Raw genomic sequence first — 144,179 nt, forward strand, 5'->3', positions numbered from 1 at the left:
AAATTGTGCCTCATCACCCTGTGTGAGCTATTATTAATTCTGCCCCTGCTTGACTGCATCTTAATTTGCTACGCAGCCTTCCCTGGCCTCAGATCTATGACCCTTTTAGCTTGATCAATCAGACAAGTTAAGTAAAATGGTCTAAAAACAAGTTTCAGAAAAGGAGTCAACTGAGAACCCTCAGTAAGAGCGCCAAAAGTCACACAATTCCTCAATAATAATGCAAGCAGTCCACTGTAGCTCTGATCCTTGCTTGAAGAGTGGATAATCCTCTATTATGGTGCACTGCACAGATGAGTATAGGGCACCGGGGCCACCAGCCAGAAACTGCAGTCACTATTGTGTTATAAGTCTTCACCGCTGGTAAGTGCAAAATAGTCAGTATTCCTTTATTGTGTGGGGAGAGTGAGGGCCCTCCCCGCAATCTATATCCTTCTCCTCAGCACTCTTGGGGATGACTACCTGCTGCGCCGCACAGTTCTGGGGTATAGCTGAGCCTGTAGTACCGGGGGCCGCTTGTTGTGTGCTGGGGGGCCTGTGATGTCAGGTTTCTGCAATGCTGACAGGCTGGACACAGCCGGAACTACTTCCCATTGAGTTCTATTGCGGCTGTGATCAGTGTGCAGCGTCCGGATCTAGTGACTGGATTTCAGTTGTGCCTCACCTCAGCAGATTTTAGTGGCTCCCCCGGTGCTAGTCGCCTCTGATCCGGTCCTTTATGGGTCTATATAGCGCTGTTCTTGGCCGATTCCGGGGTCTGGTCCTAGAAGTCCGGTAGTATACCTCCGCCCTTCAGCTCCTTGGCAAAGAAAGAGTCCCCGCCAGTGTCTTTGCTTTCCTCTTCAGCGTGCCACGCTAGAATATGTCAAGGGAAGCTCCTCTGTCCCCATTAACCTCACCCTGATGTTACAGCAGTCAGAATTCAGCAGCACTCAGGTGTAATCAGCAGGGATGAACATGCAGGAGTCTGTATCCCTCCGCCACAGCCACACTGTTATTCTCCACACACCACAGACAGCTGGAATTACGTTGTACCTTACTGGGGGTCCAAATAAAGTCCTCAGTACCAATAATGATCCTCCAGATCAATCCTGGCTTCAGTAAAGCCTGTGCTGGCACTCCGGTCTCTTCACAGGAGGGCAGATGATGTGGGGTGATGTCCCTCAGCTTCTGCTGCACCGCAGCCGTTCAAAGGCCGGGATCACACTTGCGATTTAAACGGCCGAGTCTCGCATGGTAATACACGGCGCTGCCGCCGGGACTCAGGAGCGGGGCGTGCGGCCGCATAGCAATACATGGAGCTGCACGCCCCGCTCCTGAGTCCCGGCGGCAGCGCCGTGTATTACCATGCGAGACTTGGCCGTTTAAATCGCCAGTGTGACTCCGGCCAGACTTGTAAAAGCTTATTTCTTCAGTCCTCTCTGGACCAGAGTCCTGCTTTTTGTCTCAAAATGGGCACCCAAACTTCATAAATAAAATAGGGTCCAGCAAGGTTATTTTAGTTAACCCTATGCACGCTTATTTTGTAGCTTTAGAATGTGACTGTGGGAGCTTAGAGCTCTTGCTGCCTACATGCTCAGAGCCCAGGCCACGCCCCCCAATCAGGCCAAATTTTAACCTCTTAACGACCAGGGGTATTTTCGGTTTTGCATTTTCATTTTTTTGCTCCATTTCTTCCCAGAGCCATAACTTTTTTATTTTTTGGTCAAAATGGCCATGTGAGGGCTTGTTTATTGCAGGACGAGTTGTACTTTGAACGACACCATTGGTTTTACCATGTCATGTAACAGAAAACGGGAAAAAAATTCCAAGTGCGGTGAAATGGCAAAAAAGTGCAATCCCACACTTGTTTCTTGTTTGGCTTTTTTTTTTCGTTTTTTTGTTCACTAAATACTAAAACTGACCTGTCATTATGATTCTCCACATCATTACAAGTTCAGAGACACCAAACATGTCTAGGTTCTTTTTTATCTAAGTGGTGAAAAAAAATCCAAACTTTGTTAAAAAAAGGCGCCATTTTCCGATACCCGTAGCGTCTCCATTTTTGTGATCTCGGGTTGGGTGAGGGCTTATTTTTTGCATGCCGAGCTGATGTTTTTAATGGTACCATGTTGATGCAGATATGATCTTTTGATCTCCCGCTATTGCTTTTTAATGTAACATCGCATCGACAAAAAAGAAAACATAATTATGGCATTTTGACTTCCTTTTAATCGATGCACCGTTTAACGATCATGTTAATCCTTTTTTTATTGATAGATCAGGCGATTTTGAACGCGGTGATACCAAATATGTGTATGTTTAATTTTTTTTATTGTTTTATCTTGAACTAGATGGTGGCCCGATTCTAACGCATCGGGTATTCTAGAATATACAGTTGTGGCCAAAACTATTGACACCCCTGCAATTTTGTCAGATAATACTCAGTTTCTTCCTGAAAATGATTGCAAACACAAATTCTTTGTTATTATTATCTTCAATTCATTTGTCAAAAACACAAAAAGCATTGTCCTAAAGCCAAATTGGATATAATTCCACACCAAGCATAAAAAAGAGGGGGGACAAAAGTATTGGCACTGTTCGAAAAATCATGTGATGCTTCTCTAATTTGTGTAATTAACAACACCTGTAACTTACCTGTGGCACCTAACAGGTGTTGGCAATAACTAAATCACACTTGCAGCCAGTTGACATGGATTAAAGTTGACTCAACCTCTGTCCTGTGTCCTTGTGTGTACCACATTGAGCATAGAGAAAAGAAAGAAGACCAAAGAACTGTCTGAGGACTTGAGAAACCAAATTGTGAGGAAGCATGAGCAATCTCAAGGCTACAAGTCCATCTCCAAAGACCTGAATGTTCCTGTGTCTACCATGCGCAGTGTCATCAAGAAGTTTAAAGCCCATGGTACTGTGGCTAACCTCCCTAGATGTGGACGTAAAAGAAAAATTGACAAGAGATTTCAACGCAAGATTGTGCGGATGTTGGATAAAGAACCTCGACTAACTTCCAAACAAGTTCAAGCTGCCCTGCAGCCCGAGGGTACAATAGTGTCAACCCATACTATCCGTCGGCGTCTGAATGAAAAGGGACTGTATGGTAGGAGACCCAGGAAAACCCCACTTCTTACCCCGAGACATAAAAAAGCCAGGCTGGAGTTTGCCAAAACTTACCTGAAAAAGCCTAAAACGTTTTGGAAGAATGTTCTCTGGTCAGATGAGACAAAAGTAGAGCTTTTTGGGCAAAGGCATCAACATAGAGTTTACAGGAGAAAAAAGAGGCATTCAAAGAAAAAAACACGGTCCCTACAGTCAAGCATGGCGGAAGTTCCCTGATGTTTTGGGGTTGCTTTGCTGCCTCTCGCACTGGACTGCTTGACTGTGTGCATGGCACTATGAAGTCTGAAGACTACCAACAAATTTTGCAGCATAATGTAGGGCCCAGTGCGAGAAAGCTGGGTCTCCCTCAGAGGTCATGGGTCTTCCAGCAGGACAATGACCCAAAACACACTTCAAAAAGCACTAGAAAATGGTTTGAGAGAAAGCACTGGAGACTTCTAAGATGGCCAGCAATGAGTCCAGACCTGAATCCCATAGAACACCTGTGGAGAGATCTAAAAATGGCAGTTTGGAGAAGGCACCCTTCAAATATCAGGGACCTGGAGCAGTTTGCCAAAGAAGAATGGTCTAAATTTCCAGCAGAGCATTGTAAGAAACTCATTGATGGTTACCGGAAGCGGTTGGTCGCAGTTATTTTGGCTAAAAGTTGTGCAACCAAGTATTAGGCTGAGGGTGTCAATACTTTTGTCTGGCCCATTTTTGGAGTTTTGTGTGAAATGGTTAATGTTTTGCTTCATTCTCTTTTAGTTTTTTCATTTAAGACAAATTAAATGAAGATAATAATACAAAAGAATTTGTGATTGCAATCATTTTCAGGAAGAAACTGAGTATTATCTGACAGAATTGCAGGGGTGTCAATACTTTTGGCCACAACTGTATATGCAGTTTATTTTTGAAGATTTAATAATAATGCACCCCCCAATCCTGATATGTATGGTCCTCTCACCCCCAATCCTGATATGTATGGTTCTCTCATCCCCAATCCTGATATGCATGCTACCCCTCAACCCCCTATCCTGGTATGCATGGTCCCCTGACCCCCCCAATCCTGGCATGCATGGTCCTCTCACCTCCCAATCCTGGTATGCATGGTCCTCTCACCTCTCTTTCCTGGTATGCATGGTCCTCTTACCCCCCTTTCGGGGTATGCATGGTTCCCTCACCCCCAATCCTGGTATGCATGGTCCTCTCACCCCCCAATCCTGGTATGCATGGTCCCCTCACCCCCCCCCTATCCTGGTATGCATGGTCCCCTCACCCCCCCTTTCTTGGTATGCATGGTCCCCTCACCCCCCTTTCTTGGTATGCATGGTCCCCTCACCCCCCTTTGCTGGTATGCATGGTCCTCTCACACCCCAATCCTGGTATGTATGCTCACGTCACCCCCCTTTCCTGGTATGTATGGTCCCCTCACCCCTCAATCCTTGTATGCATGGTCCCCTCACCCCCCTTTCTTGGTATGCATGGTCCTCTTACCCCCCTTTTGGGGTATGCATGGTCCCCTCACCCCCCAATCCTGGTATGCATGGTCCTCTCACCCCCCAATCCTGGTATGCATGGTCCCCTCACCCCCCCTTTGGTGGTATGCATGGTCCCCTCACCCCCCTTTCTTGGTATGAATGGTCCCCTCACCCCCCAATCCTGGTATGCATGGTCCTCTCACCCCCCTATACTGGTATGCATGGTCCCCTCACCCCCCTATACTGGTATGCATGGTCCCCTCACCCCCCAATCCTGGTATACATGGTCCCCTCACCCCCCAATCCTGGTATGCATGGTCCCTCACCCCCCAATCCTGGTATGCATGGTCCCCTCACCCCCCCAATCCTGGTATGCATGGTTCCCTCACCCCCCTTTCCTGGTATGCATGGTCCCCTCAACCCCCTTTCCTGGTATGCATGGTCCCCTCACCCCCCTTTCCGTGTAGCCGCGGCCCTGTACAAAAATAATATTAAAAAATAAAAAAAAAAAAAGTTATTCTCACCTTCCGACGGCCTCCTGTCTTCTTTCCACGCACCCGGCTTCGCGTTCCCAGTAATGCTTTGCGGTTTAGACCGCTGATGACGTCGCGAGTGACGTCGGTCTTCTTTTTCGCTCTCGCGAGAGTGACGTCATCAGCGGTCTAAGCCGCAAAGCATTACTGGGAACATGAGGCCGGGCGCATGGAAAGAAGACAGGAGGCCGTCGGAAGGTGAGAATAACTTTTTTTATTTTAATTCTCTTTTTTACAGATTAAGGCCTGCGCCTGCCGCTGATTGGTCACCCTATTTGCCTGGGATAGATTGTGAATGCCATGTCGCATTTGAAAAGCGCTTGACATGTGAAAACAGCAAAAAAAACAAAAAAAAACAAAAGTGACGCCATTTTGGAAACTAGACCCCTAAAGGACGTCATCTAGGTGTGTAGTGAGTATTTTGAACTCATAGGTTTTTATAAAATTGAGACATGGAAATATGACATTTTAGCAATAAAAATGTAACTTTTTTTTACATGCTTTATTTTACTTTTTATTAACTTTTTTTACTTCGTCACTCTGTGGGACATGTATCATTTTTATTTTGATTATTTGTCTCATACACTGCTATATTCATGTACAGCAGTGTATGAGACTGTCAGTGACTCACTGACTGTGCCTTTGAGACTCAGCTTATGGGCAGAGACAGACTGCCGTATTTCTCATGCGAGACTACCATCTTAAAATTCGTACTAGCTTTCGGCTCTCCTGACCTGAGCTTGACAGCTGCATCGTAATCTATCATGCTGCTCAGTTCAGGAGAGGTGTCAGCCAGTCTGTGCAGTGCGATGCGACTATCGCACGAGAAATACGGCAGTGTGACTCCAGCCTAAAGGCCCCGTCTCACATAGCGAGATCGCTGGTGCGTCACTGATTTGTGACGCAACAGCGATCTCGCTACATGTGACACATAGCGGTGGGCGGCCCCCCTGCTGGATATCGCTGATCATGCTGGAATGTCCAGGGCCATTTTTTCATTGTTGGCATCCCGCTGGCCAGCATGCATCGCTGTGTTTGACTCTGACGAGCGACCTCGTTGGCAACGCAGAACTCAGGGACGCAGGCTGGAATCGTTCAGAATAGCTGCTGTGTGACAACGCACCAGTGAGTGATCCTTACCACGTCACATCGTTGTCGGGATCGCTGGTGCGTCGTTGAAAAGATCTGCCTGTTTGGCAGCTTACTAGCGACTAGTGTTGAGCGATACCATCCGATATTGAGAAATATCGGATCAGCCGATACCCAAAAAGTATCGGCAGGCCCGCACAGACCCCTGGCAGTCCGCACAGACCCCCGGCAGCCGGCACAGACCCCCGGCAGGCCCGTACAGATCCCCGGCAGATCATGACAAAACTCAGTTGCCAAATGCAGCATCTTTATGCAGTATGCAGACTGGCAAGGAGGGCGAGGTTGAGGAGTCGGTGGAAGATGATGCAGGGGATAAAGAGGTCCTAGACCACACATGGATTAAATTAACGTCATAATATATGATATAGTTGTCTCCTTTCTCTCTTTATAATGAGTCTGTTCTCCATTGTTTTTATTCTTTTACTTTGGTATTTTGTCTTTTAGTAGATTTTTTTCAGTTTTTTGCCTTACTTTTGTCAAGTGGCCACGGTTTCTGATGCCATATGAGTAGTGATGGATCCATTCTTTTCCATTTTTGATGTTTTAAGGAAAGAAGAAGACCCCTCCTTTATGTCTTCACTTCTCTACCTATGTGTTTCACATATATTTATTCATATATCAGTTTTTCTATGTATAGTTTTCTTAACATTTATTGCACTATTGTCACTCTAAATATTGCTTATTGTAATATATTGCATTATTATTCATTGTTTCTCTTGCACTTGTCACTTTATAATATCTTTTTGCTATATAGTAACATTCACTTTTGTTGTCAGCATATATTGGCTTTATGGGGTCAATAATTAGGATAAGATGTTTTTAACATCTTTTTATGGGGTTAATAATTAGAGTTAGGTGCTTTTAGCATATAATATCTTCTTCTTATATATGGCCGCTTCCATGATCTTCTTAAATATGGCTGCCGATGGTGCGCATGCGCGCTTGTTGCCCTTTAGCATTGGTCTTCCCTGCAGCTATCAGTAAATGTGGAGTGCGCATGTCACATGACGTCACTCGGTGGACTTCCGCCCACATGTGCACTCCACTTTGACGGCTGTGGTGGTGACGTATCTTGGGTACTGGGGCGCGTGCGCCACTTGTCGACTATATTTCCTGTTTTCTTTCTCTTTAAACACAAGAGACAGACAATGTGTTAACTCCTTTCGAAAAAGCTAACCGCGAAATGTGTGTCACGGGGCTGCTGGGTGCGGTGGGAGAGCTACCCTGATGACTTATGGGTAAGCATGTATTTATGAATTATATCTGAGGTCCTTTTGTCTAACACCACATTGGTATAGCGATAATTTATTTGACTCTGTAATGCCATTGTGCTATTTCATGAAATGTTCATTATCTACTTACTTCCCTGGGATGAATTTTGTTCTCCTCCCTGATCCTAGCATACCTTCATGTCTCCTCCATCTTACCTCTTGATTGATATACATTGTATACAGCATGTATATTTGATTACCTTTCATGTGATTTTTTTATGTGATTTTTCAATAAATAAAATTTTGGATTATTTATTTCTATTATGTTGTTTGGGACATTTTTGCTCCATCTTTTTGTGTGTTTTTTTTCCCACACATGGAGCAGAGGCTATCCTAGTGATGTGCGCAGTTTGGATGAAGATGAGGTGGCCATGCTGCCACAACAGCACAGCAGAAGAGGAAGAAGGGTGTAAAGCCACGGCGGGCAACCCCTATCCAGCACATTGACTCCTACATCCACCGCGCCGCTGATAAAAACACACCAGACAGCTCAAAATAGCTCCTTGTCGTGGCATTTCTTCAGGAAATGTGCTGCCAACAAGTGACCCATGGTTTGCACATTGTGCCATCAGACCCTGAAGAGAGGCATAAATGTTCTGAACTTGATCACAACCTGTATGGCGAGGCAGCTGAATTCCAAGCACGAGGTGCAGTGGAGTACACACCTTGAAAGTCATGACAAATCTTAGCCTCCTGCACCTTCTTTCTGCTGCGGTCTCAGCCTCTTCCTCCTGCTCACAATCAACAGGGCCACCTGCCTTTCCGCAATGAGAGGATGTGACAGCATCACTACCCTCGCCACCAGGGTCTCTGAGCATCTCCACACCGTCCCATGAAAGTGTTCAGCTTTCCATCCCCCAAATCCTCAAGAGAAAGAGGAGATACCAACTTATCCACCCACAAGTCATGGTCCTTAATGACAGCATTTACAAATTACTGACCCTTGAAATGCTGCCATTCTGGCTGGTGGAGATGGATAGTTTAAGAAAAAAAATTATGGCGGTGGCTATCGGGCAGCACATTGTTCCCAGCCGCTACTACTTTTCCAGGTGAGCTATTCCTGCCCTGCACAAACATGTTACGGACCAAAACAAGGTTGCACTGTGCAAAGCCATCAGTTGAAAGCCCCACATAACCACCGATAGTGGACCAGTAAGCATGGCCAGGGATGTTACAACTCCTTAACTGCCTACTGGGTAAATGTAGTGGCAGCTGGGGCAGAGGCGGAAGCATTCTAGATCATGTCCTACCACCATCTAGTATTGCTGGATGTTTATCTACCCAGGTTACCTCCCCAACCTACTCTTCTTCCTCCACTGCCTCCTTCAGTCACCTGGAAGACCTGCACCACCAAATTGAGCACAGCCAGGAGGGAAACGACAGCAGGCTGTTCTTAAACCCTTCATTTGGGGGACAAATCCCACAACAAGTAGGAGCTGTGGTCTGGGATAGAACAGCAGACAGATGAGTGATTGGTGCTGATGAACCTCAAGCCCGGCTGGTGGTGCGCGATAACGCACGCAATCTCATACCAGCTCTGGGCATAGCTAATTTGGTGCATATCCCTTGCCTTGCGCATGTACTAAACCTGGGGCAGAGCTTCCTGATAAATTACCCACATGTCAGAGCTGCTACTGAAAGTCCGTGCACTATGTGCGCACTTCCGGCTTTCTCACCCTTCTGCTGCTCGCCTGTTAGCACTACAGCATCATTTCTGCCTTACCGGTTACCATGTGATATGTATCGTACCAACAAGGTGGAACTCCACCTCGCATATGCAGGAGAGACTATGCGGGTAGAAGTAGGCAATAGCGAAGTTTCAGCTGCAGCATGCATGGCTGAGTTACACTGCAGAACAACACCAGCGTTGACTGGGCCTGCATGCGGGCTTCCACTGCTTTGAATATTCCAGCAATATGGCCAGCGCTGATGATGGAGTCATCAGCATTACAATACCACTTATATGCCTGCTGGAAGAAACAATTCAGGCCATGATGGATGAGGTGGTGGCACAGGAGGAAGAGGAGCAGCGCCTATTCACACCGTTATCAGGACGGTCGTCCAAACCTCGCTTCGCAGGTAAGTTACTGTCTCCACATCAGCCAGGCAACAAACTGTACAGCCAGGGGACAGTTAGTGAGGATGATGAGACGGCTGGGGGGGAATAATCATGTTCACAGCAAGGGGGGGGCACTCAGATCAGCTCACGGGCATCACTGGAGCGTGGCTGGGGGGGGGGGGGAGAGATACAGAGTACCCTGACAATATACCTCCCACCAAGGACAGCTTATCGTTGTCTTTGGGCAGCCTGGCGCACACAAGCCAATACATGCTGTAGTGCCTGCAGAATGCCTTCTATGGGCATTGACTTCTTGTTTCATCTGCACAGGCGACAGGCAAAAAGAAAACCGGAGGCAGGAGTTTTCTTCCAGGCCCCGCACTCCCCAGAGTCTGGAAGAACGCTTTAACATGAAAGGTTTAATAGATGATTTCTGAAGAACAAGACAACAGATTTAAGGCATACAGGGATGACTATTTTAAGTATTCTAGGACGTAATGACCGTATTAATAGCTTAAGTACGTTAACTATAACATGACCTAAAGTACAGATGTGGTGGCAGGAGTACGATTCAGAAATAGGAGATATGGTCGCCAAAAGGAGGACTAAGGCTGGTTTCACATTTGCGTTTTTTAGCGCTGGAAAAAAACGCATACCTGCGCATGCGTTTTTTCCCCTATATTTAACATGGGTGCGCATACCTGCGCGCTTGTAAGCGCATGTATGCGATTTTCATGCGCTGCGTTTTTTTGGGGTGTGCGTTGGTATTTTCCAGACGCAGCATGTTGCATTTTTTGGCCCTGCAAAAAAGCGCATGCGCACATATGCGCACGTTTTGCGCTAAAAATGGCCATTATAGCCTATGGATGCGCATATGTGCGCACTGGCATGCTCATGTATGCGTTTTTTTGCATATGCGTTTTTTTTTTTTAACCATGGAATTTAGGGGTTTGGGTTAGAGTTAGGGTTAGTTAAGGGGGTTTAGGGTTAGGGTCAGGGTCAGGGTTAGGGTTAAGTATGGTTTGGTTAAGGGTTAGGGTCAGGGTTAGGGTTAAGTATGGTTTTGTTAAGGGTTAGGGTTAGGGTCAGGGTTAGGGGTCAGGGTTAGGGTTAGGGGTCAGGGTTAAGTATGGTTTTGTTAAGGGTCAGGGTTAGGGTCAGGGTTAGGGTTAAGTATGGTTTTGTTAAGGGTTAGGGTCAGGGTTAGGGTCAGGGTTAAGTATGGTTTTGTTAAGGGTTAGGGTCAGGGTTAGGGTTAAGTATGGTTTTGTTAAGGATTAGGGTCAGGGTTAGGGTTAGTTAGGGTTTAGGGTTTGGGTTAGGGTTAAGTATGATTTGGTTAAGGGTTAGGGTCAGGGTCAGGGTTAGGGTCAGGGTTAGTAAAGTCATGGTTTGGGTAGTGTGAGGGGCCACCTAAAAATGTTGGAAAAAAACGCAAACGCGGTAAAAACGCACTAAAAACACATACAAACACATAAAAACGCTGCGTTTTTTTCATGCATGCTCATAAAAATGCTTGAAAAAAACGCAGCAGTTGTATGCTTATGTATGCGTTTTTTCAATGCGTTTTTTTGCGGGAAAAACGCGCTGCAAAAAAAAGCAAGTGTGAAACTAGCCTGAGATCCCTCATTCAGGCCCCATTCCCAATGATGGATTACGGTTCAGTCTTCAGCACACTGGAGCAAACACCTGTGGTGAGGACAAGAATTCCTTCTGTATATACACTCATGATCGGACCCAGGTTAATGCAACAGTGTACCAACATGGTGTTGAGGGCTGTAAAACATCATCTATCGGTAAAATAATGAGGAATTAAAAAGGGTAATGTACATTTGGAATAGACGGAAAACAAATGAATAATACTTGGTGTGCTCATAAAGCCATGTTGAGACGTTTAAATTTATATCAATGTATACAGACCCCTGCTCGCATTTGTGTTCTCCCAGAAGGAGTATTTTTAGGTTGCAAATATCGCGCCTACAGGTGGGTGAGCCCAGACATAAGAGAATTTGAACTCTTGCCAACTAACACCAGCCACTTTCATAGTCCTTCGTAGTGAAATAGACACAGCAATGGTCCCAATTCACACCTTGTATAAAAGGGCACCAGACAATAAGGCCCGTCCAAATGGTGGGCTTCATTTAGTAGAAATGGGGATACCAAATACAATATTCCGTTAGTGAACGCTACAGCCTACCTGAATGATCACATTTTCCAGGTTCTTAATGAGACTAATACAATACAGAGACAATTAATCATAGTTACTAACCAACATACTATAGTACTAGATTACCTGACAGCAAAAGAAGGAGGAATGTGTCAGATAATTGGTCCCACCTGTTGCCTTTATATTGACCCTGCTGGCAATCTCCAGATCAGGGCCAGTATAGGTAAAATAGGTGAACTCCGACAAATGGTTAAAGCAACACAGTGCAAACAGAGACTCCAGGTGGGGTAACACATTCTCTTTTGCAAATCCAGCCAACTGGATTAGTGGCCTAGCGGGTTAGATTTCTGGCATTGGTCAGACTTCCATGCAGCTTTTATTGTTTTGTTTATTGCTATGTAGCTGTGAAAGCGCTGATATATGCGTTACCCAAGCTATTGAATAGTGTATGTCTCAAGAGATGTTATGCTGAACCATCCGTAGTATATTATAGGCCCCAGATAATCACAGTTGATGGGGGAGTGGGTGTCCACACTGAGGGTGGATGGGCGAAGCCCCCTTATGGGTACTAGACCCATCAGACAGTAGCTCCTGTGTGGAGACCAAATAACCCTGTAGGAAATGTTATAAAATGTACAATAGGGGAAATTGATATAGAAGGGTTAATGTTTCTTGTCTCTGTTCTACATTTTGTTTAGTATTACTCAGCCTTATATCCTCACAGTTAAGAATTTCATACTTTCTTATCTCATATGCAATGTTTTGCAAGAATCTGTGTTATGGGTACATGATAAATAAAGTCATCAGGACCCGGGTAATGGGGGGGGGGGGGAATACATGAGTTACATTGTTTGCAAATGTTCTAAGAAATATTCTCATACGAATTGTTTTGCTCACAAGTGTGCATTCTTTTCTCCTTGTTATTTCGGAGGGCCTCATCTCTTAATTTGGCCTCACTGGTGATTTGGCATTTCTGACAAGCAGCCAACAAAAGCTTCTAAGGTAATTGTCTAATTACTTTTGTCCCTTGAAAAAGTGGCAGCTCCATAGTAAAGAGCTGTAATTCCTAACCCCTTACTCCAATTAAGATGTGAATATTTCAATGTTCGGTTCACGATTGCCGAATTTGCCATATTCGCTGATTTAATAGTCGATTAAATTGCCCAATATAGTCGAACATACACAACACAAAAGCTGGCGTTTCCCAGCTCTGCAACATATGCACATTTTTATACACACACAGCTTTATTATATATGCACATTTACATACATACAGAGCTCTGCTGCATACGCACATTTACATATAGAGTTCTGCTACATACGCATTTTTTACACACAGAGCTCTGCTACATACGCACATTTAAGCTGCGTTCACACGTCGTGTTTTTTTCGCGGCGGTTTTTAAAGCGCATTTTTGCAGCGAAAGCACAAAAAAAGCATCCCATGCATTCCCATGGGATTCCGCAATGCTTTGCTAATGCTGCGGTTTTTCCCGTGGCGGAATTGCGTCACGGAAAAATACGCAGCATGCTCATTAATTTTGCGGAATCGCGGGGATTCCGCCCACATAGGAATGCGTTGTTCTGCTTACTTTCCGCATGTGATTGTGGCCCACCATGCGAAAAGTAAGCAAAACATTTGCGGATGGTACCCAGGGGGTGGAGGAGATGAGACTCTCCTCCAGGCTGTGGGTACCATATCCCTGAAGAAAAAAAAAAACAAAAAAAAAAAACAAAAAAACACGGGTTATATTCACCTTCAGACGTCCCGCGCAGCCTTACCGATGCTCCTGCCAACTCCCGTTCCCAGTAATGCCTTGCGGCAAGGACCTGTGATGACGTAGCGGTCTCGCGAGTCCGCTACAGTATCAATGGTCTCGCAAGGCATTACTGGGAACGGGAGCATCGCGAGGATCGGGAAGGCTGCGCGGGACGTTGGAAGTTGAGAAAAACACAATTTTTAATTTTTTTAAAATTATTTTTAACATTAGATCTTTTTACTATTGATGCCTCATAGGCAGCCTCAATAGTAAAAAGTTGGTCACATTCGTCAAACACTGTTTGACGAGTGTGACCAACCTGTCAATCAGTTCTCCAAGCGATGCTACAGATCGCTTGGAAAATGCTAGCATTCTGCAAGCTAATTACGCTTGCAAATCGCTAGTTTTTCAGCGGGAATTTAAAATGCGGTTTTCCCGCGGAATGGAGTTCCGGAATTCCCGTGGTAACTTCCGCGGGAGTTCTGTAACGTGTGCACATAGCCTTACATACACACAGTTCTGCTACATACGCATTTTTACATACACAGCTCTGCTACATGCATTTGCATACACATACTGTACAATGTATATATTCTCATTTTGCAGTTCCTTACAGATCATGTGATTGATTACACGATCTGAAAGCTCCTTGAGCTATTCGGGTAGAAGGTCCTTGAGCTGCTCATTCAAGACAGGCAGCCTCTGTTCAAGTCCCAGTTCCTTCCTTCCTTCCTCTCCTCCTCCGCTCCAGTTAGGTAAGTGTGGGACTGGAGGAGAGAACAGTTCTCAGGAAAGACAATGTCTTAACATTCTCCTATGTCACAAAAATGCTGCCTCCGGTCATTAAGACGCACTCACTAAAGTAACTTCCCTTACTCATTTAATTATTTGACCGCGATATGTTTTTATACAGTTTATCAAATACAGTTTCTCCCTATAGTTCATTTTGATGGTCAAGAAAGTAAGATTTTCCAGTAATTCATTTTTCATACTCTAGGTATGATAATCACTTCTTGTGTGGGATTTTTGGTGTTTAAAGGGGTTGTCCTCTAATTGGATAACGTCTTCTCATTCCTCATGTTTAGTCCTGTTAAAATAAAACTAATCATTCAAATCTACCATGCCGGTGCCATTCTAGGGATGTCAGCACTTGAGTTCCCAGAGCTCATGGGAAGTTGTTACGATACTTTAGCCTTGTGCCCATTCAGCGCTGGCGTGACTGTCCCCACCTTCTGACAAATTTATTTAACATCAAGAGGAAGGCAGTCACAGCCCTGGCTTACTGTTGATGGTTAATACGTCCGTACACGGGAACAGTAAAACCAGAACTGATTTTTTTGTAGGGCTCGTGCGATATATCAACCTCATGTGAGCCCTGGTAATGTGGGTCCTGACACCGCTGGAACAGCACCGGCACGGAAGGGGAGTATGAATGTTTTAATTTTAAATTAGTCCAAACAAGATGAATGACAAGGGGTGGTCCTAGGACTGGACAACAACTTTAACAAGATACAATTTACGATTAAAACAATTCCAACATTCTGAACATGAAAAAGACTTCTCCCCTGTGTGACATCTCTGATGTTTATTAAGAGTTGATTTCCGTGTAAAACATTTCCCAAGTTAAAAACATGAAAAAGGCTTCTCACTTGCATGGACTCTATGGTGACCAAGTAGAGATGATTTCTGTGCAAAACATTTTCCACATTCTGAACATGAAAAAGGCTTCTCCCCTGTGTGGGTTCTCTGGTGGTTATCAAGATGCTCTTTCCGGTTAAAACATTTCCCACAATCTGAACATAAAAAAGGCTTCTCCCCTGTGTGAATTCTTTGGTGATTACGAAGGGTTGATTTCTGTACAAAACATTTCCCACATTCTGAACATGAAAAAGGCTTCTCCCCTGTGTGAGTTCTCTGGTGGATATCAAGATGCGCTTTATGGTAAAAACATTTCTCACATTCTGAACATGAAAAAGGCTTCTCTCCTGTGTGAATTCTCTGGTGATTAAAAAAAGCAGATTTATGCTTAAAACATTTCCCACATTCTGAACATGTAAAAGGCTTCTTTCCTGTGTGGGTTCTTTGGTGCTTAACAAGATCTGACTTATGGTTAAAACAGTTCCCACACTTGGAACAAGAAAATCTTTTCTCTGCTGTATGAATGTTTTCATGTTTAAGAAAAGACTTTTCCAGAGGAAAACTATTTCCATATTCTGAACATGAAATTGGTTTCTTAGAATTAAGAGCAGTTAGTTTTTTAATGTTAATATTGTATCTTTGATTTTCCTTAGTAGTCGGTACTGAATCATAAGGCAGAACCTGTTTCAAAGGATCAGATGACAGATCTTTGCTGTGAAGGGATGATGGTATATCTGGAGTAATAGCATTTACTCCAATTGTATCCTGTGGGATATCAAGATCATCTGATTTAAAAACGGCAGATGTCAGCTGTCCCTCTGATCTCCTGGCACAGTCATCTGATAAGCAAAAAAAAAACAATTATTAATTTAGAACAAAATATCCTTTAGCTTTATATTTTTGAACATTTCTGCTTAAAGAGTCCGTTAATTCAATTTTTTTTTTTACATAAAATGTCAAGTTATTATACAGCGGGTATGGAAAGTATTGAGACCCCTTTAAATTTTTTACTCTGTTTCATTGCAGCCATTTGGTAATTTCAAAAAAGTTCATTTTTTTTCTCATTAATGTACACTCTGCACCCCATCTTGACAGAAAAAAAACAGAAATTGAAATATCACATGGTCATAAGTATTCAGACCCTTTGCTCAGACACTCATATTTAAGTCACATGCTGTCTATTTCCTTGTGATCCGCCTTGAGATGGTTCTACTCCTTCACTGGAGTCCAGCTGTGTTTAATTAAACTGATAGGTGTGTGCTTTTCCAAATCATGTCCTGTCTATACAAGACCTCACAGCTCACAGTGCATATCAGACCAAATGAGAATCATGAGGCCAAAGGAACTGGCCAAGGAGCTCAGAGACAGAATTGTGGCAAGGCACAGATCTGGCCACGGTTACAAAAGAATTTCTGCAGTACTCAAGGTTTCTAAGAGCACAATGTTCTCCATAATCCTTAAATGGAAGAAGTTTGGGACCACCAGAAGTCTTCCTAGACCTGGCTGTACAGCCAAACTAAGCAATCGTGGGACAAAAGCATTGGTGAGAGAGTTAAAGAAGAACCACAAGATCACTCTGGCTGAGCTCCAGAGATGCAGTAGGGAAGAAAGTTCCACAAAGTCAGCTATCAAATCAGCCCTCCACGGTCCACCAGTCAGGCCTTTATGGCAGAGTGGCCAGATGGAAGCCTCTCCTCAGTGCAAGACATATGAAAGCCTGCATAGGAGTATTAAAAAAAAAAAAAAAAAAAAAAAAACACCACACAACACATAAAGGACTCCCAGACTATGAGCAATAAGATTCTCTGGTCTGATGAGACAAAGAGAGACCTTTTTGGTGATAATTCTAAGCGGTATGTGTGGAGAAACGCAGGCACTGCTCATCACCTGCCAATACAATCCCAACAGTGAAACATGGTGGTGGCAGCATCATGCTATGGGGGTGTTTTTCAGCTCAGGGACAGGACAACAGGTTGCCATTGAAGGAAACATGAATGCGGCCAAGTAAAGAGATATCCTGGATGAAAACCTCTTCCAGAGTGCTCTAGACCTCAGACTTGGCCGAAGGTTCACCTTCCAACAAGACAATGACCTTAAGTACACAGCTAAAATAACAGAGGTTTCTGAACAACTCTGACCATATTTGACTGGCCCAGCCAGAGCCCTGACCTGAACCCAATTGAGCATCTCTGGAGAGACAAGAAAGAAAATGGCAGTCAACCAACGTTCACCATCCAGCCTGATGGAACTGGAGAGGGTCTGCAAGGAAGAATGGCAGAGGATCCCCAAATCCATATGTGAAAAACGTCATTATCCTCATTCCCAAGAAGACTCATGGCTGTACTAGCTCAAGAGCAAAGGGTCTGAATATTTATGACCATGTGATATTTAAGTTTTTCTTTTTTAATAAATTTGCAAAAAATTCTACATTTGTTTTTTTCAGTCAAGATGGGGTGCAGAGTGTACATTAATGAGAAATAAAAAGGAACGTTTTTGAATTTACCAAATGGCTGCAATGAAATAAAGTGAAAAGTTGAAAGGGGGCCTGAATATTTTCCATACCCACTGTAATTGAACCAGTGGAGCATGGTGTTCAACTGTTCATTCTGCCTCCCAAATATAGAATAAAAAGCCAGCAAGCAATGTTATGTAGGCAAAGATACCAATAAAAACTTCTAGTCATCTCATAAAAACAAGTCCCCAATAAGGACATCATCTCTCAGTGGATAAACATATATTTATATATTATTAGTGGCTCAAAGACTCTGGAAAAGCAACATGGCTTCCATAAACCTATCCAACAATATCCGCTCTCCAAAAATCAAATCTCCCCCTCGCTTCTGAGCCTTGCAGTGCGCCCAAACCACATTTAGCATCCATGTATTTGACATTTCTATAGTGAGAAAAAAGTCTTAGTTACTCACCGGTTAACGGTGTTTTTCGGAGTCCATGACAGCACCCGTATATTCCCTCCCTTTAGTTTAAATTTGGGTGTGCACTTCTTCCTCTTGTATGTACACTGGTAAGGAATAGTTGTGTAAAAGTACTGTATATAAATTTTGCTATTAACCATTGTGGTCCTCTTGTGCTCTGTAATCCAACTGATGCGTGGGAGAGGTGCCGCCCTTTTGTATCTGTAGGTTTCCGGTTCCTGAAAGGCGGATCCCCTCTCTCAGGTGGTGCTGTCATCTGAGACTTTATCGGTCGTCCATGACAGAACCACCACCTGAGAGAATTACAGAGAGTAAAACTATTTAGGGAGGGACTACAGCCTGCAGTACCCTTATACCAAAAGAGAGGTCTGTGGAAGCACCCAAGTCTAGCCTATAATGACTATAAAAGGTGCTCGGAGAGGACCAAGTAGCCGCCTTACATATCTGGTCAATGGACACTTCTGATCTTTCGGCCCACGAGGTCGCCATGGCTCTGGTGGAATGCGCCCTCAGCTTCCGGGGTGGCGACCTGCCTTTTGAGGTGTATGCTATTGAGATCGCTTCTCTAACCCACCTGGCTAGTGTACTTTGACGCTCTACAACCTTTCCTAGGGCCTTGATGGGAGACAAACAGGGCATTATCTTTTTTCCAGGGATCGGTAACTGCCAGATATTCTATGAGGCATTTCCCAACATCCAAGGTGTGAAGTTTCTCTTCCTTCTCATTAGCTGGATTAGGGAGGAAAGATGGAAGGACCATCTCCTGTGTCCTATGAAAGCTGGAAACTACCTTAGGTAGATCAGGTCTGAGTATTACCCTATCGTCCTTGAACTGTATATAAGGAGGACGTCTAGATAATGCCTGGATGTCGCTTACCCTACGATCTGAGGTTAGAGCTACCAGGAAGGCTACTTTGAGGGACAGGTTCTTTATGGAAGCTGATGAGATAGGTTCGAATGGGGCTTCTGTCATAGCCGTGAGGACTAGGTTCAAGTCCCACGGCATGAATCTATCTTTCGCTATTGGCCTGGATCTACCTGCTGCCTTAATGAATCTACTGATCCAGTAATTACCCGCGATGTTGCAGCTAAAGAGGGCCCCCAAGGCTGATACTTGTACTTTAAGGGTACTAGTGGAGAGCCCCATATCCAGACCTTTCTGAAGAAACTCTAAGATTTGGTTTACAGGTGCTGAAGCGCCAGCGACCACTCCAGAGTTCTGCAGGAATTTTTTCCAAATTCTGACATAGATTTTGGTAGTGATGACTTTTCTACTTTTAAGTAGGGTGTTAATCAGGTCTGGGGAGAAGCCTTTTTCTCTCAGCAGTGTCCGTTCCACGCCGTCAGATGTAGGCCAGCCACCTGGAGGATGGAACACTGGGCCCTGGGATAGGAGATCCGGGATGTCCGGAAGGACCCAAGGGTCGGACACCGACATGGTCCTGAGGCAAGAAAACCAAGCCCTCCTGGGCCAAAATGGAGCGATAACTATCACCCTTGCTCTGTCTCTCCTGATTTTCTTCATCACCAGGGTTAGTAGCGATAGGGGAGGGAAGGCGTAGGCTAGCCCAAAGTCCCACTTTATCAGAAAGGCATCTACCACGAGGGGGTTCCCTCTGGGATTTAGGGAGCAAAATTGTTTTAATTTTCTGTTTTCCCTGGTAGCGAAGAGGTCTACCTCTGGTTGTCCCCATTTTTGTACAATCAGGTCGAAGATGGAGGTGCTTAGGGACCATTCTCCTTGTTTTAGTGGATTGCGGCTTAGGAAATCTGCTGTGATATTTTCCTTCCCTTTTATATGTAGAGCTGTTAAAGATTGAAAATGCTGCTCTGCTAGTCGGAACAGCCGTTCTGCCACATTCATCAGGGGTTTGGAACGAGTCCTGCCTTGGTGGATGATATAAGCCACGGTGACCTGATTGTCGGAGAACACTCGCACATGATGGCCCTGTAGATACACAAGTAGCTCCTTAGCTGCCTGCTCTACCGCTGTCAACTCTTTCAGATTAGATGACATTTCTATCTGATGATGCTCCCATAGGCCCTGTACCAGAATCTCACCCATATGAGCCCCCCAACCGGAAGGGCTAGCATCCGTGGTGATTATGCGGGATATGTCATACTCCCAGGGGACCCCTTTGGATAAATTATCCTTGACTAGGCACCACTCTAGGGACTCCCTTGTGTTTCGGGACAAGGTTAGCTGGCCCTCTAAGTAACCCTCAAGGATTCTCTGATGCCTTAAGACCTCGCCCTGCAGTTTTCTTGTATGAAACTGTGCCCACTGGACTGCCGGGATACAGGACGAGAGGGAACCCAGAAGGGACATGGCTTTCCTGAGGGACATGGTAGGGTTATTGGAAGCGTTCAGGACCTGATAGTGTAGGCGAACAAGCTTCCCCGGGGGCAGACGGCATTCCTGTTTCTCAGAGTCTAGGATCAGGCCCAAGAATTGTTGGACTCTCACCGGCTGTAACCGAGACATTTTAATGTTAAGCAGCCATCCTAACCCCTCTAGGGCAGACATTGCCCTTTGTAGTTGTTCCAGACAATGTTTTGCTGTTTTCCCTATGATCAGGAAGTCATCTAAGTAGAGGATCACAAGAATGTCCGATTCACGTAGATGGGCCATAACTTCCGCTACTACTTTGGTAAACACACGGGGAGCGACTGCCACCCCAAAGGGGAGGGCCGTATATTGGAAATGTTGGACTGACCCATCCAGCTGAACCGCCACTCTGAGAAACCGCTGATGAGCTGCATGAATGGGAATATGGTAGTAAGCGTCTTTTAAATCTAACACCACCATAAAACAGTTTTGAAACAGTAATTTTATTGTTGATTTAATTGTCTCCATCTTAAACGGGCGTATGACCAGGAATTCGTTGAGGGATTTAAAATTTATTATAGTCCTGAAGGACCCGTCTGGTTTGCGGACCAGGAACAGGGGGGAGTAAAACCCTTTCCCCGTTTCTCCCTCTGGGACCACCGTTAGGACCCTCTTACGGCAGAGATCATGCACCTCGGCCTCCAGGGCAGCTTGTTCTGGTGTGGAAGACCTGAGCAGGGTGACTTTAAATCGATCTTGGGGGGACCCGGGCGAATTCTAGGCGTAGACCCGCAGCTATCACCCCCAGTATCCATTTACTATTGGAAATCAAGGACCAGGCTGGGTAGAAGGCAGCTAGTCTCCCCCCTACCGGAGCAACTAGTCATTGGGGCGGTTTTTTAGTGTCACGTGCTGGACCTTCTTGACGCCCCCCTCCTCCGAACATGAAACCTGTACCTCTCCTTCTTTTGTCCTCCCATCTGCCCTGATCTCTGGACGGCCTTCTATGGAAATAGCCTTTCCTGGTAAAGGGACGTCTGTAAGAAGGATTCGGTAGACTGGGGAACTTCTTTTTATCATCCCCGGCTTTCTCTAAGAGTTCATCCAAGACTTGGCCAAACAGATATTCACCCTCACATGGAATGGAGCAGAGTCGTGATCTGGCCTGGATATCTCCCGGGCATGCATTTTAACCAAAGGGCCCTTCGAGCTGCGTTAGATAAACTCGCAGTTCTGGCTGCCATCCTCGCAGAGTCCGCTGAAGAATCAGCTAAAAAAGCTGCCGCACTTTGGATGATTGGCAGCGTTTTCCGGATAGAAGCTCTTGAGACTCCGTCCTTTAGTTGGGAATCCAATTGGTCTAGCCAGACCATCATGGATCTGGCCGTACATGTGGCAGCTATCGCTGGTCTTAGAGCACCTGCTGACATGTCCCAAGTTCCCTTCAAAAAGGAGTCTGCTTTCTTATCTAGCGGATCTTTTAAGGAGGCCATGTCGTCGAAGGGAATGGAGAATTTTTTGGAGGCTTTGGCTACTGCCGCGTCCAGTTTAGGGGCCTTATCCCATCTGTTTACCACTGGGTCGTCAAACGGGTACCTCCGCTTGAAGGCCGGAGGTAAGGAGCCTCTTTTTTCAGGTCTCTTCCATTCCCTATCTATTAGGCTCTGGACCTTATTTAATGGAAAGGCCTTCCGCTTCCTGGGATCTAGACCCCCAAACATCACGTACTGAGCTGAAAGTTCCGGTTTTGTGTCTGCTACCCCTATGGTGGACCTTATTGCTTTAACTAGCTTATCCATCTGGTCTAAGGGGAAGCAGAATCGACTCGAGTCTTCCTCCGAAGAAGACGAAGTGGAGGCCGGGGAATCTGAAGAGTCATAGATCCTTAGGGCGGTCGAGGACTCTGAACCTGAGAAACTACATTCTCTTCCCCTAGAGGAATCCTTTTTAGATAGGGCCTTTATCTCTGTCCTGATTATGTCCCTCAGGCTTGTGGTGAAGTCCGGCGTTTCTTCCGCTACCTGTATGGACGGGGGAGAGTGTAAGGGCCTGTCAATCTACCCCAGGGCCAACGTCCCCTTCCACCCCTACCGTTTGTCTCACGCATGGCTGACACAATTTTTTAGGGTGGCCGTCCGGCAAGGGGCAACTACAGAGAGCACATTCCCTGTGCTTCTGTTTTCCCGTAGCTTTCCTCCCCTGCGAATAAAACATAAGGGAACACTGCATCAGGGTACATTTACGGAGATCTCTTACCCATGCAGATGAGGCAGGTACCGGATCTCGTAGGGAGGCAGGAGGGTCCTTTATCCTGGAGGAACTTCTGTGGCTTTGTTCACCCGTCCGTTTCTTCTTCTGCTGGCCACTCGCATGTGGTTTCACTGTGGCCTGTTTCTGTGGGTGCTCCTGCACCTCGTCCAGCTGCTCTATGGGGGCTTCTGTCGTATCCATCGCTGGGCCTTCAGAAGCACCCCAGCAGCGTCACCTCCTGCCTTTTAAGGTCTCCTTGTCCGGGTCAGCAGGGTTCTGGTGCGCACCTCCCACCCGGGACCCCCCCCCGCAAGCTCCGGTCATCCCCCCCCCCGCCCCGGCCACCGCGCGCCGCCCAGTACCGCCGTGCACACGCGGCGCGCGTCGGAAGCCGTCCGGCACCCGACTTCCGGTTTCGGCGTCCCCGGCCCCGCCCCCTCTGCCGCCCGTCTGAGGCCTGCGGGGGACGCGCAGAAGGAGCCGGCACGGCGCTCCCCGGCTCAGGCAAGGCCACAGCCCCCCTCACTACCTGGGTCGGTCAGCCGGCCTGGGAATCCCTCGGCGACTCCTCTGAAGGAAGTCCCGTCCTCTAGGAACAGGAAACCAACTGATGCGTGGGAGAGGTGCCGCCCTTTTGTATCTGTAGGTTTCCTGTTCCTGAAGGGCGGATCCCCTCTCTCAGGTGGTGCTGTCATGGACGACCGATAAATCCCACTTATTTTACAGTGTGTGTCTCCTGGAGCACAATCTGGGCACTAATAATAATAATTTTTATTTATATAGCACCAACATATTATGCAGCACTTTACAATTAAGCGGGGACATGTACAGACAATAAATTCAATACACGTTAAGACAATTTAAACAGTGACATTAGGAGTGAGGTCCCTGCTCGCAAGCTTACAATCTACAAGGAAATAGGGGGGGGGGGGGGGGGACACAGTAGGTGAAAAGTGCTTGTTATTTCAGGTCTGGCAATTATAATAAATAGGGATTTTCATATAAGGCTGCATGATCCGGTCATCAGCCCGTGTGTTTAAGTGCAATAGTCAAGTATCAAGTGCAGTTATCGTGTGGAGACAGATGAATAGTAGGGTGCAGATTCAGAGTAATATTTGGAAGGAGGGAACAGGGCAAAGTTAGTTTGCCGAGTAGTTGATGTGGAAGGCTTGTTTGAAGAGATGGGTTTTCAAAGCGCGCTTGGATAGGTCGGGGCTAGGCATCAGTCTGATCGTCTGGGGAAGTGCATTCCAGAGAGCTGGCGCAGCACGAGAGAAGTCTTGGAGACGGAGGCGCGAGATTCGGATTACGGGGGATGTTAGTCTTAGGTCATTTGTAGAACGGCGGGCACGTGTAGGGCGATAGACAGAGATAAGAGAGGAGATATAAGGCGGTGCAGAACTGTGGAGAGCTTTGTGGGTGAGAGAGATGAGTTTATACTGGACCCTGTAGTGAATAGGTAGCCAGTGTAATGACTGGCACTATGTGATGGGTAGTAAAATGGCATATTTGCAGTTTTCATTTTTCCAACATCCACTACGTGCTAACTTCCGGAAAGTGGCTATGAAATCAAAATAGTCACTACTTCTATAGATTAATTCACTAAGGGTTAAAATCTCCAAAATTGAGTCACTTTATGGGGATTCCTACAGCTTTTTTTTTTTTTTTTTAACCATTTTGTCATAAAAGGCTTCTGCAAATGGTGTGTCCTTTCTCTTCTGGGATCTGCCCGTGCGACATCTGCTTCTGTCACCAAGCACCAACTTAATCATTCTGCCAGTGGCGCTGGTGATGGAGGAGAAATCTGACCCAGATGCGCTCGGCGGCGCAGGCTCAGTCCAGCCACTAAGATTAGTGTGCCTGGGACCAGTAGTGCCACCCAGTCTGGCAGTATGGGTGTGTGTGCTGTCCAGCTGCAGTAATCTGCTCCCTAATTCAGCCAAATGGAAAGTACCGCACCCTACTAAAGTTCCAGGCATATTGCTGGAAGCTGCTAGTTACAGCCTTGTTCTCCCTCTGGTTCAGTCCTCTGTGCTCAGATCCTGGCTTGTGCATTTGTTTTATGTTGTGACCCCGGCCCATTTACTGACTACTCTTCTGATTTTGTATTTTCTTTGCCCTCCTTGTTGTGACCCGGCAACGTGACTATTTTTCTTGTCATCTCACACCACAGTACAGCAGGTAACACTGTGGCACAAGCCTAGGGGTGTTAGGGTTTGCGGAATGCACAAAATACAGTGGCATGCAAAAGTTTAGGCACCCCTGGTCAAAATTACTGTTATTGTGAACAGTTAAGCACGTTGAAGATGAAATGATCTCTAAAAGGCCTAAAGTTAAAGATGACACATTTGTTTTGTATTTTAGGCTACAAAGTAATACACATTGTAATTTTTTCACATTTTAAAAAAATTACAAAAAGAAAAATGGTCTGATGCTAAAGTTTGGGCACCTTTGGAGATTTGTGTGCTCAGATAACTTTGACCAAGGTTTCAGACCTTAATTAGCCTGTAAGGGATATGGCTTGTTCACCCTCAATGTTAGGAAAGGCCAGCTGATGCAGATTCCACAGGTTTAGAAACACATAGCCACCTCTAACCTTGTGCGAAAAAACAGCCACCATGGGTTCTTTTAAGCAGCTGCCTAGCACTCTGAAAATGAAAATGGTGGAGGCCCACAAAGCAGGAGAAGGCTATAGGAAGATAGCAAAGTGTTTTTAAGTTGTCCTTTCCTCAGTTCAATATGTAATTCAGAAATAGCAGTTTACAGGAACAGTGGAGGTCAAGATAAGGTCTGAAGGCCAAGCAAAATTTCAGAGAGAGCTGCTTGTAGGATTGCTAGAAAGGCATATCAGAACCCCCACTTGACTGCAAAAGACCTTCAGAAAGATTTAGCAGATTCTGGAGTTGTGGTAATTGTTCTACTGTTCAGAGACACCTTATCAAATATGGCCTTCATGGAAGAGTCATCAGAAGAAAACCTCTCCTGCACCCTCACCATAAAATTTAGCATCAGAGGTATGCAAAAGAACATCTAAACAAGCCCAATGCAATTTAGAAACAAGTCCTGTGAATCGTTGAAGTTAAAATAAAAACCTTTGGTCGCAATGATCAAAGGTATGTGCAGAGAAAAAATTGCATAGAATTTCAGGAAAAGAACATCTCTCCAACCATTAAGCATGGGGATGGATCAATCATGCTTTGGAGTTGTGTTGCAGACAATGGCACAGGGAACATTTCACAGGTAGAGGGAAGAATGGAGTCAATGAAATTTCAACAAATTCTTGATGCAAACATAACACCATGTGTAAAAAAGCTGAATTTGAAAACAGGATGGCTTCTACAAATGAATAATGATCACACACATCAAAATCCACAATAGACTACCTCAAAAGGCGATAGCTAGAGGTTTTTCCAATGGCCCTCACAGTCCCCCGATTCGATCATCATTGAAAATCTGTGGCTAGTCCTCAAAATAGCAGTGCATGCAAGACGACCCAGGAATCTCACAGAAATGGAAGAATTTTCCAAGGAAGAATGGATGAAAATCCATCAAACAAGAATTGAAAGACTCTTGGCTGGCTACTAAAAGCGTTTACAAGCTGTGATATTTTTAAAAGGGAGTGCTACTAGGTACTAACTATGCAGGGTGCCCAAACTTTTTCATTGGCCTATTTTCCTTATTGTAATTTTTAAAATGTAAAAATGAAGCATCACTTGGAAAAGTGATTGATAGTGCTTGACAAGTGTGACCAACTTTTTACTATTGATGCTGCCTATGCAACATCATTAGTAAAAGATTAAATAACAAGATATCCCCTATCAATGGGAAAGGAGTAATAGCACAACTCAGCAAGCAATATATATCATCAAAATTCCCTATCTTAACTATTAAGTAAGATTTAGGGACCAAAAGAGTTTTAGCAAAAATAATAAATTTTATTATACAGTAATTAAAAACAGAGACAGAGTATCAATGCTAACGCAGGCAGTGGTAGATATAGACCATAAATAACATCAACAATAAATAATAGTGAAGGGTTTTTGTTCCTCCCTTTCACAATATTCAGTGATAGATTTTGCATGTAATGGATGTGACCTATCTAGCGTGTTACTAAATCGTAAGAGGTAATATACATTTCTTTCACCCAATTGAGATAACACTCCCACATTGAATATAGATAGACTCAGCTAAAACAGGCAGAAAAAGCGTTGCTGCATAATATGCATTGCAACAGGAAGCGGTTTTCACCGCATAAATAACCAGTTTCAAAATGCTGCACTGAAAGAGCTAGACAAGTACAAGGGCTAATAGCTGTACGAGTAATAACCAACTAGTACTACGCACTACCGCCTTCCATAACGTGGCAAAGGTTAAGAATAAGCACACATGTAAATTGCCATAACGTTAAGTAAGCGAGGATTAACTCGCTATAAAGAATACAAAGGCGAGTGCAGACTGTTGTATATTAAGCAAGGTGGAGTGCGGATTAATGCAAATTGAGCTAAACAATGAAGTGACACTTACAATGTGGTGACTAACTGCTGCCGCTGCCTGCCATCTCTACGCGCGTTACGCCTTGGCTTCCTCAGGAGACGCAATTCATAGAAGCCCCGGAATTGGTATATATAAGGTCACTGAACAATGAGCAATGACAAATCAGGTGTGATCCTGATTTAACGCATGCGCAATATCTAAATCACCGGACTCCTCATTCAATGGTCTGAAAGTGTATGACGCATGCGCTGAAATCTCCCGACTAGGTAAATTGAAGATTCTCCTTCCACGCTCAAAGGGAGCGAATGGGTCCCGCTGCGTAGCAGCAGGATACCACCCGCGCACCTGGTGAGCATATCTGGGGATCTCAAGTAGGGAGAATCCTGGGCATGCGTACCGATCAGACTAAAAAAATTAACTGCAAGTGAGATGATGCTAGATGTGAACAATGTGTATATAAGTGCACATATAACCTAACAAATAAAATAAATAACTAGTGAACCAAGTGTGTTTGAATCAAAACGGTATAAAGCTGAAATTTACAAACACTGATAACACTGTTGCAGCAGTTAGTCACCACATTGTAAGTGTCACTTCATTGTTTAGCTCAATTTGCATTAATCCGCACTCCACCTTGCTTAATATACAACAGTCTGCACTCGCCTTTGTATTCTTTATAGCGAGTTAATCCTCGCTTACTTAACGTTATGGCAATTTACATGTGTGCTTATTCTTAACCTTTGCCACGTTATGGAAGGCGGTAGTGCGTAGTACTAGTTGGTTATTACTCGTACAACTATTAGCCCTTGTACTTGTCTAGCTCTTTCAGTGCAGCATTTTGAAACTGGTTATTTATGCGGTGAAAACCGCTTCCTGTTGCAATGCATATTATGCAGCAACTAGAGTTGAGCGAAACGGGTCGAAAAAATTCAAAAGTCGCCGACTTTTGGCAAAGTCGGGTTTCATGAAACGAGACCCGACCCTAGGATGAGGTCGGCCACGAGGTCGGCGACTTACGCGCCAAAGTCGCGTTTCAAAAGTTTGTTTTGCGCTCTTTCAGCCAATCAGGATCCACGGACACTGTGGGCAACGTGATGACATAGGCACGGGTCACCACCATCTTTCAGAAGGGCATGCAAGTGATTGGCTTGCTTTGGTGGGCGTCACAGGGGGTATAAAAGGGCGTGCACGCCGACCGCCATCTTACTTCTGCCGATCTTAGTATAGGGAGAGGTTGCTGCTGATTCTGTAGGGAGAGCGTTAGGCAGGGAAGAAGACAAAAAAACTGCTTCTGCTGCTAGCGATTTGGCCTGCACAACACACCAGTCACTGTGTGTGCAGTGCAAGGGGAGGCTATATTGTGGTGTATCAGTGGTGTTGGTTGTTGGGCTGCCTTCTAAGGCTTCCTGACACGCTGGCATTGCTGTTTACCCACTGCTCCGCAAACTGCTTTTTTAAAAGCAATCCAATCTCCATTATCCTCTCGTCACTTTGGTCACAGGCAGCTGTGCCATCGAGCGTGTCACATAGCGCTCAGATATCAGTGGGCCGCACACAATCCACAAGTGTCCACAAGTGTACGCAGAGATTCAAAATCTCCATTATCCTCTCGTCACTTTGGTCACAGGCAGCTGTGCCATCGAGCGTGTCACATAGCGCTCAGATATCAGTGGGCCGCACACAATCCACAAGTGTCCAGTGTCCAAAAGTGTACGCAGAGATTCAAAATCTCCATTATCCTCTCGTCACAGGCAGCTGTGCCATCGAGCGTGTCACATAGCGCTCAGATATCAGTGGGCCTCACACAATCCACAAGTGTCCACTGTCCACAAGTGTGTGCAGAAATTCTAAAACTCCCCTGTCCTATAGACACCTTGTACCTTGTTTTACATTACTATATAGTTTGTTGGATTTTGTCTACATTTCTACCAAAAATGAGGAAGGCTGGTGGAAGAGGCCGTGGAATTGGGCGGGGGTTGGCAGCTGGTAATGATGGTGTTGGTGGTGGATCTGATGGTAGTGGCAAGAGCAAAATAGGACCGAATGCAGGAGGTGCTGACCATGCGTCATCGTCTGGCTACATAAGGACTCGAACGCTTAGTTTTCTAGGAGTTGGCAAACTGCTTTTAAAGGCAGAGCATCAGGAAAAAGTTTTGTCTTACATTGCTGACTCAGCCTCCAGCTCTATCGCCTCCTCTTCTTCAGTTGTAAAAAGTAAAAGCACTGAGTCGTCATTGGAGGCTCATGTTCATGAACCACACCTTTCCTTGTGTCCTTCACCCCAACCAAGATTGAAGGATGACGCAGGCCATACTACTGATTACTCCATGGAGCTGTTTTCACATACCATGCCTGGATTATCAAGTCAAATGGTGAATTACCCAGGCCAAGATGAATCTGACATGGAGTGCACTGATGCACAGCCGCTGATAGATGATTCTGCTGGTACATTCACTCAGAGCACTACATTGTCCTCGCAGTGTACAGAGCCAGATTCTGACCCTGATGAGACTCAGGTGCCCCTTCCCGCACACTATACCACCATACACGGTGACACAGAGAAAGGTGCACATGACATAGAAGAGGAGGTGATGGATGACCCAGTTGTTGACCCAGATTGGCATCCATTGGGGGAAGAGGGTGCTGCTTCCAATAGCTCAGATGAGGAGCATCCACAGCAGACATCGACATCGCAACAGCTGTTATCTGGCAGGCCCGGAGCACTCCAAAGACAGGTTCCAAACATCAAAAGAGTTGCTGGACAGCTTGTCCAGAGGGTCAAAAGATCACAGCGTGCTAGGCCGCAAAATGTCTGCCAAAGTAGGAAGAGTGCAGTGTGGCAGTTTTTTGAACAAAATCGTCATGATCAGGCCAAGGTTATCTGTAAGAAGTGCGCAAAGACCTTTAGCCGAGGGAAAAATCTGAAAAATTTGAATACCAGTTGCATGCTTAGACATTTAACCAGCATGCACTTGCAAGCGTGGACACAACACCAAACCTCAAGTGCCACATGTGCAACTGATCACAACGAAGGTAGTCAGCAACGCTACATTGTTTCCCCCACTGTAAGCCCACCGGTTAGCACAGCAGCAAATGTTGAGGTGTCGTTGCAAGGCCACAGCAGTCAGGGAATCCCACTGTTATATCAACGAAAGACTGATTCTAGGCCATCAGAAAGAACAACAACTCCATCACCATCATCAACCCTCTCTCAGTCCGCCCTGTCCACCGCTACTTCCACCATATGCAGCTCTCAAGTCCAGCTCACCCTCCCAGACACTATGAGTAGGTCAAGAAAGTACTCAGTCTCTCATCCGCGTACACTGGGTTTGAACGCCCACATTGCCAAACTAATCTCGTTTGAGATGATGCCCTTTCGGTTGGTGGAAAGCACAGCTTTCCGCGAACTCATGGCCTATGCAGTACCACGCTATGACCTACCCAGTCGCCACTTCTTCTCTCGCAAAGCCATCCCAGCCCTCCACCATCATGTGAAAGACCGCATTGTCCATGCACTCAAGCAGTCAGTGAGCGGAAAGGTGCACCTCACAACTGATGCATGGTCCAGTCGGCATGGCCAGGGCCGTTACGTGTCCATCACTGCGCACTGGGTTAATGTGGTGGATGCAGGGTCCACAGGGGACAGCGGTGGTGGGACAGTGCTGCCTAGCCCACGGTATAGGAAACAGTTGGCTGTAGGCATTCGACCCTCCTCCTCCTCCAGAAGCGACAGCTCGTCCACAGAGCGCAGTCGTACGAGCACTCCATCTGCAGCTGCCACTGTTGCACACGATGTGTCCCCCTATCGAGCAGCTAGTGGAAAGCGTCAGCAGGCTGTGTTGCAGATGATGTGTTTGGGCGACAGACACACCGCCGAGGTGCTGGCCGAGTACTTGAAGCGACAAACTGAGTCATGGCTGGGCAGTGTACATCTTGAGGCAGGCAAGGCAGTTAGTGATAACGGCCGTAATTTTGTGGCAGCCATAGCCCTTTCAAAACTCAGCCACATACCTTGCTTGGCTCACACCTTGAACCTGGTGGTGCAGTGCTTCCTCAAAAATTATCCGGAGTTAACAGCCCTGCTCCAGAAGGTGCGAAGACTGTGCGCGCACATCCGCCGGTCGCCTGTACACTCCGTTCGTATGCAGAAGCTGCAGCGATTGCTCCACCTTCCCAACCACCGCCTCATTATCGACATTGCAACAAGGTGGAACTCCACCCTGCACATGGTGGAGCGGCTGTGCGAGCAGAGGCAGGCCATAATGCATTTGTGGGAGGATACACGGCCAGGCACTTTGAGAGCAGACATGGAGTTGACAGGTGTGCAGTGGTCGAAGCTGAAAGACCTCTGTAAAGTCCTTCAGTGTTTTGAGGAATGCACACGGCTGGTAAGCGCAGACGCTGCCATCCTAAGCATGAGCATCCCACTTATGCGTCTGCTCATGCAAACTTTGACGCACCTTAAGGAGCAGGCGTCTGCAGCCAATGTTGATGAGGAGGAAGAGGAGGAGGGAATCCTTGATGACATTCAGCCATTGTCTGCTCAAGGATCTCTCCTGGACGAGGTGGAGGAAGAAGAGGAGGAGGATGATGATGAGGAGGATTACTTAGGGGAGGAGGATGCATCTCGTGGGGCAAGTGAAAATGTTGGCATGGCAAGGTCTGGTACAGGGTTTGTGCGTGACTGGAGGGATGTGGATTTGCCAGAAAGTGCTCCTCCACCCAGCACTCGCAGTGCATCATTGACACCGGGAACATTGGCCCACATGTCAGATTATGCCTTGCGGATCCTAAAAAGGGACCCCGGCATTGCCAAAATGATGAACGATGACGACTACTGGTTGGCCAGCATCCTGGATCCACGCTATAAAGGCAAATTACAAAACATCATGCCACAGGAGAACCTTGACCTAATATTGGCTAATAAACAAGCAACTCTGGTAAATCGGTTGCTTGAGGCATACCCAGCACACAGCAGCGGTGATGGTTCTCACACGAGCTGTACGGGCCGGGGGCAGCTTGGCAGAGGTGTTCGTGGTGCACACAGCAGAAGTGGCGTTGGAGACAGGGGTTTCATGACAATGTTGTGGACTGATTTTTCAAATACCGCTCACACAACTGGTAATACTGCATCGATGGAAAGTGACAGGAGACAGCAGTTGTCAACTATGGTTACAAACTACTTTTCCTCCCATATCGATGTTCTCCCACACAGGTCATTCCCCTTTGACTATTGGGCCGCTAAACTGGACACCTGGCCTGAATTGGCCCAATATGCCTTACAGGAGCTCGCTTGCCCAGCTGCAAGTGTGCTATCGGAAAGAGTCTTCAGTGCAGCTGGATCAATCCTGACAGAAAAAAGGACCCGTCTGTCAACCCAAAATGTGGATGATCTAACCTTCATTAAAATGAACCACGCATGGGTTTCCAAGGATTTTGTCCCACCTTCCCCTGATGACACATAGGGTGACAGAAAAATGGCTTGCTTTGGTCCACCTCTTCCTGGTACTTCACCTATTTCGCCTTTTGCATCAGTTGAATGTCCAACATCAACATATGCCACTTTCTAAAACTCCCTAACTGTGCTGCCCCCCCCCCCCCATGGCCGGGGTCACCACCTAGCGCACGACACCGTGCGAGTGCCGTTGCCCTGGACAGGTGGGTAGGCCGACTCTTGGGCGCGGGCACTGGTACAGGGTCCCTCATAGTGCAATCAAGTGTCTCTGACGGTGGTGGTGCACACCCGCCGTCAGACACACCGCTGTACTATGAGGGGCCCAGTGCCAGTACCGACGCCCACGAGTAGGCCCCCCTTGCTTGGCCAGGGCCCCAGCATTTGCAATCTTTACCTCTCCCTGCTCCTCCGCTGTGTAATCTGGGCCGTCAAATCCATACTGTGCCTGACACCGTCTGAGCCTGCCTCCTGAGACATATATTTTGAATGTGTACGCTATCCATACATGTTATCCGGGGATACGGTACCCCTTCTAACCTTTGTGCAATGACGTGCAATCCATACTGGGCCTAACACCGTCTGAGCCTGCCTCATGCTGTATAGACATATATTTTGAATGTGTACGCTATCCATACATGTTATCCGGGGATACGGTACCCCTTCTAACCTTTGTGCAATGACGTGCAATCCATACTGGGCCTAACACCGTCTGAGCCTGCCTCATGCTGTATAGACATATATTTTGAATGTGTACGCTATCCATACATGTTATCCGGGGATACGGTACCCCTTCTAACCTTTGTGCAATCACGTGCAATCCATACTGGGCGTGAGAACGGCTGGTGAGCTGTTAAGCAAGCTACAGCACCTGTCCAGACAAGTACAGGGATTCCCTAGCGAGGAGACTTATTTGATTGTTTTCTATGTTGGGACAGCAATTTTTGGGGAGCACTATACTCTGGAGAATGATAGATGGGGCCCACCATACACTGGAACATTCCAAAGGTGGACATCAGACACTGGAGCAGCATTTACAGGGCCCATTATACACTAGAGCATTAGAAATGGGGCCCATTATGTTTGGAGCATTATTTGGGCCCATAAGACAGTGGAGCTTCATCCATGGGGACCAACATATACTGTAGCATTATGTGGAGCTCATCATATACTGTTTCAAACATTATATGGGACCAATGATTTTGTATGGAGAAATAGATGGGCCTCGTCATGAGATGTAAAAAGTGAGGTATTTTTCATTGTACTATACCGCTATTTCTCTGCCGTATCGGAGCATGATGAGTTGTGGTATGTGTTAAAGGGGAGCTCTTTCGCCCAGGGCACATGAAAACCTGCAGCCAGCCCTCCCCCCCCACAAATTTAGCCAAATAACCCCCATTTTTCAGTGCGTAACTTGTATTATGAAGTTAATTAAGGTTGACAAGCTTAAGTAAGAAGAATTGATGCTTTTGGCATTCAAATGGGCACTGTAGGTGTGTTTCCTGTCCTCCTCTCACTGCCGACTTTTATTCCCCATTGACTTACATTGGGTTTCGTGTTTCGGGACGACCCCGACTTTTCCCTATAATCGGACGATCTTGCTCGACCCGACTTTTGGAAAAGTCGGGTTTCACGAAACGAAACGCGACCCTAAAAAACCAAAAGTCGCTCAACTCTAGCAGCAACGCTTTTTCTGCCTGTTTTAGCTGAGTATCTATATTCAATGTGGGAGTGTTATCTCAATTGGGTGAAAGAAATGTATATTACCTCTTACGATTTAGTAACACGCTAGATAGATTTTGCATGTAATGGATGTGACCTATCACTGAATATTGTGAAAGGGAGGAACAAAAACCCTTCACTATTATTTATTGTTGATGTTATTTATGGTCTATATCTACCACTGCCTGCGTTAGCATTGATACTCTGTTTCTGTTTTTAATTACTGTATAATAAAATTTATTATTTTTGCCAAAACTCTTTTGGTCCCTAAATCTTACTTAATAGTTAAGATAGGGAATTTTGATGATATATCATTAGTAAAAGATAGTTAAAAATAGTAAAAAAAAAAAAAAAAAAAAATATAATTATATAATAATAATAATAATAATAATAATAATAATAAGGATATACTTACCCTCCGTCGGCCCCTAGAGTCATCCCACCCCTCACTGGCACTGCCAGCAACTTCCGTTCCCAGGGATGTATTGCGCGAATGACCTTTGATGACGTAGCATCACGCGAGACCGCTACGTTATCAGAGGTCATTCGCGGGAAGGACTCCGGGGGCCGCCAGAAGGCGAGTATATTCTAAAATTTTTATTTTTATTCTATTTTTTACAGGAATATGGTACCCAGGGCATGGAGGAGAGTCTCCTCTCCTCCAGACCCTGGGTACCATTCGCACATGAAGCATTCACTTCAATCGCCGCGATTCGGCAGAAATAATGAACATGCTGCGGATTTTACTGCTATGCGATTCCACAGCGGTAAAATCTGCAGCATGGGCGCAGCAACTGCGGAATCGCATAGGATTGCATGGGGATGCGTTTTAGTAGCTTTTTTTAAGCATTTCCGCTGCGGCGGAAACGCATAAAAAAACGCAACGTGGGCACATAGCCTAATAGTGCGTTCGCAACCCGGGGTCCACAGTGCTGGGATGGTAAACTGCAGCTAGTGTGGACAATGGCGGCGCTGCACTGTAAGAGCACACTGGGTTAACTGCATACAGTGCTTACGGAACGCAAAGGTACTGCGCTCCATAGAGCGGTATAAGTCTACAGAGCACCTAAGGCTAAGCACACCGCGTTAAACGTCACGCAGTGTGCACAGAACATAAAGTACCTGCCCTGTTACTCCACAGAGCGGTAATAAATAACGTGTCTAAGCACGTGGAGAACTGTGTGCCAAGTAACACACGTGCTAACAGGTGCGTGCCACAGCGTGTGGTCTGGCTGTGCCCCAAGTACAACTCATGCGTGCCATGGCCAGACTGTGCTCTGTGTAGAGGATAACTAGGGTCAACTAACGCATCCACCCAGCACTCACTCACAGACACAGGCCATTAAGGCAGAGCCGAAGCCCCAAACACACATGACGTAAGAAGAATGTAATCATAGCGTGCCGACGGGCGCCTCAGAGATCCTTTTATAGACAATCCGGACTCGCCACGGGACCTGAATAGCTGACGATCGGCCACCAATGGGAGGTCGCCACCTCACGAGCATGCTCAGTAGAGTGAATCCTGGACTTAGCCTCAGGAGTGACTGCTCGCCACTGCTATAGCTGAACCTGGAGAGGCAGCACTAACCAAGCGCACAGCCCGTGTCTGAGCAAGACGCTGAGACTGACGTCCTTGCTGAGCAGCATTCACTGCGGTCGAGACCGAATGGAGGACCGCAGGAGAAGATAAGGCTTGGGATCCATCCTGTGCAGAGGGAGAATCCCAGCGCCTGACAAGGGGTCTCTATGCAAGTTCAGATCCATGTAGCAGGGTTAAAGGTTGATGAGCAAGTCAATCCCTGGGATCTGTAAAGTGAGTAGATAGCAATCACGAACACGCTTGGCACTATTTTTTGAGCTGCCAGGTGACCATGAACAGTGCCCCCAATGCATTGTGTCTGCAAACAATTCCAGCAAGATCTGCATTCAAATAGGTAAATGGCGCTCCTTCCCTTCTTAACCCTGACATGTGCCCAGACCATACTACACAACCGTATACAAGATAGTCGGATTCAAGATTAATTGGAAAATAATTTGTAAGATCCATTTGCTTCCTATTATCACTTGAGAAGAATTCCAAAGTTATCATCATATAAAGTGACATCAGATTTGAAAAATGGGGCCAGATTAGGAACACAAAACTGGCTGCGGGAAGAGGTTAAATCGAGTATTTTGTACACTAATTACTGTAGTCAAGAGCTGTGACTATAGACAATAACACATCTACTGAAATAATCAAACTCAACAGTCTTCATTAGTCAATAACGAGCAACTAGTGGTGAAACCTCTCTGGGGTAATTAGAGTATGGGGCTCGGTGGCTCCTGGCAATCTAAATTATCGTAAGAGCCAATATTTTCTAACAGATGAGTTTATTGATGAAATATTAGACATGTAAAGAGAACTTTTTATAGTAGAGCAGAGCTGAGATATCTTAAATTTAGCTCAGAGATATATTATGGCACAGGTGTAATTTTTTTTATGCAGTTTATCATAATCCTGCTTGAAGTTAGTTGGTTTCGAAAGAAATTGAAAAGTCAGGATAAAGGGAAACTCTGTTGTTATTGTACAGAAATTCACACTTGGCCTCACTGCACATTTAATGATGTCAATCATAAAACTGAAGTTTGGCCAGAAAGACTGGACCTGGTCTTGTAGGGACCATATGAGACATTCAGCAGCAGAGAAGGGAGAGAAGGTAGATTCATCCAATAAGATCTCAGGGATCTAGGAAGCCAACAGCATCATTACCCTCCGCTTTCTCTTATAGGCCCATCATAATTTTTTTCAAGTGATTTTCTAACTTATCAGCACATTCTACATACTCTGTCATTTTGGTTTGTAATTTACAGTTCTGGGCAGGTAACAGTCAGGGTCCTTTAATCCCAGGGAGTAGGTGGATCCTCCAGGTGGTAAGTGCTATTGAAAAGGATTTCACAGTTTCACAAAGCAATTTCAACATTTCCAAATGAAGGAAAATGTTGTGGTCTAGAGGCAAAATAGTGATAATACGATTGTGATTATGGCCGGGCTACAACACAGATAAAGCAGCCACAGCCGGTGACTAAGAAGAATCTGTGACCTCTCCGTATTTAGTGGTTACTACTCACCTGGGTAGTCATATGTAGGAATCTCCTCTTTACACCGCTCATCATCCCTCACATATGTCTCTGTAGTATTAATATGGGTCAGATCTTCACCCTGAAACAAATATTGTAAAAGTCTCAGACAGATGGAGAAGTCACATTTATGATCAGCTCTAATCCTGCCATCTCCACCGTTCTCATTACACAAGTATAAAACATATAATACTGGTGGATAAAACAAGACTGAGCACAAGACCTTCACATCCGTCTACACATCATAGGGGAGATCTCATGACACCTTCTCTCCATCTACCTGATGATCCTGAGGAACATTGGGATCTTCTTGTTTACAGTCCTGTGGAAGAAGAGGACGGGGACATCTCTCTGGTGTTGTCTTCTTACTGGATAGATCTGGAGGAAACACATACAGGGACTGAATTCATTCTTTACATACAGATAATTATAGGCCGTGTGTATTTAGTCCTGTCTATTACCTGGTGATGTGAGGGGCTGGGGAACCTCCATCATGACATCCTTGTACAGATCTTTGTGTCCTTCTAAATACTCCCACTCCTCCATGGAGAAATAGACGGCGACATCCTGACGCCTTAAAGGAACCTGACACATACAATGATACCGTCATCCCCCGATCCCTTCATAGCGTTACTGTATAATGTCCCAGCATTCCCAGCAGTGTCACCTCTCCAGTCAGAAGCTCAATCATCTTGTAGAGGAGTTCTAGGATCTTCTGGTCATTGATGTCCTCATGTATCAGGGGGTGAGGTGGAGGCCCCATGATTGGGCTCAGGGGTCTTCCCCATCCCTCAGACACAGGGTCCTGACAGCGCTCACTAGAGGTCTTCTTCACTACTGTGTAATCCTGGTTATGGAGAGACACATTAATAAATCTCACTACAGACATTTCCAGAGTCCTCACCTCTCCAGTTCTGTCCATCTGTTATTCCCATAGATAAGAATGATGTAATGTGACGTCATCAGAATCTCTCACCTCTCCAGTAAGCCGGAAGAGGATCTCTAGGGTGAGGTGTAATATCCTCTCCGCCATCTTGTCTCTGTCCATATCCATCCTTGATGGGTAAATCAGGAAAACTCTTTTATATAGAAGATCGTCACTGAGAGGATCCGATATTGTAGAGACCTGAATGAGAAGATGAGCCGATGTAACATCATAAAAATCCTGTGTAATAATACAATTACTGGAGATAATAAGGGAAACATATGAGGAGATTTATTATTTTACAGTATTTAGTTTTCTTCTTTACATCTACTAATAAAACCTATATATTTAGGCCACAGACAACAAGCAGTTTCTCCCTCGGAGTCGGCAGCTGAATACGTTTCTCATAGACTCATCTTCCATAACGCTAATTCTCGTCTCATTTCATGTACCTTATATGGTCCATAACCACACCCACAGGTGATCACATAGCTATGACCTCACTAAAGGTCCTATTACACACAGCTACACATATACTTTATTATGACACTCTTAAACACACCCCTGGGGGGGGTTTGTAGGTAACCAGGCTCGCCCATCTCTCTAGTTACCTGGAGACTTCTCCCTTATACATTGAAGCAACACCTCAGCAATATCATTGCTGAACAACACATAAGTCTCCATCCCAAAGCCACCCACTTTGGGATACATAACGGCCATTCCGTATTCTGCCATTCATCCTTTCTCCTGGGACATCCACACAGTGCCCCCTAGTGGTTACTACACCACTATATATATCATAGAGATATAGATAGAAGAAAAGCCGGTAATTCATCTGCCGTGTTCTGTGAAATCACAGCAGGAGCAGACAGGATAGAAGAGATGGATTACATACAGTAAATACAAATAGAATAGGTAGATACAGTGGGGCAAAAAAGTATTTAGTCAGTCAGCAATAGTGCAAGTTCCACCACTTAAAAAGATGAGAGGCGTCTGTAATTTACATCATAGGTAGACCTCAACTATGGGAGACAAACTGAGAAAAAAAAAAATCCAGAAAATCACATTGTCTGTTTTTTTTTCATTTTATTTGCATATTATGGTGGAAAATAAGTATTTGGTCAGAAACAAAATTTCATCTCAATACTTTGTGATATATCCTTTGTTGGCAATGACAGAGGTCAAACGTTTTCTGTAAGTCTTCACAAGGTTGCCACACACTGTTGTTGGTATGTTGGCCCATTCCTCCACGCAGATCTCCTCTAGAGCAGTGATGTTTTTGGCTTTTCGCTTGGCAACACGGACTTTCAACTCCCTCCAAAGGTTTTCTATAGGGTTGAGATCTGGAGACTGGCTAGGCCACTCCAGGACCTTGAAATGCTTCTTACGAAGCCACTCCTTCGTTGCCCTGGCTGTGTGCTTTGGATCATTGTCATGTTGAAAGACCCAGCCACGTTTCATCTTCAATGCCCTTGCTGATGGAAGGAGGTTTGCACTCAAAATCTCACGATACATGGCCCCATTCATTCTTTCATGTACCCGGATCAGTCGTCCTGGCCCCTTTGCAGAGAAACAGCCCCAAAGCATGATGTTTCCACCACCATGCTTTGCAGTAGGTATGGTGTTTGATGGATGCAACTCAGTATTCTTTTTCCTCCAAACACGACAAGTTGTGTTTCTACCAAACAGTTCCAGTTTGGTTTCATCAGACCATAGGACATTCTCCCAAAACTCCTCTGGATCATCCAAATGTTCTCTAGCAAACTTCAGACGGGCCCAGACATGTACAGGCTTAAGCAGTGGGACACGTCTGGCACTGCAGGATCTGAGTCCATGGTGGCGTAGTGTGTTACTTATGGTAGGCCTTGTTACATTGGTCCCAGCTCTCTGCAGTTCATTCACTAGGTCCCCCCGCGTGGTTCTGGGATTTTTGCTCACCGTTCTTGTGATCATTCTGACCCCACGGGGTGGGATTTTGCGTGGAGCACCAGATCGAGGGAGATTATCAGTGGTCTTGTATGTCTTCCATTTTCTAATTATTGCTCCTACAGTTGATTTCTTCACTCCAAGCTGGTTGGCTATTGCAGATTCAGTCTTCCCAGCCTGGTGCAGGGCTACAATTTTGTTTCTGGTGTCCTTTGACAGCTCTTTGGTCTTCACCATAGTGGAGTTTGGAGTCAGACTGTTTGAGGGTGTGCACAGGTGTCTTTTTATACTGATAACAAGTTTAAACAGGTGCCATTACTACAGGTAATGAGTGGAGGAAAGAGGAGACTCTTAAAGAAGAAGTTACAGGTCTGTGAGAGCCAAAAATCTTGATTGCTTATTTCTGACCAAATACTTATTTTCCACCATAATATGCAAATAAAATGAAAAAAAAAAAAAACAGACAATGTGATTTTCTGGATTTTTTTTTCTCAGTTTGTCTCCCATAGTTGAGGTCTACCTATGATGTAAATTACAGACGCCTCTCATCTTTTTAAGTGGTGGAACTTGCACTATTGCTGACTGACTAAATACTTTTTTTCCCCACTGTATATAGATGTCAGTGACAAATACAATTAGTACAGTGTGTGCAAATTACTATACATGTATTTAATTAATAAAAGATTTTTCAAAAAAAAAATTGTGTAGGCTCCTACGCAATTTCCATAACCAGCAGAGGGAAAGCCGATGGTTGGGGGCTGATGTTTATAGCCTGGGAAGGGGGTAATACCCATGGAGCTTCCCAGGCTGTTATCAGCTCACAACTGTATACTTAGACTTTACTGGCTATTAAAATAAGTGGCACCCCAAAAAAAGTGATGTGGTGTCCTCCTATAATTAATAACCAGCAAAGGCTATGCTGACAGCTGCGGGCTGATATTAATAGCCTAGGAAGGAGCTATTGATACTGCCCCCTCTCCTTGGCTAAAAACATCAGCTCTATACTGCCTGAAAAAAATACGGTGATGTGAGCTGCCCCATAGATTAACAGTGGTCCGAGTGCTATGTGATATTTTCTCGTACAGCACACGTCCATATTCCATGCTACGATTGTGTATTAGGCTGGGATCACAATATTCCTCGGTTCCCGTCTTTCATAGTTGGGTCGTTCGTACACTACTGTTCAAAAGTTTAGGTTCACTTAAAATTTTGTTATTTTGAAAAGAAGTACATTAGAGTCTGTAGTTTGAGAAATAGATGCCTCACAGGTCCTCAACTGGCAGCTTCATTATATAGTACACATGCAAAACGCCAGTGTCATTGTCTACAATGTAGAGGCGACTCCGGGATGCTGGCCTTCAGGGAAGAGTGGCAAAGAAATAGCCATATCTGAGACTGGCTAATAAAAAGGAAAAGATTAATATGGGCAAAAGAACACAGACATTGGACAGAGGAAGATTGGAAAAAAGTGTTATGGACAGACGAATCCAAGTTTGAGGTGTTTGGATCACACAGAAGAACATTTGTGAGATGAAAAACAACTGAAAACATGCTGGAAGAGTTTATGACGCCATCTGCCAAGCATGGTGGAGGTAATGTGATGGTCTGGGGTTGCTTTGGTGCTGGTAAAGTGGGAGATTTTAACAAGGTAAAAGGGATATTGAATAAGGAAGGCTATCACTCCATTTTGCAACGCCATGCCATACCCTGTGGACAGTGCTTGACAGGAGCCAATTTCATCCTACAACAGGACAATGACTCAAAGAACACCTCCAAATTATGCAAGAACTACCGTATTTTCCGGCGTATAAGACGACCCCCCAACTTTTCCAGCTAAAATAGAAAATTTTCTTAAAAGTCGGGGGTCTTCTTATATGCCATGTGTCATCTTATATGCCCGGTGCGGGGGGAGTGATCCCGATGACAAAGGGTGGGTGTACGTGGAGTTATCATCCCCCTTGTACCTCATTGGTGGTAGAGGTGCTGTCTAAGGGGGTCTCTGTGCTGGGGGTTGGCGGCGGCTCCTCTTTGTCCAGCGTGGGGTCGCTGTGCTGAGGCTTTCTGTCCAGCGTCAGGGCTCCTCCAGCATTTCCCCAATGCCCGGAGGCAAAGGTAGCTTGATTGCTGCGATACGGTGTCCTCCCTGAAAATTGCCGCCGGAGCCCATGTATGCTCAGATTCAGATCTCGTTTCCCGAGATCTTGGGACTAGATCTGAATCTGAGCTCGCGCGGGCTCCGGCGGCCATTTTCCCGGAGGCCACCACATCACAGCAATGGAGCTGCCTGGGCCTCCGGGCTTTGGGGAAATGCCGGAGGAACCCCGACGCTGGACAAAGAGCCGCCGCAGCCGCCCTCCAGCACAGCATCCCCACTCTGGACAAAGAGGAGCCGCAGCCACACTGCTGAAGGAGGAGCCGCCACACCGCTGCCAACAATGAGGTAAAAGGGGGATGATAACACCACTTACACCCTCCCTTGTTCATCGGGACCACTCCTCCCATATGCACTCGGCGTATAAGACGACCCCCAACTTTTAAGCAGATTTTCAGGGGTTAAAAAGTCGTCTTATAGGCCGGAAAATACGGTATTTAGAATACCAGCTGCCTGCTTCTTCCCAATCAGTAATGGAGTGGGCAGCGCAGTCACCAGATCTCAACCCCATTGAGCTGTTGTGGGAGCAGCTTGACCGTATGGTACACAAAAAGTTCCCATCAAGCCAAACCAACTTGTGGGAGGGGCTTCTGGAAGCATGGGGTGAAATGTCTCCAGATTACCTCCGCAAATTAACTGCTAGAATGCCAAAGGTCTGCAATGCTGGAATTGCTGCAAAGGGAGCATTCTGTGACGAAAGCAAAGTTTGAAGGCGACAATTATTATTTCAAATAAAAATCTTTTTTTCTAACCTTGTCAATGTTTGGACTAGATTGTAAATTCATTCTGCAGCTCATTTGATTAATAAAAGTATGAGCTTTCATGGAAAAGACAAAATTGTCTGGGTGGCCCCAAACTTTTAAACGGTAGTGTATCTATTACCGGAAAAGGAGCAAAACCATTGTGATTCTTATAAGGAGACAACACAGAACCCCCTAAATATAACATTTTATACCAACCCCACAATCTGTGACTCTTCAGGGCAAATCGCTCTCTCACCATTGGATTAGAGCTGATACTATGAAGCTAAAGAGACTAAAAAGATGTGGAGAATCCCCACCGACCTCCACCCGCAGAGCCGCACTCCACATAGAGAATAATGGAGCCTCCAGCACCGACCTCCACCCGCAGAGCCACACTCCACATAAAGAATAATGGAGCCTCCGGCACCGACCTCCACCCGCAGAGCCGCACTCCACATAGAGAATAATGGAGCCGCCAGCACCGACCTCCACCCGCACTCCACATAGAGAATAATGGAGCCTCCAGCACCGACCTCCACCCGCAGAGCCGCACTCCACATAGAGAATAATGGAGCCTCCAGCACCGACCTCCACCCGCAGAGCCGCTCTCCACATAGAGAATAATGGAGCCTCCAGCACCGACCTCCACCCACAGAGCCGCACTCCACATAGAGAATAATGGAGCCTCCAGCACCGACCTCCACCCGCAGAGCCGCTCTCCACATAGAGAATAATGGAGCCTCCAGCACCGACCTCCACCCGCAGAGCCGCACTCCACATAGAGAATAATGGAGCCTCCAGCACCGACCTCCACCCGCAGAGCCGCACTCCACATAGAGAATAATGGAGCCGCCAGCACCGACCTCCACCCGCACTCCACATAGAGAATAATGGAGCCTCCAGCACCGACCTCCACCCGCAGAGCCGCACTCCACATAGAGAATAATGGAGCCGCCAGCACCGACCTCCACCCGCACTCCACATAGAGAATAATGGAGCCTCCAGCACCGACCTCCACCCGCAGAGCCGCACTCCACATAGAGAATAATGGAGCCGCCAGCACCGACCTCCACCCGCACTCCACATAGAGAATAATGGAGCCTCCAGCACCGACCTCCACCCGCAGAGCCACACTACACATAGAGAATAATGGAGCCTCCAGCACCGACCTCCACCCGCAGAGCCGCACTCCACATAGAGAATAATGGAGCCTCCAGCACCGACCTCCACCCGCAGAGCCGCACTCCACATAGAGAATAATGGAGCCGCCAGCACCGACCTCCACCCGCACTCCACATAGAGAATAATGGAGCCTCCAGCACCGACCTCCACCCGCAGAGCCGCACTCCACATAGAGAATAATGGAGCCTCCAGCACCGACCTCCACCCGCACTCCACATAGAGAATAATGGAGCCTCCAGCACCGACCTCCACCCGCAGAGCCGCACTCCACATAGAGAATAATGGAGCCTCCAGCACCGACCTCCACCCGCAGAGCCGCACTCCACATAGAGAATAATGGAGCCGCCAGCACCGACCTCCACCCGCACTCCACATAGAGAATAATGGAGCCTCCAGCACCGACCTCCACCCGCAGAGCCGCACTCCACATAGAGAATAATGGAGCCTCCAGCACCGACCTCCACCCGCAGAGCCGCACTCCACATAGAGAATAATGGAGCCGCCAGCACCGACCTCCACCCGCACTCCACATAGAGAATAATGGAGCCTCCAGCACCTACCTCCACCCGCAGAGCCGCACTCCACATAAAGAATAATGGAGCCTCCGGCACCGACCTCCACCCGCAGAGCCGCACTCCACATAGAGAATAATGGAGCCGCCAGCACCGACCTCCACCCGCACTCCACATAGAGAATAATGGAGCCTCCAGCACCGACCTCCACCCGCAGAGCCGCACTCCACATAGAGAATAATGGAGCCTCCAGCACCGACCTCCACCCGCAGAGCCGCTCTCCACATAGAGAATAATGGAGCCTCCAGCACCGACCTCCACCCACAGAGCCGCACTCCACATAGAGAATAATGGAGCCTCCAGCACCGACCTCCACCCGCAGAGCCGCTCTCCACATAGAGAATAATGGAGCCTCCAGCACCGACCTCCACCCGCAGAGCCGCACTCCACATAGAGAATAATGGAGCCTCCAGCACCGACCTCCACCCGCAGAGCCGCACTCCACATAGAGAATAATGGAGCCGCCAGCACCGACCTCCACCCGCACTCCACATAGAGAATAATGGAGCCTCCAGCACCGACCTCCACCCGCAGAGCCGCACTCCACATAGAGAATAATGGAGCCGCCAGCACCGACCTCCACCCGCACTCCACATAGAGAATAATGGAGCCTCCAGCACCGACCTCCACCCGCAGAGCCGCACTCCACATAGAGAATAATGGAGCCGCCAGCACCGACCTCCACCCGCACTCCACATAGAGAATAATGGAGCCTCCAGCACCGACCTCCACCCGCAGAGCCACACTACACATAGAGAATAATGGAGCCTCCAGCACCGACCTCCACCCGCAGAGCCGCACTCCACATAGAGAATAATGGAGCCTCCAGCACCGACCTCCACCCGCAGAGCCGCACTCCACATAGAGAATAATGGAGCCGCCAGCACCGACCTCCACCCGCACTCCACATAGAGAATAATGGAGCCTCCAGCACCGACCTCCACCCGCAGAGCCGCACTCCACATAGAGAATAATGGAGCCTCCAGCACCGACCTCCACCCGCACTCCACATAGAGAATAATGGAGCCTCCAGCACCGACCTCCACCCGCAGAGCCGCACTCCACATAGAGAATAATGGAGCCTCCAGCACCGACCTCCACCCGCAGAGCCGCACTCCACATAGAGAATAATGGAGCCGCCAGCACCGACCTCCACCCGCACTCCACATAGAGAATAATGGAGCCTCCAGCACCGACCTCCACCCGCAGAGCCGCACTCCACATAGAGAATAATGGAGCCTCCAGCACCGACCTCCACCCGCAGAGCCGCACTCCACATAGAGAATAATGGAGCCGCCAGCACCGACCTCCACCCGCACTCCACATAGAGAATAATGGAGCCTCCAGCACCGACCTCCACCCGCAGAGCCGCACTCCACATAGAGAATAATGGAGCCGCCAGCACCGACCTCCACCCGCACTCCACATAGAGAATAATGGAGCCTCCAGCACCGACCTCCACCCGCAGAGCCGCACTCCACATAGAGAATAATGGAGCCGCCAGCACCGACCTCCACCCGCACTCCACATAGAGAATAATGGAGCCTCCAGCACCGACCTCCACCCGCAGAGCCACACTACACATAGAGAATAATGGAGCCTCCAGCACCGACCTCCACCCGCAGAGCCGCACTCCACATAGAGAATAATGGAGCCTCCAGCACCGACCTCCACATAGAGAATAATGGAGCCGCCAGCACCGACCTCCACCCGCAGAGCCGCACTCCACATAGAGAATAATGGAGCCTCCAGCACCGACCTCCACCCGCAGAGCCGCTCTCCACATAGAGAATAATGGAGCCTCCAGCACTGACCTCCACCCACAGAGCCGCACTCCACATAGAGAATAATGGAGCCTCCAGCACCGACCTCCACCCGCAGAGCCGCTCTCCACATAGAGAATAATGGAGCCTCCAGCACCGACCTCCACCCGCAGAGCCGCACTCCACATAGAGAATAATGGAGCCTCCAGCACCGACCTCCACCCGCAGAGCCGCACTCCACATAGAGAATAATGGAGCCTCCAGCACCGACCTCCACCCGCAGAGCCGCACTCCACATAGAGAATAATGGAGCCTCCAGCACCGACCTCCACCCGCAGAGCCGCTCTCCACAAAGAGAATAATGGAGCCTCCAGCACCGACCTCCACCCGCAGAGCCGCACTCCACATAGAGAATAATGGAGCCTCCAGCACCGACCTTCACCCGCAGAGCCGCACTCCACATAGAGAATAATGGAGCCTCCAGCACCGACCTCCACCCGCAGAGCCGCACTCCACATAGAGAATAATGGAGCCTCCAGCACCGACCTCCACCCGCAGAGCCGCACTCCACATAGAGAATAATGGAGCCTCCAGCACCGACCTCCACCCGCAGAGCCGCACTCCACATAGAGAATAATGGAGCCTCCAGCACCGACCTCCACCCGCAGAGCCGCACTCCACATAGAGAATAATGGAGCCGCCAGCACCGACCTCCACCCGCACTCCACATAGAGAATAATGGAGCCTCCAGCACCGACCTCCACCCGCAGAGCCACACTCCACATAGAGAATAATGGAGCCTCCAGCACCGACCTCCACCCGCAGAGCCACACTCCACATAGAGAATAATGGAGCCTCCAGCACCGACCTCCACCCGCAGAGCCACACTCCACATAGAGAATAATTGAGCCTTCGGCACCGACCTCCACAATAATGGAGCCTCCAGCACCGACCTCCACCCGCAGAGCCGCACTCCACATAGAGAATAATGGAGCCTCCAGCACCGACCTCCACCCGCAGAGCCGCACTCCACATAGAGAATAATGGAGCCTCCAGCACCGACCTCCACCCGCAGAGCCGCACTCCACATAGAGAATAATGGAGCCTCCAGCACCGACCTCCACCCGCAGAGCCGCTCTCCACATAGAGAATAATGGAGCCTCCAGCACCGACCTCCACCCGCAGAGCCGCACTCCACATAGAGAATAATGGAGCCTCCAGCACCGACCTTCACCCGCAGAGCCGCACTCCACATAGAGAATAATGGAGCCTCCAGCACCGACCTCCACCCGCAGAGCCGCACTCCACATAGAGAATAATGGAGCCTCCAGCACCGACCTCCACCCGCAGAGCCGCACTCCACATAGAGAATAATGGAGCCTCCAGCACCGACCTCCACCCGCAGAGCCGCACTCCACATAGAGAATAATGGAGCCTCCAGCACCGACCTCCACCCGCAGAGCCGCACTCCACATAGAGAATAATGGAGCCGCCAGCACCGACCTCCACCCGCACTCCACATAGAGAATAATGGAGCCTCCAGCACCGACCTCCACCCGCAGAGCCACACTCCACATAGAGAATAATGGAGCCTCCAGAAAGGACACCTGTGGATATTGGGGTATTTACCTGCTACAGTCCTGGTGTGGAGTCTCCACCTGCAGAGCCGCGCTGCAGTTGAGCCTAGCCTGTATGGGCTCCTTCCAGGTATATATTCTTGAAAATAGCAGACTTTATGGGCTGGCTGCTCTGTGTGCACAGGACCTGTGATGAGGTCACAGGAGGGGAGGAGTCAGGGGTCACATGATCAGTGGCCTCAGTGTATGCAGGACTCTGCTGTGCTGGTTGTCATGGTGCTGGATGAGGGGAAGTTTCTGTGTGGGGTCAGGAGGGTTTTACAGTGTGGATGTAGCAGTGCCGTGTGTGTACGAGGTGTACGGAGCGGAGCCGTGTGTGTACGAGGTGTACGGAGAGGAGCCGTGTGTGTACATGGTGTACGGAGCGGAGCCGTGTGTGTACGAGGTGTACGGAGCGGAGCCGTGTGTGTACGAGGTGTACGGAGTGGAGCTGTGTGTGTGTATGAGGTGTATGGAGCAGAGCCGTGTGTGTACGAGGTGTACGGAGTGGAGCAGTGTGTGTACGAGGTGTGCGGAGCGGAGCCGTGTGTGTACATGTGTACGGTGCGGAGCCGTGTGTGTACATGGTGTACGGAGAGGAGCCGTGTGTGTACGAGGTGTACGGAATGGAGCTGTGTGTGTGTATGAGGTGTATGGAGCAGAGCCGTGTGTGTACGAGGTGTACGGAGTGGAGCAGTGTGTGTACGAGGTGTGCGGAGCGGAGCCGTGTGTGTACATGTGTACGGTGCGGAGCCGTGTGTGTACGAGGTGTACGGAGTGGAGCCGTGTGTGTACATGGTGTACGGTGCGGAGCCGTGTGTGTACGAGGTGTACGGAGCGGAGCCGTGTGTGTACGAGGTGTGCGGAGCGGAGCCGTGTGTGTACATGGTGTACGGTGCGGAGCCGTGTGTGTACGAGGTGTACGGAGCGGAGCCGTGTGTGTACGAGGTGTACGGAGCGGAGCCGTGTGTACGAGGTGTACGGAGCGGAGCAGTGTGTGTACGAGGTGTACGGTGCGGAGCCGTGTGTGTGCGAGGTGTGCAGAGCAGAGCCGTGTGTGTACATGGTGTACGGTGCAGAGCCGTGTGTGTGCGAGGTGTACGAAGCGGAGCCGTGTGTGTACGAGGTGTACGGAGCGGAGCCGTGTGTGTAAGAGGTGTACGGAGAGGAGCCGTGTGTGTATGAGGTGTACGGAGCAGAGCCGTGTGTGTACTAGGTGTACAGAGCGGAGCCGTGTGTGAGGTGTACGGAGCGGAGCCGTGTGTGTACATGTGTACGGTGCGGAGCCGTGTGTGTACGAGGTGTACGGAGTGGAGCAGTGTGTGTACGAGGTGTGCGGAGCGGAGCCGTGTGTGTACATGGTGTACGGTGCGGAGCCGTGTGTGTACGAGGTGTACGGAGCGGAGCCGTGTGTGTACGAGGTGTACGGAGCGGAGCCGTGTGTGTATTAGGTGTATGGAGCGGAGCCGTGTGTGTACGAGGTGTACGGAGCGGAGCCGTGTGTACGAGGTGTACGGAGCGGAGCAGTGTGTGTACGAGGTGTACGGTGCGGAGCCGTGTGTGTGCGAGGTGTGCAGAGCGGAGCCGTGTGTGTACATGGTGTACGGTGCGGAGCCGTGTGTGTGCGAGGTGTACGAAGCGGAGCCGTGTGTGTACGAGGTGTACGGAGCGGAGCCGTGTGTGTACGAGGTGTACGGAGAGGAGCCGTGTGTGTATGAGGTGTACGGAGCAGAGCCGTGTGTGTACTAGGTGTACAGAGCGGAGCCGTGTGTGTGTGAGGTGTACGGAGCGGAGCCGTGTGTGTACGAGGTGTATGGAGCGGAGCCATGTGTGTGTGAGGTGTACGGAGCGGAGTCGTGTGTGTACTAGGTGTACGGAGCTGAGCCGTGTGTACGAGGTGTACGGAGCGGAGCCGCGTGTGTACGAGGTGTACGGAGCGGAGCAGTGTATGTACGAGGTGTGCAGAGAGGAGCCATGTGTGTACATGGTGTACGGTGAGGAGCCGTGTGTGTGCGAGGTGTGCAGAGCGGAGCCGTGTGTGTACATGGTGTACGGTGCGGAGCCGTGTGTGTGCGAGGTGTACGAAGCGGAGCCGTGTGTGTACGAGGTGTACGGAGCGGAGCCGTGTGTGTACGAGGTGTACGGAGAGGAGCCGTGTGTGTATGAGGTGTATGGAGCAGAGCCGTGTGTGTACTAGGTGTACAGAGCGGAGCCATGTGTGTGTGAGGTGTACGGAGCGGAGCCGTGTGTGTACGAGGTGTATGGAGCGGAGCCATGTGTGTGTGAGGTGTACGGAGCGGAGCCGTGTATGTACTAGGTGTACGGAGCTGAGCCGTGTGTACGAGGTGTACGGAGCGGAGCCGCGTGTGTACGAGGTGTACGGAGCGGAGCAGTGTATGTACGAGGTGTGCAGAGCGGAGCCGTGTGTGTACATGGTGTACGGTGCGGAGCCGTGTGTGTGCGAGGTGTACGAAGCGGAGCCGTGTGTGTACGAGGTGTACGGAGCAGAGCAGTGTGTGTACGAGGTGTGCAGAGCGGAGCCGTGTGTGTACATGGTGTACGGTGCGGAGCCGTGTGTGTACGAGGTGTACGAAGCGGAGCCGTGTGTGTACGAGGTGTACGGAGCGGAGCAGTGTGTGTACGAGGTGTGCAGAGCGAAGCCGTGTGTATACATGGTGTACGGTGCGGAGCCGTGTGTGTGCGAGGTGTACGAAGCGGAGCCGTGTGTGTACGAGGTGTACGGAGCGGAGCCGTGTGTGTACGAGGTGTACGGAGAGGAGCCGTGTGTGTATGAGGTGTACGGAGCAGAGCCGTGTGTGTACTAGGTGTACAGAGCGGAGCCGTGTGTGTGTGAGGTGTACGGAGCGGAGCCGTGTGTACGAGGTGTATGGAGCAGAGCCATGTGTGTACGAGGTGTACAGAGCGGAGCCGTGTGTGTGTGTGAGGTGTACGGAGCGGAGCCGTGTGTGTACTAGGTGTACGGAGCTGAGCCGTGTGTACGAGGTGTACGGAGCGGAGCCGTGTGTGTATGAGGTGTTCGGAGCGGAGCCGTGTGTGTACAGAGCGGAGCCGCATGTGTATGAGGTGTCCCCTGTTCTGATTTTCGTTGAAAATCTGTGGCTAGACCTCAAAATAGCAGTGCATGTAAGACGACCCTGGAATCTCACAGAACTGGAAGAACTTTCCTAGGAAGAATGTCTGGATACAAAAAAGCGTTTACATGCTGTGATACCTTGAAAAGGGGGTGCTACTAGGTACTAACCATGCAGGGTGCCCAAACTTTTGCATCAGCCCATTTTCCTTTTTGTAATTTTTAAAATGTAAATATACAGGTACTTCTCATACGATTAGAATATAATCAAAAAGTTAATTTATTTCAGTTCTTCAATGCAAAAAAGTGAAACTCATAATTTATATGGAGTCATTACAAACAGAGTGATCTATTTCACGTTTATTTCTGTTAATGTTGATGATAATAGTTTATGTAACAGGCTGGGTGGTGGAACCACTGTGCCAAAGCCCAAGGAAGACCTAGGGGGGCGTGACTAGGAGCCTCACCTAATCCGACCATGGACACGCAGCAGCTAAGGACACCACAGTCCGTGAAGAGACAAGGGAGGTGGTCCAGGTGCTACTCTAGGACTGACCTTGGGTAGATGGTGGCTGACCCCTAGGAGCTGATATCTAGAAAGGCCTAGGGGAATTTCCAACAGATGCAGGCAGGTAAACAAGATTACAGGAACCGCAGGTGTAGACAGGAGAGTCTGATGGAGAGATGAGCACTGGTGGGTGCAGCTGGCTCTGATGCCATTGAGGTGAGCACTGGTGGGTGCAGCTGGCTCTGCTGCCATTGAGGTGAGCACTAGCGGGTGCAGCTGGCTCTGCTGCCATTGAGGTGAGCACTGGTGGGTGCAGCTGGCTCTGCTGCCATTGAGGTGAGCACTGGTGGGTGCAGCTGGCTCTGCTGCCATTGAGGTGAGCACTGGTGGGTGCAGCTGGCTCTGCTGCCATTGAGGTGAGCAGTGGTGGGTGCATCTGGCTCTGCTGCCATTGAGGTGAGCACTGGTGGGTGCAGCTGGCTCTGCTGCCATTGAGGTGAGCACTGGTGGGTGCAGCTGGATCTGCTGCCATTGAGGTGAGCACTGGTGGGTGCAGCTGGCTCTGCTGCCATTGAGGTGAGCACTAGCAGGTGCAGCTGGCTCTGCTGCCATTAGGGTGAGCACTAGCGGGTGCAGCTGGCTCTGCTGCCATTAGGGTGAGCACTAGCGGGTGCAGCTGGCTCTGCTGCCATTAGGGTGAGCACTAGCGGGTGCAGCTGGCTCTGCTGCCATTGAGGTGAGCACTGGTGGGTGCAGCTGGCTCTGCTGCCATTGAGGTGAGCACTGGTGGGTGCAGCTGGATCTGCTGCCATTGAGGTGAGCACTGGTGGGTGCAGCTGGCTCTGCTGCCATTGAGGTGAGCACTGGTGGGTGCAGCTGGCTCTGCTGCCATTGAGGTGAGCACTGGTGGGTGCAGCTGGCTCTGCTGCCTTTGAGGTGAGCACTGGTGGGTGCAGCTGGCTCTGCTGCCATTGAGGTGAGCATTGGCGGGTGCAGCTGGCTCTGCTGCCATTAGGGTGAGCACTGGTGGGTGCAGCTGGCTCTGCTGCCATTGAGCTGAGCACTGGTGGGTGCAGCTGGCTCTGCTGCCATTGAGCTGAGCACTGGTGGGTGCAGCTGGCTCTGCTGCCATTGAGATGAGCACTGGTGGGTGCAGCTGGCTCTGCTGCCATTGAGATGAGCACTGGTGGGTGCAGCTGGCTCTCCTGCCATTGAGGTGAGCACTGGTGGGTGCAGCTGGCTCTCCTGCCATTGAGGTGAGCACTGGTGGGTGCAGCTGGCTCTCCTGCCATTGAGATGAGCACTGGTGGGTGCAGCTGGCTCTGCTGCCATTGAGATGAGCACTGGTGGGTGCAGCTGGCTCTCCTGCCATTGAGGTGAGCACTGGTGGGTGCATCTGGCTCTGCTGCCATTGAGGTGAGCACTGGTGGGTGCAGCTGGCTCTGCTGCCATTGAGGTGAGCACTAGCGGGTGCAGCTGGCTGACATGCTAGTACAAGGACCTGAGAACTGACAAGCGTGTTAGAAACTGTTAAGGATATGAAATTGATATTTAGTTATGAAGATATACAAAATATATACAGTATATATAGATGTATAGACCGCAACAGTTCAGATACAATATGGATGTTTTTAGTATATACTGAAATAGAATGATGATGTGGCGTTTAAACTATGTCTGCCAACACATTACAACACAGTAATCTTTTGGTGTATTGTTCGCTATGCTTGTCAAATGCATTGACCTTTGGTAGACATTGAAACAACTGGTCAGATGTTGATCGAGAACAAAGGAGAAATGTTTCTGTGTCCAGGAGCCATTGTTCTTATACCAATATCAGCACCCAAAGAATCAACAATCTTTAGCAATAAGCCAATGAGGTAATGCATTGGAAAGTACTTTGCTTTTTCCATAAATACCCTGTATTTCAGCCAATAAAATCAGGAATCATTTGAGACACGACGCACTGTGTACTGTGATTTCTCCGGCCGTAAGCTTCTCACATATAATTGGGCAGTAGTCAATTAAGATGAGAACACACGCATTTCGTATGCCCCAACATTTGGTGCCCAACGTGGGGCTAGGACGAGAGTTTGGAGATGACCAGCCGCGAAGAAGACCTCCAATCCTAGACCGGACCCCTTAAGGGTGGAGAGTGCACCTCCTACTAGGTAAGAAAATCATTCATCTTACCTATAACCCTCCAGTGTTTACGTACTGAGATAAAGGTCAGTCGGCCTTCAGACTCGGACATAGTGACCGATCTCATAAGTCCTAGCACCAAATACCCACCCCAGTCATGATTTCCTTAATTGTCTGCCTTATCTGCTTTGTCTCTTGCCTCTCTGCTGTTTTGTCTGTTTGCATATGTGATTGTTAACTCTGCCAGCCTGAAAAAAAGATAGGGAACCGTACTGAGCAAATTCACTGTCACTCTGGTTCCGGTCCTGCTCTTGGCTTGACCTATGGTCGCAGAAGTCTGAACTGTGTCTCTTCTAGTGGGCAAGTGGGAGTAGGGGCTTGGATACTCTAAATAATTTTCCAACCTCTAAGTGGTTGGTGACTTCTTGCGGGGTTCCCACCAGAAATCACCTGGGTAAGGTGATTATGTTCTAGCTGCAGCATATCATATTAATGTGACTGAGTAATTGCTGTCTCCGTCGACTTGGTGTGTTTTGCCCAGGTGTAGACCTTTCATCTCTACAAAACAGGCTGGCATACAGATAGATACATTGTGAAGTGTTCTGGTGTTGAGAATTCACAGTTGAATAGTATTGCAAAGTCTTGTATCAGTGTTATCATAAATGGTCTTTTGTCTTTATCCATTTTGTGTATGATTTGCCAGTAGGAGGTGTACTAGCATATAGTATATATGCCTTGTGAGATTACAGAGTTAGTTATAAACTGGTTTTGTTTTTCCATGTTTTAGAATTGTTGGTTAGAAGTATTCATGTAAAGATAATTTGTTAAATGGCAATAGCTTTCATTTGTACAGACATGGTTTGATAGCGAGAGACTTTTTTCAGCTGCTGCAGCATTGACGTGGCTGCACTTTCCGTGTGACATTTACAAGTTGATTTTGTCAAAGGAAAAGTGTTGTGAAAGCAGATGTTCTAACAATTTATCTGGTGCTTTAAATTACGTAGTTTCTGGGACCACAAGATTTGATAAATTCCCTGGTGGTTATTGTTAGCTAACGTCTTATATCACTTTTCAAGGTAACTAGAGGTCACTATATCACTGAGGCCCCTTTCCCTGGACATAAAGAGTACACATAGCTTTTCCAGTGACATTCACAGAATTTGCAAGTACTTACATTAAGTATATACACTGACAGTGAACAGCTTAGCCACTGTGGCATACCGAGGTATTGTGGCCTCCTCCTCCCCACAATTTAAGATGCGTACAGGTACCCTGCCCTTGCGGACGTCAACTACCCCTGTCAGGACAGTGGGCCTGCTATCAGAGTACACTGCAGGGCTTGGTAATCCATCCCTCTGAGGCCTATGACTGCCCGACACCAAATTAACATTTCACCCCTGGGGGTATTGCAATGGGGAAGGAATCACTCACTCCAATGCTGCCAATTTCTCCGCCAGACAGTTCTACCTGCTGTCTTTGCATCAGGACCTTGATATCCTTCTGCAGGACTCATTGTTCACTGGAACCAGAAGTTTCGGCTACCTGTTACAACAAAACAATAGCCTCAGCAAGACAATTTTCAATCACATTAGTACCTAAGGTCATCATTGGGTTACATTCCCATCGATCAATGTCTACAACTATCAGACCTTGAGATTTTATCTCTACTTGCCCCACCTTAATGGTAATTTCTTTACATTCTACTTGTGGCAAAGACTGACCATTGCTGGCAACTAATGTCAGTTCATCACTTGGGCCGCGAGTAAGTTCAGAATCAACCCAATACCGTTTGTAAAGGATATATGGCATAGTTGTCACCTGAGAGCCAGTGTCCAGCAAAGCGTTCATGGGGATGCCGTCAATCACCACTGGGAGGACCAGTCACCCTCCAACATACTTGGCTCACCAGTTCTTTGGGTCTGGTTATCCTACCCCTGGGGGTTGCTCTTCTGCCCCAGGGGTTGCTCATTTAAATAACAGAATCTTGCAATATGGCCTGCCTTGCTGCAGCGGTGACAGATGGGACGTCCATTCTGGTCATAGCGATCGTTGTCTCTCCCTCAGAGTTTCAGAATCCTCTTCTTCCATAGCCACGGGACATCCTCTGGACTGGAGGCCAGCTGGATCTTTTCCTTTGAGGACACTTGCATGGACTGCACAGTTTTGGCGAGTGCAGCCATATTTTTTGTCAGCACTTGGACCTGAAGGCGTACCTCTGCAGATGGATCACTATCTAGAGTCTGTGCGTCAGCCTCCACAGAGCTCTGAGGGAAAGATGCTGCCTCTTGGTGGTATGTAATTGCTGGGCACCTAGGGGGCGCTGGGCAGCTGACATTTGGTTCATGCAGCACCCGAATAGCCCTGTCTTTAAAGTCTGCAAAGCCCAGATAAGGGTTTTGGAGGGCCATGAAACGCAGCTGTGTCCTGTGGGTGCTAGATAGAAGTCCCTCAATAAATTGTTCCTTTAGCAGTCTGTCTCCATCTTTCACACTGTCTGGATCAATCTGCTTGATGGCCCACAGCACCTCCTGCAGGTTAAGAGCATAGTCCCGTATACTGTCCTGCACTCTTTGTTTGCACCCAAAGAATCTCATTTTTATTTCTGCCGCAGGGCGGGTGTCAAAGGTGCTCCTCAGCTTAGCCAGAACTTGCTTAACAGTCTCTTTATCAGTGGCCTGCAAGGACTTTACTTCTCTTTGCGCTGCACCAGTTAGATGCCCAACAAGGATGTTTACCTTTTGGCTTTCAGACAGAGTATATGTCAAATAAACTGCACAGTCTCTCTTTAAAATCGCTCAGGGTATGTGACTCCCCTGAGTACTGCGGTAACCAGGCCGCTCCCGGTATATAGGGCATGGATAGCGGCATTATGGGGACTGCGGCGGCGGTCGCTTGATCTTGCTGCGCTCTGGGGGCGGCGCTGACCGCTGGATTCTGCGGTGCTATTGAAGCCGCAGCTGCACTTGCCCCTGCATCTTGCGGTGCTGTGGGAGGTACGGTGGCATCCACCTCTGCATCTTCTTCTGCCTCAGACATTCTTTTCCCACCAGTTAACATTAGCCAGGCTCCGTGTTCCACTGGCTTACCAGGTCGCAGCTCCACAGGCTGAATGATCGGGGCACGCTGGGACTGCAGGCCTCAGCTCCTCATTTCCCGCCCGCTGATATCTTCACACGCAGCACTTCACTTTTCGCGCTCTGTCGGAGGCTCCGCCCATGACGGCACAACCCTACGGCTTCCCGCGTGTGCCAGGTGGTGGGGTAATGGCAGCAATTGCACAATCAGTATATGGTACACAACACAGTCTCTGGCACACAGGACCCAGTGGCACCGGGCTTCAGAATCCTGTTCATGATGCCAAAACGGATCACCCTCAGGGCAGGTGTGGGGTTACTCGGTACCGGGTTATGTTCAAGAAACATAAGATAAATCGTCAAGACTGGGCCAAGAAAATTTTCTAAGGTTTTATGGACTGATGAAATGAGAGTGACCCTTGATGGGCCAGATGGATGGGCCCGAGGCTGGATCAGTAAAGGGCAGAGAGCTCCACTCTGACTCAGACGCCAGCAAGGTGGAGGTGGGGTACTGGTATGGGCTGGTATCATCAAAGATGAACTTGTGGGACCTTTTCGGGTTGAGGATGGAGTGAAGCTCAACTTCCAGACCTACTGCCAGTTTCTGGAAGACACCTTCTTCAAGCAGTGGTACAGGAAGAAGTCAGTATCGTTCAAGAAAAACATGATTTTCATGCAGGACAATGCTCCATCACATGCATCCAAATACTCCAGTGTGGCTGGCCAGTAAAAGTCTAAAATAAGAAAAAATAATGACATGGCCCCCTTCTTCACCTGATCTGAACCCCATAGAGAACCTGTGGTCCCTCCTAAAATGTGAGATCTAGAGTTGAGCGACTTTTGTTTTTTTAGGGTCGAGTTTCGTTTCGTGAAACCAGACTTTTCCAAAAGTCGGGTCGAGCAAGGTCGGCCGATTATAGGGAAAAGTCGGGGTCGTCCCGAAACACGAAACCCAATGTAAGTCAATGGGGAATAAAAGTCGGCAGTGAGAGGAGGACAGGAAACACACCTACAGTGCCCATTTGAATGCCAAAAGCATCAATTCTTCTTACTTAAGCTTGTCAACCTTAATTAACTTCATAATACAAGTTACGCACTGAAAAATGGGGGTTATTTGGCTAAAGTTGTGGGGGGGTAGGGCTGGCTCCAGGTTTTCATGTGCCCTGGGCGAAAGAGCACCCCTTTAACACATACCACAACTCATCATGCTCCGATACGGCAGAGAAATAGCGGTATAGTACAATGAAAAATACTTCACTTTTTACATCTCATGATGAGGCCCATCTATTTCTCCATACAGAATCATTGGTCCCATATAATGTTTGAAACAGTATATGATGAGCTCCACATAATGCTACAGTATATGTTGGTCCCCATGGATGAAGCTCCACTGTCTTATGGGCCCAAATAATGCTCCAAACATAATGGGCCCCATTTCTAATGCTCTAGTGTATAATGGGCCCTGTAAATGCTGCTCCAGTGTCTGATGTCCACCTTTGGAATGTTCCAGTGTATGGTGGGCCCCATCTATCATTCTCCAGAGTATAGTGCTCCCCAAAAATTGCTGTCCCAACATTGAAAACAATCAAATAAGTCTCCTCGCTAGGGAATGCCTGTACTAGTCTGGACTCCTCGTCGTCCCCATCTTCCATCTCACTGCACAGTATTTCAACCTTGCAAGTGCTGCGATCCTGAGCAAGCAGGGGGGGCCCACTCGTTGGCGACGGCACTGGCACAGGGCCCCTGATAGTACGGTGGTGTGTCTGATGGCGGGTGGGCCGAACCTGCACTTTCATCTGCAGCTTCCTCTTTGTCACCGTGTAAGATGGAACTGTATATGGGAAGGGTAACCTGAGTTTCATCAGGGTCAGATTCAGGCCGTGTAGCGTGCGAGGGGAATGTAGTGGTCTGGGTCAATGTACCAGCAGATTCATCGAGCAGTGGCTGGGCATCAGTGCACTTGTGTCGCCCCCAGGAGTACGGTCGCCACAGTGGCATTACCTTCCTCCTAGGGAGTGTGATGTCATGCTTGGGAGCAACGAAGGATCTCTCTAGCAGGTTAACTGATTGGGCGGCGTTATTCCCACGAGTCATGACCCTCCAAACAGCGTTCATGAAGGCAAAGTGTTTGTTTTACGTGGGCACTATGGTTGCAAAGCTGAACCTTAAAGGAATGTCCAGAAGGGCACCACCAGGAGTGGAGCCTATGGGTAAATTCGACTCCACCTGGGAAACCTCAACCATGCCAGCTACAGAAAAGATGCACACATTGCAAGCTTAATTCCGTTAACGAACGAGACTCCGTCATGCCCCGCGGTCCGAGTCCGGCTTACTAGAGGGACATGTGAGGCTCTGGCACATGAGATTGGCCAATAACTGGTGTGTCATGCCCTTACATGTCCGTGGCTGCATGTGCGCTACACTGAAAAGGCCAGCGTTTGTCGCTTACAGGTGCAGATAACCCGCTGAACAACGTTAGTGATGGGGACCACTGATTACAATTATTACCCGCGAACGATGATTTCCCAGTAAGTGCAGGTCAACCGCAGTTCCGGAATTAGGCCTAACCGTCATTCCTGAAAAAATGAAAAACTTACGTGTGCAAACCACAGGTGCTGTAGCTTGCTTAACAGCTCGCCAGCCGTTCTCACGCCCAGTATGGATTAAACGTGATTGCACAAAGGTGAGAAAGGGTACCGTATCCCCGGATAACATGTATGGATAGCGTACACATTCAAAATATATGTCAATACATCAGGAGGCAGGCTCAGACGGTGTTAGGCCCAGTATGGCTTGCACGTGATTGCACAAAGGTGAGAAAGGGTACCGTATCCCCGGATAACATGTATGGATAGCGTACACATTCAAAATATATGTCTATACATCAGGAGGCAGGCTCAGACGGTGTCAGGCACAGTATGGATTTGACGGCCCAGACTACACAGCGGAGGAGCAGGGAGAGGTAAAGATTGCAAATGCTGGGGCCCTGCCCAAGCAAGGGGGGCCCACTCGTGGGCGTCGGTACTGGCACTGGGACCCTCATAGTACGGCGGTGTGTCTGACGGCGGGTGTGCACCACCACCGTCAGAAACACTTGATTGCACTATGAGGGACCATGTGCCAGTACCCGCGCCCAAGAGTCGGCCTACCCACCTGTCCAGGGCAACGGCACTTGCACGGTGTCGTGCGCTAGGTGGTGACCCCGGCCATGGGGGGGAGAGGCAGCACAGTTAGGGAGTTTTAGAAAGTGGCATATGTTGATGTTGGACATTCAGCTGATGCAAAAGGCGAAATAGGTCAAGTCCCAGGAAGAGGTGGACCAAAGCAAGCCATTTTTCTGTCACCCTATTTGTCATCAGGGGAAGGTGGGACAAAATCCTTGGAAACCCATGCATGGTTCATTTTAATGAAGGTTAGATCATCCACATTTTGGGTTGACAGACGGGTCCTTTTTTCTGTCAGGATTGATGCAGCTGCACTGAAGACTCTTTCTGATAGCACACTTGCAGCTGGGCAAGCGAGCTCCTGTAAGGCATATTGTGCCAATTCAGGCCAGGTGTCCAGTTTAGTGGCTCGATAGTCAAAGGGGAATGACCTGTGTGGGAGAACATCGATATGGGAGGAAAAGTAGTTTGTAACCATAGTTGACAACTGCTATCTCCTGTCACTTTCCATCGATGCAGTATTACCAGTTGTGTGAGCGGTACTTGAAAAATCAGTCCACAACATTGTCATGAAACCCCTGTCTCCAACGCCACTTCTGCTGTGTGCACCATGAACACCTCTGCCAAGCTGCCCCCGGCCCGTACGGCTCGTGTGAGAACCATCACCGCTGCTGTGTGCTGGGAATGCCTCAAGCAACCGATTTACCAGAGTTGCTTGTTTATTAGCCAATATTAGGTCAAGGGTCTCCTGTGGCATGATGTTTTGTAATTTGCCTTTATAGCGTGGATCCAGGATGCTGGCCAACCAGTAGTCGTCATCGTTCATCATTTTGGCAATGCGGGGGTCCCTTTTTAGGATCTGCAAGGCATAATCTGACATGTGGGCCAATGTTCCCGGTGTCAATGATGCACTGCGAGTGCTGATTGGAGGAGCACTTTCTGGCAAATCCACATCCCTCCAGTCACGCACAAACCCTGTACCAGACCTTGCCACGCCAACATTTTCACTTGCCCCACGAGATGCATCCTCCTCCCCTAAGTAATCATCCTCATCATCATCCTCCTCCTCTTCTTCCTCCACCTCGTCCAGGAGAGATCCTTGAGCAGACAATGGCTGAATGTCATCAAGGATTCCCTCCTCCTCTTCCTCCTCATCAACATTGGCTGCAGACGCCTGCTCCTTAAGGTGCGTCAAAGTTTGCATGAGCAGACGCATAAGTGGGATGCTCATGCTTAGGATGGCAGCGTCTGCGCTTACCAGCCGTGTGCATTCCTCAAAACACTGAAGGACTTTACATAGGTCTTTCAGCTTCGACCACTGCACACCTGTCAACTCCATGTCTGCTCTCAAAGTGCCTGGCCGTGTATCCTCCCACAAATGCATTATGGCCTGCCTCTGCTCGCACAGCCGCTCCACCATGTGCAGGGTGGAGTTCCACCTTGTTGCAATGTCGATAATGAGGCGGTGGTTGGGAAGGTGGAGCAATCGCTGCAGCTTCTGCATACGAACGGAGTGTACAGGCGACCGGCGGATGTGCGCGCACAGTCTTCGCACCTTCTGGAGCAGGGCTGTTAACTCCGGATAATTTTTGAGGAAGCACTGCACCACCAGGTTCAAGGTGTGAGCCAAGCAAGGTATGTGGCTGAGTTTTGAAAGGGCTATGGCTGCCACAAAATTACGGCCGTTATCACTAACTACCTTGCCTGCCTCAAGATGTACACTGCCCAGCCATGACTCAGTTTGTCGCTTCAAGTACTCGGCCAGCACCTCGGCGGTGTGTCTGTCGCCCAAACACATCATCTGCAACACAGCCTGCTGACGCTTTCCACTAGCTGCTCGATAGGGGGACACCTCGTGTGCAACAGTGGCAGCTGCAGATGGAGTGCTTGTACGACTGCGCTCTGTGGACGAGCTTTCGCTTCTGGAGGAGGAGAAGGGTCGAACGCCTACAGCCAACTGTTTCCTATACCGTGGGCTAGGCAGCACTGTCCCACCACCGCTGTCCCCTGTGGACCCTGCATCCACCACATTAACCCAGTGTGCAGTGATGGACACGTAACGGCCCTGGCCATGCCGACTGGACCATGCATCAGTTGTGAGGTGCACCTTTCCACTCACTGACTGCTTGAGTGCATGGACAATGCGGTCTTTTACATGATGGTGGAGGGCTGGGATGGCTTTGCGAGAGAAGAAGTGGCGACTGGGTAGGTCATAGCGTGGTACTGCATAGGCCATGAGTTCGCGGAAAGCTGCGCTTTCCACCAACCAATAGGGCATCATCTCAAACGAGATTAGTTTGGCAATGTGGGCGTTCAAACCCAGTGTACGCGGATGAGAGACTGAGTACTTTCTTGACCTACTCATAGTGTCTGGGAGGGTGAGCTGGACTTGAGAGCTGCATATGGTGGAAGTAGTGGTGGACAGGGCGGACTGAGAGAGGGTTGATGATGGTGATGGAGTTGGTGTTCTTTCTGATGGCCTAGATTCAGTATTTCGTTGATATAACAGTGGGATTCCCTGACTGCTGTGGCCTTGCAACGACACCTCAACATTTGCTGCTGTGCTAACCGGTGGGCTTACAGTGGGGGAAACAATGTAGCGTTGCTGACTACCTTCTTTGTGATCAGTTGCACATGTGGCACTTGAGGTTTGGTGTTGTGTCCACGCTTGCAAGTGCATGGTGGTTAAATGTCTAAGCATGCAACTGGTATTCAAATTTTTCAGATTTTTCCCTCGGCTAAAGGTCTTTGCGCACTTCTTACAGATAACCTTGGCCTGATCATGAGGATTTTGTTCAAAAAAGTGCCACACTGCACTCTTCCTACTTTGGCAGACATTTTGCGGCCTAGCACGCTGTGATCTTTTGACCCTCTGGACAAGCTGTCCAGCAACTCTTTTGATTTTTGGAACCTGTCTTTGGAGTGCTCCGGGCCTGCCAGATAACAGCTGTTGCGATGTCGATGTCTGCTGTGGATGCTCCTCATCTGAGCTATTGGAAGAAGCACCCTCTTCCCCCAATGGATGCCAATCTGGGTCAACAACTGGGTCATCCATCACCTCCTCTTCAATGTCATGTGCACCTTCCTCTGTGTCACCGTGTATGGTGGTATAGTGTGCGGGAAGGGGCACCTGAGTCTCATCAGGGTCAGAATCTGGCTCTGTACACTGCGAGGACAATGTAGTGCTCTGAGTGAATGTACCAGCAGAATCATCTATCAGCGGCTGTGCATCAGTGCACTCCATGTCAGATTCATCTTGGCCTGGGTAATTCACCATTTCACTTGATAATCCAGGCATGGTATGTGAAAACAGCTCCATGGAGTAATCAGTAGTATGGCCTGCGTCATCCTTCAATCTTGGTTGGGGTGAAGGACACAAGGAAAGGTGTGGTTCATGAACATGAGCCTCCAATGACGACTCAGTGCTTTTACTTTTTACAACTGAAGAAGAGGAGGCGATAGAGCTGGAGGCTGAGTCAGCAATGTAAGACAAAACTTTTTCCTGATGCTCTGGCTTTAAAAGCGGTTTGCCAACTCCTAGAAAACTAAGCCTTCGAAGCCTTATGGAGTCAGACGATGACGCAGGCTCAACACCTCCTGCATTCGGTCCTATTTTGCTCTTGCCACTACCATCAGATCCACCACCAACACCATCATTACCAGCTGCCAACCCCCGCCCAATTCCACGGCCTCTTCCACCAGCCTTCCTCATTTTTTGTAGAAATGTAGACAAAATCCAACAAACTATATAGTAATGTAAAACAAGGTACAAGGTGTCTATAGGACAGGGGAGATTTTGAATTTCTGCACACACTTGTGGACACTGGACACTTTTGGATTGTGTGAGGCCCACTGAATATCACAGCGCTATGTCACAGGCTCGATGGCACAGGTGTGAAAAAAGTGACTACAGGATAAGGGAGATTTTGAATTTCTGCACACACTAGTGGACACTGGACACTTTTGGATTTTGTGAGGCCCACTGAATATCAGAGCGCTATGTCACAGGCTCGATGGCACAGGTGTGAAAAAAGTGACTACAGGATAAGGGAGATTTTGAATTTCTGCACACACTAGTGGACACTGGACACTTTTGGATTGTGTGAGGCCCACTGAATATCAGAGCGCTATGTCACAGGCAGAAATTGGCTAGTGTATCACAAACTACAAGGTGTATGTAGAATTGGGCAGAATAGGAATCTCCCTAGAGTGTAGGTCTGTAAGAACGGAACAAGTCCTCCACTTATCCTTCCATAGTGACACACAGCTTCACTGTGGCCGTGATAACAGCCGTTACACGCTCTCCCTACAGAATCAGCAGCAGCAACCTCTCCCTATGCTAAGATCGGCAGAAGTAAGATGGCGGTCAGCGTGCACGCCCTTTTATAACCCCTGTGACGCCCACCAAAGCAAGCCAATCACTTGCATGCCCTTCTGAAAGATGGTGGTGACCCCTGCCTATGTCATCACGTTGCCCACAGTGTCCGTGGATCCTGATTGGCTGAAAAAGAGCGCAAAACAAACTTTTGGAACGCGACTTTGGCGCGTAAGTCGCCGACCTCGTGGCCGACCTCATCCTAGGGTCAGGTTTCGTTTCATGAAACCCAACTTTGCCAAAAGTCGGCGACTTTTGAAATTTTTCAACCCGTTTCGCTCAACTCTAGTGAGATCTACAGGTAGGGAAAACAGTACACCTCTCGGAACAGTGTCTGGAAGGCTGTGATGGCTGCTGCATGCAATGTCGATCATAAACAGATCAAGCAACTGACAGAATCTATGGATGGAAGGCTTTTGAGTGTCATCGTAAAGAAAGGTGGCTATATTGGTCACTGATTTTTTTTGTTTGTTTTTGAATGTCAGAAATGTTTATTTCTAAATTTTGTGTTGTTATATTGGTTTACCTAGTGAAAATAAACAAGTGAGAGGGGTATATATTTGGTTTTTATTAAGTTGCCTAATAAATCTGCACAGTAATAGTTACCTGCACAAACAGATATCCTCCTAAGATAGCCAAATCTAAAAAAAAAAAAACACTCCAAATTTCTAAAAAATTAAGCTTTGATATTTATGAGTCTTTTGGGTTGATTGAGAACATAGTTGTTGTTCAGTAATAAAAAGAATCCTCTCAAATACAACTTGCCTAATAATTCTGCACAGAGTGTAGAAAGGTACCTCACCATTGACAAACCCTCAGAGAATGATCAAGGGTTATATGTACTAGGCTCAAGTACTAAACTTGGGAGGGAGGGAAATGGTGACAAAATGTGTAAATTTTGGTTAGGAAACAGAAACCATTGGGGTCTCACAGTGAGAACCTGATGAGGTCAAAGTCAGCAATTACACAGCTGCTGGATCTGAACCCATCTTCCCCATGATTAGATAGGCAAGAATGTAAAGTTGATAAACTATCTGTACTATAATCAACAACGGTTTACAAAATACACTGGAGATGCCATAAAGGGACTTATTGACCCATTAAATTTGAAATAGCTATCTTATGTGTTTTAATTATATTAGCCTTAATTCTATACTACATAGGTCCATGCTTCAAGAAGATGATGATGGAAACCATGAAAACCACAGCAATAGCTGTACATGCTGACTTTGACCTACTCGGTGATCCATGCTGCAGTGAAACCATGGAAGAAACGCCATATCCACCTCCCCCGTCGAAATATGCCTGCCTGAAACACACCAATGAGGGAGAGAGTAGGGTCTGACTTCCTCCTGCACTAGTCCATTAAGAGGGGGCCCGTCTACTTGAGATGGGTAATCTCATACACGGCGAAGATTAGTTCAGTTAGTTGCTTCAAGATTGTTTTTAGTTAGGTGTGGGAGGACAGATCGATAGGCTCGACGAGATTAGGGTTTAGATTTCGTATATCTCCAAAGGGGGGACTGATAAGGATATGTAATCGATATTTAGTTATGAAGATATGAAGATATATACAGTAAAGACCAATGTTTGGACACACCTTCTTATTCAAAGAGTTTTCTTTATTTTCATGACTATGAAAATTGTAGATTCACTCTGAAGGCATCAAAACTATGAACTAACACATGTGGAATTATATAATTAACAAAAAAGTGTGAAACAACTGAAAATATGTCTTATATTCTAGGTTCTTCAAAGTAGCCACCTTTTGCTTTGATTACTGCTTTGCACACTCTTGGCATTCTCTTTATGAGTGGCTTATAAACTTACGAAGTATATGGTTTGAAGTCTGGGATCTGCCAATATGTGGCTAGCTTTCTGACTGTTTCGGATAGCATGATACATGATTTTAGTTTTTTTTTGTCTAGTCTCGCTTGAATATAGGTCAATATTAAATGAAGTCTCCTGATGAGTTGCCTTTGGTGAGGACTAGTGTTGAGCGACTTTTGTTTTTTTAGGGTCGAGTTTCGTCTCATGAAACCCGACTTTTGGGTCGAGCAAAATCGGCCGACTATAGGGAAAAGTCGGGGTCGTCCCGAAACACGAAACCCAATGTAAGTCAATGGAGAATTAAAGTCGGCAGTGAGAGGAGGACAGGAAATACACCAACAGTGCCCATTTGAATGCCAAAAGCATAAATTCTTGTTACTGAAGCTTGTCAACCTTAATTAACTTCATAATACTAGTTACGCACTGAAAAATGGGGGTTATTTGGCTACAGTTGTGGGGGGAGGGCTGGCTCCAGGTTTTCGTGGGCCCAGGGCCAAAGAGCGCCACTTTAACACATACCACAACTCATGATGCTCCGATACGGCAGAGAAATAGCAGTATAGTACAATGAAAAATACTTCACTTTTTACATCTCATGACGAGGCCCATCTATTTCTCCATAACAGAATCATTGGTCCCATATAATGTTTGAAACAGTATATGATGAGCTCCACATAATGCTACATCTCATGACTGATATCCATTTTAAATTCTCCAATACCTCCAAAAACGGACAGTATATAACTCCATACAGTATAATGGCCAGCGCTTAGTGCGCTATACAGAGTAATGAGGCCCATATATTTCTCCATACGGAATCATTATTCCCATATAATGTTTCAAACCGTATATGATGAGCTCCACATAATGCTACAGTATATGTTGATCTCAATGGATGAAGCTCCACTGTCCATTGGGCCCAAATAATGCTCCATATATAATGGGCCCCATTTCTACTGCTCTAGTGTATAATGGGCCCTGTAAATGCTGCTCCAGTGTCTGATGTCCACCTTTGGAATGGTCCAGTGTATGGTGGGCCCCATATATCATTCACCAGAGTATAGTGCTCCCCAAATATTGCTGTCCCAACATTGAAAACAATTACATAAGTCTCCTTGCTAGGGAATCCCTGCACTACTCTGAACTCCTTGTCGTCCCCATTTCCATCTCACTGCACTTGGCTGTTTAGGCCCTCCCACCGGCAGAGACACTTTTGCGTACTGTGCGGTGCCCTGTGCCAGTGCCATCGCCCATGAGTATGCCCCCCCACCTGCTCAAGGAACCTGCACTTTCATCTGCACCTTCCTCTTTGTCACCATGTAAGGTGGTATAGTATGCGGGAAGGGGAACCTGAGTTTCCTCTGGGTCAGATTCTGGCTGTGTAGAGTGCGAGGGGAATGTAGTGGTCTGGGTCAATGTACCAGCAGCATCATCCAGCAGTGGCTGGGCCTCAGTGCACTTGTGGCGTCCCCAAGAGTACGGTCGCCACTGTGGCATTGCCTTCCTCCTAGGGAGTGTGTTGTCAAGCTTGGGAGCAACGAAGGATCTCTCTAGCAGTGAAACCAACACACAACACATTTCCCACTCCAGGCCAGCAGGGAGACCTCTGAACCTGACTGCTGAGGAGCTGCTCTCTGTGGTCGGGAGGAGGTAAGTTAGGGCACTCTGTGCAGGGAAGGGGAAGTGTGTAGACGTGAGAAGGGGAGCTGGAGGATGAGCAGAGTTAAGGCTCACTCCTAGCTGGAGCGCATGGTCCAGATTCCGGTCTCCGAGTTTGTAGGGACACTGACGTTCCTGCAACAGAAACCGGGGGAAGTAGCAGCTATAAATGCTCTGTATATAACAAAAATGGGGCGCACCAACTGTACCAATCACAAATATATAAATGAAGGTTTAGGTGCAGCAACAGTGGAATAATAAACATGAGAAGAGAAGAAAAAGAACCACTGCAAATAGCGCACACTGAACCAGTACAAAAACAATGTTTTATTGATGCAGCAATACAATTAAAAACATAATAAAAACATATGAAGCATCCAACAATATATTACAGTGAAGTATGGCATATCACAATTATAGATTATGCTGTAATAACCTGTATATCAACCATGTGGTCCAACCTCACTGCAATTAATCACAACAACCACCCCATAAACCTGCTCATGGAGACCAAGGGCCCTAATATTGCACAATCACTGCATGAAATAATTCCATGCATGTGTCCCTAAATATTCACTGGTTAGGGCACACAGGCCATAATATGCCAACAGCAATATGGCCAATGCCCACAATCCAATATTCAATTGTACCACACAAAAATTACTCCAGAGCAACCAATAATAAGGTCGCAGTGAAAATACAGCTATAACCAAGTGGGTGCTACACCCAGGATCATACCCCACGCGTATCGCCGCAACCCATGCTCTGTACCCAACTAAGGCTCAGAGGCCCCAGCATCGACGTGTGTGAGGCAGAAGGAAAAGGCTACAGCTGTCTGCCATACAAGTAAAGTCTGAGGAACATCTGTTAGACAGGAGGCGTTTCAGTGAACCAAGGTCCTGTGAGTGCTTCCCCCACAAGCGCTAGAAAGGAGACTTTCAGGAAGGTACATGTTGGCGGAGTGTTGGAAGGGAGCTTTCCATTCTGGTCCCGGAGGTTGGCAGAGGTCCTGACCCGGAGGACACAGCACGGAGGCAGGCATATGTGTAACCTGCAGACTGTGAGTAAAGCTTTGGAACTGCACGCTCTGGTGTCCTACAGTTATTCTAGCACCGCTACATCTGGGTACCAGCACCTACACCGCCTGTGCCTTTCCCCATCACTACATCTACACTTCCCTGGGACTCCAGCTCCACCTGTGGGGAGCTTCACCATCTTTGCTGCACAACACCATCAGTCCCAGAGGATCTGCATGCAGCGTCGGCCTAACATCTATGTTGCCGAACACCACAGGTGGCGTCAAACTATCTATGTAAACTCTTTACCATTATACCACGCCATTTACATGGGTGCCCAGGGCCACCGTCCAGGTCACCGCTGCTGTGACACATCCCACTGACACCGGCCCGGTACCGAGTACCCTACAGCCCTGGGAGGGTGACCCATATGCTGACTGCTGATCGGGCGGCGTTATTCCCACGAACCTCCAAACAGCGTCCCTGAAGGCAAAGTTTTTGGTTTCCGGGGGCAGTATGATTGCAAAGCTGAACCTTAAAGGAATGTCCAAAAGGGCACCACCAGGAGTGGAAAAGTAGAAAAGATGGACAGATTGCAAGCTTTGTCGATTCTGTGTGTGGTGTGGTATGTCCGTTTGTAGTTGTGCTAGCGATTTCTCAGCTTTATTCTGTTAACGACCGAGACTCCGGCATGGCCCCGCGGTACGCGTCAAGCTTACTAGAGGGATACGCGAGGCTGTGGCACGTGAGATCGAGCAATAACAGGTCTAGCATTACAGTACATGTCCGGGGCTGCATGCACGCTACACTGAAAGGACCAGCTTTTGTCGCTTACAGGTGCAGATAACCTGCTGAACTCCGTTAGTGATGGGGATCTGGGATTCAGATTATTCCCCGCGAACGATGATTTCCCAGTAAGTTCAGGTCAACCGCAATTCCGGAGTTAAGCCTAACCGTCATTCCTGAAAAAAATACGTGTCCAAACCACAGGTGCTGTAGCTTGCTTAACAGCTCGGCAGCCGTTCTCAGGCCTAGTATGGATTCAACAACATTGTAGAAAGTTGATAAAGGGTACAGTTTCACCGGATAACACGTATATATGTAGCCTAGTTTACACATTAAAAATATATGCCTATAGATCAGGAGGCAGACTCAGATGTTCTCAGGCCCAGTATGGATTTGACCAGATTGTACAAAGTTGAGAAAGGGTACTTTATCACTGGATAGCAGGTATATATATAGCATAGTTTAAACATGTAAAATCTCCGTGTTCTCAGTATGGATTACACAGCAATCTAAAAAGTGGAAAAAAGGAAATGCATTTGAGGCGTACACAACTATATACTTTTGGTGTTATTTTTAAATCTTCATATATATTTCTGTCTCAGTAATACAGTCCAGCCTCTCCGCAATAGGAAATGAGATGCATACAATTAGTGACATAAAGGCTATTGATTGCAGAAATCTAGGAATTATTATTCACGGGAAAAACTTCCGTCACAATTCTCATAGGCGATGCTGACCCTCAATTAATTTGTGTGTTGAGATAGTGAAAACTTTTTTTGTGAATAAAATCTTGCTGTATCACACTTCCGTTGATTCCATCACTGTTACTCATCTCAATCCAATTTTTATCACAGGGAGCGATGTAAACATGGTGCTCACTGGCTATCATGATCTGTCACGTAACTTTGGAGTGCAAAAGACAGAAGCCACAGGCCGTAGGCGATTCTATTTGATTGGCATGAGAGAGCACATTTTGAAATGTGCGCCGGAATGTCACACGTTTGTGAGTAGGAAAACTGTGAAAACTGATGATAAACACCACTGCATGTAATTGTGAGTCGACGTCTATAAGAAATGGAAGCCACTGATCATCTGGAGCTAGAGCCCAGCCAGCAGGACAGGGCATAGCTACATCTTAACCATCATCTTTCAGTTCAATCAATTTGTAGTGGCAGTCCCAGTGAAGGATTTGACAGCCCAGACTACACAGCAGGGAGAGGTAAACATTGCAAATGCTGGGGCCCTGCCCAAGCAAGGGGGGCACACTCGGGGGCGTTGGTACTGGCACTGGGCCCCTCATAGTACGGTGGTGTGTCTGACGGCGGGTGTGCACCACCACTGTCAGAGACACTTGATTGCACTATGAGGGACCCTATGCCAGTGCCCGCGCCCAAGAGTTGGCCACCCACCTGTCCAGGGCAACGGCACTCGCACGGTTTTGTGCGCTAGGTGGTGACCCTGGCCATGGGGGGGCGCCCACTTAGGGAGGTTTACAAAGTGGCATATGTAGATGTGGGTCATTCAGCTGCTGCAAAAGGCGAAATAGGTCAAGTTCGCGGAATAGGAGGAGGACCAAAGCAAGCCATTTTTCTGGCAACCTATGTGTCATCAAGGGAAGGTGGGACAAAATCCTTTGAAACCCATGCATGGTTCATTTTAATGAAGGTTAGATCATCCACATTTTGGGTTGACAGACGGGTCCTTTTTTCTGTCAGGATTGATGCAGCTGCACTGAAGACTCTTTCCGATAGCACACTTGCAGCTGGGCAAGCGAGCTCCTGTAAGGCATATTGTGCCAATTCAGGCCAGGTGTCCAGTTTAGCAGCCCAATAGTCAAAGGGGAATGTCCTGTGCGGGAGAACATCGATATGGGAGGAAAAGTAGTTGTTAACCATAGTTGACAACTGCTGTCTCCTGTCACTTTCCATTGATGCAGTATTACCAGTTGTGTGAGCGGTCCGTGAAAAATCAGTCCACAACATTGTCATGAAACCCCTGTCTCCAACGCCACTTCTGCTGTGTGCACCACGAACACCTCTGCCAAGCTGCCCCCGGCCAGTACGGCTCGTGTGAGAACCATCACCGCTGCTGTGTGCTGGGAATGCCTCAACCAACCGGTTAACCAGAGTTGCTTGTTTAGTAGCCAATATTAGGTCAAGGTTCTCCTGTGGCATGATGTTTTGTAATTTGCCTTTATAGCGTGGATCCAGGATGCTGGCCAACCAGTAGTCATCATCGTTCATCATTTTGGCAATGCGGGGGTCCCTTTTTAGGATCTGCAAGGCATAATCTGACATGTGGGCCAATGTTCCCGGTGTCAATGATGCACTGCGAGCGCTGGGTGGAGGAGCACTTTCTGGCAAATCCACATCCCTCCAGTCACGCACAAACCCTGTACCAGACCTTGCCACGCCAACATTTTCACTTGCCCCACGAGATGCATCCTCCTCCCCTAAGTAATCATCCCCATCATCATCCTCCTTCTCCTCTTCTTCCTCCACCTCGTCCAGGAGAGGTCCCTGAGCAGACAATAATAATAATAATCTTTATTTTTATATAGCGCTAACATATTCCGCAGCACTTTACAGTTTTTCAGACAATGGCTGAATGTCATCAGGTGGTGTGTGTATGTATGTCTGCCTGTGTGTGTACATGTATGTCTGTGTGTGTGTGTGTTTGTCTGTGTTTGTGTAGGTGGAGCCTGGCCCTGGAGGAGATGGGGACATGAGGAGAAGACCGTGATGGGGAGAGAAGACCGTGATGGGGAGAGAAGGCCATGATGCCTGGGGTGATGGGAGAAGGCCATGAGGGGGTAATGGGAGAAGGCCATGAGGGGGTAATGGGAGAAGGCCATGATGGGGGTGATGGAGAGAAGGCATTGATGGGAGTGATGGAGAGACGTCAGTGATGGGGTGAAGGCAATGATGGAGAGACGGCAGTGATGGGGTGAAGGCAATGATGGAGAGATGGCAGTGATGGGGAGAAGGGAGTGATGGGGTGAAGGCAATGATAGAGATGGCAGTGATGGGGAGAAGGGAGTGATGGGGTGATGGAGCAGGCAAGAATGGGGTGATGGAGCAGGCAAGGATGGGGGTGATGGAGCACTCATTCAAAACCTATGGTGAGTTGAGTCACATTATAAATGTTATTTAATTATAAGTATGCACTGCTACACTACAACCGCGTCCATAGCCACGCCCCCTTATGACCAGAGCCCCGCCGCTGCCACACCTCCATCCCCGCCCTGCCGGGCCATGGAAGAATGGTCTTGCTTGAAACCGGTCCCTGGTGCAAAAAAGGTTGGGGACCACTGCCCTAGAGTGTAGGTCTGTAAGAACGGAACAAGTCCTCGACTTATCCTTACAGAGCGACACACAGCTTCACTGTGGCCGTGATAACAACCGCTACACGGTACTGAGAGAGGAGCGTGCACGTACACGGCTGTCCGGTGTACGTAAAATTGTCAAGCTCCGTGTTTTTTAAGTATACGGACTGACACACGCTGTCTCTATAGTTTTGAATGTGATCAAACAGCAAATATATTTAACTGTTTGAAAACTAGACAAAACTAGAAGGTGCAGGTCTGTAAGAACGGAACATGTCCTCGACTTATCCTTACAGAGTGACACACAGATAGCTTCACTGTGGCTGGGATAACAGCCGTTACACGGTACTGTGTGAGGAGTGTGCACCGCTGTATGGTGTGAAAAAATGCACGCTCAGTACCTCACCAGGACAAAAAAAAAATTGGGATTGCTTTTAAAAAAGCAGTTTGCAGAGCAGTGGGTAAACAGCAATGCAGCCATCAGGAAGCCTTAGAAGGCAGCTTAACAACCTACACCGCTGATCCAGCAAAATATAGCCTCCACTTGCACTGCACACACAGTGACTGGTGTATTGTACAGGCAAAATCGCTAGCAGCAGAAGCAGTTTTTGGTGTCTTCTTCCCTGCCTAACGCTCTCCCTACAAAATCATCATCAGCAGCAGCTCTCCCTATTCTGAGATCAGCATGAGTAACATGGCGGTCGGCGTGCACGCCCTTTTATAACCCCTGTGACGCCCACCAAAGCAAGCCAATCACTTGCATGCCTTCTGAAAGATGGTGGTGACCCCTGCCTATGTCATCACGTTGCCCACAGTGTTCGTGGATCCCGATTGGCTGAAAAAGAGCGCAAAACAAACTTTTGAAACCCGACGTTGGCTCTTAAGTCGCAGACCTCGTGGCCGACCTCATCCTAGGGTCGGGTTTCTTTTCATGAAACCCGACTTTGCCAAAAGTCGGCGACTTTTGAAATTTTTCAACCCGTTTCGCTCAACTCTAGTGAGGACGATGAAACCCGTAGAAATGAGAGGCTTGGAGACTGAGTGTGCATACGTCACCTCACCCTATATACTGAGATGTGGGATATATGTTTTTTCTACTAGTCACCTTCTGACTAACCTTCAGGGTGTGAATTCTGGGTATAATTTTACATTTGGAATTAATAAAGTTTAGTTTTATCCTTTTGTCAGCAAACATGAGGAATGACAAGAGACAACCCCTTTAAGAAGATCCAATTTTGGTTAAAACTATTCCAACATTATGAACATAAAAAAGGCTTCTACCCTATGTGACATCTCTGATGTTTATTAACAGTTGGTTTCCAAGTAAAATATTCCCCATATTAAGAAAATGAAAAAGGCTTCTCCTCTGTGTGATTGCTCTGATGTCTAACAAGACGCTCTTTCCGGTTAAAACATTTCCCACATTCTGAACAGGAAAAAGGCTTCTCCCCTGTGTGACTGCTCTGATGTCTAACAAGATGCGCTTTCCGGTTAAAATATTTCCCACATTCTATACAGGGAAAAGGCTTCTCCCCTGTGTGATTTCTCTGGTGACTAAAAAGATATGATTTATGTGCAAAACATTTCCCACATTCTGAACATGAAAAAGGCTTCTCCCCTTTGTGAGTTCTCTGGTGACTTACAAGCTCTGATTTCTGTTTAAAACCTTTCTCACATTCTAAACATGAAAAAGGTTTCTCCCCTGTGTGGATTCTTTGGTGCTTAACATAATCTGATTTATTGATAAAACATCTCCCACATTCTGAACAGGAAAAAGGTTTTTCCCCTGTGTGAGTTCTCCGGTGACTAAAAAGATATGATTTATGTGCAAAACATTTCCCACATTCTGAACATGAAAAAGGCTTCTCCCCTGTGTGAGTTCTCTGGTGACTTACAAGCTCTGATTTCTGTTTAAAACATTTCTCACATTCTGAACATGAAAAAGGTTTCTCCCCTGTGTGGATTCTCTGGTGCTTAACACAATGTGACTTATTGTTAAAACATCTCCCACATTCTGAACAGGAAAATGGCTTCTCCCCTGTGTGAGTTCTTTGGTGATTAACAAGATCTGATTTCTGTTTAAAACATTTCTCACATTCTGAACATGAAAAAGGTTTCTCCCCTGTGTGAATTCTCTGGTGCTTAACCAAAGTTGTTTTCTCGTTAAAACATTTCCCACATTCTGAACATGAAAAAGGCTTCTCCCCTTTGTGAGTTCTCTGGTGCTTAACACAATCTGATTTATTGTTAAAACATTTTCCACATTCTGAACAGGAAAAAGGCTTCTCCCCTGTGTGAGTCCTCTGATGCTTAACAAAATTTGATTTATGTGCAAAATATTTCCCACATTCTGAACAGGAAAAAGGCTTCTCCCCTGAGTGAATTCTTTGGTGAATAACAAGATTCCCTTTCCGGCTAAAATATTTTCCACATTCTGAACATGAAAATGGCTTCTTTGCTTTAGGAGCAGTTTGTTTTTTAATGCCTCTTTTGTGACTTTGATTTTCCTTAGTAGATGGTAATGAATCAGATGTTGGGACCTGTTTCATAGGATCAGATGTCAGATCTTTGCTGTGAATGCATGATGGTATATCTGGAGTAACAGTAATCACTTCAATTGTATCCTGTGAGATCTGAAGATCATCAGATTTAAAAACTGAAGATGTCAGCTGTCCCTCTGATTTCCTGGTACAGTCATCTGCTAAGATAAAAAACTATTAGTTTTAATAAAATGTCCTTGAGTTTTATACTTTTGAACATTTCTACTTATCTGTCCACAAAAATGGCAAGCTATGTAAAAAACTTTAATTATTTACCAAGACAATGACAGTTCACAGTCTAATAGAAAACCTTGTTGGATGAACCAGTAGTGTGTGGTGTTCAACTGTTCATTCTGCCTCCCAAATATCGAATAAAAAGAAACCAATCAATGTTATGTAGGCGAAAATAATACCAATTCTCATCTCACAGAAAGCAAGTTCCCACTTAGGTCCATCATCTGTCAATGGAAAAACAGAGGTTCACACACTATTAGTGGCTCAAAGGCTGTTGAAAAGCAACAGGGTTTCTACAAACCAATCCAGCAAAATCCGCTCTCACTTCTGAATCTTGCAGTGTGCGCAAACAACATTTAGGATCCCTGTATTTAGCAATATTATAGTGAGAAGAATCCACTTAATTTGCGGTGTGTGTGTCTCCTGGAGCACAATCTGGGCACTATGTGTTGGGTAATAAAATGGCAAATGTGTAATTTTCACTCTCCAACATCCACTGCGTGTTAATTTCTGGAAAGTGGCTGTGGAATGAAAATATTCACTCCACCTACACACTTGGTCAAAATTGTTGGTACCCCTCGTTTAATGAAAGAAAATCACACAATAGTCACAGAAATAACTTGAATCTGACAAAAGTAATAATATATAAAGGACAAGTGTGCTAGGCGTCAGGTTCCTGCCACTGCACAGCAGGAATCCAGAGCCTTGCACCCAGCGGTCTCCCATTCTTATTCGGCCGCAGTGGAGCCTGCTCAGCAGATTCGTCGGTCCCGGCGCTCTGCCCAGGCCAACTCCGTGGGTTTGCTTGCTGCTGCCACCTCTGGCACAGCTATGACAATGCATGCTGCTCAGCAGCGAGATTCTCCAGGGACTACGTCCTCATGTTGGGCCACTGAGCATACCCGTGGAGTGATCTCCCATTGGAGATCGAGGGTCACATGCTCAGGTCCTGCTCGTGTTCGGATTGGCCCATTCGAGAAGCCAGGAAGGTCCCGGACGCCCGTGGCTATGAAAGGTTCACATGGCCGCTCGCCCATGCGCTAGGATCAGACTGTATTTACAGACTATAAGGTGTGAGAGATGTATGCACGTATGAATGTATCTGGTGACTGACTCATTATGAAACCCCTACCCTTGGTACGCATGTGTTGTGCAGCCTAGCCTGCTAGCGCCCAGGCTTAGGTGTAGGTAGGTCAGGGTTTGAGTCAGACATTGGTCCTCACCAGTGATCCAGCACGCCTCAGTGCACGTGCTCCACACTCCACTGCCAGCGTCTTTAGCGGCGCTTGTGGCAGCAACGCCGCTCTCTCAGTGGGCCTAGAGGGACTCTAACCCCGTGTCCTTGGGGTAGCGTTCTGTGGCCGTACACTGTGCGCTCTTTTAGCCAAGCTCTGTGAGCACAAACAGACTCCGGTGTTTATGTTCAGCGGTAGTGCGGCTCTGTGAAGCAACAGAGTCCGCCCCCGTACACACCGGGTGATAATAACCCGCATGTGTTTTTATAGTATACCACCTTATAGCATCCGCAATTACTGAGCAGCAGGTTACCACCCCTGCACGGTGGACCCCGGGCTGCGAACGCACCTTATTACCATCTTTATTATTTGGTGCCTTCCGCCAGCCCTAACAAAGTGTATATTTTCAAACAGTGCTCAGAAATAGGAAATGGGAGAATAGAATATAAAGCAGCCCCTCACAGAATACAATGTAGCCCCCTCAAAGAGTATGATGCAATAACCCCCATAGAATATAATAAATATAATACAGCCCCCATAGAATATAATGTAACCCCCCATAGAATATAATACAGCCCACCTCCCCATAGAATATAATGTAGCCCCCCATAGAATATAATACAGTCCTCCTCCTTAAAGAATACCTTTAGTGGGACAACCTCAACAAATGATGAGAAAAAAAAATAACTCACAACCAAGTAACAATATATTATCACAGGAGGTGCGAACATGAGACCCTTGTAAGGTGGAGGGCCACACAGGGGCAGTGAGAAAGACACAGGCAAATGGTGACTAGGGGGCAGGGGAGAAGGACACAAGGGGGCTAGGGGAGACAGGCACAAGGTTGGCACAGGGGGGCTAGGGAGCAAGGGAGACAGGCACAAGGGGACACATGGGGGCTAGGAGGCAGGGGAACCCGGCACAAGGGGACAAGCATAAGGGGACAAGGGAGACAGGCATAAGGGGACACACGGGGACTAGGAGGAAGGGGAGACTGGCACTAGGGGACACAAGGAGACAAGGGAGACAGGCACAAGAGGACACAAGGAGACAAGGGAGACAGGCACAAGGGGACACAAGGGGACACACGGGGACTAGGGGTCAAGGGAGACAGGCACAAGAGGACACAAGGAGACTCAGATGGCAGAGTAGATAGGGACGCACTGGGAGACGGGGCTGCAAGGGGACAGGGGAAGATGGGGAGATTAGGGAGCAAGGATGAAGGGAGCACAGGGATTACGAGGACAGGGTAGATGGCGGACACATGGTAAGAAAGGTTCGCAAGGGGACAAGAGAGACGGAGGGAACAAGGGGATGCATGGGGGGTGCAGGAGGACTCAGGACTTGGGAGATGGTGAGCATTGGGTGATCAGGGGAGGATGGACAAGGCACGTACAGGGGCCCGGAAGAGAACAATGTCCTGGGGACCTATGAGGACATGGGGCATAGGAAAGCAGAGAGCAAGGGCAGAGCATGGAGGAAACAAGGCAGGTGTCACAGGGAGGCCGGGAACGCTGGGGGCCGAGGACGGCGACACCCAGGCAGCAGACACAACTCACTGCCGCCGGTTCCGTACACCTTCATGTTCATCCCAGGGTTCCTCCAGATGGCTGAGCCACTGCGGCATCCCTCTCCCAGATGGCTCGGTCCACGTGCCCCCCGCCAGCTCCTAAAGGGGGAGCGGAGAGGTGAGAATACCCCCCTCCGGACCCTGCTGCTGCCACAGACTCAGCCAATATGGTGGCTGCAACAGGCTCTGCCAATATGGCGGCCACCACAGGCTCCGCCATTATGGCAGCAGTCATCTGTGCAGATGTTGCACAGCGGGTGCGCGATGAAGTGACGTCATCGTGCAACCGCAGTGTCAGAGGCAGAGGGGAATGATAGGAGAGGGAGTGTCTTCTGACGCTCTCTCCCCCATCATTGCTTTGATCTGTACTGGCGTCATAATGATGCCGTTATAGTTCAATGCGGGGGTGGTCGGCGCTGGCAGCAGGAGAGCCCCCCTGACCCACAGGTCCCATAGCAGCTGCATGATGTGCCGCTATTAACGGAATGCGACTGGCTGGGGGCCCCTGGGGGAGCGGGGCCCCTGGGCAGCTGCCTGGCCTGCCTGCCGCCGGCCCTGGCGGTAAGTATACAACAATATTAACGCTAGAAGTAAATCCCCACTGCGAGAGGGTGTCCTTAATTTCACAAAAGTAGCAGTGTACTTGTGAAATAAATATGTCAAAATACCACCACACATATAAAGATGTTAATAATGTATGTATGTGTGTAGTTGTAAACAGGAAACCACAAGCTCCCGAAACGCGTAGGATTAGGACCCTATCTATATTGCTATATACCTGTTTACAGGTAGGGGTGTGATGTCACTAACCTATTATACGTGGTCACACCGCTTGGGTCGCTTGGCAATAATATTCCATAGACTTTCCACCGGCCAGGACAGCACCTGGTGTACACTATTATTGCACATACTTAGCCCCATGAAGCCTCCGGAATCCCTAGATCAACAGCTACGTGCTGCTACAGAGGGACTTATGGAGGTCAGCGCTAGGAGCTCACAGAACCTAGTAACTTTATATCAGCTTCCTGATACATTATAAACTCCCCCACTCCCTTCAGGCCGCAAGGGTTCTACAGCATCGCCGCGTGTCTCTGGCAGCTTCTAGTGGCGGTCTCCGCGTGCCGACACATCGGACTCCTCCCACCAGCGCCGCGTGTCTCAACGCTGACATGGACGGACACCTCCGTGCCCACTACAGACAAATAGCGCCGCCCTTCCACGACACAGGCTGGACACAGTCCACCCAGCTTTCCTAACGACAGCAAGATTAGTGCACCCAGCTCTTCTAGCTACCCGCAACCAAAACCCAAGGTAATAGTTTGAGCCTCTATGTTTAAGTATATGCACTAGCATTAATACACATGTGGCGGCAGACTGGTACATGTACTGTGTAAGTACACCGCGGCTCTGGACACAGTGCACCCAGCTTTCCTGACATTAGCAGGATCAGTGCACCTAGCTTTCCTAGCAACCTATACCCAAAGTAGTAGTTGTAGCTTCTGTGTATAACTACATGCATACACATTAACATCTTTATCCGTGTGGTTTTATTTTGACATTTATTTCACAAGTAAACTGCTACTTTTGTGAAATTAAGGACACCCTCTTGCAGTGGGGTTTTACTTCTAGCGTTAGTATTGTTGTATACTTACCAAAAAATCCTGCAGGAGGACATCTTCCCTCCTATTTCTGAGCGCTGTTTGGAATATACACTTGTCCTTTTTCAACATTATTTGAGAAGAGGTGGTTACTGTCACCCAACCTTAGCAGCCAGAAGCTTCGGAGTGTGTCAAGCACCAGTGGTCTGTATATATTTAATAATAAATAAAAAATCTATGAAAATGAAGAAATGAAAGTCAGACATTGCTTTTCAACCATGCTTCCACAGAATTTTTAAATAATAAAACTCATGAAATAGGCCTGGACAGAAATGATGGTATCCTTAACTTAATATTTTGTTGCACGACCTTTTGAGGCAATCACTGCAATGAAACAATTCCTGTAAGTGTCAATGAGACTTCTGCGCCTCTCGACAGGTATTTTGGCCCACTCCTCAAGAGCAAACTACTCCAGCTGTCTCCTGTTTGAAGGTTGCCTTTTCAAGACGAAATGCTTCAGCTCTTTCTAAAGCTGCTCAATAGGATTTAGGTCAGGGCTCATAGAAGGTAACTTCAGAATCATCCAATATTTTCCTCTTAGCCATTCTTAAGTGTTTTTACCACTGTGTTTTGGGTCATTATCCTGTTGCAAGACCCATGACCTGCGACTGTGACCAAACTTTCTGACACTGGGCAGAACATTTCTCTCTAGAATCCCTTGATAGTCATGAGATTTCATTGTACCCTGCACAGATTTTAGACACCCTGTGCCAGATGCAGCAAAGCAGCCCCAGAACATAACAGAGCCTCCTCCATGTTTCACATTAGGGACAATGTTCTTTTCTTGATAGGCTTCATTTTTCCGACTGTGAACATAGAGCTGATGTGTCTTGCCAAAAAGTTCCATTTTGTCTCATCTGTCCATAGGATATTCTCCCAGAAGCTTTGTTGCTTGTCAACATGAACATGTAGCTTGGCAAATTCCAGTCTGGCTTTTTTATGATTTTTTTTCAACAATGGTGTCCTCCTTGGTCGTCTCCCATGAAGTCCACTTTGACTCGTACAATGATGGATGGTGCGCTCTGACACTGATGTTCCTTGAGCTTGAAGTTCACCTTTAATCTGTTCAGAAGTATTTCTGGGCTCTTTTGTTACCATTCGTATTATCCGTCTCTTTGATTTGTCATCAATTTATCTCCTGCGGCCACATCCAGGGAGGTTGGCTACAGTCCCATGGAGCTTAAATTTCTGAATAATATGTGCAACTGTAGTCACAGGAACATCAAGCGGCTTGGAGATGGTCCTACAACTTTTACCTTTAACATGTTTGTCTATAATTTTCTTTCTAATCTCCTGAGACAACTCTTTCCTCTAGTCCATGTTGAGTGTGATACACACCATGTCACCAAATAGCACGGTATCTGTAGCCCTCTATACAGCCCACTCACTGATTCCCAGATTGTAGACACTTGTGATGCTAATTAGTGGACAAACCTTGACTTATCTTGTCACAATATTTTCAGGGGTACCATCATTTCTGTCCAGGTGTATTTCATGAGTTTTATGTTTTTAAAAATTCTTTGGAAGCATGGTTGAAAAGCAATGTCTGACTTTCATTTGTTCATTTTCATAGACTTTTATTTATTATTACTTTTGTCAGATTCAAGTTATTTCTGTGACCATTGTGGGTTTTTCTGTCATTAAACGAGGGGTACCAACAATTTTGATCACATGTGTATAGATTATAACCCTCAGTGAATTAATTTATAAAATGGAATCACTTTATGGGGATTTTGATTACTTTGGTTTTCTGTCATTTAGTTATATTAGGGCTTCTGGTGTGTCCAATCTCATCTGGGATCTGTTCCTGCTGTCCAGCTGAAGTAATCTGCTCCCTACTTCAGCCAATTGGAAGGTACCACACCCTACGAAAGCTCAAAGCACATTGCCGGAATCTGCCAGATACAGCGTTGCTCTCCTCTGGTTCAGTCCTCTGTGCTCAGCTCACGGCTTGTGTATTTGTTTCCTGTTGTGACCGTGGCCCGTTTACTGACTGCTCGTGCCTTTGGATTCTGTCCTTCTGGTTTTGACCCAGCTACTTGACTATTCTTCTTGCCATCTAATACCACAGAATAGCAGGTAACACCACGGTCCAAGCCTAGGGGTCCCAGTGTAAGTCCAGATCCATGTAAGGGTGTTAAAGGGCGATGAGCAAGGCAATCCTTGAGTTATGGAAAGCAGATAAGATGGTGCCAAGCATGTTCATGGTGGACATCTTTTGAGCTACCAGGTGACCCAATACATTGTGTCTGCAAAGTATGCCAGCTAGATCTACATTCAAATAGCTAAATGGCGCTCCTTCCCTTCTGAACACTGCCATGTGCCCAGACAGTAGTGTACAACCGTATATAGGGTATTGTGCGAAGATGGAAAATAATCTGTAAGATCCATTTGTTTTCTATTATTCTTTGTGAATAAGTTGTCACCACATAAAGTGACACACGTCAGATTTTAAAAATGGGGCCTGATTAAGAACACAAAACTGGCTGCCTGAAGAGGTTAAATCAGAGTATTTTGGACACTACTGTAGTCAAAAACTGTGACTATAGACAATAACACATCTACTGAAATGATCAAACTCAACAGTCTTCATCAGTAATAAATGAGTATCTAGTGGTCAAACCTCTCTGGGGTAATGAGAGTACGGGGCCCGATGACTTCACAATCTAAACTATCATAAGGGCCAATATTTTCTGTCAGATGAGTTTCAAGAAGAAATATTACACATTTAAAGAGAGCTTTTTATAATAGCGCAGAGCTGAGATGTCCTAAGGGAACCTGTCAGCAGGATTGTGCACAGTAACCTACAGACAGGGTCAGGTCCGCGACGTTATACTGATTACAATGACACCTTGGTTGATGAAATCCGTCTTGTGGTTATTGTTCAATCTGTATTTGTAGTTTTCAGTTAATGAGATTCTCGCGCTTCGGGGTGGGGCTGTGGCTGTGGTGGGTCTGTGGGCAGGGATTTATGTGGTGCTATGATTACATATGCATCTGTATTAGCATATATGCATATAATAGCGTTGATGTTAGGGTTGTTAATGCCTATAATATTGTGGCTATTGTGAGGCTTAAAAAAAATAGAATTAGACTTACCGGTAATTCGGTTTCTAGGAACCTTCCACAACAGCCACCTTGGAGGTTTTCTCCCCGCCCAAATAGGGGACAGGAACACAAAGAGGTTAAATAACCCTCCCCTTCCTGCTACCTCAGTGTTTTTTCTGACATACTAGCATGAATAGTTACCGCCAGTAAAGCAGGAATCATCAGTCAAATATATCATATAGGGAGGGAAATTAGTGCTGTCGTGGAAGGTTCCTAGAAACCGAATTACCGGTAAGTCTAATTCTATTTTCTCTAGTCACCTTCCACGACAGCCACCTTGGAGTAATGCCAACGTTAATTTTTTAGGGAGGGACTACGGCTTGCAAGACGCGTCTGCCGAACGTCAGATCCCTATCGAAATCCAGTCTATAGTGTCTGGTAAAGGTGTGCACAGAGGACCAGGTGGCAGCTCTGCATATCTGCTCTGACGACGTATTTCCTCTTGCTGCCCAGGACATAGCGACTGATCGAGTGGAGTGGGCTTTTAGCGACTCTGGAGGAGAGATATGTTTTGAAGAATATGCCAGGGAGATGGACTGCTTAATCCAACCCGCTATCGTGTTCTTTGCCGCTTTCTTCCCTTTGTTTCTTCCCGAATACTGAAGGAACAGGTTCTGATCGATTCTCCAATCCTTGGTTGCTTCGAGGTAGTGGAGAACCACCCTGCGAACGTCCAGGGTATGAAACCTTCCCTCTTTCGGATTCGAAGGATTTGGGCAAAATGAGGGCAACACGATATCCTGGCTTCTATGAAAATCTGACACCACCTTGGGCAAAAAGGAGGGGTCTAGACGCAGTACTATACTGTCTGAATTGAGTAGGAGGTAAGGTTCCTGTACTGAAAGGGCCTGTAACTCCCCCACCCGTCTGGCCGATGTGATTGCTACACCGTTTTGAGTGTAAGTATTTTCAATGAGATTTCTGACAGGGGCTCAAACGGGGCCTGTGTTAGGCTATTGAGTACTAAATTAAGATCCCAGGGGGAACCCGATCAGGAAGTGAAGGGCGAATCCTGCCTGCCGCTACCATGAACCGCTTGATCCAGCGGTGTCTGGCTAGGTCTTCGTCAAAGACAGCACTAAGGGCAGATACCTGTACGTTTAACGTACTTGGAGTAAGCCCTAACTCTAAGCCCTTTTGTAGGAAATCTAGTATTTGGGCAATATTTGGATGGAAGGGGTCAGGGGCCCCCGGGAGGCACCAGGAGCAAAATCTCTTCCATATCTTGCTGTAAATTGCATTTGTCACCGGCTTTCTGCTTTTTTGAAGAGTCTGAATCACCTCGTCTGATAACCCTTTAGCCTTCAGAATATTGGCCTCAATAACCAAGCTGCTAGACGCAGCTTGGTCGGGTTCGGGTGTAGTAAGGGACCCTGAAACAGGAGGTCGGTGTTTTGGGGTAGGAGCAAGGGACCCTCTTGGGCCATGTCCAACAGAGCGCTGTACCAGCTTCGTCCTGGCCACATGGGAGCCACCAGGATCGTTGTGACTCCGTCTGCTCTGATCTTTTGTAATGTCCTTGCCAGCATCGGGATTGGGGGAAAGGCATAGGCCAGTCTGAAGACCCATGGATGGGCAAACTCATCCGTCCCCCGGGCTCCATACGTGGGACTGAGGGAAAAGGTCGCTGCCTTTGCATTCTGCGCATTCGCAAACAGGTCGACTTCTGGGTCTCCCCATATTGAGGCTAGGGTTTGGAAGACCTCCTGGTTCAGACACCATTCTCCTGGATGGACGTCTTTCCTGCTCAGGAAGTCTGCTTGGATGTTTTCCGACCCCTTCAGATGTATCGCGGAAACGGATAATAGGTTTTTCTCTGCCCAGAGGAAGATTCTTGCTGCTACATTCTTTAGACTGGCATACCTTGTGCCCCCTGGTGTTTGAGATATGCCACCATGGTCACATTGTCGGAGTATATCCGAACATGATGGTTCTTGACCAGGGCCAATGCGGCTTTCAGTGACTCTTCCACTGCTGTCAATTCCCTTAGGTTTGATGATCCGGATTTTATGTTCTGGGGCCACTGCCCCTGAAAGTATGAGTCTCCGACCACCGCCCCCCAGCCTCTCAGGCTGGCATCGGTACATAGTACCTTTAGAGGAAGTTGATCCCAACTTATTCCTCGTCTCAGGTTCCGGTAATTCAGCCACCACCAAAGGCTCGTTTTTACATGTCCTGGAAGCGGAATCCTCTTTGATAGGTTGTTCGGATACTTTTTCGCGTTCATCAGGACATATGATTGGAGGACTCGCGTATGAGCTTGTGCCCAAGATACCGCCTGAATGCATGCTGTCAGGGAACCCAAGATGGACATGGCGTCTGTTGTGAGTTCATTTTCCCCTTCGTCACTGAGGTCTAGTGAACTCCCTATTCTGGTGAAGGAAGGTAGTGAGCCTTATTATCAGGCACCTGGGACTAATGAGGATGACTGGCTGAGTGGAGTCACTGACTGGATATAAGGCTGCCGACGCCCTTCTGCCCTGCGGGTGATTTCTCTGTGGACTCCTAGGACACCAGTCTGATTCCTGCTTCCCTAAAGCTAAGTTTTCTGCTTTGCCTTTTGCATTTATGTTTTGTTTTTGTTTTCCTTGCTTTTCTGGATTCTGCCATTCCCTGCTGGGGTGAGCTGAATCTCCTTTTGCCTGTTGCTCTGTCTTCAGAATATTCCTGAGTACTGACATAGCTTTTTTGAAGCCTAGCGTCTTCAGGGCGTTTTTCACTGTCAGTCTGTTGGCTCTTATTTTCATAGGGTTTTTCACGGATTGCAGACAGCAGCCTTCCTGTCCTTTCCTATCTAGGTAGTTTGGGCCCCGTCTTTGCTCAGTCTATCTTTCTGTCTGTGTTAGTGTTTTCATCTTGCTTCACCGTCATTATATGTTGGGTGCTGCCTATTGCTTTGGGGTCTGCTCTGGGGTAGTTTAGATTTCCCCTTTCTTTCTGTAGGCCTATTTAATTCTCCGGCTGTGATCGAGGGGTCTAGGGCATCGTAGGAACCCCCCACGGCTACTGTTAGTTGTTGTGATAGGATCAGGGGTCTGCAATCCGATAGCTGCCAACTGCTCTGGTTTTCTGGACTTAGCTAGCATTTCTGTTTTTGCCTCCTTCGGTGACTCAATCATAACAGGCGTCCCTCAGTGTTGGCGCCCTCTGGTCTCTGAACCGGATTATTTTCTGCCGAAGGTCTCTTTGCCGCTCTTCGGGGAGATAGGAGGTTCTTTCTGCTGAATCCAAGAGGATCCCCAGGAATTTCCTCCTCGGGGAAGGATAGAGGGCCGACTTTTGGAGATTCGGTATCCACCCCAGGCCTTCGAATATTTGTAGGGTCCTTGATACGTCCTGGTTTAGCCGGATTACTGATGGTGCGATGATCAGCAGATTGTCTAGGTACGGCACGATGCATATCCCTTGAAGTCGGATAGAGATGACCGCTTCCCTCATTATCTTCGTGAACACCCTTGGTGCTGGGGATACCCCAAACGGCAGGGCGTTGAATTGGAGGTGGTGGATTCCTTGGTTGTGGGAGATCGCGAACCTCAGGAACTTTCGGTGGTCTGGATGAATGGGGACGTGATAATACGCATCCCTCAGGTCTATCGTGGCCATTTGCCAGTTTCGTCCAATCAGCGGAATCGCTGAGCTCACCGATTCCATCTTGAACCTTCGGTACTTGATGAAGTGGTTCAGGGGCTTTAGATTTATTATGAGCCTGTGTTTTCCTGAAGGTTTTCTTATCAGGAACAGGCGAGAATAATGCCCCCTGCCCTCCTCTTGTGGAAGTACATATGAGACCACTTTTTCCCGTAGAAGTTCTTCTATCTGACGCATCAATATTTCCTGCAGAACTGAGGACTGTGTCGGAGTAATTCTTAGGGCGTGGGGGGGTGCTCGAACTCCAGCTTCAGCCCATACTGTATTGTGTGCAGGACCCACTGGTTTGAAGTCGTGGCCTGCCACTGGGCGAGAAACTGTGTGAGTCGACCCCCTACCCGGGAGTCACTGCTTCTCCCGGGGCTGCTGCTGTTGGGGCACAAGGATGTTTCTCCCTTTACCCTCTTTTGGGTAGCTCCATCGACCCGTTTTGCCCTTTCTCCTGAATGGCCTCTGGGAGGTCTGCTCTCTTGAGGGACGAAAAAACCGCCTCTTGGTGGATTTCAGTTCCGGCAATGCTTTATTCTTGTCCGAGGCTTTCTCTAGAATGTCATCTAGGACCGGCCCGAACACGTGGTGTCCTTGGAAAGGGATAGCACACAATTTTGTCTTGGGGGTGATATCACCCCCCATGACTTCAGCCACAAGGCTCTCCTGGCCAAGTTTGAAAGGACAAGGGACCTTGCTGCCACCTGTACCGTTTCTCCTGAGGCATCCACTAAATATCCTGTTGCCTTCTGGAGAATTGATAGGGAGTCTAGGATTTCCTCTCTTGGGGTACCCCCCGATAGGTGGTCTTCCAACGTGCGTAGCCAGAAAAATAAAGATCTGGCTATGCAGGTGGATGCAATATTTGCCTTGAGCAGGTTCGCGGAGGCCTCCCAGGACTTTTTAAGATGGCTCTCTATTTTTCGATCCATCGGATCTTTTAATTGGGAGGCATCCTCAAAGGGTAAGGACGTTTTCTTAGTGACCCTAGGCACTTGAATGTCTATTTTAGGGATCTCCCAAATAGAGTTATCACCCTCTAGGGGAAACTGTTTTTTTAGCTCAGAGGGCACCGTAAGTGCCTTCTCGGGGGAGGACCACTCCTGAGCTATTAAATCCTGTATGACCTCATGAACCGGGAAACCCCTTCTACCTCTGGGTTTCAACCCTCCAAACATCTCATCCTGGACTGAGAGTTTGATCTCCTCCTCCTCTAATCCCATGGTATTTCTCACCATGGATACTAACTCCTCCATATCCTCTGAGGAGAAATAATATTTTTTGGCATCATGACTGGAGGTGGACGTGGAGCCCTCATTTTCCCAGACATCCTCCGATCCAGAAGAACGGACCTCTCCCGAGTCTGTCAGCTTCCACAGGTGCTCTCTTCTGCTTTTTTGGGGCTGGGCCCTGGGCCGCGGGGGTCTGGGCTGCTATGGAGGTCTGCACCTCCTGTCTGATGAGAGTCTTTATGCTGTCAAACAGGGAGGGTTGCTCGGTACACAGGATATTTTGCGTACAGGGTTGGCATAACATCTTCCTGTAGTCAGAAGGAAACCTGGCACCACAAATACCACACTTGCGGGGATTTTTAGGGACCGAGGCCTCGTCTTCCTGCAAGAAGAAGAGAGGCTCACTCAGACCTGGGCCACCATAGTTTGACAGAGAAGGGACCAGCCCTGCTACTCACTGTAGGAGGGGGAATGCTGGGCTCTGCAGATGCTGCAGCTGAGGGTTCACCATCCATGCTGAACACACCACAGACACACTGCGCTTACCTGGAGCTGCTGCACCCTTTTGAGGGTGTTGCTGGCGTTTCATCCTGTGGTGCTCCTCCTTCCTCCCCTGTCCCTGGGGAGGATGCTGGTCGACCCCCGCCGCCATTAGAGGCTTTCCCCGGGTCCCCCGGGTGTCGGCGCGCGTTTCCCCCTTACAGGACGCCGGAGGCCGCAAACCGGAAGTGCACGTCACCGCAACTTCCGGTTCACTGCCCGCCCCCTCTGGCGCGCGCGCCGGCTTCCTCCTGCAGCACTGGAAGGAGGGAGGATACCGGGGAGCTGTGCAGGACCCCGCAGGCACCATACCGCCCCGCTTTACCCCGGAGGGCGCGGGAGGGGCGGCAATGTCCCGAGTCACATCGCGGTGGAGACGGGAGCAGCATAAGGAGGAGGAGAGGCGAACCCCACGACCTCGGCTGCCCAGCTTCAGTGAGTATCCAGGGCTCCGCTCGCTGGCCACGGCAGCCCCTTGAGACCTCTTCATGCCCCGATAGGGGACAGGAAAAACACTGAGGTAGCAGGAAGGGGAGGGTTATTTAACCTCTTTGTGTTCCTGTCCCCTATTAGGGCGGGGAGACAACCTCCAAGGTGGCTGTCGTGGAAGGTGACTAGAGAAAAGTTATATCCAGTAAAATGTCACCGGCGGCACCTGTCCAGTATCATCTATCTCTTACTTATAGATGCTACTGGACAGGCGCCGCCGGTGACATTTTGCTGGATGTAAAAAAAATTTTTTCTCAGCCTCACAATAGCCACAATATTATAGGCATTATAAAATAAAATATCTATAATATTATACAGTATGCATTACGTAAAAATGGGGGCAGGTCACTGAGGGATCAGTGACCTGTCATAAGCCAATAGAGATGCATATGTAATCAGAGCACCACATAAAGCCCCGCCCCAGAGCACGAGAATCTCATTAACTGAAAACTACAACTAAAAATTAAACAACAATCACAAGACGGATTTCATCAACAGGTATCAATGTAATCAGTATAACGGTGCCAATCTGACACTGTCTGTAGGTTACTGTGCACAATCTTGCTGACAGGTTCACTTTCATAGAATCATAGAATCATAGAGTTAGAAGGGACCTCCTGGGCCATCTGGTCCAACCCCCTGCTCAAAGCAGGATTCGCTAAATCATCCCAGTCAGATATCTGTCCAGCCTCTGTTTGAAGACTTCCATTGAAGGAGAACTCACCACCTCTCGTGACCGCCTGTTCCACTCATTGATCACTCTAACTGTCAAAAAGTTTTTTCTAATATCTAATCTGTGTCTCCTCCCATTCAGTTTCATCCCATTGCTTCTAGTCTTTCCTTGTGCAAATGAGAATAAAGTTGATCCTTCTACAATGTGACAGCCCTTTAGATATTTGTAGACAGCTATTAAGTCTCCTCTCAGTTTTCTCTTTTGCAAACTAAACATTCCCAAATCCTGCAACCTTTCCTCATAAGACAGGGTTTGCAGACCGGTCACCATTCTGGTCGCTCTTTTCTGAACTTGCTCCAGTTTGTTGATGTCCTTTTTAAAATGTGGTGCCCAAAACTGGACACAATATTCCAGATGAGGTCTGACCAAAGAGGAGTAGAGGGAAATAATGACTTCACGTGATCTAGACTGTATGCTTCTGTTAATACATCCTAGAATTGCATTTGCCTTTTTTGCTGCTGCATCACAGCATTTGGCATTTGGAAGAGGCGATGGAGAGCTTTTGTTAAGACTATCAGGGAGTTACAGACTCACATAAGTGAGGCCGATCCCAGCACAATCAAACTATCATACAGAACAATAAGGTAAAAAAAAGACATTTTTTCCTCTATGTTACATCCCCAACAAAAACATATATTTGAGGGGAGAACTCCAACCGTAAGCCGGACTTGCACTCATTTATGGTGGAACATTGGAGCTACTATGAGTCCTGACCAGAAGGGTAGAGAAAGTATTAGCACCCCCCATTTCAGGAGATTGTGCATTAATCTGAATTCCTTAGGATCGAAAACATAATGGAGTTTATGACGAGGAGTGAATCTATGAAACCAAGGCTCGAGCCATGCCAACACATCTCCTGCAGGTGTGAATAAATGAAAATTACAGCCATCTGACACGTACAGCTTAGAGATATATCATGGCACAGGTGTAAAGGTTTTCCTGTAGTTTATCACAAGCTTCCTTGAAATCAGTTTAATAAAAATTGAAAAGTCAGGAAAAGGGGAAACTCTGTTATTGTACAGAAATTCACACTTGGCCTCACTGCACTTTTAATGATGTCGAACATAAAAATGAAGTTTGGCCTGAAAGACTGGACCTGGTCTTGTAGGGACCATATGAGACATTCAGCAGCACAGAAAGGAGAGAAGGTAGATTCATCCAATAAGATATCAGGGTTCTAGGAAGCCAACAGCACCATTACCCTCCGCTTTCTCTTACAAGCCCATCATGAAAATTTTCTTTAAGTAATTTTCTAACTTGTCAGCACATTCTATGTATGTTTTCATTTGGCTTTGTAGTTTACAGATCTGTGTAGGTAAGGGTCAGCATCTTTTAATCCAATGGGAAGGTGGATCCTCCAGGTTATAAGTTCTATAGAGAAGGGCTTTCAATGCCCAAAGTCATTTGAACAGTTTTGGGTGGAGGAGAATGTTGTGGTCAGGAGGCAAAATGGTCATCACACAATTGTGATACGGCCGGACTACACCACAGATAAAGCCGCCACAGCCGGTGACTGAGAAGAATCTGTGACTTCTCTACGTTTAGTGATTACTACTCACCTGGGTAGTCATATGTAGGAATCTCCTCTTTACGCCGCTCATCACCCCTCACATATGTCTCTGTAGTATTAATATGGGTCAGATCTTCACCCTGAAACAAATATTGTAAAAATCACAGACATCTATGATTAGCTCTAATCCTGCCATCGCTACCGTTCTCATTACACAAGTATAAAACAGATAATACTGGTGGATAAAACAAGACTGAGCACAAGACCCTCACAGCCGTCTACACATCATAGGGGAGATCTCATGACACCTTCTCTCCATCTACCTGATGATCCTGAGGAACATCGGGATCTTCTTGTTTATAGTCCTGTGGAAGAAGAGGACGGGGACATCTCTCTGGTGTTGTCATCTTACTGGATAGAACTGAAGAAAACACATACAGGGACTGACTACATTCTTTACATACATTATAGGCCGTGTGTATTTAGTCCTGTCTATTACCTGGTGAAGTGAGGGGCTGGGGAACCTCCATCATGACGTCCTTGTACAGATCTTTGCGTCCTTCTAAATACTCCCACTCCTCCATGGAGAAATAGACAGCGACATCCTGACACCTTATAGGAACCTGACACATACAATGATACCGTCATCCCCCAATCCCTTCATAGCATTACTGTATAATGTCCCAGCATTCCCAGCAGTGTCACCTCTCCTGTCAGCAGCTCAATCATCTTGTAGGTGAGTTCCAGGATCTTCTGGACATTGATTTCCTCATGTATCAGGGGATGAGGTGGAGGCCCTGTGATTGGGCTCAGGGGTCTTCCCCATCCCTCAGACACAGGGGCCTGACAGCGCTCACTAGAGGTCTTCTTCACTACTGCGTATTTCTGGTTATGGAGAGACACATTAATAAATCTCACTACAGACATTTCCAGAGTCCTCACCTCTCCAGTTCTGTCCATCTGTTATTCCCATAGATAAGAATGATATAATGTGACGTCATCAGAATTTCTCACCTCTCCAGTAAGCTGGAAGAGGATCTCTAGGGTGAGGTGTAATATCCTCTCCGCCATCTTGTCTCTGTCCATATCCATCTTTGATGGGTAAATCAGGAAAATTTTCTTTTGTAGAAGATCTTCACTGAGAGGATCCGATATTGTAGAGACCTGAATGAGAAGATGAGCCGATGTAACATCATAAAAATCCTGTGTAATAATACAATTACTGGAGATAATAAGGGAAACATATGAGGAGATTTATTATTTTACAGTATTTAGTTTCCTTCTTTACATCTACTAATAAAACCTATATATTTAGGCCACAGACAACAAGCAGTTTCTCCCTCGGAGTCGGCAGCTGAATACGTTTCTCATAGACTCATCTTCCATAACGCTAATTCTCGTCTCATTTACCGACACTGGAATCGGCATTAGCAATACTGCAGGAGATATTCATTACACGGGACAGGAGAAATAACTACTTCATGATGAGGACGACATCTTCATCTTCTACTACGGCTCTAGACACATATTTGGCCGGAGTCCGTCACTGACTCCATCCCCACCGGCCGTCTATATGAAGGTTTCCCGTCTTCCCTGCACTGTAATTTTCCATGTCTGATTCACGCACAGAAGTTTGAGGCTTTTATAAAAGCTTTTTTTGTTTGCACAAACAACTTGGACAGAAATGATCTGATCCCAAAGTCTCCATGTACAGTGACTTATGGGGTTTATTTCTGGCCTTAGGCTTTCCTATATTACAGGAAAAACACCAGAAAAACAACAGATATTAAAATGTTTCAACTGAAAACTGGCACCAACAATTCTTGCAAAAATAAAAGTGCCTTTTCCGCGCTAAACAATCACCTAAGGGTTAACAGCTAATTGCCGGCTGCGGCTCATACACACCAAGTGCAGTTTGGAGGTGTGGATCTATGTGACGGTGCCTACGATTTATCTTTGGATTTTGCAATACAATAATTAAAGCAAAATAAGACGACCCTGCTCCTAAGAGCTTACAATCTACAGTGAGGTGAGGGAGATACAAAGTACAGGTGTGTAATTACAATGGTGTATTTATAATGATTGTCCGGCCATCTTGAGGGAATGGGGGATAGATGGAAATAGTGAACGGGCTACACACGCACAGTTACACATAAAATGACTTTGATTAGTGAACATGATAGGCCGCTCTGAACTAAGGTGTTTTGAGGGAGCGCTTAAAACTATGCAAATTGTGGATAGTCCTAGTTTCTTGGGGTAGAGAGTTCCAGACGATTGGCACAACGTGGAAGAAGTCTTGGATACAGGAGTGGGAGGAACGGATTAGTGCAGAGGTTAGTCGAAAGTCGTTTGCAGAGTGTAGTGGTTGGTTTGGCTGATAGACAGAAATGAGGAAGGAGATGTAGGAGGGTGCCACACTGTGGAGAGCTTTGTGGGTGAGAACAAGTGCTTTGAATTGGATCCTATAATAAATGGGCAGCCAATGTAATGATTGGTAAAGAGCAGATGCGTCCGAGTACCAATTAGCCAGATGGACGACCCTGGCTGCTGCATTAAGTATGGACTGGACAGGGGAAAGTTGAGTAACAGGGAGGCCAATTAATATAGCGTTGCAGTAGTCCAGGTGGGAGTGGATCAAGGCGACAGTGAGGGTTTTTGTTGTTTCCATGGTGTGAAAAGGGCGGATTCTAGAGATGTGCTTTAGGTGTAAGTGGCAAGAGGGGGCAAGAGATTGTATATGGCATGTGAAGGAGAGATTGGTGTCAAATATTGTTTTGTCTCCAACATCTGATTTATAATCCTGATTATCTGCTTGTTAATGTTTACAGTGTTTTGGGCTCCATCTAGTGACCAGAGTCATAACTGCAGTGTCATTTTACTTTCACTTTGCTTGTAATTTTTCCCTCCGTTGCAGTGCATTCTGGTAAGCTTTTGCAGTGCATTCTGGTAAGGTTGCAATGCATCCTGGTAGCCTTTTGCAAAGGATTATAGTATTTCCCTCCAGTCCACCATTTTCCTTCAGCCTGCATTCAGGAAGCATCTAATTTCTCTTCTCCCCTTGTGATAGCATCTGTTAGGCGTCAGGTTTCTGCGTCTGCTCTGCAGGAATCCAGAGCCTCACATTCTGCGGTCTCCTGCTGTCTTTCTACTGCAGGGGAGATTGCTTTGCAGCAGACCGCTCCAGAGACTAAGTCCCTCTGTGCTCCTACTGGGCATGCTCACGAGACGATCTCCCATTGGAGTCATGTGCCCAGGTCCTGTTCCAGATCTCATTGGTCCATCTCGGAGATCTGGAGGGTCCCGCACGGCTATAAAAACTGTACTTGCTATGTGTGAATGGTGACGGATGTATGACTCTGGTGACTGACTCATTTGAAACCCCTTCCCTCTGATATTACACATGGTGATAGGGAATTAGTTTAGTAGTCAGCGCCAGTCTGTGGCAAGCCTTAAGCCACTGTGCTCACTGCACCGCTACGCTAGCGTCCAACATCGTGCTTACTATCTGGCTTTGTCGTGGAGCGGCAGTGTCCTACGTCATGCTGCACTTGCAGCCCTTCTAGGCGTTCGCAGCAGCGACATCGCACACCCGGTAGGTCTAGAGGGACGCAGCTCCTCTGTCTTGGGTACTGCTCCTTTGACCAGATACCATGTGTGCATCTACCTGAAACCTGTGTCACTAACAGGCTCAGCATTTTGTATGTTTTTGTTGCGGCACCTCTGTGTGTGAACAGAGGCTGCTCTGCGCACTCAGGGTGAAGTTTAACCCGTGTGCATCATACCACCATATTGCTTGTCTGCCACCACTTAGCAGCAGTTATATCACCTACTGCACGGTGGACCCCGAGCGGCGAACGCACTTTATTATTATTTTGTTTAGTGTGTTCCGCCGTTCCTAACAGCATCACTGGTATGTATTTATTTTTCCTGTATCCAATTCCTGTCCCATATTAGCCTGCTTAGTTAGTTCTCCTCTGGTTAGCTATTAGTCCAGATGTTGATTTATATTGTATTATGTATATATGAATCCCTGATGTGCCCTGTATTGACTGAGTGTATATATGTTTTGTTTGCAATTTCACCGCATATCAATATACCAACACATTCAATAAAGCACAGATTCAACTACAGTCTCCTTATTGGACCTGGTATAGCGGTTTAGCTGCCTGTATAAGCTGCAATGACATCTGTCTCATTCAGTGAGGACAGAACAGTGAAACAGCGGCCATCCAGCTAGTGGGAATTCAGAAAGAAGAGTCTTCCATCCTGCAGGGGCCAGTGAAACAGCAGCCATCCAGCTAGTGGGAATTCAGAGAGAAGAGTCATCCATCCTGCAGGGGCCACTGAAACAGCAGCCATTCAGCTAGTGGGAATTCAGAGAGAAGAGTCTTCCATCCTGCAGGGGCCAGTGAAACAGCAGCCATCCAGCTAGTGGGAATTCAGAGAGAAGAGTCTTCCATCCTGCAGGGGCCAGTGAAACAGCGGCCATCCAGCTAGTGGGAATTCAGAGAGAAGAGTCATCCATCCTGCAGGGGCCAGTGAAACAGCAGCCATCCAGCTAGTGGGAATTCAGAGAGAAGAGTCTTCCATCCTGCAGGGGCCAGTGAAACAGCGGCCATCCAGCTAGTGGGACTTCAGAGAGAAGAGTCTTCCATCCTGCAGGGGCCAGTGAAACAGCAGCCATCCAGGGGGTGGGAATTCAGAGAGAAGAGTCTTCCATCCTGCAGGGGCCAGTGAAACAGCGGCCATCCAGCTAGTGGGAATTCATTGAGAAGAGTCTTCCATCCTGCAGGGGCCAGTGAAACAGCAGCCATCCAGGGGGTGGGAATTCAGAGAGAAGAGTCTTCCATCCTGCAGGGGCCAGTGAAACAGCGGCCATCCAGCTAGTGGGAATTCAGAGAGAAGAGTCATCCATCCTGCAGGGGCCACTGAAACAGCAGCCATCCAGCTAGTGGGAATTCAGAGAGAAGAGTCTTCCATCCTGCAGGGGCCAGTGAAACAGCAGCCATCCAGCTAGTGGGAATTCAGAGAGAAGAGTCTTCCATCCTGCAGGGGCCAGTGAAGCAGCGGCCATCCAGCTAGTGGGAATTCAGAGAGAAGAGTCATCCATCCTGCAGGGGCCAGTGAAACAGCAGCCATCCAGCTAGTGGGAATTCAGAGAGAAGAGTCTTCCATCCTGCAGGGGCCAGTGAAACAGCGGCCATCCAGCTAGTGGGACTTCAGAGAGAAGAGTCTTCCATCCTGCAGGGGCCAGTGAAACAGCGGCCATCCAGCTAGTGGGAATTCAGAGAGAAGAGTCTTCCATCCTGCAGGGGCCAGTGAAACAGCAGCCATCCAGGGGGTGGGAATTCAGAGAGAAGAGTCTTCCATCCGGCAGGGGCCAGTGAAACAGCGGCCATCCAGCTAGTGGAAATTCAGAGAGAAGAGTCTTCCATCCTGCAGGGGCCAGTGAAACAGCAGCCATCCAGCTAGTGGGAATTCAGAGAGAAGAGTCTTCCATCATGCAGGGGCCAGTGAAACAGCGGCCATCCAGCTAGTGGGAATTCAGAGAGAAGAGTCATCCATCCTGCAGGGGCCACTGAAACAGCAGCCATCCAGCTAGTGGGAATTCAGAGAGAAGAGTCTTCCATCCTGCAGGGGCCAGTGAAACAGCAGCCATCCAGCTAGTGGGAATTCAGAGAGAAGAGTCTTCCATCCTGCAGGGGCCAGTGAAACAGCGGCCATCCAGCTAGTGGGAATTCAGAGAGAAGAGTCATCCATCCTGCAGGGGCCAGTGAAACAGCAGCCATCCAGCTAGTGGGAATTCAGGGAGAAGAGTCTTCCATCCTGCAGGGGCCAGTGAAACAGCGGCCATCCAGCTAGTGGGACTTCAGAGAGAAGAGTCTTCCATCCTGCAGGGGCCAGTGAAACAGCGGCCATCCAGCTAGTGGGAATTCATTGAGAAGAGTCTTCCATCCTGCAGGGGCCAGTGAAACAGCAGCCATCCAGGGGGTGGGAATTCAGAGAGAAGAGTCTTCCATCCGGCAGGGGCCAGTGAAACAGCGGCCATCCAGCTAGTGGAAATTCAGAGAGAAGAGTCTTCCATCCTGCAGGGGCCAGTGAAACAGCAGCCATCCAGCTAGTGGGAATTCAGAGAGAAGAGTCTTCCATCATGCAGGGGCCAGTGAAACAGCGGCCATCCAGCTAGTGGGAATTCAGAATGAAGAGTCTTCCATCCTGCAGGGGCCAGTGAAACAGTGGCCAGCTAGTGGGAATTCAGAGAGAAAAGTCTTCCATCCTGCAGGGGCCAGTGAAACAGCGGCCATCCAGCTAGTGGGAATTCAGAAAGAAGAGTCTTCCATCCTGCAGGGGCCAGTGAAACAGCGGCTATCCAGCTAGTGGGAATTCAGGGAAAGACAGCCTTCCATCCATCCTGCAGGAACTAGTGAAACAGCAGTCATCCACCTTGTGAGATTCAAGTCACCAGCTACACAGAGATTTAACACAGCTACAGCAATCTCTGCACAGCCAAGCATCAGGAAAAATAGAAGTGGATCCAGCTCACTCACAGGGCTTATTTAAAAATTAGAAAATTTTTATTGGATGATCCTTAAAAAATTCAAAATGACAAAACAGACATCTCAGATGGCACAGCAATGACAGTCCAAAGTAGAACACCTGCAATGGACAAATTCCAAGACATTGTTACTAAAGACTTGAAAAAACTGCATGACACTGTTCACACAAAGAAAAAGCCTAATTTAACTGTAGAGGAAAATGACGCCCTGAAAACCCTTATGACAAATAAAAACTTACTCATCAAGATGTCAGATAAAGGTGGTTCTGTAGTAGTTTTGAACAGCTGTGATTATGTTGCTGCTATAGAAACTCATCTACAGGATACAAAAACGCATTTAGCCCTGACTAATGACCCGACCTTATTTTTCAGAGATAAAATCAACAAAATTATTTCTGAAGGTTTTACTTTGGGTATTTTTTCCAAAAAAGAAGCTGAATTTTTATCGGTGACATCGCCTGTCATTCCTATCATGCACGCGTTGCCCAAAACACATAAATCTTTATCACCTATTTCTATCAGACCTATAGTCTCAGGCATAGGTTCATTAAGCGAGCATCTGGACGCATGGCATTACAGCCCTTAGTATATCGCATACCTGGCTTTTTGCAGGATTCACGCGATATCTTGTGCATGTTTCAAGATTTTCCATGGTCTCATGAATACACCTGGATCACATGTGACATCTCCTCACTCTATACCTGCATTCCCCAACATATAGCAGTTCTGGCCATCCAACATCATTTAGACAGGTACAGTGTATACACAGCCGAATTAAAGAAATACATAAAATCTACACTCTCTTTTCCACTCGAACATAATTATTTTATGTTCAATGGAAAGTTTTTCATACAAATTAGTGGAGTGGCAAAGGGGGCCATATTTTCACCGACTGTAGCCGATCTAACTATGGCGTGGTGGGAGGAGTGCTATGTGTACACTTCTTGCAATCCTTTTTCTTCGTCTATAAAATTATATGCCAGGTATATAGATGATATAATTATTGTTTGGGCGGGGGAGACTTCAGAGATTAAAAATTTTATTTTTTATTTAAATGATAATCAGTTCAATCTCCATTTCACATGTAATCATCACCGTGAGAAAATCACTTTTTTGGATTTAGAACTTAATGGTATTGATGGCTGTGGTATTGTCAGCAAAACTTACAGGAAATCTACTGCTGGCAATACAATACTTGATGTGCGCTCTTTTCATTCCTCTCATGTAACCAAGGCAATTCCTGTAGGCGAATTTATTAGAGCAAAAAGAAACTACAGCTCTGCTGTAGGTTTTCATAATGAGCCTGAAAACATCAAACAGCGCCTCTCTAAATGACACTATCCCAACTGGAGTCTGAACAGGGCACATAGAATCGCTGACAAGAAGGATAGGGCAGATTTACTTAATAAAGTCAAAATTCCAGCAACAGATAATTCCAACAAGATTCCAACTTTAGTTTTGACACACAGTTCATATTTTAGGTCCACTTCCCAAATAGTGCAGCGCAACCTACACATTTTATATGATGACCCAGTTATCACATACATTTTGAAAGATGGTATTCAAATAGTGCCAAGGAAAGCAAAAACCTTAGGAAATGCATTGTCACCTAGCTTACATGTAACTTATGATAATAGGCCCACATCACAAACATGGCTATCTGTTATGAGCTCATTTTCTGCTCCACCAGCTGGGAGTTCTTCTTCCGTTCTCCCTCTGGTAGTGACAGGAGGTAGTGAGGTTAGTTTAATTGGTAATGGTCTGCCACCTGACGAGGAGGATAGTGATTGGATCTCTGGAGTATCAGACTGGATATAAGACAGCCAATGCCCTATCCCGTTGCTGGTGATTCAGTCTGTTTCTCAGGTCTGGGACTTCAGCTCTGCTCCAGTCATCTCAAGTTAAGTTTGTTTTTTGCTAATGTTCACACTTGCTCATGTTGGTCAACTCAGTTTTTTTGTGGTCAGCCAGCCGGCTGTGCTGTGCTGAATTTCCACTCTTATTTATCTGTATTTGCCAATTTGCCTTTTTGTCCTTTATTAGATTGGCCTCTTTTTGCTCTGTCTCAGAATATTCCAGAGTGCTGTTATAGTGGGAGAAGTCTAGTGACTTCAGGGTTAATTTTGTTATCAGAAGCGTTGGACATTATTTTTGGTAGGGTTTTTTGGCAGATTGCAGACAGTATCTTTCCTTTCCTGTCCTTTCAAGTTAGTTTGGCCCCATCGTTTGCTCAGCCTATTTTTCTGCCTTTGTTTGTGTTTTCATCTTGCTTCACCGTCAATACATGTGGGGGGCTGTCTTTCCTTTGGGGTCTGCTCTGGGGAGTTAGTTTTCCTCTTTTCTTACTTTAGGCTTATTTAGCTCTCCGGTTGTGACGAGGCGTCCAGGACCACCGTAGGCACGCTCCACGACTGCTTCTAGTTATGTGTTAAGATCAGGGCTCTGCAGTCTGCATAGTTACCAACCTCTCTGGTTTTCTGAGACTTAGTGTTTGTTGCTTTTTTCCTCCTCGGTGACCCATTCATAACAGCTATCCCTCAAAGGTTTTCATAAATGCGGTCAGTCTCCATGTAAAACCTGTATGGTAGCTTTCAAAACCAACCATTTTTACAACCATGATCACAGCAAAAAATTCAGCATTAAGAGCTTCCTACACTGTAACAGTGACCATGTGGTATATATTATGGAATGTTCGATTTGCAACCTTAAATATGTTGGTTCTACCATCCGTAAGCTCAAGACAAGAATCAGAGAACATCTTTATGACATTGAGGAGTCCACTGACAGAAATATGTCACATGTATCTAAACACTTCATTGAGTGTCATAATCGCAGCAAAACAGGCTTACGAGTTTATGTTATCGATCGTATACCCAAACATATTCGAGGTGGCAATCACACTGATGCGGTATGTAACAAAGAAGCATACTGGATTTTTTTTACTGAGCACATATGCCCTCACAGGGTTAAATCTCAGACGAGAAGCTATGCTGCATTATTAGCAAAGGAAGAGAAAAGGAGAGGAGGGAAGAAAGTAGAAAATATATATATATATATATATATATACACATATATGTTTTAATTTTCAAAAAAGTTGTTTTTTTTTCTTTTGCTAATTTAAAATGGTTGTTTCCTATTGTGAAAAATGTTGGTATTGATGCAGTACAGGTTATCATCATCCTCTTTTTGGTGATTTTTTCCAGATCAAATTATAAACATACATTTTTCTGATACATATCAATTATATTTTGAATTTTTTGTAACATATCTTTACTTGTCTTTCAATCGTTCACTGTGCTGCTTGCAATTGTGCCTCTTGCTCCTATGCCATTGTTGGTTTCCTTATACCTTCCCATGTGTTTTGTGTTTTATCATTAGTGCATTAGTATATTTTAATCCTTGTTTGTATTTCACTTTGTAACCAGTGTTTAAGAGCCGTGTTGCTCGAAACGCGTATGGTCTCATTACACATCACCCCCTGTCATTGCTGTGCCATCTGAGATGTCTGTTTTGTCATTTTGAATTTTTTAAGGATCATCCATTAAAAATTTTCTAATTTTTAAATAAGCCCTGTGAGTGAGCTGGATCCACTTCTATTTTTCCTATTGCCTTGGACGCTGTGCAGCAGTGAGGAAGCCGTGCTCCTTCTTGTGCTTGGAATTACATCTCAGGGGTGAGCTGAATGTTCTCTTTTGTTACAGCCAACCATCCCCCCAAGACACCATTTCCCCCAAATCACACAGGACAAAATCTGTTACTTTCATCTCCTCAAAGACTATATCCATGAGCAGCGCGGTCGCCATTGCACGCGCAAGCTGAAGCCGCCAAAATGAGAGCAAGCTATGCTGAAGAAGAGATGCAACTTAAAATAGAGAAAGCATGCCTAGATGACCAAGAGAGAAAGTCACGCTTAGAGAGAGATGAGCAAGAGAGAGAGACAAAGTTAGAGAAGGCACGTGTGGATGCTGCCTTAGAGAGCCTAGCAGCAAAAAGAGAAGCTGCTGCAGCCCTAGCTGAAGCAGAATCGCTAAAAGCCGTGCACAACCCTGAGCTGCGTAGCCGAAGCAGTACGTCAAGTCTGAAGTTGCCACTGCAAGATTCGCCACAACGCACATCTCAGTATGTTAATGAACTTCCTGATCCAAACTAAAACCAAGAACACGACACATCCAGTGAAGCGAGTGAGAGTCATCATGAGGCTCAGCTCCAAGAAAACGTAGCGCAAAACAATTCTGCTAAGGACTACCTTGCTCCTCACCAGGTAATCAATGTGAATCACCTTGCTGACACACCGCACGTCAGACCGAAGCAATATGACACCAGCTGGCGCCACCCTGAGGATGCTAACAGGTATGAACGCACCTCACATCACTATCAGGGTGACACATCACCAGTATACTCTGCTGACAACCGGTTCACAACAGAATTTGCTAAGTTCTTCACACGACGTGATCTGGTTGCCAAGGCACTCATGAAATTCACTGACCAAGCTGAAGGTTACTGTACTTGGAAAGCTTAATTCCAAAACGTCACTACAGACTTGGGGCTACAACATAGGGAAGAGATAGACCTCTTAGTCAAATACCTGGAAGAAGAGTCAGTCACACATGCAGTAAGGATCAGAGACATTAATATAAATCATCCTGAGATCAGCCTCAAAGAGATCTGGAAGAGACTAGACGAGTGTTGCAGCTCAGCAGAGGTAATAGAGAGAGCCTTGATCAAAAGAATCGATGACTTTCCTAAAATATCTAACAAAGGTCTCCAGAAACTTAGAGAACTAAGTGACCTGCTAAAGGAAGTCCTAGTTTCCAAATGTGAAGGTGACCTACGTGGACTTGCATTCCTTGACACAGCCAAAGGTGTTAACCCTATAGTCCAAAAGTTGCCCTACAATCTACAGGAGAGGTGGCTCACACATGGTTCCAGGTATAAATATGAACACAGCGTTCCATTCCCTCTCTTCTCCATTCTTGTAGACTTTAGACACAAACAAGCGACAATTAGAAACGATCCCAGCTTTGACTTTGCAATGTCATATGCCACACCGTCACCAGCTGCAAATCTACGCAGAACATCTGTGGCAGTGCACAAGACTTATGTTTCTTCTCCAAGTTCCAATTATAGGTCTGCTGGCTGCTCCCAATCAGAGACAAAGGTACAAGAACCTGACAAGCAGTGCCCGCTCCATCAAAAGCCTCAGCCTCTCCTGAAATGCACAGCCTTCAGAGGTAAATCTATGCCAGATCGCAGAAGCTTCCTGAAAGAGAATGGTATCTGCTACAAGTCCTGCTCATTCACAACTCACCTCGCCAAGGATTATAAGGTCAGTGTAAAATGCACAGAATGTGGCACCACAGATCATAACACTGCTCTACTCCCTGGCCCAGCAACATGGAGTGCACAAAACATGCCAGCTGACAGTGAGCATGGCGGGGAGGAAAGGAGCACTGATGCAGCTATGCCAGAGATAACTTCACAATGTACAAAAGTCTGTAAAGGGACAGTAGACAGTAGGTCCTGTTCAAAAATATGTCTCGTCAGAGTGTACCCAAAGGGTCATAGAGACAAAGCTGTAAGACTGTATGCTATCTTGGATAATCAAAGTAATCGATCCTTGGCTAGATCAACATTCTTTGACCTATTCAACATCAAAGGGCCAAGCACCCCTTACTCATTAAAGACATGTGCAGGAACTGTGACAACAGCAGGCAGGAAAGCTACTGTCTACCAAATTGAGTCATTCAACGAACAATTCTGCCTACCACTACCTACAATCATCGAGTGTAATCAGATCCCAGACAACAGATCTGAAATACCTACCCCAGATGTGGCAATCCATCACGCTCACTTGAAATGCATAGCACACCTTATACCGGAATTCGACCATCAGGCCCAGATAATACTGCTGTTGGGAAGAGATATCCTACAGGTTCATAAAGTGTGAAATCATATCAACATATCAATGGACTCCACAATGCTCCCTATGCCCAAAAGCTAGAGCTAGGATGGGTCACAATATGAAACATATGCTTGGGACATATGCATGCCCCATATTCTGTGACAAGTATGCTAACAAATACATTGGAGAAAGGACACCCATTTCTGTTTCAACCTTGCAACAAGTTCCATGTCAAGGAACTACCACACAGCATCCAACTACCCAATCATTTAATAGACTTTACTCATGACAGCAGTATGGTGTCAGGAAGCTATGAGGATCAGTTGGGGTGCACAGTCTTCCAGAGAACTAAGCAAGACAACCAAGTGACAATGTCGGTAGAGGACAAGTTGTTCTTAGAGGTAATGGACAAGGGACTTGTAAAAGATGAGACCAACAGCTGAGTCGCACCTCTTCCCTCAGAACCCACAGACCACATCTACCAAACAACAGAAATCAGGCATTAAAACATTTCTCCTCTCTCAAACATAATCTGCAAGAGAAACCAGAGATGAAAGATCACTTTTTCTCCTTCATGTCAAAGATTTTTGAGAACTGCCATGCAGAACTAGCTCCCACTCTCAAATACTCTGAGGAATGCTGGTTCCTACCCATGTTTGGAGTATACCACCCTAAGAAACCGGGTCAGATTAGAGTGGTGTTTGACTCCAGTGCTAAGTTTGATGATGTCTCCCTGAATGATGTTCTACTGACAGGACCAGAACTCAATAACAAACCGCTGGGAGTACTTATGCGCTTCCGTAAGGATTGCATTGCTTTCGTCGCTGACATCCAGCAAATGTTCCATTGTTTCCTTGTGAGAGAGAGACAGGAACTTCCTGAGATTCTTCTGGTACAGAGACAATGATTCTACTAAAGAGGTCACAGAGTACCACATGAGAGTGCACATCTTTGGCAATAGTCCTTCACCTGCAGTCGCCATTTATGGACTCAAAAGGTCAGCTCAAGAAGGAGAAACAGAATACGGATCAGATGTCAGACAATTCATAGAAAAGGACTTTTATGTTGATGACTGTCTGAAAGCTATACCTTCAAATGAGACTGCCATCAGTCTTCTCAGGAGAGCCCAAGAGATGCTTGCTTGCTCTAACCTCAGGCTTCACAAAATAGCCTCAAACAGCCAAGAACCCATGAAAGCATTCCCTTCACAAGACTTGTGTAACGGTCTCAGAGACCTGGACCTGGGGTCAGACCCCACACCAATGCAATGCAGCCTTGGGCTTCTCTGGAATCTACAGTCAGACGCTTTCACCTTTCAGGTCAGCCAGGAAGAAAAGCCTTTCACACGCAGAAGTGTCCTGTCTACCATCAACAGCCTGTATGATCCCTTGGGTTTTGCAGCTCCTGTTACTATACTAGGGAAAGCCTTACTAAGAGACTTAACTAAGGAAACATCTGACTGGGATGCACCTCTGCCACCTGATAAGAGAATCCAGTGGGAAGTATGGAAGAACTCTTTAGCAGCCCTCTCCAGCCTGAACATGCAAAGACCATACACCCCTGTGCTGTCTACAGATATAAAGTACAAAGTCAAAGACTGTACGTATTTGCAGATGCTTCTGTCAAAGCAATTGCTGCTGTTGCCTATCTCAAAACTGTAGACTCCGAATGTCAGAGCCACATTGGATTCGTTATGGGGAAGGCCAAACTTTCTCCACAGCCAGAGCACACTATACCCAGGTTGGAGCTTTGTGCTGCACTCTTAAGGGCCTGTCACACTAAGTGTTATTGCTAGCAATATCGCTATAACATCACTTGTTTTTGTGACGTTATAGCGATATTGCTAGCGATATCGCTATGTCTGATACTTACCTCCGACCGCTCCCCCGCTGGTTATCGCTGATTGCACAAGAATGTCCTGGACCATTTCTCGTCGTCAGTGTCATGATCTCAGTGCGGGTTTGACTCGCACACGTGGGGTTAATGTCTGGAACCAGTGCTGATGACTGGCATTTCTGGGGTTAAAGGTTGTGATCCCGGTGCAGGCTTACCTGCACACCTGGGGCTATGATTGTGGCCTATCCCTGGTTCTGGGGGAGGCTTCTTATAGCCTCAGGAAGCTCCCATCCCTGTCAGTTATACTTTCGCCCTTGGCATTGTGTGGTGACCCCTGAGTGTGTTAGTGCTGTGTTCTGGTTACTTGATAATCTGTGTATGACTTGGTCTGTTCCCTGGATATCGCTTTGGATTCTGCCTGGTACCTCCTATGTCTGTTTGGTTTTGATCTCTGCTTGGCCCTGATTATCCGCTCTGTCTCCTCCCTGGTACTGTACTGATATCTTGTGTATGACCTTTGGCTTTGTCTGACCTCCCGTCTGTTTATCCCTCCTGTACCTCGCTGGTCTGTACTGTGCATGACTTCTGCTTTGCCATAATCTGAGTTCTCTGGCTTCTCTGACGGTAAGCCCCGCCCCCTTGCAGTCACGTGACCATAGGTCCTGTGCAAGCTTGCTCATTTTCAGTGTCCGCAGGTCCCGTGCCTCTTTACTTTCCAGCGCTGACTGGACCCTGACACTAATAGCTTGTAGCACGCTTTGTCACCTCTGCTGCCCTGCTCCCTAGGTAACTCTTAGCACTGCTTCTGTACTCAGGACACATGCACTGGCTCTATGAGCAAGTGTAGTGCGGTGTCTCTGACATTATAACTGACTGTTTCAGTTTGTTTGTTTTTTTTCTGAAGAGAAAAAAAAAAAAAAGGTGTGTGTTATCCTCATGGATCCCATACAAGCCTTGGCTGATCAGGTCAAGCACCTGACCCAAATGTTCCATAAGCTCAATGTGGAACAACGCACGATGGCCCAGACCCAGCAACAGTTGGTGGTTACTGTGCAGGGGGCTGTCGATGCAGGGGCTTCTGGTTCTGGGGGTAGGGATGTGTCATTAGCGTCCCCCGAATCTCCGGTCAAATTACCAGACCTTTTCTCAGGGGCTAAAAAGGAGTTCAGGTCTTTCAGAGAAGGATGCAAGCTTTTTTTTTCTCTAAGGCCCCGCTCCTCCGGGGATGAGTTCCAGAGGGTGGGGGTCATTATTTCCCTACTTCGGGGGGCTCCGCAAGCATGGGCTTTCTCTCTGTCTTCCTCTGCTCCTGAACGTATGTCAGTGGGCACATTTATGATGAACCTGACCGAGTGCGAGTGGCAGAGGACATGTTGATGAGTGTCTGTCAGGGGAAACATTCAGCTGAGTGGTTTTGTTCTGAGTTCCGCCGCTTGGCGGCAGAGGTCTCTTGGAGCGACGCCGCACTCCGAGGACTCTTTCGCAGAGGCTTGTCCGAGCGGCTGCAGGATGCCTTGGCGTTACATCTCCCACCTAACTCTCTCGAGGACGCCATGACCCAGGCCGTACGGATGGACCGCAGGCTGCGGGCCAGAGGGGTGATGCAGGTGGATACTCCATTATTCCCCAGTGGAAAAGAGACTACCCCTGAGCCCATGGATGTAGGCGCCCTCTCCCTGAAGGATACGGAGAGGAAATGCCGGAAGGACAAGCAGTTATGATTTTACTACAGTAAAACGGGACATTGGAAAAGGGAGTGCCCAAATTGCCCGTCTTCAAACCCAGTCGGCGGGAAACGACTAGGTCTGAGTAGTCAACGGGGAGGCTGCTCAGACCCTCAGGTACCATTTTCCTCGTTTTCTAAAGTAGTACTGCCTGTGGAACTGTTTGTGGATGGTAGTTATTTTTCCTCTACAGCCTTCGTGGACTGCGGATCATCTATTAATCTTATTGACTCCCAATTGGTCAAACACTGCAAGATAGGGACAGTTAGGCTCAAGGTTTCGATCAAAGTGATGGCCATTGACTCCTCTCCCCTCACTAAGGAGTGAATTCGCTTTATGTCTGAGGTGTTTTCGCTCAGAGTGAGCGCTGCTCATGTGGAAAACATAAGTTGTTTTGTGCTGGACAATCTACCTGCAGGGTTGGTGTTGGGCATGCCCTGGTTACAACACCATAACCCAGTTATTAACAGGAAAACGGGGGAGATTGTACAATGGGGGTTTAATGATTTTGAGTTATGTGATAAATCCGCACTGCTGGTTGAACCTGTTAAATCTGTGTCTGTATCATCTGTCGAGCTGGAAGGTATTCCGGAATGCCTGAAGGACGTCGAAGATGTATTCTCCGAAAGCGAGGCCGAGACGTTACCGCCACATAGACCCTTTGACTGCGCTATTGAGCTGGTCCCGGGGGCTAAATTACCCAAAGCCCGTCTGTTTAATTTGTCCGGTCCTGAGCACTGGGCTATGAAGGAGTATATTACTGAAAGTCTGCGCAAAGGACACATACGTCCTTCAGTCTCACCTGTGGCGGCAGGTTTCTTTTTTGTAAAGAAAAAAGATGGCGGGTTACGTCCCTGTCTCGACTTCCGGGAGCTTAATCAAATTACTGTACGGAATACGTACCCCCTTCCGTTGAAATCCCGATTTATGTAACCAACTATCAGGGGCAAAGTGGTTTTCTAAACTGGACCTTCGGGGGGCATATAATCTGATAAGGGTCCGAGAGGGGGATGAATGGAGAACCGCGTTCCTCACGACCGAGGGACTATTTGAAAAATTAGTCATGCCGTTTGGTCTTACCAACGCCCCTGCCATATTTCAGAATTTCATCAACGTGGTATTCTCGGATCTCATTGGTCGTTTTGTCGTTATCTACTTAGATGATATTTTGATATATATTCCCCCGACAAGAATTCTCATTTGGAACATGTACGAACTGTGCTCAAAAGGCTTAGAGAAAATCATTTGTATGCCAAATTGGAGAAATGTGTATTCTGTGTACAAGAGTTGTCCTTTTTGGGGATAATTGTATCCGGTGAGGGTTTTCGCATGGACCCAAAGAAGGTGCAGGCCATTGCGGATTGGGTGCAACCCCGAGATCTTAAGGGTCTTCAGCGCTTCTTGGGGTTCGCCAATTATTACCGCAAATTTATCCGGGGGTTTTCGCAAATGGTCAAACCTCTCACGGATCTAACATGCAAAGGTGCGGATGTGAGAATTTGGTCCTCGCTCGCAAAAGAGGCCTTTGCAACGCTGAAAAAATCTTTTATGTCTGCTCCTGTGTTAGTGCAGCCAGATCCGTCCAAACCATTCGTCGTGGAAGTGGACGCCTCTGAGGTGGGGGTGGGGGCGGTGTTGTCCCAAGGGCCTGCCACTCTAACCAACCTCAGGCCATGTGCTTTCTTTTCCAAGAAGTTCTCTGCTGCGGAAAGAAATTACGACGTAGGCAATAGAGAGCTTCTTGCGGTCAAATTGGCTTTTGAAGAATGGAGGCACTTTTTGGAGGGGGCCAGTCACCCGGTTACGGTGATCACGGATCACAAAAATTTGTCGTATATTGAGTCTGCTAAAAGACTAAAGCCCAGACAGGCCCGTTGGTCACTTTTTTTTCCCCGTTTTCAGTTTACGATTACATTTCGTCCAGGGTCCAAGAATGTCAAGGCTGACGCCTTATCACGCAGTTTTCAGCCGGTGTCGCCCCCTGAGCCACCGTCCTCCATTCTTCACCCTGGGGTTGTGATAGCAGAGGTCTCATCTGAATTGGAACGGGAGATTCAGGGGGCCCAGTCGCAGGCCTCGGCGGCCAAGCCGGAGGGGAAGTTGTTTGTCCCAGAGCAACTTTGCCTGAAACTCTTGCAGGAGTTCCATGAATCCAAGCTGAGTGCTCACCCTGGTATTTCAGCCACACGTCTGGCGGTGGCTAGGATCTTTTGGTGGCCTACCCTTGGTTCGGACATAAAAAAATTAATTGCTGGTTGTGGGGTCTGCGCTCGTTCTAAAAGCTCTCATAGCCGGCCGGCAGGGGAGCTGATACCCTTGGCAGTGCCCGAAAGGCCATGGACTCACTTATCCATGGATTTTGTTACCAATCTCCCTCCATCTAAGGGTAATACAGTGGTATGGGTAGTGGTGGACAGGTTTTCTAAGCAGGCTCATTTCGTACCCCTGTCCGCACTACCGTCAGCTGAGACGTTGTCCAGGTTGTTTGTGCAGCATGTGGTCCGGTTGCATGGGGTACCCCTGAATGTGGTGTCTGATCGTGGTGTGCAGTTTGTGGCTAAGTTTTGGCGTGCTTTCTGCAAAAAATTAGGTATGTCTCTGTCCTTTTCGTCTGCATACCATCCTGAGAGCAATGGGCAGACGGAGCGCACTAACCAGTCCCTGGAACAGATCCTCAGGTGTCTAACCTCTGCTAGACAGAATGACTGGTGCAATGCACTGCCGTTGGCTGAATTTGCCTTCAATAGTCGGGTGAGTCAATCCACTGGTAGGTCCCCTTTCTTGATTAACTATGGGTTCAGTCCCCATTTTGGTGAGTTTTCTCGTCTGGATTCGGGGTGTCCCAGGGCTGAGGACTCTGTTCAGCGGTTAAAAGATACATGGGCAGAAGTTCAGCGGAGTATATCTAGGTCTCAAGGCAGGTATAAGTTTTTCGCGGACAGGAAACGAACACCTGGTCCCATGTTTCGGGTGGGAGAGAAAGTTTGGCTCTCCACGCGAAACATTAAGTTAAAGATTCCGTCAGCCAAGTTGGGACCCAAATTCATTGGCCCGTACAAGATTGTGGAAAAAATCAATCCAGTGGCGTATAGGCTGTGCCTTCCACCCTCTTTCAAGATCTCTAACGTCTTCCACAAATCTCTACTGAAACCTTTTGAAGCAGTCCGGGGAGACTCCGAGTCTGCTGCTCCTCTTGTTTTGGTCGAGGGGCAGGTGGATACGAGGTTGGTCATATCGTAGATTCCAGGTTGGTACGGCGGTCGGTACAGTACATGGTTCATTGGAAGGGGTATGGACCGGAAGACAGGTCCTGGGTACCGGCCTGGTTGATGCATGCTGATCGCCTGGTGCGGGCTTTCCATGCTAGGTACCCGGGCAAGCCTGGGGGTCCAGAGGCCCCCCGTTGAGAGGGGGGTACTGTCATGATCTCAGTGCGGGTTTGACTCGCACACGTGGGGTCAATGTCTGGAACCAGTGCTGATGACTGGCATTTCTGGGGTTAAAGGTTGTGATCCCGGTGCAGGCTTACCTGCACACCTGGGGCTATGATTGTGGCCTCTCCCTGGTTCTGGGGGAGGCTTCTTATAGCCTCAGGACACTCCCATCCCTGTCAGTTATACTTTCGCCCTTGGCATTGTGTGGTGACCCCTGAGTGTGTTAGTGCTGTGTTCTGGTTACTTGATAATCTGTGTATGACTCGGTCTGCTTTGCCATAATCTGAGTTCTCTGATGCTAATCCCCGCCCCCTTGCAGTCACATGACCATAGGTCCTGTGCAAGCTTGCTCATTTTCAGTGTCCGCAGGTCCCGTGCCTCTTTACTTTCCAGCGCTGACTGGACCCTGACACTATTAGCTTGTAGCACGCTTTGTCACCTCTGCTGCCCTGCTCCCCAGTTAACTCTTAGCACTGCTTCTGTACTTAGGACACGTGCACTGGCTCTATGAGCAAGTGTAGTGCGGTGTCTCTGACAGTCAGCTTCCTGCTGGGCTTCCTGCCATGGAGACGAGCGATGCGTGGACGCGGGCGGGAGGATGTCAAGATCGCCTCGTCTGACAGGTGCATCACTAAGTGTGACAGTACCTTTAGCCATCGAGTTGGCAGAGTTCATCGCATCCGAGATGAATATCGACCTGACACTAGCCAAATTCTACTCAGACAGCAAAGTAGTCCTGGGATACATCCACAATGAAACTAGATGATTCTATGTTTATGTCAACAACAGAGTGCTACGAATTAGGAGGTCAGGTCATCCAAAACAGTGACATTACATTCCCACGGACTAAAATCCTGTAGATCACGCAACTAGAGCAGTTGACTCAAGTCGACTAGGGAGCACAACATGGCTCACAGGACCAAAATTATTGTACACTGAGGAATGTTTTCCAGGCACCCTTGAACTAGTGGGAGAGGACTCAGATGCTGAAATCTGCCCTCAGGTGTCTACACTTCATACAATGTGAAAAGTAAGGATGAATGAACTCATGGAGATCAACATCCCAACATCCAACACTGAGGAGACACCATCACATGTTTCTCAATGCAGTGATTCTAGAGCAATGCCCCCACCCTTATGGGAAATATGTAAATATATGCAAAACACAAGCCGCGGAGACACCATCACATGTTTCTCAACGCAAGCAATGACTAGCCAGGTTTTTCCCCGGGAAGGAAAAACCAAGGGAAGGGCAGTCTCCAATGAAGGAAACCACCTATGTCAAAACATGGTATCCATCCACAGACAGGTGTTTCGGGGTGTTGCCCCTCATCAGTGTGGAGTAGGAAACTGGCCAGTAGGAGCAATGTCTAGTAGAAGACTGTGAAAAGTGAGGATGAATGGACTCATGGAGATCAACATCCAGCACTGCGGAGACACCATCACATGTTTCTCAAAGCAGTGATTCTAGAGCAATGCCCCCATCCCTAATGGGAAATATGTAAAAAATATGTAATATGTTGGATATATGGAGGTTATGACCTGAGGACTGGTAGCAGGACATTTGTATTCAATTCACACCTAACTCAAGGATTATTTCACTTATGCTATTCAGTAGCCTATGGGGCCTCTGTGAAACAATGGCACTTGCTTTAGACATGCTAATTATGTTTTCTGTTAGTGACCCTGCACATAGTTGCACCTTGGTTTCTTTGTAATGCATTTGTCATACATGTGGTTGTGTAATTTTTGTCTATGATTTTACATATTATTTTGTGAGTACCAATAAATAGTGATGGAATTTTTTAGGTGGTGTGACGTCTGCCTGCGGTCTGGGCTGCAGCCGGACAACACCCCGAGAAACACTGATACCCTTTACCCCTATACAGGGATCTGGATTTATAGCAGAGCCCAGGAGGTGCTGTCTGAATAGGAGCAATGACCAGAGCAGGACGGTCGCCAGAAAGGTGTTCCAACAAAGGACACAAAGGCAATGATATCTGAGACTAAACCAGTCAGGCAGAAATGGTATAATAACGGTAGACAGCAGCAAAGACAGATACCAGGTCGAAGCCAGAGTCATAAACCAGGAGAGTCGCAGAGGTACCGAATCGTTAAACAGAAGCAGAGTCAGAATCCAGGCCGAAGTCAGTGTCATAAACCAGGAGAGTCGCAGAGGTACAGAATCGTTAGTCAGAAGAAGAGTCAGAATCCAGGCCGAAAGTCATAAACCAGGAGAGTCGCAGAGGTACAGAATCGTTAGGCAGAAGAAGGGTCAGAAGTCCAGGCAAAAGTCAGAGTCAGTCAACAGTAATTCACACAGTAACACGCAGGGGAACCAAGAATATATCCGGCGGCCTGCAAGAGCAGTCCCAAGGTATTTGAGGGATCAGTTCATCCCTTACAGGCCCGTGGGCTGATGATGTCATCCGGACCGCCCCCAGGACCAGTCTGGATGGTAATGCACCAGCCCCTTCATGACTGACCGAGGAGCGAAGCCTGCGTCCAGCGGACGCCTGCGCAGGAGCCTTATGACTATCGCCGCCATCACTCGGGGTTGAAGCACAACGCCTCCCAGAGACCAAGGCCGAGACTGCAGGCCACGGGTCAGACGGTGATAGGACAGTCCGGCGCCTCCTAGTGGTCGAGGCCGGGACAGCAGGCCCTGAGTCTGACGGTGATGTGATAGTCCGGCGCCTCCTAGTGGTCGAGGCCGGGACAGCAGGCCCTGAGTCTGACGGTGATGTGATAGTCCGGCGCCTCCTACTGGCCGAGGCCGGGACAGCAGGCCCTGAGTCTGGCGGTGCCGTGACAGGTGGATATAGACTCCTTTTTCTGTGTTTATCTCTATATTTTTGGAGTTTTCCATAGGCTAATGCCTGTAGCTGGTGTTCAATACTAAGTATTCACCGCTATTTGTGATGATCTCTGCTACTGGGATTTTGTATTATTAGCTGCCTGTATAATCTACAATGACGTCTGTCTCATTCAGTGAGGACAGAACAAACATAATACCCACACAGCACGCCTACTGCCGGGGTGTTATTTTGGTGCCACCCACGGAGAGGGAAATGTCAGATTTAGGGAGGTTAGTAGATGGCGGGAGCAGAAGAAGTTCAGTTTTGGAAAGGTTGAGTTTTAGATAGAGAGCGGACATGATGTTGGAGACTGCGGACAGACAGTCACTGGCGTTTTGTGGAAGACCGGGGGTAAGGTTAGGGATTGATGTGTATAGTTGTGTGTCATCAGCATAAAGATGGTACTGAAAACCAAATCTGCTGATGGTCTGTCCAATTGGGGCCATCTAGAGAGAGAAGAGAAGGGGGCCAATGACTGAGCCCTGAGGTACCCCGACAGCGAGAGGAAGAAGAGATGAAGTGCAGCCAGCGAACAAAACACTGAAGGAGAGGTCAGAGAGATAGGAAGAGAACCAGGAGAGAGCAGTGTCCTTAATGCCTATTGACTGGAGCCTAGAGTAGGAGATGGTGTCAACAGTGTCGAGAGCTGCAGAAAGGTTGAGAAGAATGAGCAGAGAGTGGTCACCGTTACATTTTTCTGTCAGAAGGTCTTTGGTAACTTTGAGTGTAGTTTCAGCCAAAAGTAGGGGGCGGGACTGTAAAGGGTCTAGGAGGGAGTGAGTGGAGAGGTAACGGGTAAGGGTGTGTGCAGACGCTGCGGAATCCGCTGCGGACTAATCCGCACGGATTTTGCAAAAACCGCAGATAAACCGCAGGTCAAAAGACCTGCGGATTATCTGCGGTTTTGCCTGCGGTTTGGTCCTGCGGATTCACCATCTCCACAATGGTGGAGATAGGAACCCGCTGCGGATTCCTCAGAAAGAATTGACATGTCACTTCTTTCTGCGGTTTCAAAACCGCAGCAAATCCGCGCGGATTTATCCGCAACGTCTACACAGCGTTTTTTTTTTACCATTCATTTGAATGGTACTGTACACCGCAGCTAAAACTGCTGCGGGTCCGCAGCGGCCAAAACCACTGCGGAAACGCAGCGGAATCCGCAGAGTGTGCACATACCCTAAGGTGGAAGTAGACTAGGCGCTCCAAGAGTTTAGATATGAAGGGGATATTGGAGACTGGTCTGTAGTTGTTTGTGCAGGATGGGTTGAGAGTGGGTTTCTTTAATATTGGAGTAATGATAGAGTGCTTGTGTCACGATCCATGATGGATTGTGACAGATAAAAGCAGATGTACAGTTGTGGCCAAAAGTATTGACACCCCTGCAATTTTGTCAGATAATACTCAGTTTCTTCGTGAAAATGATTGAAAACACAAATTCTTTGGTATTATTATCTTCATTTAATTTGTCTTAAATGAAAAAACACAAAAGAGAATGAAGCAAAAAGCAAAACATTGATCATTTCACACAAAACTCCAAAAATGGGCCAGACAAAAGTATTGGCACCTCAGCCTAATACTTGGTTGTGCAACCTTTAGCCAAAATTTGACCAGTCTTCTAGTGATTTTTTATCCTCGGATCCAAGCGATCTGGAAGGAGCAGTAGGAGGGGCAGACGTAAGACTAGGCGGCACAAAGAAGAGAAACAGGGGGTACAAACAGACGTCCCCGGTCTACAAAAGGGAAACGAGATACAATCACAGGAAGCGGTGATCACCCTTCCTTTTCCGTCTATAACAGGTGTCCCTTCTGATACAGGTAATTTACAAATTATTAATCTGTCGTCTTACAATCTTTCTACGGCAGAAAAATCTGTTTTAGAACGAGGACTAACGTTCGCTCCTATGAACACCCTTGATAAATTTACCCTTATAAAGGACATCTATCTCTTCTGCCGTCAACTAACTTTTAAATTGCTTTACCATCATCCCTCCACAGCTGACAACTCTCCGAATATCGATAGACAAGTCCTCAGGGATCTGATGGACTTGCTCCATGAGAATGAGAGCAACACCTCCAGAAGACCATTCACTGGCCGTTTGCCATCACAAAGCACACCCTCGCTGTCCCTCTTCCCTGCTGTTCACATCTTCTTTATGAATGTATGTCGGGATATTCGAAGTCTCCCACTCGATACAAACAAGAATCAGAACTTAAGTAAGGATGAATATAAAGCACTCCTTGATTTACAGCATAACAAAGATTTTTTAATACGGGAAGCTGACAAGGGGGGGAATATTGTGCTGTGGCCTAACTCTCTCTATCTACAGGAGGTGATGCGTCAATTGCAAACTACTTTATGCTATGTTCGTCTCCCAGCAGACCCTACTGAAATATTCAAAAAGAGGTTGGATAGACTGATTGGGCGAGCGATGCAACAGGGGACTATCAGTAAGAAGGAGGCTGATTTCCTGACAACTGAGGATCCAGTAGCCCCTACCTTCTACCTTCTTCCAAAGGTACACAAATCGTTGGTAAATCCACCTGGTAGACCCATTGTCTCTGGTATTGGGGGCCTGTTTGAAAAACCCTGTATTTACTTGGACTTCTTTCTACAGCCCCTTGCTGTTAATTTGGGATCATATATACGAGACTCGACATCCCTTATTCAGATTTTGAGCAATCTCTGTGTACCTCCACAGACCCTGTTAGTCACTTTGGATGTCGAGTCTCTGTATACGAGTATAAATCATGATCTGGGGTTGCAGGCTATTTCCTTCCATCTGAATAAGAATCTTATGGGTGATGGGGAACATAATCGTTTTCTTCTGGATCTTCTTTTCTTTATTCTTGACAAAAATTATTTCGTGTTCGACAGGAACTTTTATAGGCAGACCATGGGGACCGCTATGGGAGCACGCTGTGCTCCCTCGTATGCAAATTTGTTTTTGGGGTGGTGGGAGGAGTTGGTTGTGTATCCTCATGAAGACTTTAAAGCACATTGCTTTAAATGGCTGCGGTATATTGATGATGTTATACTTTTTTGGACAGGCACTGAAGAAAGCTGCCAAACATTTATCAATGGGCTGAACCAGAACCTCTTCAATATCAAGCTAACATCTAACATCTCCTGTACCACTGTAGAATTTCTAGACCTCAGTCTTTCTTTGGAAGGCTCGTATATCTCTACCAGTCTATATCGTAAGCCAACAGCCACCAACAGCCTCCTCCATTACAACAGTTTTCACCCCTTGCATCTAAAAAACGGTATCCCCACAGGTCAGTTTCTTCGAGCTAAAAGAAACTGTAGCAATCCATTGGCCTTTCAGTCGGAAGCAAGAACATTGACAGATCGCTTCAAGAACCGTGGTTACCCTAAAAAAGTCATCTCGGCCGCTTATCAAAGAGCGAGGACAAGCACACGTGTAGAATTACTGCAGAGGAAAACACGTGAGTCTTCTAGACCCTTGGGTGTAGTGACTACCTACAATAACCAGTGGCATGATGTCCGTAAAATTTTGGGTCAGAACTGGGGCATTTTACTAAGTGAAGCCAAATTGGCTCCATACATTTCTAATTCCCCCAGCTTGATAGCACGGCGGGCCCGCAACCTGAAGGATCGGTTATGCCATAGCCACTATGTACGCCCTACGGCTAGACTTAATAGTGGTTTCAGGTTATTTGGAACCTACCCCTGTGGGGACTGCAATGTTTGCCAATTTATGGTTGCCCAATTTGGTACTAGAATGCCTAGTTATCCATTTCACATCGTACCTAAAAAGGCATACTTCAACTGTAAGTCCCGCAACTTAGTCTATGCCCTTATTTGTAACTGTCCAAAAATGTATGTGGGGCAGACAACCCAAGAACTGAGAAGGAGATTACAGCAACATCTCTCTAATATCTCCACTGCCAATAGAGATCGAGCAAAGGGTAAACATATTACTCCAGTGGCAGCGCATTTTTTAGAGAATCATCGTGGACGCCTGTGACGCCTCTGGCTAATACGTCCAAGAGTGGACCCTCTGGATCGCGGATCCGGAGCCCCTGGGCCGAGCACACCTGGTGAAGACCGACCCCTATACAGGGATCGTTAGGGGCAGGACCGCAGGGGGCGGAACCGCGACAGCCGGAGCCAGCAGGGACGACTCGGAGGACTGGCAGAGAGAGCAGGAGTAGCGAAGTGGAGGGCAGTAGGAAATGGCTGGAAGCCCACAGGAAAGGTACAGCGAGGACCACAGGAAGGAGACAGGCAGACAGACACGGACCAGGAACAGGGCAGACAAAGGAACAGCTAGGATAGGCAGGGTACACAGAAGAAGGTAGGGCCGATGGGTGCTGCAAGTCACAAACAATCATCAGGCGCCCTCAGAATAGAGCGGACGCCTGATAAATGCGGAGACCGGAAGTGCGCCCTACAGACCCTCCCCTAGCGACGCCCCCTGCCAACGGAAGAGGACGGGGGAACGCGCGTGCGCGGCCTAAGGCCGCCGCGGTCACCCGCAGCAGAGCGGCAAGCAGCGCGGAGGAACGCGCGAACCGGGGGGCGCAGGTGAGAGGAAGCTGCGGCGGGCACCGCCGCTAAAGGGGCATCGGCGGGCACGACCGCCGATGTCACAGTACCCCCTCCCATATGCCCTCTCCTTCTGAGGTTGGTTAGAAATCTTTTCATGATAAGGGGGGCATCGACATTCTCTCGGGGCTCCCAGGACCTCTCCTCTGGGCCAAAACCCTTCCAGTCGATAAGAAAAAGAGTCTTACCTTTGACCCTTTTCATAGCCAGGATGTCCTTTACTTCAAAGACATTGTCAGAACAAATTGGCGAGGGAGGGGACATGGAGGTTGGTTGGAACCGATTCAAGACCACAGGTTTAAGGAGCGAGATATGGAAGGCGTTAGGGACCCGAAGTGACGCCGGCAATCTCAATTTGTAGGCTACCTTGTTAATGCGCCCAAGTACTTCAAAAGGCCCGATGTACCGAGGACTTAATTTGTAAGCAGGGACTTTCAGGCGGATATGTTTGGTAGAAAGCCAGACTTTGTCCCCGGGCTGGTACGGGGGTAGATCCCTTCGTCTTTTGTCCGCGTGTTTCTTAATTCGGACGTTGGCTAGCTCGAGCGCCTCTCTGGTCTCCTTCCAAATTTGCGAAAACTCCTTGGCGAGAGTGTCTGCTGCAGGAACTCCAGACGATGCGAAAAAGGGCAATGGAACCCCAGGATTTAGCCCAGTTACCACAAAGAACGGTGTCTTGGACGTTGATTCGCTGGAATGATTATTATGAGCGAATTCCGCCCAAGGTAGAAGAGAGACCCAATTATCCTGATGGGCGTTAGAAAAGTGGCGTAGGTAGGTGATCAGAATTTGGTTAATCCGTTCCACTTGGCCGTTGGTTTGAGGATGATACGCTGAAGAGAAGTCGAGAGACGTGCCCAGGAGCCGACAGAGGGCCCTCCAGAATCGGGAAGTAAACTGGACCCCTCGATCGGTCACGATTCGCAGAGGGAGGCCATGTAGCCTGAACACGTGGTGGATAAAGATTTCGGCCAACTTCGGGGCAGATGGCAGTCCGACCAAGGGAATAAAGTGGGCCATCTTGGAAAAGCGGTCAGCGACGACTAAGATGGTAGTACACCCAGCCGAGCGAGGGAGATCAGTCACGAAATCCATGGCGATTTGCTGCCAAGGAGCCTCTGGGACAGGCAACGGATGAAGGAGGCCGGAGGGGAGAGTCCTTGGAACCTTGTTCTGAGCACAAGACCTGCAGGAGGCTACAAAGTCCTTTGCATCCTGGTGGAGAGAGGACCACCAGTAATACCGGGAAAGAAGCAAAAGAGTCTTCTTAATCCCAACGTGCCCAGCAACCTTGGAAGAATGTCCCCAGCGCAGTACTTCCAGGCGTTTGTTTGGAGGGACGAAGGTCTTGCCAGGCGGAGGGTTAGAGAAACTCACGGGGGCCACGGAGATAACTTTAGCCGGCTCGATGATATATGATGGATCCTCCTCCCTCTCCGGAGGCTGCAAAGACCTGGAAAGCGCATCGGCTTTGATGTTCTTACTGCCGGGCCGGAAGTGGAGCTTAAACTCAAAACGGGAAAAATACAGAGCCCACCTGGCTTGTCTGGAGTTGAGTCTCTGGGCAGATTGCAGGTAGGCCAGGTTCTTGTGGTCCGTGAAGATAGTAAAGGGGTGCACTGCCCCCTCGAGCAGATATCGCCATTCCTCCAGCGCCATTTTAATGGCCAATAATTCCCGGTCCCCAATGGAGTAGTTGCACTCCGCCGGAGAAAAGGTTTTGGAGAAGAACCCGCAGGGGGCAAGACGTCCAGATGGAGCCTGTTGGGAGAGAACTGCCCCAGCTCCAGTGGAGGAGGCATCAACCTCCAGAATGAAGGGCCTACTGGCCACTGGACGGTGTAAAATCGGAGCAGAAGCAAACGAGCGTTTCAGGGCAAGAAAGGCATCCTCGGCTTCAGAGGGCCAGACGTTAGGCTTCGTCCCCTTACGGGTCAGGACCGTAATGGGCTTGGTGACTGTAGAGAAGTGGGGTATAAACTGCCGGTAATAATTAGCGAAGCCGAGGAAACGCTGGATGGCCTTTATGCCAACCGGACGAGGCCACTGGAGTACCGCGGACAGCTTGTCCGGATCCATCTTAAGACCGGAATCCGTGATGATGTACCCCAAGAAGGGTAACGCTGTTTGCTCGAAGATGCACTTCTCGATCTTGGCGTAAAGACGATTTTCTCGAAGGCGCTGCAGGACCATGCGTACACTTCTCCGGTGGGAGGAGAGGTCGGTCGAGAAAACGAGGATATCGTCCAAATACACCACCACGCAGGAATAGAGTAGGTCTCGGAACACCTCATTTACGAATTCCTGAAACACCGCTGGAGCATTGCAGAGACCGAACGGCATGACCAAGTATTCATAATGGCCGTCCCGGGTATTGAAGGCCGTCTTCCACTCGTCCCCCGCTCGGATTCGGATTAAGTTGTAAGCTCCCCGCAGATCCAACTTCGTGAAGATTCTGGCCCCCCTCAGGCGGTCGAAGAGTTCAGGAATCAGCGGGAGCGGGTACCGGTTTTTGACCGTGATGTTGTTCAGACCCCGGTAGTCAATACAGGGTCGCAGGGACCCATCTTTCTTCCGGACGAAGAAGAAACCTGCGCCCGCAGGGGACGAGGACTTTCGGATGAACCCCTTGGCCAGATTTTCCTGTATATATTCCGACATAGCCGAGGTCTCTGCTGGGGACAAAGGATAAGTTCTCCCTCTGGGAGGAGTGGCACCAGGAACTAGGTCGATAGGGCAGTCATAGGAGCGATGAGGGGGTAAGGAATCCGCCTCCTTCTTGCTGAACACGTCGGCAAACGTGTGATAGGGTGCGGGTAAGCCCGGGAAGTCGGCAGGCTTCAAGCATGGACGAGGACGCGTGAGGGCCCGTAGGCAGTGCTCCTGGCAGGAGTGCCCCCAACGGAGAACTTCCCCAGAGCGCCAGTCAATCACAGGCTCGTGCCGTCTGAGCCAGGGCAGTCCTAGGAGAACCGCATGGGCTAGTTGTGGCAGGACATAAAAGGCTATCTTTTCGAGGTGGAGAGCTCCGATTTGAAGATCTACTTCGACGGTAATCGTGGTGATGAGTCCGGGTAAAGGTTTACCATCAACGGAGGAAATAGCGCGAGGGTTCTTCAATACCAACACCGGAATCTGGAGTTTGTCAACCTCCTCCTGGCGGATGAAATTACCGGCAGCACCCGAGTCCACATACGCCTCCACAGACCCACGCCCCCGACCTGTAATTAGCAAAGCTGAAAGAGTAAGGGGAAGAGAGGAATTTTGATCACCTAGGGGGTCCTCTCTTACCTGACCTAGGTGGAGGCATTTCCCGACCTCTCTGGCTTCTCTGGACAGGAACGCACAAAATGGTTGGCCCCACCACAGTACAGGCAGAGGCCCTTGGTCATCCTCTCCCTGCGGCGTTGCTCGGACAGTCTGACACGATCAACCTGCATAGGCTCAGGAGCGGCGCTAACAGGAGATACAGGGAAACGGGGGACAGGAGCCTGATACAGCCTAAAGGACCTTCTCTCTCCGACTGCCTCTCTAGCGCGCTCCTGAAAGCGTAGGTCTATGCGAGTGGCCAGCGAAATAAGGTCCTCCAGAGTGGTGGGGGTGTCTCGCCCGGCAAGCTCATCCTTGATCTTGCTGGAGAGGCCTCTCCAAAAGGCTCCCACTAGAGCCTCATTGTTCCACCCTAACTCAGAAGAGAGGGTCCGGAAGCGGATGGCGTATTGCCCCACTGTGAGGGAACCCTGGCGGAGGTTAAAAAGGGCCTCAGTGGAGGATGCTAAGCGACCCGGTTCATCGAATACCTTGCGAAAGGTTTCTAAGAAGGTCTGTAAATTTAGTACTACGGGGTCATCTCTCTCCCACAAGGGGTTCACCCAGGACAGGGCCTCACCCTCAAGATGGGACACAACGAACGCCACCTTGGCGCGGTCAGTAGGGTACTGAAGGGGGGCAAGCTCGAAATGTAGCCTGCATTGATTTAAAAAACCCCGGCATAGCTTGGGATCTCCGCCGTACCTGGGGGGTTTACCCAGACGGGGAGCCGGAGTAGGGGCTACATCCGGGGAGGAAGTTGCAGCGGCAGCAGAGGATTGCAGGGCCAGCAATCGGTCATCCACGGATGCCATGTAACCCAAGATGTGGGATTGGGCGTCGCGCTGCTGCGCGAGCTCCTGTTGAAGGCTGACTAAGAGAGGAGCGTGCCCGGGGTCAGAGGTCTGCAGGGCGGACAACCGGGTGTCCATAGACTTCATAAAGGACATTATCCGGTTCTGATTTTCACGAAGGAAAAGCAATTCCTTTTGTGTGGCGGCTGCGGCACCGGCGGGATCCATGGCCTGATGATACTGTGACGCCTCTGGCTAATACGTCCAAGAGTGGACCCTCTGGATCGCGGATCCGGAGCCCCTGGGCCGAGCACACCTGGTGAAGACCGACCCCTATACAGGGATCGTTAGGGGCAGGACCGCAGGGGGCGGAACCGCGACAGCCGGAGCCAGCAGGGACGACTCGGAGGACTGGCAGACAGAGCAGGAGTAGCGAAGTGGAGGGCAGTAGGAAATGGCTGGAAGCCCACAGGAAAGGTACAGCGAGGACCACAGGAAGGAGACAGGCAGACAGACACGGACCAGGAACAGGGCAGACAAAGGAACAGCTAGGATAGGCAGGGTACACAGAAGAAGGTAGGGCCGATGGGTGCTGCAAGTCACAAACAATCATCAGGCGCCCTCAGAATAGAGCGGACGCCTGATAAATGCGGAGACCGGAAGTGCGCCCTACAGACCCTCCCCTAGCGACGCCCCCTGCCAACGGAAGAGGACGGGGGAACGCGCGTGCGCGGCCTAAGGCCGCCGCGGTCACCCGCAGCAGAGCGGCAAGCAGCGCGGAGGAACGCGCGAACCGGGGGGCGCAGGTGAGAGGAAGCTGCGGCGGGCACCGCCGCTAAAGGGGCATCGGCGGGCACGACCGCCGATGTCACAACGCCCCACTGGTCTACGAGCATTGGTTTTGGAAGAGGTTCTTGTGAACATCAGGGGGGGCGATATAGGCCTGAGGCTTCTCAGATGTGAATCCAAATGGATTCATGATCTGGGCAGCCTCTCCCCTAATGGTCTTAATGAAGAATTACTCTTCACAGGGTTCTACAAACAATTATGATATTTAGATCTGGGCTGTTCACATGTAGCCCCTCTGGCCTTAATCGTTTATTGTTCTTCTTTTTTCCAACAGCCCTTCTACCAGCTCTTGATGCTCTCGTTCTTTGGCTCTGCTGGGCTGTCTTGACATCGGGGAGAGACCTCTGGAACCCACTTGGTGGATTGGGCATCTACATCTGGCTGGTTAAACTGGCCACTATTGCCCCTTATCCCTGTCGAGACTATGGGGAAAAAATCTGGATCATGGATGTTTTCTTGGCTGGGAGATACCACTACTGGGATCAAGGACTTGGCCCTTTGATGACTTGCTTCCTTCGGTCAACATTTATTGGACTTTTGGCTACTTAATGGCAGCCATTAACCTACAACTGGAGTATATTCAATCTTCGATAAGATCCATTTGTCTGCTGTCCTTTTTGGACTCTTTATCACCTCAATTTTCCTTTTACCCTTATCCTTACCCCACCCCTACCCTTCCCCCTTCCCTTCTCCTATTCCTACCCCCCCCTCCTCCCCATACCCTTAACTGTTTTTTCACTCTGGATTGCTGTGATGTATTAAATGTACATTAACCTTGTACTCTCCCATTGCTCTTCCGTCATTGCTCCGTGATCTTAGTCTCATTGTCATGTTGTGCTGTTATGTTACATTACCAGCTCTGGTCTTTACTCTTATCAGGCGATCCAATGCTTATTTCTAAATAAAATTTAGAGAGCATCATTTGACTCTCTATCTAAAAAACCATGGTTTTTTAATAATATTTTTTATAGAAAAAATCATATAAATAGATCTGCCTGTTAGTCTTATGTCTAAGACAGGATTTACACTATTGGACAAATGATGCTGTTATATATTTGTTATTCATATTGCACACATGTGGTCGCTTTGTGATACCCCATGCCCATACTGTTTATGTGTGCCTATGGGGTTATGCCGGGATGATAATGTTTTCCATTGTGTCACCCTCTCTTGTGGGGAGAGTACCATATATCCTTTTATGTTTCCCTGGCCAAACTATCTTCTAGCGCATGCGCTGCTTATCTGTGGCATTATGCAGGCTTAACATCCTGCTCTCGCTACCTCTACATTACCAGGGCCTTCAGTTTGTGAGATCACGTGGATGATGATTCTTCATCGCCGTGCTCTGCTTCTTGAAGGCTGCGTCATCTCGCGCATACGCAGTGGAGTTTTTTGGACGCCATCTTTTGTGTGCCCATTGTTGGACCTCATTTCGGTCCATTGCGGCTGCGCAGATCTGCCGCCCCACTTCCGGCGCTCCGACGCCGCTCTGCGTCTGGCTCACTCGTGAGTTCTCTGACTCACACTTGCTCTCGATCTACGTCTATTGAATAAGGTATATATACACCAATGATTCACAACACTGTATCGCTCCTGATGAAGCCAGTTTTTCTGGCGTAACGCGTTGGGCGTTACTTATGCCTCTGCCTCTCCCCACGCCACTCCACCTACACTCTCTGCAGGATTGAACCTCTTCCTACCAGCATCTCCTTACCCATAGCAGGTCATATGGTGTTTTTCTCTTCGGGGGGTAACTGCATTTAGGTTCCTTGGACCTTTTCTTCTGCTTATCTTGCAGTAACCATAGATTTATGAGTGTTAGGTGCTTTTGGTGGCCTTTTAATGTGATTTTGTGATTTAACATTTGTATTGTAATTTGTGGGGTCTGTACAGAGGCATGTACCCTTTTCGGGGTCTGTATGTAATGGTCGCATTTATGCGGTTTTAATTGTTTTTAACCTGCACTGAGTGTTGTTTTGTTCTTGTTGGTTCCATTAAAGGTTTATATTTTTGTATTTAATTATATTGTTTTGGTGATCCCTTCTTTTACATGCCTCTTTTCTTTGGTTTACTTTGCGGATCTTTAGCATGTAATTGGTGATCCCTTACAGCGGTGCCCTCCACTTCTCTCTTAGTTCACCTTTAGCCAAAATAACTGCGACCATCCGTTTCCGGTAACCATCAATGAGTTTCTTACAATGTTCTGCTAGAATTTTATACCATTATTCTTTGGCAAACTGCTCCAGGTCCCTGATATTAGAAGGGTGCCTTCTCCAAACTGCCATTTTTAGATCTCTCCACAGGTGTTCTATGGGATTCAGGTCTGGACTCATTGCTGGCCACCTTAGAAGTCTCCAGTGCTTTCTCTCAAACCATTTTCTAGTGCTTTTTGAAGTGTGTTTTGGGTCATTGTCCTGCTGGAAGACCCATGACCTCTGAGGGAGACCCAGCTTTCTCACACTGGGCCCTACATTATGCTGCAAAATTTGTTGGTAGTCTTCAGACTTCATAATGCCATGCACACGATCAAGCAGTCCAGTGCCAGAGGCAGCAAAGCAACCCCAAAACATCAGGGAACCTCTACCATGTTTGACTGTAGGGACCGTGTTTTTTCTTTGAATGCCTCTATTTTTTCTCCTGTAAACTCTATGTTGATGCCTTTGCCCAAAAAGCTCTACTTTTGACTCATCTGACCAGAGAACATTCTTCCATAACGTTTTAGGCTTTTTCAGGTAAGTTTTGGCAAACTCCAGCCTGGCTTTTTTATGTCTCATGGTAAGAAGTGGCGTCTTCCTGGGTCTCCTACCATACAGTCACTTTTCATTCAGACGCCGACGGATAGTACGGGTTGACACTGTTGTACCCTCGGACTGCAGGGCAGCTTGAACTTGCTTGGATGTTAGTCGAGGTTCTTTATCCAACATCCGCACAATCTTGCGTTGAAATCTCTTGTCAATTTTTCTTTTCCGTCCACACCTAGGGAGGTTAGCCACAGTGCCATGGGCTTTAAACTTCTTGATGACACTGCGCACGGTAGACACAAGAACATTCAAGTCTTTGGAGATGGACTTGTAGCCTTGAGATTGCTCATGCTTCCTCACAATTTGGTTTCTCAAGTCCTCAGACAGTTCTTTGGTCTTCTTTCTTTTCTCCATGCTCAATGTGGTGCACACAAGGACACAGGACAGAGGTTGAGTCAACTTTAATCCATGTCAACTGGCTGCAAGTGTGATTTAGTTATTGCCAACACCTGTTAGGTGCCACAGGTAAGTTACAGGTGCTGTTAATTACACAAATTAGAGAAGCATCACATGATTTTTCGAACAGTGCCAGTACTTTTATCCACCCTCTTTTTTATGTTTGGTGTGGAATTATATCCAATTTGTCTTTAGGACAATTCTTTTTGTGTTTTTTCATTTAAGACAAATTAAATGAAGATAATAATACCAAAGAATTTGTGTTTGCAATAATTTTCAGGCATAAACTCAGTAGTATCTGACAAAATTGCAGGGGTGTCAATACTTTTGGCCACAACTGTAACTTTTTTTTTCCTTTAAGCTGTTTGCTTAAAGTTAGTTTTGCCTCTGGTGGCCATTAGGGTCATTACACAGTGGTGTCTTTAGTTCTAGTTTTGCCCCAGTGGTGGCTAGTATTATTACACGGGAATCACTAGCAGGTGTGCTGGCTCTGGCTCTTGCCTATAAAGGAGAGTCAAGTGGTCTCACTCACTGTTGGTGATATTGGTCATTTCCAACCATCCATTGTGGAGGAAGGACCTAGAGAAGAGTTCCTTGCAGCTCAGTCAGAATCCTGGTGTGGAAGGAGCAACAGTGAGGAGTTCCTTGCAGCTATGACAGAGCTTTGGTGAAGTAGCAGCTATTCAGGAGGAAAGCTGCACTCTGGTACTGGACTCTGTTGCTGGGAGCAATAGCTACAGAGCAAAGCTAAATGGTTTTTCCCTGTTTGTAACTTTCATTATGTGTGTTTTATTGCAGTGGTGGGATTAGTTTCTGCACCGTCCAATTCATTAGAAAGGGATAGGTGCAGGGCGAGCTAGGGTTTTTCGGTATCCTGCTCGTCGCCAGGTGCGGAACCTGCCTAGGGATCGTCAGGAATGAAGAGACACTGACTCAGGGCAGTGCAGGAGGTCTCCACGTCCCCGTTCCCTTTTGCAGGGCCCTCCATTGTATCGGTTTCCCTGGAGTTTCCCTTATCTCTGTAAATTCGCCCTACTGGAGGCGGTGTATCCAGATACACATGTAACTATTGAAATTCGCCTGCTGGAGGCGGTGTATCCAGGGTCACGGGTGTCATAGAAATTCGCCCTGCTGGAGGCAGAGTATCCAGTCACCCATGACATCACAGTTTGAAGGTGGATGGGAAAATGCCTTAGGAGAGGGAGAGATTAAAGATTGTAGTTAGGTGAGTTGTGGTGACTGTAGAGAGAGACTGGAGGTGATGTGAGGGAATGGGATTAGTAGTGGATGTAGTCAGATGAGAAGAAGAGAGGAGTCTGGTGACTTCTTCTTCTGTGATGGGATCAAATGTGGAGAGTGAGCCAGGGGAAATGCAGGGAGGGATGGGAGTCACAGCACTGGGTGGTTGGGAGATGATTTACTGATGGATGTTATCCATTTTCTCTATAAAGTGGGAGGCCAGGTCATCAACACAAATATCTGTGATAGGAGCTTGTGCTTTTCGCCTGTGGAGGGAGTGAAATGTGTCAAAGAGTTTCTTGGGGTTGTTGGATAGTGAGGAGATCAGGGTGGTGAAGTAGGTCTGTTTGGAGAAGTGAAGGGCAGAGTTATAGGTTCTTAACATAAATTTGAAGTGAAGTCTTTTGGTGTGAGGGTTTTCCTCCATAAACGTTCAGCACTCCTAGAGCTTCGCTTGAGAAGTCGAGTTTGCTATGTGAGCCAGGGCTGTTTTACTCTGTGTTTGGAGGCTCTGAGGGTGAGAGGCACTACTTGGTCAAGGGTACTTCTGAGAGTGTCATTGTAGTGATGAACAGCAAAATCAGGACTGGAAAAAGAGGAGATTGGGGACAGTGATGAGTGTAGGGAGACTGAAAGTGTATGAGGGTTAATGGCTTGTAGATTTGTGAGCATGAAGGAGAGACTGTTGTGGTCCGAGAGGGGAAGCGGTGAGTTATTTAGGTAGGAGATTGAACAGAGCCGAACAAAGAATAGGTCAAGGGTGTTACCATCCTTGTGTGTCTCAGAGTTTGAGAATTGTGATAGGCCTAGAGAAGTAGTTAGTGATAGAAGCTGGGATGTAGATGTGGAAGTGGGCCTGTTAATGGGGATGTTGAAGTCTCCCATGATAAGGATTGGTAGTTCTGAGGACATGAAGAGTGGCAGCCAGGCTGAGAAATGGTCAAGGAGGTGGGTGAGTGAGCCTGGGGGCCGGTATATGAGAGCCACTCTGAGGGAGAGAGGATGGAAGAGCCTGATGGTGTGGACCTCAAAAGAAGGGAACGAGAGTGATGGAACTGAGGGGATGACCTGGAAAGGGCATTGTGGGGAAAGGAGTATGCCGACTCTACCACCAAGTCTGTTTGTGGGTCTCGGGAATGGGAGAATTGTAAGCCACCATGGGAAATGCCAGCAGGGGAGACTGTCAGAATTCTGGATCCAGGTTTCAGTGAGGGCCAATAGATTCAGAGAGTTGTTCACAAAGTAATTGTGCAGGAAAGGAAGCTTGTTACATACCGACCGTGCATTCCAGAGGGCACAATTAAAAGAAGGAGAAGAGGGAGTGCAAGTAATATTAATAAGATTAATATGGTTTCGATATGAGGTAGTGTAGGGGTTGAGGTTGGGGGATGGTGGACCAGGGTTGGGGGAGATGTCCCCCAAAATCAGTAGGAGTAGGAAGATAAGGAGCAAGTATTTATTGGAATTGTAAGAAGTTTTTTCTGTGATGTGTTTGGGCAAGATGGGCTGAGGGTTTTCAGGAAGGTGAGAAGTGCATGGGAGCTGTACATGGGAGAGGGAAGTATGGAAGGGCTGATGTGTATGAGTCGTGTTGGAGGGAGGATGGGGCGGTGAATGTGGATGGCAAGGGAACACATGAGGATAGAAATAATGCACATGGTTAAAGGGGAGAGCCAAGTGTGGGTTACCTGACTCCTGCCCTGACTAACTGCAATGGAATACCTGCTTTTGCTTGATGCTTAGCTAATGCGATGCTTTGCTGAATGCGTGCACCCCACAGAATGTTTCTAAATTTATAGGCCCAATACAGGGACAAGAGAGAGGGATTGTGCAGCTGTTTATTATAAATTAGCAACAGCTGCTCAATACATCCTGGTGTGGAATAGATTATCAAAGACGCTAGTCCCGATTCCATCTCTATGCTATAGCACCTCTCCCATCTACAGTGACCCCCCCAAGGATATACAACAGTAAGTACTGAGAACAATGTAATAGATGAATTATAGCAAATGAGTTGAATGAAATGATTACCAGTACACATACTAAAGTTACATGAAAGCATTGATTTCGGGGGGGGTTTGAATGACTATATAATGTATTTGGGGGCCTCCCGACAGATGATGTCAGGGTAGAGAAGGATACGGCATCCTGAATTTCAGAGGATAATCCATTTGTGCTTCTTGTAGATAATCCTCTGCAAGAGGAGTCTGGAGGCGACTCTCTCATCAGACCACAGGAAAGTTGGAATATTTGTGTGTGTGGGAGAGTCGGGAGAGTTAGCCATCTGCCAAATGACCACTCAACCAACACTTATCTCATGTGTATGGGGCCGTTAGTATTACACTGACAGGCAGTGATGATACACGACACTACAGTAGTACAGTGCATCACCGGAGCCATCAGAGGCTTGTATGTTGTATGATCGCACTGATCAGAGTTGTTTAAAAAAGGGTTAAATGTGAAAAAAATATCAGTTTTAGTAACAAGAAATATCTTTCACTATATGGCAAACAGAGTCACTGCACAATGTTAGTTAAGTTACGTCCATAACAATTTTATTGTATTCAATTATCCTGTACACGGTGTAGAAAGAAATCACAGCAATAGCTGGAATTGGATACCCAAAGGATAAAATAAATATATATATAGTAGGGGTTGTACTCGCTCAGATGCAACGGGAGGACAACAGGAGGCACGTTCCTTTAAACATTCATGTGGGTTTATTGCTTCATAAACCCCAGAAGCAAAAGCAGAAAATAAACAGTCTTCAGATCAGGCAAAAGAAAGTATAAATGTCCATAGCAGGACTCTGCTCTGCCAAGCCTGTGGGCACACAGGATGGGATAATGTCCAGTATTTCAGACTCTGTCTGGAGCCAAACACACACAGGAGGCCTTCTCCCTCCCAACACACAGACCATGTGCCAAACAACAGCCTCCATTATACAGGCTGTAACCACACCCAGAAGAGAGGTATGTGGGTAGCCAGACCCTCCCGTCTCTCATAGCTACCTGTAGCCCAGACCCAGGTGCAATATACGAACTTCTTAGTGCTTTCATGCACTAAAGAATCACTCCAGGCTACATCACAGAGACAAGCCATCTCTGCGTCACACCCCTCCCATCGACTATGTGACCCTTAGCCACACTACAATATAGTGTGTGTGTGTGTGTGTGTGTGTGTGTATATATATATATATTTCAATTTATTTCACAGGTCAGAGCTTGGCTCTCTACAATGTCAACAGGAAATTAAGAACCTTCCTCAGAAACTCAATGGGGCTATGGAGAACAACATTGGAAGTCAACTCAAGACAACTAGCACAAGTGACGATCAAATGCAGCATATAGCAAGGTGGGGTGTGATGCACTGTCCCCATTGCTGTTCTGCATAGGCTTGAACTCCCTCAGTCAGATAATTACAGAGTCTGGCTATGGATACAAGTTCAAGGGTGGAAGCACCATCAGCCACCTCCTCTACATGGATGATATCAAGCTGTATGCGATAAATGAACAAGATATTGATTCACTGATCCACCTGACAAGTATCTACAGTGAAGACATCGGGATGTCCTTCGGACTGGAGAAGTGCAGTCGGTTGGTAATAAAGAGAGGCAAGGTAGTCAAGACTGATGGAGTGGAATTACCAGCAGGGCATATAATAATAATAATAATAATAATAATACATTTTATTTTTATAGCGCCGACATATTCTGCAGCACTTTACATTTCAGAGGGGATTTGTACAGACAATAGACATTACAGCATAACAATAATCACATACAGTAGATTATAACAAATACCAAGAGGAAAGAGGGCCCTTCTCGCAAGCTTACAGTCTATGAGGAAAGAGGTAGACACGATTGTATGCCCTGATTGTATGGACCAGCCATAATGTTAAGTGTGTGACAGTACAGACACAGAGGGCTAATGGATGCATAAAGCATGTGGGAACATGATGTGGGAAATCTGGTTATGGTAAAACTTTTGGCTGTGCCACACAGGGATAGATTAGGTTAATGTGTTGAGGCGATAGGCCAGTCTGAATAAATGCGTTTTCAGGGCACACTTAAAATTGTGGGGATTGGGGACTAATCGTATTGACCTGGGAAGTGCATTCCAAAGAATTGGCGCGGCACGTGTAAAGTCTTGGAGACGGGAGTGGGAGGTTCTGACTATTGAGGATACTAACCTCAGGTCATCAGCAGAACGGAGGGCGCGGGTAGGGTGGTATACTGAAACAAGGGAGGAGATGTAGGGTGGTGCTGAGCCATGGAGGGCTTTGTGGATGAGGGTAATGTTTATACTGAATTCTGGAGTGGATGGGTAGCCAGTGTAATGACTGGCACAAGGTAGAGGCATCGGTGTAACGATTGGTGAGGAATATGATCCTGGCTGCAGCATTCAAGACAGATTGGAGGAGGGAGAGCTTGGTAAGAGGGAGACCGATTAGAAGAGAGTTACAATAGTCGAGACGAGAATGAATAAGAGAAACAGTAAGAGTTTTTGCAGAGACAAAAGTAAGAAAAAGTCGAATTCTAGAAATGTTTTTGAGGTGCAGATGACAAGAGCGAGCCAGTGATCGAATGTGGGGGGCAAAGGAAAGCTCGGAATCAAGTATGACCCCAAGACAGGCAGCCTGTTGCTGGGGAGTAATAGTGGAACCACACACAGAAATGGCAATGTCGGGTATAGGTACATTAGTAGAGGGAGGAAACACCAGGAGTTCAGTCTTTGACAGGTTCAGTTTCAGATATAGTGAGGACATGATATTAGACACAGCGTTTAGACAATCGCCGGTGTTTTCTAGAAAGGCTGGCGTGATGTCAGGAGAAGAAGCGTATAATTGGGTGTCATCAGCATAGAGATGGTACTGGAAACCAAATCTACTGATTGTTTGACCAATAAGGGCAGTGTACAAGGAGATGTACAGACATGCTACAAGTACCTCAGCATCCCAATGGGATACGGTAACCATGATGAGGAGGCAAGGAAAGCAGCAATATCCAAATACCATCAAAGGGTAAGACAGGTCCTGAAGAGTCAGCTCAATGGGAAGAATAAAATCCGTGCCATCGATACATATGCCCTGCCAGTTATCAGATACCCTGCTGACATAGTGTGCTGGCCAAAAGAAGAGATGGAAGCTGTAGATGTGAACACACGAAAGCTCCTCACAATGCATGGAGGTCTCCAACCTAAGTCTAGAACCCAAAGACTGTATACTAACAGAAAGGAGGGTGGTTGAGGCTTGATAAGAATCCAAGCCACCATCATGTATGAAAAAAGGAGTACATCAGAAGAATGGCACCAGAAGATGAGATGCTGAGAGAAAGCCTAAGGCAGCAACAACAACAGATCTGGAAGGAAGAACAGGAACATGAAGCGCCATGGCAAGATAAACCGCTGCATGGGATGTACCACCGACAGATAATGTAAGTGGCTGACATGGAGAAATCCTACCAATGGCTGGAGAAAGCTGGACTCCAAGACAGCACAGAGGCAATAATCATAGTGGCACAAGAGCAAGCACTAAGTTCCAGATCCATAGAAACAGGAATCTACCACACAAGACAAGACCCAGGGTGCAGATGGGTCGCCCTCCGAGGGATGTGGGGTAGTTGGTACCGGGCCGGTGTCAGTGGGATGTGTCACAGCAGCAGTGACCCGATCCGTGGCCCTGGGCGCCCAAGTAATGGGGAAATGTAATGGTGTAATGGAATAGTTTGTGACGCCACCTGTGGTGTTCGGCAAGTGAGATGTTAGGCCGACGCTGCAGACAGATCCGCTGGGACTGATGGTATGGTGCAGCAAAGATGTAGTAGCTCCCCACAGGTGAAGCTATAGTCCCAGGGCAGTGTAGATGTTGTTGGCACGGGGATGTAGCAGTGCCGGAAAGGTAGGAAGCAGACAAGACACAGCAGGGTGCAATTTCTGTACCTTTACTTGATAACTGCAGTCCAGAGTCCTGATTACAGATGGTATTGGAGCAGGCTAGCCTGGAAGCAACTCAGGGATTCTCTCTCAGCAGACGGGCTGTGCAGTCTCCTTCCTAACGCTTGTTTGAATGAAGCACTCCAGTACTAAGTTATTCTGATGTTCCTCCTGTCAGATGTTCCCAAGAACCGTACTTGCACAGCAGACAGCTGTTGCCTCTCTCGAGAACTCCCTTCTCTGAGTCCTGGCTCTCTATCCAAGCTGCTGTTGTGCCTCAAGTCTTAGATGGGAGTAGGGCATTTACAGCCTCCTATTCCTCTGGTATCTGCTGTAGGACCTTTAGTATCCGTACAGCCGTGGAGACCAGGCTCCAGTTCGTGCGCTCTCAAGCTGAGGGAGCTCTCCTTCCTAGCTCAACCTCCAGCTTCTCTCCACACGTCTGCGCACTTCACCCTCCACAGACTAACTGACCACTCCTTCCTCTTGGCCCTCTGAGGGCACCCCTCCCCTTAATCCTGGTTCAGAGTTCCCCCTGCTGGCCTGGAGTGGAACTGTGTTGCATGTATGGATTGACTGCGAGAGAGACCCATCATTGCCTCCAAGCCTGGCATTACCCTCCCCTGGAGGAAGGCAAGCCACTGTGGCGACCAAACTCCTGGGGGCGCCACACAGACTTTGCAAAGAAACCTCAGAAACAGTCTCAACACATAGTGGCAGGATGCAAAATGCAAGCAGGAACAGCGTATATTGAATGCCACAACCAAGTAACGGGAATTGTATACAGGAACATCTGAGCAGCATATGGGCTAATCCCCCCTAAGTCCAGGTGGGAGACCCCAGAAAAAGTGGTGGAAAATGAAAGGGCTAAAATCCTGTGGGACTTCAAGATCCAGACAAATAAGCAGGTGTTGGCTAACAAATCAGACATTGTCATAGTAGACAAGGATCAGAAGACAGCAATGATAATAGATGTGGCAGTGCCAAGTGACAGCAACATCAGGAAGAAGGAATATGAGAAGCTGGAGAAATACCAGGGCCTCAAAGGAGAACTGGAGAAGATGTGGAAGGTGAAGGCAGCAGTGATTCCAGTGGTGATAGGAGCACTTTGAGCAGTGACCCCTAAGTTGGAAGAATGGAAATAACAGATCCCAGGAGCAACATCTGAGCTTTCTGTCCAGAAAAGCGCAATACTGGGAACAACTGAGATCCTGCGCAGAACCCTCAAACTCCCAGGCCTCTGATAGAGGACCCACGAATGAGAAAGGACAACAAAGACCACCCCCATTGAGGGGTGAGAAGGAAGTTTTTTTTATTTATATTTGGTGAAGTCATATCTCCCAACTCTGCAGACCGCATGCTGCTGTTGTACTTAGCAGGCCTGGTCCAGATGATTTGGAGATGAATGAGGGAGACCAAAAGTTCAAAAATAAACTTTCCTTTACTTAACAAAACCTTGATGAGTAGTATATACATCAGATAGGAGGCACTACACTTTATGAATGCTTCATGAGTCAGGAACATTCCGTTTCATGTGGCGGTACATAACTTTTGTTATAAGCCAAATAGACTAGCAAAACTAAGCTAAGGATCTTGCCCTGCTCTTTGTTTAAAATATTCTTTCTGCTGGCAATCCAGATTCTCACTGCCATTTTATCTGATGTCTCCCCACAATTTCTGATATTAAAAGAAAAAAATAAAACACACACTACTCACCCAACCCTGTTCCCAAGGTGTAATGCTCCAGTCTGTGCAGTGAGTACTGAGGCTCCATACTACAGGTGTGATGTAGTGACATCATTGTGCTAGTAGTGCACGGAGTCTCAGACTTACACTGGTGGATCAGGAGCTTTTGACTCCATCATTCACTATTCTATTCACTGGTATCACCGTCATGGAAGTGTGGATATATCTCAAATTGTTATGATGGGAAGGAGAGGGTGACAATACCAAACCCCACTAGCCCTCTCAATTCATGTGTATCATAGCAACCGAGTGGTCTACCTTTATGGATGATACACTTTGAATATCCAAATATCATATGGGAAATATCTCATAGATCCTGGGTTCATTAGTATCTGCGCCAAGAATGAGGCTAACGGAATACTTTTTAATTACCTGTGAGGTTGTCGGTGGGGTGGATGGTACCATATTGTGCATGAAGGGGGCAGTACTGTGGGAAAATAGGAAAGTGGGGGGGGATGGCAGTACTGTGGGAATATTGTACTGTGTGTGAGGGGGATGCCAGTCCTGTGGAAACATTATCCTGTGTGTATGGCAAGCTGCTATTGTGGTAACATTATACTATGTAGGGAAATGGTGATACTGTGGGAACATTATACTGTGTAGATAGAATGGCGGTACTGTGAGATTATACTGTGTGTGGTGGGATGGTGGTGCTGCAAGATTATACTGTGTATGGAGGGAACTTTGGTACTGTGAGATTATATTTTGTGTGGCGGTATGGCGATATGTGGAAATATCTTTTGTGTGAGAGATGCCAGTACTGTGGAAACTTTATACCGTGTGAGGGGCATCCTATATACTGCAGAAGGTGGGTAAAAAGGTGTTACATAAGAAGAAAGAATCCCCAGGGCTATGCGTCATTTGTACAAAAAGACTGCCATCTGCCTCCAGATGGGACCCTACGGTATCAATGAGAAGAGGGAGAGTTTCAGGAAGAAAGAGTCTAGATGGTACATCAGGTCGGGTGACCTTGATGAATCAGTTTACCACTATTATAAAGGCAATAGCCCCAAAGCCAGAACAGATCTGGTGCCAAGTAAAAAAAACTCGATGTCAGTGAAGGATCTGAGGTACCAGGCCATGTTAAAGTGCTCGAGGCAGCTGGTTATGGTGGCAGAACCCAGGTGGCACCAGACGAGTCCCAGAGTCCAGCCTACATCAGCCAAGGCCCGAGAACCTGACCTGCACCGGTCAAGACTCAGAGTGCTGACTACGCCAGGCAAGAGCAATGATGGATGTGCCAGTGATCTGTGAGGAGCTTCCGCTCAGTAGTATATGCCTGCAGTGAAGATCAGGAGGCGCGAGTGAGCCGAGCCATTGCTTCCAGCACTGACGTCAGTATAGGTGTTGGTCCAGGATAGTACAACAGACAAGGTGAAAGCTGGTTGAAGTGAATGCGGCCCAGAGAGCTTGATAGACTTTTTTAGGAGGACTTATGGCCTAACAGGAAAAGGTGGAGACCCTGCTATGGCCTGTGTTCACAGAAGAGACAGTGTTGTCAACTGTATGTGTCAGGAAAATCACCCTTGTCAGTAGCTAAATTAACATTTGGTTAGAGGCTACTATTACAGTGAGAGTGAGCCGGAGAATTCATTGTATATCTGATATTGCATATTTTACCTCGTAATCACCCTGTTTTGCATTATTCACTGTTGCCATAGTGATCACAATTCCCGCCATTATCAGGGAAATAAATAATGATATTGGCTACTTCCGGTTTGTCTGTGTGTTGTATCCGATCACCTGCTTACAGGGGCATAATAAAGGCATTATACTGTGTGGGGGCTTCATATATACTGCATAAGGGGCATAACACTGTGTGGGGGGCATCATATATACTGCATAAGGGGCATAATGGGGACATTACACTGTGTGGGGGCATCATATATACTGCATAAGGGGCATAACACTGTGTGGGGGGCATCATATATACTACAAAAGGGGAATAATGGAGGCATTAACCTGTGTGGGGGCATCATATATACTGCATAAGGGGCATAATGGGGGCATTATTCTGTGGGGGGCATCATATATACTGCATAAGGGGCATAATGGGGGCATTATACTGTGTGGGGGGCATCATATATACTGCATAAGGGGCATAATGGGGGCATTACACTGTGGGGGCATCATATATACTGCATAAGGGGCATAATGGGGGCATTACACTGTCTTGGGGGCATCATATATACTGCATAAGGGGCATAATGGGGGCATTACACTGTGTGGGGGCATCATATATACTGCATAAGGGGCATTACACTGTGGGGGCATCATATATACTGCATAAGGGGCATAATGGGGGCATTACACTGTCTTGGGGGCATCATATATACTGCATAAGGGGCATAATGGGGGCATTGCACTGTGTGGGGGCATCATATATACTGCATAAGGGGCATAATGGGGGCATTACACTTTGTGGGGCCAAGAAAGGGGCCTATACAATGAGAACAATCCGTTTCCTCATTGCCTGTCTTCCATAGTTGGGTTGTATGTATCTATTAGGCTATGTGCCCAAGTTGCATTTTTTAAGCGTTTCTGCTGCGTTTTTGCCACTGTGGAAACGCTTAATAAACGCATTACATGCAATCCTATGGAATCCTGCAGTTGCTGTGCCGACGCTGCGGATTTTTCCGCTGCAGAATCACATAGCGGTAAAATCCACAGCATGTCCATCAATTCTGTGGAATCGCGGCGATTCCGCCACCATAGGATTGCATTGAACCATTCACTTTATGCATGGGCCTATGCCCACAATGTGTAAAGTGAGCGCTTCAAAGGTCATTTGCGCAATGGATCCCTGGGAACAGAAGTTGCCGACAGCCCCGCTTAGGACCGGGAGCACTCCCGGGGCCAACAGAGGGTAAGTATATCTCTATTTTTAATTTTTTTTTATTATTTTTAACATTCTACCTTTTACCATTGATACTGCATAGGCAGCATCAATAGTAAAAAGTTGGTCACACTTGTCAAGCACTATGATTGACAAGTGTGACCAACCTGTCAATCACTTTTCCAAGTGATGCTTCATATCGCTTGGAAAAGCGCCAGCATTCTGCAAGCTAAAAACGCTTGTGTTTTGTGGGAAAACGCATTCAAATTCCGCATGCATTTTACCCACGGTGATGAGTTGCGGAAATGCTGCAGACAATTCCGCAGCATTTCGGCAACGTAGGCACATAGCCTCTCAGGAAACAGAACAAAAATGCAATTATCTAATTGCCTTGTAATGTTGTCATTTCCTGTTCTGTCCAGATGTCACTGTATCCCAGAATTCCAAGCGGAGGAAGTTCACCGCCCGCAATATTGGAACACCCAAGTAATGGGTGTCTCAATACGAAAACTGCTGCTGGTACCAACCTATTGCACGGTACCACCAACAGAACACCGTCACACCTCACACACACTATACACCGTACACACCACACATTCACTCACTCACACACTCTTTACACCATACGCACCACACACACACTCTCTCACACACACACACACACACACACACACGCAGCCTCTTGCGTGGTACCACCATTGGAACACCGTCTCTCTGTGTCTGCTCAAATTCCGTGCAGTGAATCATTTGGCTGATCCCAGCAGCAGATGCATGACGTGTCTACCGGCAGAGGAAGGCGGTCACATTAAAAGGGTTTTACCACAAACAAAAGTTCATTTTAAAAATTTTTTATGTCTTACTGTGTACAGAGCATACCACATCTCCTGGGCAGGGGAGGAAGCAAAAGACAATACTGACATTACAGCAGATCGCAGAGGATACATTTTGTGAGGTAAAATATTTTACTGACTGTTTTTAAACAATATTTTACCTCACAAATTGTATCCTCTGCTATCTCCTGTTGTAATGTCAGTATTGTCTTTTGCTTCCTCCCCTGCCCAGTAGCTGTGGTATGTTCTGTACACGGTCAGGCACAGGGGTGAGAGAGACAGAGCACAGGGGGGAGACAGCACATGAGGGGAGAACACAGCACAGGAACGAGAGAGACAGCAGACAAGGGGGATAGCACATGGGGTAGACAGGTCAAAGAAGAGAGCACAGACGGGAGAAGTCAGCCCATGGGAAAAGAGAGAGTGTATAGATGGGTGAGCACATGGGGGGAGAGATTCTCAACGCTGCAAAGCCTGCTCCCATCGTGACATTACCGCCCTCCCGAGGTGATAGCATCGGGCCTCCATTTAGTGATTCTTATAAAGTGGCAGCAAAAACACCAAGAGTCTCTAAAGAGGTTAATGTCCCCCACGCTCAGTAATGGGGAATCTCCACCACTTACCTCCACCTGCAGAGCCGCACTCCACATATATGGCTGCTCTGTGCGCACAGGACCTGTGATGAGGTCACAGGAGGGGAGGAGTCAGGGGTCACATGATCTCCGGAGTGCAGACGCTACATGGAGACTTCTCCTCAGTCATTGACATTCCCGCCATTATTTCCCCTCACTATTGGCACAATTACCCCGCGCCGCCTTTTCTGCACAGTGTTATGTGTGGAATGTAACGTGTGATTTCTCTGCTTTGAGACAAATAGACCCCACACATGAGGGAATTATCACCAGTTACCGGACGGCTACTATATGGCGACATATGATTGTGCTATAGACTCCATACCAGGAGCTAAAATGCAGAAATCTCGCTTATTTAACCCTTTCCAGAGTCTGGCTGAGGCTCATATTCGGCCATTCACCTCTCCAGTCATCGTGGGGTTTTTTGGTAAAAGGATGGAGAATTGCGTCTGTACATGGATTTTAGAGAGAGTAATAAAATCACGGTGCACAATCCCTGTCCTTTACCCCTTATACCTGACCTGTTTAACCAATTATCTGGAGCTAAAAGGTTTTACAAGCTCAATGTGAGAGGGGCATATAGCCTTATACATGTACGTCAGGGTGACGAGTGTCAGCTTATGCTGAGTCATTCTTCTTAGAAAGAGTGGACCCTCTGGGCCGTGGCACCCACCCACCTAGGGCGAGCTGACCTAATGAGAACCACCCCCTATACAGGGAGTGTCAGGGGCAAGACCAAGGGGGTGAGCCACCACGGCAGCTGGACCAGACGGCCGGCTCAGGGCAACAAGACAAGACGAGTCGTTAATTCAAAGAAACTTAATTAAGGAAGAATTCAGGTACAACAGGTGCAAAACGTGGACACAGAACATAAGGCAAGGTGCATGCAAAAGCACGCCAAGGTCCAAGACTTGAGGAACTCTTCAGGGTGCAACAGGAGCAAACGTGAACACACAGAGTTCGTGGAACAGGGTGCATGCAATGGCACGCCGAGGTCCAAGCATGGAACGTGCAGATGGTATGCGGACATCGAACTCCGAACAACAGTCCACGATCAACCAGGGCATCAGGGTCTGTAGCTCAGAGGATGATCGGCAGGATCCGGACATCCAGAAGTCAGCCAGGGTTCCATGCAAGGAAACAAGATAGAGTTAGTGACATGGTGCGTGTCAACGGATCAGGTTCACAGAACAGAGACCTGCGCATGCCAAGGGGCATGCCAGGGACTGGTCAGGTTCACAGGACGATGGCCTGCGCATGCCAAGGGGCATGCCAGGGACGGGTCAGGTTCACAGGATGGTGGCCTGCGCATGCCAAGGGGCATGCCAGGGAGAGACACAAGGTATGCTGGCATCGACCAACAGGGTCCAGGTATCTGGCTACGGACATCAGCTCCGGACATCAGGCCGCAGTCATCTAGGTCCGGACCTCTGGCAGCGGTCGGCAGGTTATGGAATCCAGCAGGCAAACTAAGGTCAGAGAAGAGCAAAAGAGACAAAGGCTTTGTGCAAGAGTAGCACGAAAAGGCACAGTGCGAGAACCAGCGTGAGTGCAAGGGAGCACAGAGACCACGGCTGGGAGCACCGGCAGGTGGTACCGATGACGGCAGTTGCAAGCGGGCACGACTAGAGGCGGCACCGCTGCGGGGCCACGCAGCCAGACCACTATAGCACTGGACGGGGCATGGCTGGGGCACACAGGCGAGCACAGCTAGAGGTGGCATGGCTGAGGCACACAAGGCAGGCACAGGCGACCAGGCACGTGCACGGAGCCACAAGGCAGGGCTAGGCAAAGGTACAGGACAGAGACGCATGCGATACCGCATGGCAAAGCCTAGTACGAAATGTGCAAGAGCGCACGAAACAACAGGGACAAGACAAAGAACGAGGCAGAGACCTGCGCATGCGGAGAGCATGCCAGGGACAGGGACAGTCTAGCAGAGGAGCGTAGGCCGAAGCCCAGAGCCGCGCCAAAGAAGGACCTTGGGACTAGACAGGGTACAGAGCGGAGGCCTGCACGTGTAGAGACACGCCAGGGAGAGGTTCAGAGCGGAAGTCTGCACGTGTAGAGACACGACAGGGACAGAGACGAAGGCCTGCACGTGTAGGGAGACACGTCAGGGCAGGGTACAGAGACGGAGACCTGCACGTGTAAGGACACGTCAGGGCAGGGTACAGAGACGGAGGCCTGCACGTGTAAGGACACGCCAGAGACAGAGGCAGGGTACCTGAAGCCACAAAGCAGAGCGAGACAGGAAACATGGAAAGAAACACGGAAGAGAGTCAGAGCAAACAAGGACTACAAGGCAAAGCAGAGCAGAGACAAAACATGGCACGAAGGACAAACACTAGACAAGACACAAGACCAGAGACGGAATACGAGCACGGACCATGTGCAAAGATGCACGACAGAGCAGAGTGCAAGGGCACAGAATAGAGGGTGCGCCCCACAGACCAAGCACCCATGCAGAGACACAATACTCAGGCGGCCCTGAGCGTAGGAAGGGGCAGCCTGATATTGGGCATAGCACCTCCTCTTCCAGGTCAGGACCAGGGGAGCACTTCCGGGTTCAGATCCACAGGATAACAGAGCATAGTCACATGATCAGAGTTCCAGACATGACGAGACGACTGCAGAATCAGTGCTGAAACCTAGACAGGTCACATGATCAGAGTTCTAGACATGACGAGATGATTACCAAACCAGACAGTGCAGGATCCTAGGAAAGGTCACATGATCAGCGTTCCAGACATGACGAGATGATTGCAGAAGACAGAGCAGAAACGCAGGCATCCTGCAGCTCAGACATGAGGTGAGTGTGCACACTGCTCTAGGGAACGAGCAGGATAGCAGACAAGATATGCGCATGCACATCGCTCCAGGAGTTGTTGAGAGAAAACAGACAGGGCAGACATGACAGACATGGCGGACATGACAACGAGAACAGCATTCAATACATCTGAGGGTCATACTGAAAATTTGGTGATGCCATTCAGAATAACCAATGCTCCAGCAGTCTTTGAAAATTTCATAAATTATGTTTTCCTCACTGGTGTGTAGATTTGTGGTAGTTTACCTGGATGATATATTGAGTTACTCACATACTCTGCAGGAGCATCATGAGCATGTCAGACAGCTGGAGTGGGAAAATCATTATCTAGCAATCCCCCTTTGCCATTTTGAAGAGCTCCATCATTGAACAATGTAGAAAAGCGTCTCCAAGGCTGTCAGGTCGGAAGTCAGGATGCCTAATGATATCAGCATTTTATTAATATCTGCCCAGAATTTTTTCAATTCGGGACAGAACCAAAATATGTGTGCCAAATTTCCTTTATGGGTTCTACACCTCCAACATAGATTAGATTCCAAAGGTAAAAAAGTTAGATGTATAGCATTGCAGCTGCAAAAGATGATTCAATGAGTACACTAGCGCTGCTATATATCTAACTTTTTTTAATCTTTTTAACTTTTCCACACCCTTTAGCTGGCACCTGTGTATTTCAACACTAATTGATTCCTTAATAAAATCTCGAAAAAAAGTTTCAAAAAATTAAAAAAAAAAATTCCCCAAAAAATTATTTATCATGAGCGACCTTTGGGAAGATAGAAAAGATCATAAAATTATATTCAAACATTTTTTAACTTAGGTCACCAAAGAGCATCTAGTAACATTAGTGAGAGAACTATACACTCTGCAAAAGAATCATTAAAACGATTAGAACAATTATTAGTTAAAGAGATGAGAGACTTGTGGGAGGTAGTCACCTTAGAAAGATATTTGGCATATGACTGCATCCCAAAAGGACTGATGATTCAAAAATGTCTATCCGGTGATATAGGAGACGAATTAACCGGTGATATAGGAGATGAATTAAGTAGTGGGACTCTCTATTAAAGGGAATCTGTCACCTCAATTTGGCGCGGTATATAAAAGAGTTGTGTCCGTGCCGATAGACGGTGTTGTGGCTCCTTCCCTCCACCCCTCCTTGGCTGCTGTATGCAATCTTTCTTGGACATTCCATAGTTGGCATCAAGATTATGCGCATTTGCCTTGCAATATCTTATTGCGCATGCGCAGTATGCTTTGCCCAAAAGCATTAGTGTGCATGCGCCGGTGAACTATGTCTCGGAAGTATTTCGCTGCCATTTC

General features: G+C 47.6%; 1 protein-coding gene across 1 annotated transcript; it reads right to left on the bottom strand.

Annotated features, from left to right (window-relative positions):
* Positions 1-15,085: 15,085 nt before the first annotated feature.
* On the bottom strand, positions 15,086-92,945 carry LOC141047341 (uncharacterized). Its single transcript, XM_073542402.1, has 7 exons — positions 92,799-92,945; positions 92,490-92,669; positions 92,284-92,407; positions 92,108-92,205; positions 91,834-91,924; positions 74,656-76,000; positions 15,086-15,658 (listed from the first exon to the last, which is right to left on the bottom strand). Exons 1-7 carry the CDS (start codon positions 92,874-92,876, stop codon positions 15,139-15,141), a joined length of 2,436 nt encoding a protein of 811 aa, XP_073398503.1. The 5' UTR covers positions 92,877-92,945; the 3' UTR covers positions 15,086-15,138.
* Positions 92,946-144,179: the final 51,234 nt, after the last annotated feature.

The sequence above is a fragment of the Dendrobates tinctorius genome, unplaced genomic scaffold, assembly GCF_039654945.1.
Source record: "Dendrobates tinctorius isolate UK_male_01 unplaced genomic scaffold, ASM3965494v1 ptg000126l, whole genome shotgun sequence".
Lineage (NCBI taxonomy): Eukaryota > Metazoa > Chordata > Amphibia > Anura > Dendrobatidae > Dendrobates > Dendrobates tinctorius.

Coding starts and splice junctions, on each gene's coding strand:
- LOC141047341 (XM_073542402.1), bottom strand. CDS start 92,876: ATGGATATGGACAGAGACAAGATGGCGGAGAGGATATTACACCTCACC. Junction 92,670..92,798: donor TCTTCCAGCTTACTGGAGAG/GTGAGAAATTCT, acceptor CTCCATAACCAG/AAATACGCAGTAGTGAAGAA. Junction 92,408..92,489: donor TTGAGCTGCTGACAGGAGAG/GTGACACTGCTG, acceptor TGTATGTGTCAG/GTTCCTATAAGGTGTCAGGA.